Source organism: Ahaetulla prasina, chromosome 1, assembly GCF_028640845.1.
Source record: "Ahaetulla prasina isolate Xishuangbanna chromosome 1, ASM2864084v1, whole genome shotgun sequence".
Lineage (NCBI taxonomy): Eukaryota > Metazoa > Chordata > Lepidosauria > Squamata > Colubridae > Ahaetulla > Ahaetulla prasina.
The window spans coordinates 153,117,074-153,246,619 of record NC_080539.1 but is presented as its reverse complement, the minus strand read 5'-3'; the positions used below and the strand labels follow the sequence as shown (position 1 = coordinate 153,246,619).

Genomic DNA, 129,546 nt, shown 5'->3' with positions numbered 1-129,546 from the left:
CTCCTCCTGGCCTCGAGTTGAAAACAAAAAGTTACAGGCTGCTCTTTTCTTCAGGAAAATAGGAGGCGGCAGCATTTTATTTATAGATGGTTGCTCCCTAAGCAGCGAACGGCAACCCCCGCTTTGCAAGAAGTTGCTTTCCCGATTGCAAAAACGGAAATATTTACTTTCAGTGGGTTTCTTTATTTAAGGAGCTGGTGTTTTCCATTTTTAAAGGCGTTTGCTCAGAAGTTAAATTCTAGTAACCTTAATCAGATGGTTCCCAAAAGGGATTTTAGGAGAGTAGAAAGTCTAGGAGTAGGCACATTGAATTCTATGGGATTTATGTATAGTAAAAACACAACCTGAGCCAGGATTAAGTACCATAGGATGCATAGGAACTCCAGAGTTGATATGGACCGAGTTTTTAGTTTTAGAAGCCAAAGTACTCTTTGCTGCTACTAATCCTTGTTATTGGACAGGGAGGCACTGGCATTTCTGTTCCAATGAAATACTTTCTGATGCAAAATAATGGGAGAAAAGGGAAAGAGTTTCTTATTCACTACTTTTCCCTGGATTCCGATCTCAGTATAAAGCCCAGTATATTTTTCTAGGAGTTAAAACTAACTGCTTTGATTTAGGAGATTATTAAGGTTTATGAATTCATTGTAGTTGAAGGTCTGTGAAGCATTTTGAAGATTTCCTCACTTTAAAAAGTTCATTGTCAGGCACTTGAGAGACAACAAAACAGGGTCATTTAAAAAACCTTACTAATTTTTCTTGTTTTATTCTATTTTGCAATTATTTTGCTCTGAAATGTACACCACTTCTCAGTTCAAGTCTGCACTGTTTAAAAAACAATCCACCCACCTTCCATTTACATTAAATGGTTTTCCTATAGTAGCACATTTGCAAGAATTTAAGTTTTGAACATAAGCAATACAATAGGCAATTTAAGAAAATGGTGTTTAGGTTATGAACATTATTCTCTCTTACAAATATTTTTCTTGCTTTTGAAATAGATATTATTGCAGCAGATTGTTTAGATTGTTTAGCCACTGTATGAACATTCCTTTTAAAAACAATTCAAGGAACAAGTGTTGAATAGATTATTAATTGTAATATACCACTTTCCATTCTATAATTTTGAAGTTGATTGTTTTTATTTATTAAATTGATACCTTTTTGTACAAGAACTCAAAGTGGTATGCAAAGTATTCACTCCTGTTTTTCCCTACCACAATCCTGGGAGTTTCTGTAGCTTGAACAGGGACTTAAACCTCAAGAGTGGGCTTCAAAAATTTTACCAAAGGGTTCTCTGCCCAATTGCTGGGTGGGCGTGGCCATGGTGGGCGTGGCCTAGTCAGCCTCCTGCACTACGGCGGTGGGGGGGGGGTTTGCCTTCCCCAGGCTCCAGAGACCTCCAGGAGGGCGAAAACTGCCTCACCAGGCTCCGGAGGCCCTCTGGAGAGTGGAAACAGGCCCATTTCCCAAACTTCTGGTAGGCCCATTTTTTGCCCTCCCCATGCTTCCACACATGCCCTGCACTTACCTGCATCCAAAACAGGCTGCGTGGAGACTCCTGGAAGGGGTGGGGTGGGCTGGCCCAGCCAGGAGTGGGATTTGGGGGTTCTCCAAACAGCACAGTATCTTAGCTAGAGGTTCTCCCGAACCCCCAGCAGCCTACTCCTGTTAAACCTACATCTCCCCCAATCCTAATCCAACTATTTAACCAAGGCTGCACTGACTATCTTAATGTACAAACAAATCTTGGAAAAATTATAGACAAAACAGTGTTGCCAAGAAAATAAAGAAGACATAGTTTGGCTAATGATAAGCTGCAGTCCAGAACTTACTGCCATAATGGAGCCTGCCTATTACAAATGCAAGTTATTGCAGTTATTAAGCTTGTTGTGGAGTTTGCTTAACTGCCTTACTTAACCCCCATTCCTTCTCTCGCAGTCAATTGGCTCCATGAATCATTAAGCAGAGCACAGGATGCCTTGGATGGGGAAGGCCTTGGGCGGCCTCCTAATGCCTTCCCTTGCTCACGAGGGACCATGTGATCTGCTTCCTGTCCCTCAGGGAGTCCACAGGCCTTGCACTTGCTTTCCCACCCCAACTGATCCCACTCCCTCTTCATACCCCATCACTAATCACTCACTTTCCATAGAGCTCAGGAGCTTGGGTTGTGAAAGGAGAGGAGGCTGTTCCAGCCCTAGGTATCCCTTCAGGTGATGTGACGCTGTCCCAGACATGGGTGCCATTTTCAGATGGCCACAATTCTTTGGGAAACTCTGAAAATGCTGCTCACTTCTGGGACAGGATGCTGAGGAGCAGAGCATCTTGCTCTCCTTTCCCAACAAGAGCTCAAGTGCAAGTAGTTGGTGGGGAGGTGGAGAGGAGGGGTATAGGACCCAGGGGGCTGGGAAACAAGCCCAGGGCCTGCAAGGATCAGCAAGGCGGAATGGATGGGAGATGGGGTTGGGGTGTCGGGCTGTGTCACCCTGGGGTTGATCATAAGGCTGAGTCTGCTTGAATTTTGTTCACACAACCACGTCCTGTAGAGCAGCAATAATTTCAAAACTGGTTGTAAGTAGCTTTTCATGGGTCTGTCATAATGCTGCATGGTCATGAAGAGCCTAGTCATAAGTGGAGGACTATCTTTATAAGAAAATGAGACAAAAAACAAAATTGAGGCAATAAAGCTGAGGAGGTTAAAAAAAAGATCCAACTAATGGAAAGTATTACTTGACTTATTCCATATATTAGCAGATGTTTTTTATTTTGTTGTTTTTTATTAATAAATATTTAAAAAATATTTATTAGTTTATTAAACCATTTGGTTATTAAACAAATACGTATAAAAACATGATTTCTTGTTTCATCCAATTTACAAACACTAGGCCTGTAGTATTTTTCCAGGTATGCAATTAACTGTAACTTTCATGTCTTTATAAATGACTTGAGTAGTGATTTGCATCAATATACAATATACCAGCTTTCTCAGTCTGGCCTTCATATGAAGATAGATCTCTTATTGTCACAGCAGGCCATGGTTGGGGCAATTTGCAGAATGTGGAATTTATGCACATCCAAAGAGCGTCATGTTGAGATTGGTGGCATTAATTTGATCAGGAAGAAGAAGCAATTGTTGGTAGATTTAGCAGCAAGAAAATAGTTTAGTGACTATTCATATTTTGTATGAAGACAGAATTTGCTTTATCATGATATACACTAGTTTGTGCATAATTGGCTTGGTAATGTCTAAGTCCAGGTCCTTAAATATGCTTTCTAGTTAGAGAGGAATCTAGAATTAAAACCTCTGTTATGTATTTTGAGGTTTTGGAAAGAGAATAAGAAAAGGCCATGTTTGTTCCTTTGCTTCACTGCATATTGTGTGATTATTTTCATATTACTCTTGGCATCTGCAATTATGAAAAAGGTTCACAATTAACAATACTTTGAACACATGTAAAAAAAGCCTGACTGAAACTGCTTCTGGAAATGGGAGGGCAATTGTCAAGGCCTGGTAAGGAGATAGCCATAGTTGAGAGCCTATAAGAAGCAGAAGACTGACCTTTAGGGGTTTTTTCCCCTCCTGTCCTTTGATTTTGGACTTTTTCTAGGCTATTAAATTAAACTTTAAAACAGTATGCTAGGAATCACGATTCCAAAATGCGTGAGGTTAAGGGAAAAAATGAATTGAATGAAAATTAAACATCATGAATACACAATTTCCAGCTATATGTTTCTGTCATGTTATTACAATTTGATGTCAACATTTAGAGGCAAAACTCTTGACGTTTGGAGAGCATTCAGATTCCAACTAACCCTGTGGCCCCTGAGTTGTATGCTTTCCTCGGATCCAAATCTGACCCAAAGCTGTGGGTTTCATCTGTCTGAGTTACCCAGACAAGGGTCAGGGAGCAAACACACATGCCTACCAGAACTGACTCTTGGAAATGCCAGCAATGCCAGTTTGCAGTCAGAAATTAGGGGACAGGTCACAGCGAGAACAGCTCAGCTCATCTCCTCTCTGCAGCAATTTTGGAATAGAAAGAAACCTGAGAACAGCAATAGCTGCTTTTTACAAATAACAGGTATTTTTTAATAACTATGGGTTGACTTGCAGTGGAAGTGCATAAGAAATCCCACCCGACTTGGCATTTTGAGCAGGGAGTTATTTGAGCCATGTTCCATACCATACTATTCTGAAAAAGGGTCAAATCCATGTCAGGTTGCCTTGTACTGTATTTGAACACTGGTTTCAAATATAATATGAACAATTTCCCAGAGATGAGTGGGAGTTCTACTGATGAGCTATATATATATCTCAACATGTTGGTAGTGCAGCGATTTGTTAAGCTATCTTGGAGAGAAATACATTTTGTTTCAAAAGTAGCATGTAAGAGGCTAGTGATAACAATGCAAGTCCATTGTATGTCAGGTTACTAGAATGTGCCTACCCAATTGGGGGCTGCCAAAATCTGAAAGATATTTTTCTCTGTCTGTTCTCTGCCATCTAACAATTGCCCAGATTTTGGCAGCCGTGCTGTGTTGTGCTTTAACTTTTCAGGCTGGGTAAAGCAGAGGACCCATGATAACCCTGTATCAGTTGGGAAGCCGTACAAACAAACAAGCAAAAAACTCTTCCCTACAGTTGTGGCTTGACTGAGCAGTAGTATCCTAGAGCAGTGGTCACCAACTGATGGTCCGCGAGAAAATTTTGGTGGTCTGCAGAAAAATTATTTGCATTTTTTATATTGCCCTAAATCAGGGGTCCTCAAACTGCGCCCCCTGGGCCGTATACGTGCAATCAATGTTTGTGTTTCTACAGAGAGTCTCCCCCTTCAGAGTCTTTTTGTGTGGGTATGAGAGGGACAGAAATTCTGACTTGGGGTCTGCTTCAGCCTCCTGGTGCAGGGCTTTGGGCGAAGGCTGGAGGGAAATGCTGCTGGTGGCAAGGAGCCGGAGGGCCTTGTTCCAGTGGGACTGCATCATGGCCTGGAACTGGCTGACCATCTCAGCCCGCTGAGCCTCCAGGCACCGGTATCTGGCCTTGCACTCCCACAGGTCTTCCCTCTGCTTGGAAAGCCTACGCTCGTAGTCCTCAGGTTCTTCTACTGAGCCTCCTTGGTCAGTTCCAATTTGATCTGAACTGTTTGCCAACTCTTTTCTGTGGTGGCTGCTTAGCATCAAGTTGGCCATGCCCACCCAGTCACATGACCACCTAGTCACACCCACCCACCCAGCCAGTCATTAAGCAGATCATATTAGTGGTCCGTGGGATTTAAAATTATGAATTTAGTGGTCCCTGAGGTCTGAAAGGTTGTTGAACCCTGTCCTAGAGTGTGTTTGTGTTACTCTGCTTTGGGTAGAAAGTGACTTCTCATAAGAGAGTCTAGCGACTCATGTAGGTGGGTAATAAGCTTTTTTTATGGGCAGTAATAGTATGGTTTAATTATGGCTTTTGCAGGGCAATGAAAGATTAAAATGGGTAAACACAAGTTAACTGCTTGCAGACAAATTATGGATGAATTGTCAGCAGCAGCTTTTAGGAGGCCATTGAGCAAACATAAATAGGCTAGTCTCATCCCCCAAGACCAGTCTGTATCACTGGCTTATGGAAACGGGATAGTGAATGGAGAAGGCTGTGGATTTTCCATGATCTTTGATTCTCCCTCGCTTGGAGAGAGCGGACCCCAGAGAGAAAAGCCATGAAGGAATTAGCAGAGCCTTATCTCAGTGAACACATTTTCTAAGTGTAATGAGGATACTCTGGCTACCTTGGAGGGGAACTTGTTCATTCCTAAAACGGTTGTTATGAAACATGGGAAAGGTTTGTGGCTACATAAACACCCACACTTACAGGTTGGGGCCCACGATGAATTAGTTTTATTCTGTCTTGCCTAGGTTTAAGAGTCAGTGGACACAGCAGGATTACATATGTATAGGATGAAGTTTGTGTAATTTTAGGGCATGACTGTGGCTGTTATATTTTTGAAGATGTTTTCAAGGAAGTGCAAAGCTGTTTGTATCATATTACAAGCTAGAGAGTTTTCCAGGAATTTTATGTTGCAAAACTACAGCTGGAGCAAGTTTCTTGCAATCCAAGAAATGCATGTGTCTTGTTTGTCTTACTCTTCTTGGAATTTTCCAGGGTGGCAGCAGTATGAAACTTTCCATCACTTCTGGATAATTGATTTTCTTGGAAAAATAATTATAATAGCTTTATTGCCTTCAATAATCAATCATGTATGGAAAAAAAATAAGAAACATCAAATAATCTAAAAATTACATAATTTTAAAACCTTAAAGTTAAGACAGTACTTTCCTACCTAAAGCAGTGATGGCTCTAAGAAATTCTGCAGTTTATCTAGAGGTGTTTAGGTTCTGACCTGATAACATGAAGCAAATAAAACAGAGCAGGTGATACTTCTGTTAACAAGCAGCATAGTGAAGACAAATTATTAGAAGTACTGCTGTTGCATTCTTAGTTTATTATCATAAATATGAAAACTTTTTTACAAATTATATTTACAAAATAATGCTGTTCTGAAACTCTTGATAAAGTAGCTATGATTCATTTTGTTATGACACCTATTTGTATGTCAGCAGAAACTAATACTGGCATGAAATGTACTGCCCCAACTACTGCTCCCTATGCTGCCTCTTGATTTCATTTGCCAAAAAGTGTTCTTCTGATTATGCACAAGTAACAAGTATTAATTCTCTGGCCTTCTGTAGTTTTCTTTAGCAGGTCACCAATCAGCAGGAAGACTTCAGCAAGGCATTAGACAAAGTAGACGACAATCTCCTTCTTGGTAAGCTAGAAAAAAGTGGGATAGATAGCATCACCATCAGATGGATTTGTAACTGACTGACAAACCGTACTCAACGAGTAGTCCTTAATGGTAATATATCTACATGGAGGGAAGTAAGCAGGGGTACCACAAAGTTCTGTGTTAGGCCCAGTACTCTTCAATATCTTCATAAACGACTTAGATGAGGGAATAGAAGGGGAACTTACCAAATTTGCAGATGATACTAAGATGGGAGGAATAGTCAACACCCTAAATCAGGGGTGTCAAACTCAATTTCATTAAGAGCTGCATCAGGGTTGTGTTTGACCTGGGGGAGGGAGCTCAATGCCACTTGTGTCAGGGGCACCTGTGGTGGCCCAAGTGCTCTGCCAGTGAAAACCGGCTCCCAAACTCTGTTTTCGACTGCAACAGCTTCCTGCAACCCTCTGCCAGCAAAAATGGAGCTCGGGAGGGCTGCCCGCAGGCTGATCCTTTACTATTTCCAGGCCAGCCCCACAGGCCAAATCTAAGCACCCCATGGGCCGGATCCACCCCCAGGCCTTGAGTTTGACACCCTTGCCCTAGATGATAGTTTCAAGATCCAGATAGATCTTGACAGACTTGAACACTGGGCCCTATATAACAAAATGAAATTCAACATAGAGAAAAGTGAAGTCTTACACTTAGGCAAGAAAAAACAAAAGTACACATATAGACTGGGTGAAACCAGGCTTAACAGCAGTAACTGTGAGAGGGATCTTGGAGTCTTACTGGACAACCTATTAAATATGAGCCAACAGTGTGCAGCGGCAGCCAAAAAAGCCAATGCAATCCTAAATTGCATTAACAGGGATACAAGATCAAGCGAGGTACTAATACTACTCTATAAAGCCTTAGTAAGACCACACCTAGAATACTGCATGCAATTTTGGTCACCACACTATAAAAAAGATGTTGAGACTCTAGAAAGAGTGCAGAGAAGAGCAACCAAGATGATTAGGGGACTGGAGGTTAAAACATACGAAGAACAGTTGCAGGAACTGGGCATGGCTAATCTAATGAAGAGAAGAATGAGGGGAGACATGATAGCAGTGCTCCAATATTTGAGGGGCTGCCACAGAGAGGAGGGGGTCAAGCTATTTTCCAAAGCACCCAAAGGCCAGACAAGGAATAATGGATGAAAACTGATCAAGGAGAGATTCAGCCTGGCAATAAGGAGAAATTTTCTGACAGTGAGAGCAATCAACCAATGGAACAGCTTGCCTTCACTGGAAGCTTACAGGAAGAAGCTGGACTGCCATCTGTCAGAAATGGAGTAGGGCAAGGGTGTCAAACTCAAGCCCCGGGGGCCAGATCCAGCCCATGGGGTGCTTAGATCTGGCCATGGGTCTGCCCTAAAAACAGCAAAGGACCGGCCTATGGTGCCTTTGCCAGCGAAAACGGGGTCCAGAGCTCCGTTTTCGGCTGCAATGGCCTCCTGCCGCCCTCTGCCAGTGAAAATTGAGCTTGAGGGGGGCTGCAAAATGGAGCTGTGGAGCTCATTTTCACTGGCAGAACGCTTGAGCCACCACAGATGCCACCAACACAAGTGATGTTAAGCTGGCCACGCCCACCCTAGCCTATCCCAGCCCCCGAGGTCAAACACAACCCTGATGCGGCCCTCAATGAAATCGAGTTTGACACCCCTGGTGTACGGTCTCTTGCTTGGGTGTGGGGGTTGAACTAGATGACCAACAAAGTTCCTTCCAACTGTTAAATCTGTTAAAACCCACCAATTAGTGCACTGCAGCAGGAATAGGACAGGTTCAGTTGCAAGGTTGTGTGTGCTTCCCATGCTGATGCTCTGACATCTGATTTAGTTGTAACCTCAGTTGAATGAAGATTTTTTTAAAAAGTCTAGTAGAGAAAGTGCTGAGTCACAAACAGTTGTTTTATATAGGATTTTTCTTCATTTCTTTATCCAGCCACATATAATATGTATTCAATGTAAAGTGTTTTTCTCTACAGTTGAGATGGCTTAGAGAAATTATAATGTATACAGGTACTTTTCAACTTGCAACTGTTTAATGATGATCCAAAATTACAATGGCCTTGGAAAGTTGTACCAAAATGTTGGTCACATGATCAGGATGTGGGTGGTTGGCAACCTGTTCATATTAATGATTTGTTGCCAAGATCACTGCAATCATATGGTCACTATTTTCCATCTTCTCTCCTGACTTCTCCAGAAAATCACTGGGGAAGCTGGTAGGGAAGGTTGCAAGCTGTTGTTGCATCCCAGAGGATTTCAGCCTCACATGGAGCTGAATCTCTGGCAGGCAGCGCTTTTGCTCGGAAAGAGCTATCTTCACTAGGCAACTCCTTTGCTTCATCTGCTTAATTACTCAGGAGATCACTTAACGACCACAATTGGGAACGCTGTGATTCTGATCAGTCAGCAAAGCAGTCACATGCTGTCTCATTTAATGATTGCTTTGCTCAGCGACTAACATCCCAGTCTCAATTGTAGCCATAAGTCAAGAACTACCTATAAATACCTTAGGTTCAAAGAAGACACACTAGTGCAGTTCATCACAGCGAATCCCTGTGGCTGTTAAGGGAGTGGGGCTTCCCAATTGACTTTTCTTGTCAGAAGTTCCCAGAAGGGGATCACATGACCCCGGGACACTGCAACCATCATAAATATGAGTCAGTTACCAAGCTTCTGATTTTTTAAAAAAAGTTTTTTATTTATAATACAAAAAAAAAATGGACACACCATGACATCTCCAGTTTAAACATTTTCATCAACTTTTGTCATATAATTGATACAGTTCCTTATCTCTATGTATATTTACACTAATTATCACATTTCAAATACATATATTCTTTCATCCATATATCGATATCTAATTCAATCGTATCTATCATAACAAATTAGCATAAAAAAACCTTCCAAACAGGAGACTTCTGGTTGGCTCCGTTGGTGATGGAGACGGTCTTTTTAGGCCGCCAGCCCCGAGATCACGTTAGAGCCATCTAGACAGCGCAAATCGGCTGTCTGACGGCTCAGAAACCTTTCCCTCGGGAGAAGAGGGAAAGGTGAGCGTACGGGCGGAGGTAGAGCTCCCCGGAAAGCCCCAGGAGTGATTCTAGGGGCTTGAGGGTGAGAGCTCCCTGTTTAAGCCCGAGAGCTCCGGATCCGGGACGAGTCTGCTTTTTAGCAGACCAAATCACCGCAACCATCTCTGCAATCAATATGATAATTTAAATTGATAAATGGCAACGCAGACAGAGCAATGTCAGGAAGGTGGATAAATGCAAGTACCAGACCTTAACTCCGTTTTTAAATAGCACTTGAGAAGAGTACTTAAGAAGAATAAGAAAATGGTGTTTCTATCTAAAAGGGCATGAAAGCGAAAGTTAAGGAAGTTCTCATTAACAAGGCTAGTGCTCTTAGCTCTGTTTAAACTTGTTGGAATTTACACTTACATGAAGATTTTATAAGGAGAATAAGATATTTTCTCTCTTTTTTTAAAAAGATTACAGACTTACTGAAATTGTTGCAAAGTATAAAATTAAACTGAGAAATGGATTTTAAAGATACAAAGTTTAATGTTAAGGACGGTGGAGTCTCGTCATTTCAAATACATAAGCTACAGGAAGATATGAAAAAAATTTTAAAGGGACTTTTAAAGGAAGCTTTGGAGTTACAATTTTTGGTTATAGATCAAAAATTTAAACAGATTCAAGAGGAAATCCTGGAAATTAAAGATCAGAATGAGGATATAAGAAATGATGTGTTGGCAGCATTTAAACGACTGTGTGAATGTGTGATCCAGTTGGATGAAAGAGTAGAAGAAATTAATCAAGTTAATTTGAATTTGGAAAATAAAATAGAGGAGGTTCAGACAAAGGTGGAGAAGGTAGACGATGAATTGGTGGTGTTGCAATTTAAATCAATGGAGTTTGCTCTGAGAGTTAGAGGACTTAAAGAAAATAAGCAAGAGAATTTAAAAGAAATTTTTGCAGAGGTTTTTGCACAGGTGACTGGAGAGCAACCAGAAGATGTTGTAATTCAAATTGAAAAAATATATCGTGTTAATTCTAAGGCTGCCAGACAGAAACAGCTACCAAGAGATATTGTGATTTATTTTACAACCAGGAGAATGAGGAATGAAATTTTACAAGCATCTTATAAAAATAAAATCCAAATATTAGGTCAAGAGATATTAATTTTGAAAGAAATTCCTATTAAAATGTTAAAAAATAGAAAGGATTTTGCTTTTTTGGTGGATGAGCTTAGAAATCGTCAGATATGGTTTAGATGGGATGTTCCAGCTGGTTTAACAGTAAATCATATAGGAAGAAGATATTGTCTTAATACAGTACCTAAAGCAAGAGATTTTTATATTAATGTATTAAAGGCTGGAAGTCCACATCAAATAGTTGGGATTAAAACTGATGTAGAAGAAGCATTGGAAAAGGTAGGGGATGTAAAGGAGAAAAGATCGAGTCAAGTGGTTATTAAATGTAAAGAACAAGGAGTAAAGAAGCAACAATTTCAAGTGAACAGAGTTTCTCTTTATGAGAAAGGTTAAATTATAATTAACTTTTGTTAATTTATATATGTTTGTAAGAATAGTTATTTGGAGTTTGTAAAATTTATTTGTATCTGTATTTGAATTTATAATTTAAATGTTGGAGATGTGACTGTAATGATGTTATTTGTTTATATATGGTTGAATTGTCAACAACTGAATTATTTGATTTGGGGGTGTCTTGATAAAAACAGAACAAGAAATGGACTTAATTAAGGAATGCATGAAAATGGCTATAAATTATTTGGTAATTTATAGTGTTGGAAATATGAGGAAGAATTGGGATTAAATGTAAGTGGTATTGTTTGAATTTATATTCTAAATATTGGAGTGATTGTAGTAATGCTAGTTGATTATATGTGGATATGTTAAAATTTAAATTAATTTGGATAAAAAATAAGGTAATGATAACAATAGATTAAGAAATGGAGTATTAAGGATTGGATAAAAATGATATTTATTATTATGTATGATGGATCTATAAATCTGGAGGACTATACAAGATACTACTTCGAAGAATAATAGGGGGTAAATTGATTTTAATATCAGCAATTGGACTTTTGCTACAGAAATATTGGAAGATGGAATATCGTATACTGTTGAAGATTGGATACAAAAATTAATGAACTTAAAAGAGAAACCAGAAACTTTAGAGTACTTAAAAGACTGTCTACGAAAGAATATTGGAATGGAGAAGAAGGATTGAAAAGCTTAAGAATGGATAGAATGTAATTGTAATAGTTTGTTCTCTTTTCTTTCTTTCTTTTTTAATAGATAAGGGGAGTTAAGGTACTAGGGGAGGGATGGAAGTTTATGGATTGTTTGCTTATTCTAGTTTATGATTGTTAGGTGATATATCCTGTATTTTGCTCTGGGAAGTCCGGGGGTGGGGGGTGGGGATTGGGTGAAGGGGAGTGGAGGGAGGGGATAGGGTGAGGGTTGGAGGGAGGAGGGGGGAAGTATGGGTAAAAATGTTTGTAAAATCTTTTGAATAAAAAAAACAAACTTCCAAACATTTTACTTGTCAATAGTCTTATATCCCACATTTCTCCTCCTTTCCAGCCAATAATAAAATTTGTTCTAGATTTCATAATACTCTGATTCATTCTTATCTTTAAGTTCCAAGGTCAGTCTGCCCATTTCCGCGCAAATTAATATTTTAGCTAACACTTCTTCTTCTGTGGGGGTGCCAAGTTTTTGCATTTTGATCAGGTGACCAGGAGAATGTTGCAACGGTCATAAGTAAAAAACGGTCATAAGTCACTTTTTTTAGTGTCTTTGTAACTTTGGTCATTAAATGACCTATTGTAATTTGAGGACTATCTATACTAAAATAAAGTATTATAATCCTGCTAAAATCAAGATAAATTTAAAATCACTCTTAACAAAATCCAAATCAATTCAGCTAACAGTGCAAAGTTTGGCGTAAAGTTAAGTTTTCATCGTTTTCCTAACTTCTGGGAGTAAGGGACCCAGGGCACCTCCATAGAGAGTGCATTCCAGCCACAGAGGAAAAGGTTCTTTGCCACAGACTAGACAGCCAAGCCTCTGGCAGCTGACAACTCTTTGAAACAGCTTCTTTTTCTGATCCAAGTAACAAGTATATAGCAAAAATGCTGACTTCTCAGATAGTGAAATCCTAAGTTAGAGCTTTGAAGGTCATACAATAGGTAGTTGGCAACGTCTGAAGATCTTTCAGTGTAACCATCGTATGATGCATGGACTTGTACCAGTAAACAGCCTTGCTGCCACATTTTGTATCCATTGCAATTTCCATATGCAGATAAAGTGCATAGATACTTTAAGGCCAGCTTCACGTTAAGGCCCAGCCAATAGGCAAAGCATAATGTAAGTAAAGCATACAGTAATTAGTTGTCCCTAAGCCACAGCAGCTTAGAAAAAGCCAGAGTTCCAACTAATCTGATATTAAAAAATAGGACTTCTAGGTTGGGGCCCCCAACTTCACTGTCATTTTGATTTCCTAGTTAGTAAAAGGTAAAGGTAAAGGTTCCCCTCGCACATATGTGCTAGTCGTTCCTGACTCTAGGGGGCGGTGCTCATCTCCGTTTCAAAGCCAAAGAGCCAGCGCTGTCTGAAGATGTCTCTGTGGTTATGTGGCCGGCATGACTCAACGCCAAAGGCTTACGGAACGCTGTTACCTTCCTACCAAAGGTGGTCCCTATTTTTCTACTTGCATTTTTTACGTGCTTTCAAACTGCTAGGTTAGCAGAAGCTGGGACAAGTAGTGGGAGCTCACCCCATAACATGGCACTAGGGATTCGAACCGCTGAACTGCCGAACTTTCAATTGACAAGCTCTAGTTAGTCTGCAAGCTTGAATGAAGATACCAGTCATCAGCCTGACCATCTTTCTTTGCAGCTTCAACATTTGCTTCCAGGCCATGCTCCAGTCCTCACTCTCAGCCATCCCTCTGTGTACTGATCTGGAAGTCATTGGGGATTGATTGTTTCATTTATGCAAGTTACTCATTTACTGTCCACCCAAGCCCCAGCAAATAGTGTTCATTATATTTCAGGCACCATTGCATGAATGATGGCAGATGCAGCTAATCAGAGACCAGGAGGGAGGGGGAGACTTGTCTAGATCAGTTGAAAATGACCAATGGGAACCTCTCAAATCTCCCTTATTCCTAGTCACCTGACTTGCCTCCAACATGATTAATGGCAAATGATAATAGATTTTAAATATCTTAAGAGTTGTCTTTGATTCTTCTTAAGGGGAAAATACTAGTAAAACTCAGTTGACTGAAGTCTCTCTCTTTCATAGGCTGGGGATGAGAAGAAAACATCTTGTGGGGGATGGCAGAAAACCCTAATCTTTTTTGTTATCATTAAGTTTGCTAACATTGCTGCAAAAATGTGTAACATGGCTAGGAGGCAGCAAGAGATACAGATAGTTGCCACTGACCGATCATCCAAGTCAGTGATGGGTTCCAACCACCACACTTTGCGCGCGATCGGCACACAAGTGCTCGCTTTGCTCGCACGCACGCCAAACTTGCGCTTTGTGCAAGCGCATTGAATTCTGGAACAGCTGAGGCATGGCAATCCACCCTGCCACGTCTTTCAGTTGGGCTAAAACGGAAGGAATAAAGGTAGGTATAGCGCAGGGGAGGGCGGGAGGGCCCAGATGATGGTCAGAGCAAACCGGTTCGCTCTCACATCAACATCTCCACTAACGGCTCTCCCGAACTGGGGAGAACCGGTAGCAACCCAACCACTGATCCAAGCATTTTCTGCCCAGATCAGGTAATCCTAATATCCAGCATAATACTTGGATCAAGCTGTGGAGGCTTTGGCAGTTGCAGTTTGTGTAGCAGCATTTTTTTGTTGTTTTGTTTTGTTTTATTGACTTTGACTCCTATGACAGCCTGGATAAGTTTGTGCTGTTTTCTTGGTAATGTTTTCAGAAGTGGCTTGCCATGGCCTCCCTGAAAGAGGCTGAGAGAGAATGACTGGCCCAAGTGGAGACAGTTTACTCACAAGGAAGCAAGAACAAAGTTTCTCTCTTTTACAAATGCACAGAGTTCACAAGTGACTTATAAACATATTTTGGGCAGTCAGATATAACTGAGTCATAGCCACAAAAGGAGCAAGCCAACCAAAAACAAAAGCAATGGGTCATGAGTACATTTCTATAGTAGAAAATAGAAAAAGTCTGACAGGATTAAGATGTTTGCTTCTTCAGCAGCTACTAATAAGCACTCAAGGCATTGCAGTAGGAAAATGTCAAGCCATGTTTGGGCAAAAGGAAAACAAGGCTTTTTATGAAAAGAGGGGGAAAAGAGCATCCATTAAAAAAATTCGTACCCAGAGGCAAAAGTTGTCATGGGAACTAACTAAAAACCCAGAGGCTTACACAGCGTAAGTGCACCTGTAAATACAAACCCTAAAATTGAGTGTCTTTTCAAAAAGATGTGCTAGTTTTATGCTAGCATTTTCCCAAATCCCAAGATTTCTGTCACTGCTCCAAAACAGAATTTGTATTTGCAAATTCAACTGGAGTTTCTATATAATATTCCCAAAGGAATAAATAACATTCCTAAATAAATAATATTCCTAAGGGAACCCTAACTGTGACTATAAAGGAATAGTATATTCATTCAAAATCTTCACTGAAGTACTGTCTCCTAAACTCCAAGATTTTATGCCGGCAATGTTTGACTAAGCAACATATACACCCTAAAAGCAACATAGGCATAGATGTTAAAAGATAACAACAAAGAATTTGCTGTATTGTTCCACTAACAATACTCATAGCCATCCAGATAACTGTTCCTCTGGTTAGTACTTCCCAAATTCCAAGCCTAAGTTTGATACCTGATTTGATTTAGTTCCATTCCATTATTCTTAATGATATAAATAAAAAAATTCAAAAACGACTATAAAGATTAGTCCCTGCACTTTTCTTGGCAAAATTTTGGAAAGATTTTGCCATGGCCTTCTTAGGTTGAGAAACAATGAATAGAATGTATCATAGATGTATAGAAATCAAATGTCTGATATTTTATATTTCATGAATAATCAACAGGTTTTTTTTTAATAATTTGAAGAATATCTGGTAAAATATTTTGCCTGAGTAGCCATACTGGAGAACGTCAGGGAAGTGTATTTATTTTGAACCCAACTTGCTGAAGAATGCCATGCTAATTTGATATTAAACTGCTACAAGGTCAGAAAAATCAGATATTTGCTTATCTACCTTTACATTTAAAGGTACCTCTCATTAATATTACAAGAACACTGACCAAGTTCAGAGTCTCTGCCATTAGATGCTTTGCAAATGTGGAGTGCATTAACTCTAAACTGCCTGAGTAAATAAGAGCAATTACTTTGAAGAAATGATCCTATTATCTTCAGCATTGAGGAAATCAATGAATGGAGAGAATTTACACAGTTTCTCACCGATTTGTAAGGGTTGGAAATGTAACCTGTCACCTGTGCTGCAACCCCCCCCCCCCCCGCCCCATGCCCAGTTTTCCTTTTCATTCATTTGAACAGTAATTTATATAGGAAGATGCATAATAAAAATGAGTCTGTATTCTTTATTGGGTTATTTGAGGACTTAAATAAACATTCCTTTAAAAAATTAGAAGTAGACAAATCTAATCCATTAATTTGTTTGGAAGCATGTCCCTTTAGGGAAAAAATATAATCTGGGGTATAAAGAGCATCCCAAATAGTGAAAGGCAATAATTCTGTTTGTATTGTGATAAATAGGAGTTATGCTAGCCAAGACAGCCAATTTGCAAACTAACAAGTAATAGCAATAACTCTTAAACTTATATACCACTTCATAGTGCTTTACAGCCTTCTCTAAGTGGGTTTACAGAGTCAGCATATTGCCCCCAACAATCTGGTTCCTTATTTCATCATCCTTGGAAGGATGGAAGGCTGAGTCACCCTTGAGCCAGTGAGGATCAAACTCCTGGCTGTGGGCAGAATTAGCCAGCATTCTAACCATCACGCCACCACGGCTCTTAAGGCACCATGTTCTTGAAGTTTAAAAAGTGTCCAGAATTTCAATGGCATCCTATTATCTTATTATCCCATAACGTGATTCATTGATACGAAAGTAGGTGAAAATACGTGGTTCCCAAAACTGAGTGAGAAATATGTAGGAATTTCCCCACAAAAAGAGCATGTTGATGGAAAACAAAAGTTTTCAGCATTAAAACTGTCAGTCACACATAGCACCCCCGCAGTTATTATTTACGTATTATCTTTCTATTAAATTTGAGCACTCAAAGCTGCTAACACTCAGAACAATGTTAAATATGAAATATTAAAAATCAAGGGCATAAAACAAAAGAATGCTTCAATTGGCAAGTAGAAACCTGGGCAAAGAGATATGATTTGATTGCTCTTCTGAAGGTAGAGAACAAAGACAAGTATTGCTGGACTGCATTCTGCAGCCAGAAGGGAATGCAACAAAAAGTCGTCTCCATGTGCCAGGAGAGCAGAAGCTTCTTCAACAGGCCTTTCTTTCAGATTGTAATGCCCAAGCAAGTTCATAATTAGAGAGGTAATCCCTCACATGGTTGGATTCTGAGCCATTTGGAGCAGTGGTGAAATCCAATTTTTTTTTACTACCGGTTCTGTGGGTGTGGCTTGGTGGCCGTGGTGTTGCTTCGTGGGCCTGGTTTGGTGGGCGTGGCAGGGGAAGTATACAGCAAAATATAGTTTGGGAAGTATACCCAAAAAGATACCATAGTTGATGATAGCCAGCTTGGTTGAGAGCCATCAAGGAGTCTTAAAGAATTATCCAAGTTGCATCCTCAGAGCAGGATTGACTGGTGTGGCTTAACTATCATAATATGACTAAATTTTGGTTGAAATGGGTCTAGATTACCAGTAGCATCCATTTTCTACGCAGGTCAGGGAAAATCTGCCTTTTGAAAGAGAGCTTTGAAAGCTCTCATTCTCAAAAAAGTGTACATTTAGCATTTCTTTAAAACTCTAAACTTATGCAAGAGTTGCAGAAGTATGACACAACTTTTTCAAAACTAGGCTTCCAGGTGAGCCTGCTAAACAGTATTGTCTGGACTTGCAGAGTTGAGGTTTCAGGAACCATTTCAGACAATCTTGCTCTTGTGAAATCTGACGCCTCTCCATCCATTTCCATGTGAAGGGTGAAAAGTAAAAGAAAAAAAGTGGCAGTGAAAAGAATAGGCTCATATCTACACATAGCCAGGAGATACTGGGTTGATTTATCCACTCGAGGCTGCCAACAACATAGGCTCTTGAGTTGAATAGCATGTCACACCTTGAAATTCCACCTGGTTGCTGTAAACCTAAGGTGAAAATGCCATTTTAGCAATAGTTCAGCTAAAGATGACTGGAGATTGTCATGTACATGAGCTGACAGCATTGGGATTTTTGTCCCTTGGTTAGTAGCCTGAGAGGAAGAACCCTACAGCCAGTCATGTTTTCAAAAGCAGGTGATCAACATTATGACGATTTGCTCTACCATTGTTTAAGTTAGCCCAGAGAGAGCCAACATAGTACTGGTGGTGTGCTTGGCCAAGCCTCTTGCCTCATTTTATTTTGTTATACAGGTAGTTAAAAATAAAAGCAGAAGAGAAGGCTGTGGCATACTGCAGTGCAAAGGATCTGCTTTTAGTATCATTTAAGTATCAGAATACATTTTAACAGAATAACCATTGGAAGGGACCTTGGAGGTCTTCTAGTCCAACCCCTTGCTCAGGCAGGAAACTGTATACCATTACAGATATAATACTGAGGTTTGTTAGTAAATTACTAACAAATAATAATAATAATTATTATTATTATTATTATTATTATTATTATTATTATTATTATTATTATTATTATTATTATTATTATTATTATTATTATTATTTAATTTCTCTACCGCCCTTCTCCCGAAGGACTCAGGGCGGTTTACAGCCTTATTAAAAACACAAATAATACATAATATAAATAACAAATTTAAAACGAATTTAAAACAAATATTAAATAGGCCTAATTTAACTAGAACGGTCATAGACCGACGTAAAAACCCTTAAAATTTAAAATTATAATTAAAATGCACTCAGGCTAGTCCCGCACGATTAAATAGTAAGGGTCTTCAGTTCCCGCTTGAAGGTTCGGAGATCGGGGAGTTGGCGTAACCCCGGAGGTAACTCGTTCCAAAGGGCCGGTGCTGCCACAGAGAAGGCTCTCCCTCTGGGGGCCGCCAACCAACATTGTTTGGTCAACGGCACCCTGAGCAGGCCTACTCTGTGGGAGCGCACAGGTCGTTGGGAGGCCAGCGGTGGCAGAAGGCGGTCTCGTAAATAGCCCGGTCCTAAGCCATGGAGGGCTTTGAAGGTGGTCACTAACACCTTGAATTGCACCCAGAAGGCTACCGGCAGCCAGTGCAGGCCACGCAGGATAGGTGTTATATGGGAGCAACGTGGTGCTCCCTCTATTACCCATGCAGCCGCATTCTGGACTAGCTGGAGCCTCCTGGTGCTCTTCAAGGGGAGCCCCATGTAGAGAGCATTGCAATAGTCCAGGCGAGAAGTAACGAGGGCGTGAGTGACCGTAAAGGTAACTTTACTAGTAAAGGCAAGGCTGTAAATTAATTACTAGTAAAGGCAAGGCTGGCAGACCTGGTTTTTAAACATCTAATCTGCTAGACGGCCACAAAGAGATTTATTTATTTATTTTATATCCCACCTTCATTGTTTTTATAAACAAAGCAGCAAACATATCTAATACTCCTATTTTCCTCATAATAACCCTGTGAAGTGAGTTTAGCTGAGAGAGTGACTGGCCCAACTTTACCCAGCTACCTTTCATGCCTAAAACGGATTAAAACTCATTGTCTCCCAATTTCTAGCGTGGTGCCTTAATTACTAGACCGGACAGGCTCTTATACAGGTGGTCCACAACTTATGACCACATTCGAGTCTAAAATTTCTGTTGCTAAGCGAGGCAGTTAATTATTTGCCCCTCATTTTACAACCTTTTTAGGCATAGTTGTTAAGCAGATCACTGCAGTTAAGTGAACCATGTGGTCGTTAAGCAAATCTGGCTTCCCTCATTGACTTTGCTGGTCAGAAACCAGCTGGTAAGGTTACAAATGGTGGTCATATGACCCTGGAAACTTGCCGTAAATACATGCCAGTTGGCAAGTGTCCAAAGTTTGATCACATGACCACAGGGATGCTGCAATGGTTTTAAGTGTGAAAACAACTCATAAGTCATTTTTTTTCAATACTGTTGCATTTTCAAAGGTCACTAAATGAATGGTTGTAATTCAAGGATCATCTGTACAGAAAATGCTAACTAATTGGCGGTATTTAGTGACTATCTTGATTTTGTGCAACCAAATCTAGTAGCCCTAGTAAATTAGGTGTTTTGTGATAGGCCGTGCAGCCCAAGGCAGCCATTTTGTCACCAGAGAATTCTCATAGGAGCCATTTTGTGGGAGGATCCTCGCTATAGTCTGTTTACTGGCTCCATAATATGCTTATAATTCCTAACAATTTTGAAGATAGAGACTTCTTTCTTCAGAGGACTGGCCCCCATTTACAAAATAATTGAGAATTAAGCAACTACTATCATATTATGAATAAACTGATTGTAAATAATAGTCTTTATTATCATGATCCTGATTAAGGGGTTAAAATAAATTCATATTCTGTTTTCATAAATGTTCAGTTATGCAAAGATATATACTATTTTTTTTACAGATGACAATATTTTTTTTCCATTTGCAAGACTGACAGTGTGTGCTTTGACTTATGAGAAAGGATGTACGTGTTAGTTTCCAAAGTCTGTTAAAATATTAATTACAATTCACGTGTGCCTGCCAAAGGCAGCTGAACAAAGAGCTACAACTTGGTCCCATGACTTCTGGCCACTCAACCCGTGTTTAAGTACAAAGCTCAAACTGCTAGCTTGGAAACCAACGCAAGACGCTCAGCCAGATCATATGTCTCTTTCCAATAAACATCGAGTAGACATGATTAAGATAGCAGCCAGAAATAGATTAAGAGTCCTTTTAAACTGCATGTTATAAACTGCAGTAATCAAAAGCCTCAGTCCAGTTTCCTTCTTCCAGCGCTTTCCTAGAAACAGATAATTACAATCTGTTTACCTGCAGTCAAGCACACTCCTTAGCCTGTCTAGACATGGGGCTTCCCCCCCCCAAATTTGGCCACTTTAAAGTCTGTGGACTACAACTCCCAGAATTCCTCAGCCAGCATGTCTCCTCAGAAAGACCTTTGCTGTAGTGCTTCTACAAAGGTTTCTGTCCCAGGAATAATTGTCAGTGGTGTCAATCTCCGAAGGAGCATGCATAAATTATTATGAAGGGCGTGCATAAGTGCACCCGCGTGTCCTAATGTTACTTTTTTACTTATTCTTTTCCTGTATCCAAATTACGTTTATATTTTACCTGTTATCTTATATATGATTGACAAATAAATAAATAAATAGCTATAATTCTATGAGAATTTTTGGGAAGCAACCATGAAACTCGACAGTGCTTGCTTCTGACAATGTGTGTTTTATTTGGGAAAGACATTGAGCTTAAATTAAAAAAAAACAAATGGCCTGCTCAAATTTAACCATTAGCTTTTAAGTCACATCGTGACATGTTCTTGCAAGGAGGTGCTATGGTTTGTATTGTTAGCATGATGTCAAAGCTGAAGATTGATAAGACAAATTGCAGTAAAACTTGAATTCCTTAGTCAAAGCAAGGAAGGCCCATCTGGTATCCTGTGTAGCAGATGATGCCAAAGTCTCGGAGATATCACTTCTTTTCCTCAGTTCAGAAACAATTGCTATAATGGCATAGATAGACCAATATTTTTCAGTCTTGGCAACTTCAAGATTTGGGAATTCCAACTCCAACAATTCTCCACCAGATCTCAAAGGTGCTAAAGTTGAAAAACACTGGAGTGGGGAGATAGATTTGAAGAAGCAAGGCAAAAGCAGTAATTCTGCTGACCAATTGGCCCCCATCTGTGCTGACCAATTGGCCCCCATCTTCACCCATATTTTCAATAAATCACTAGAGATGTGCTATGTTCCTTCTTGCTTCAAACGCTCTACCATCATCCCAGTGCCGAAGAAGCCCACCATCAAGGAACTGAATGACTACAGACCAGTTGCTCTAACATCTGTAGTCATGAAAACCTTTGAAAGGCTAGTGCTTTCCTACCTGAAAACCATCACGAATCCGCTCTTAGACCCCTTGCAATTTGCATACCGAGCAAATAGATCAACAGATGATGCTGTTAATATGGCTCTGCACTACATCCTACAACATCTTGAGTCTCCAAAGACCTATGCAAGGGTCCTTTTGTAGACTTTAGTTCAGCATTCAATACCATCATTCCAGACATTCTTCTAACTAAGCTAAACCAGCTACAGGTACCGGAACAGACTTGTAAGTGGATCACAAGCTTCCTAACAAACAGGAAGCAGCAGGTGAAGCTAAGCAAGATCACATCAAATACCTGTACAATTAGCACAGGGCACCAAGGCTGTGTGCTCTCCCCACTTCTCTTCTCTCTGTATACCAATGACTGCATCTCCAATGATCCATTTGTTAAGCTACTGAAGTTCGCAGATGACACAACAGTGATTGGTCTCATTCGAGACAATGACGAATCCGCATATAGACGAGAGGTCGAACGACTAGCCTTGTGGTGCAACCAAAACAATCTGGAACTGAACACACTCAAAACCGTAGAAATGGTGGTAGACTTTAGGAAAAACCCTTCCATACTTCCACCTCTCACAATACTTGACAACACAGTATCAACAGTAGAAACCTTCAAATTTCTGGGTTCTATCATATCGCAAGATGTCAAAGCTGAAGATTGATAAGACAAATTGCAGTAAAACTTGAATTCCTTAGTCAAAGCAAGGAAGGCCCATCTGGTATCCTGTGTAGCAGATGATGCCAAAGTCTCGGAGATATCACTTCTTTTCCTCAGTTCAGAAACAATTGCTATAATGGCATAGATAGACCAATATTTTTCAGTCTTGGCAACTTCAAGATTTGGGAATTCCAACTCCAACAATTCTCCACCAGATCTCAAAGGTGCTAAGGTTGAAAAACACTGGAGTGGGGAGATAGATTTGAAGAAGCAAGGCAAAAGCAGTAATTCTGCTGACCAATTGGCCCCCATCTGTGCTGACCAATTGGCCCCCATCTTCACCCATATTTTCAATAAATCACTAGAGATGTGCTATGTTCCTTCTTGCTTCAAACGCTCTACCATCATCCCAGTGCCGAAGAAGCCCACCATCAAGGAACTGAATGACTACAGACCAGTTGCTCTAACATCTGTAGTCATGAAAACCTTTGAAAGGCTAGTGCTTTCCTACCTGAAAACCATCACGAATCCGCTCTTAGACCCCTTGCAATTTGCATACCGAGCAAATAGATCAACAGATGATGCTGTTAATATGGCTCTGCACTACATCCTACAACATCTTGAGTCTCCAAAGACCTATGCAAGGGTCCTTTTTGTAGACTTTAGTTCAGCATTCAATACCATCATTCCAGACATTCTTCTAACTAAGCTAAACCAGCTACAGGTACCGGAACAGACTTGTAAGTGGATCACAAGCTTCCTAACAAACAGGAAGCAGCAGGTGAAGCTAAGCAAGATCACATCAAATACCTGTACAATTAGCACAGGGGCCCCCCAAGGCTGTGTGCTCTCCCTACTTCTCTTCTCTCTGTATACCAATGACTGCATCTCCAATGATCCATTTGTTAAGCTACTGAAGTTCGCAGATGACACAACAGTGATTGGTCTCATTCGAGACAATGACGAATCCGCATATAGACGAGAGGTCGAGCGACTAGCCTTGTGGTGCAACCAAAACAATCTGGAACTGAACACACTCAAAACCGTAGAAATGGTGGTAGACTTTAGGAAAAACCCTTCCATACTTCCACCTCTCACAATACTTGACAACACAGTATCAACAGTAGAAACCTTCAAATTTCTGGGTTCTATCATATCGCAAGATCTCAAATGGACAGCTAACATCAAAAACATCATTAAAAAAGGACAACAAAGAATGTTCTTTCTGCGCCAACTCAGTAAGCTCAAACTGCCCAAGGAGCTGCTGATCCAATTCTACAGAGGAATTATTGAGTCTGTCATTTGCACCTCTATAACTGTCTGGTTCAGTTCTGCAACCCAACAAGAAAAACACAGACTTCAGAGGATAATTAGAACTGCAGAAAAAATAATTGCTACCAAGTTGCCTTCCATTGAGGACCTGTATACTGCACGAATCAAGAAGAGGGCCGTGAAAATATTTGCAGATCCCTCGCATCCTGGACATAAACTGTTTCAACTCCTACCCTCAAAACGACGCTATAGAGCACTGCACACCAGAACAACTAGACACAAGAACAGCTTTTTCCCGAAGGCCATCACTCTGCTAAACGAATAATTCCCTCAACACTGTCAGACTATTTACTGAATCTGCACTACTATTAATCGTTTCATAGTTCCCATCACCAATCTCTTTCCACTTATGACTGTATGACTATAACTTGTTGCTGGCAATCCTTATGATTTATATTGATATATTGATCATCAATTGTGTTGTAAATGTTGTACCTTGATGAACATATCTTTTCTTTTATGTACACTGAGAGCATATGCACCAAGACAAATTCCTTGTGTGTCCAATCACACTTGGCCAATAAAAATTCTATTCTATTCTAATGCACTAAGCGCAAGTTTAGCCCCGAAAAAAGAGAAGGTGAAAACAAAAAACAAAACTCTTGGGATTGCCATGCCTTGATTCTCTTGCCTATTGGCAGGGTGTGGAGGGCAAAGGTTTAGAGAGAGAGAAAATCTCTGTAAAACTTCAAGATTTGGGAATTCCAACTCCAACAATTCTCCACCAGATCTCAAAGGTGCTAAGGTTGAAAAACACTGGAGTGGGGAGATAGATTTGAAGAAGCAAGGCAAAAGCAGTAATGCACTAAGCGCAAGTTTAGCCCCGAAAAAAGAGAAGGTGAAAACAAAAAACAAAACTCTTGGGATTGCCATGCCTTGATTCTCTTGCCTATTGGCAGGGTGTGGAGGGCAAAGGTTTAGAGAGAGAGAAAATCTCTGTAAAACTTCCAAGATTCTGTTATACTATGCAACAATAAAGTGGAGTTTCGGTAGTCTTTGTCAAATGTTCCTGCCTGGCCTACCTCAAAATTCACTCATTAAAAAAAAAAAAAGCATTTACTATATTATGCCACATTTTCTGTATCCTCTCTTGTGCCTTTTTAGACATCGTTCGATGTAGTCCATTTATTATATATTTTTATTTTATGGGAAGCACAGTTTGAACGGCAAAAATAACCACTGTTTTTTACCCACCCTTAATTTAAAATTTTGTCTAGATTGTTCACTCACCCAATCGGTCATAAAGTAATCCATAATATTCTTTAATGCAGGTGGTTCTCATTATTTTGATCAAACCTTGGGGTCCAGGAGAAGAGTTTTTTTCTATTATGGCTCCTGTTCTCTGCAACCCCTTCCCTCCCCCCCCTCCCCCCCATGAGATCCCCTCCCCCCACCACCTTTTGGTCTTCTGAAAAGGGGAAGACCTGGCTCTGCCAATTGGCCTGGGCCCTTGAAAGGAGCATATCATCCTAGAGGTGGCTAATGGATTAGATAAGACTCACCTCCCATCAATCCCCAGTACGCATCTTTTCTCCCTTCCTCTCCATCCTGGTTAATTTAAATTTAATGTGTTCATTGTTTTAAAGTTTTATATTAGCATTTTTATTGATTAATTGTAAGCTGCATTAAAATGCAAGCTGTAGTGTTATGTTCTGGAAGTAACGAGGCTGGAGACCAGGGTAGTGACAACAGCTCTTTAATATATGGTGAACCCAGCAACAGGCTGGGGGAAAAACCTCTCCTTTTATACAGTTCTACTGGCGGCTTCGTCCAATCAGCAACGTGCTGATTTCCCGCCCAAATATTTAAAGGAACATACCAGAATACATAACACTCCTCCCCTCCCAGAAAACACTTTGCCTCTATTTGCATTTTATTTACATGTTATTTTTCGACGTAGTCACGCAAATAACCTGGGCGTCTCCTAGTTCTTTCAGACCTGCGCGGTTCAGTCCTGGGTGGTGTTTTGAGCTGTTCGGAGGGTCTGTTTTCTCCTCCCAGCTCTTTCTCTAGGCCATCGGGCCCTGGATTATTGGCAGATTCTTTTTCTTGGCCATCCGGCCCTGGATTACTTTTGCAATTTTCCCTGTCGTTTCCCTCGGGAACCTGATGGCGTCGCTGGACCTCCGGGACCTCAGCTAAGTCTTGCGCTTCCCCCGGGTCATGGTCAGCTGTGGGTTCAAATAAGGAGGGGTCATAAATTGTTTCCTGTGGCTTAGTTTGTTCAGTTATTCGTCTCCTTATCTGATCTATGTGGCGCCTCCATACTCGGTTGTCTTGTAATTCGACCAAGTATGACTTTGGGCCGGTTGTTTTTATTATTTGCCCTGCAAGCCAACTCGGGCCGTCCCCGTAGTTGCGGGCCCACACTCGGTCGCCTATGTCCAATTCCCTTGTTTTGTCTATTTCCCCCTTGTAACCCTCTGGTGTGTAATGGGGACTCAAGCGGTCAAGTGGGCACCGGAGTTTCCGTCCCATCAGTAATTCGGCTGGGCTTCTGCCTGTAGCAGTGCTTGGGGTTCTGTGCTGAACGGCCAGAAAGAAGTCTATCTTTGTTTGCCAGTCACCTGGCTTGAGCCTGGACAATGCCTCCTTAGCGCTCCGGACGGAACGCTCTGCAAGGCCATTCGACGCAGGGTGGAAAGGCGCAGAGAGGGCATGTCGGATGCCCTCCTCTGCCAAGTATTCTTCAAACTGGGCTGCCGTGGTGCGGCCCGTTGTCGGACACCAGAGTGTCAGGCAACCCGTGGGTTGCGAATAAGTGGCGCAGGGCTGCGATTACTGCCTCGGCCGTAGTGGATTTCATGAGTATGATCTCCAACCATTTAGAGAATGCGTCGACAACCACTAAGAAAGTTTGGCCATGGAAGGGGCCAGCAAAATCAATGTGGATTCTTGACCAGGGCCCTTGGGGTTTTCCCATTCCTGACTGGGGCTGTTGGGGTAGGGTCTGGACTCTTGGCAAGCCTGGCATTTCCCACCCTCTCAGCAATCTCTGAGTCCATGAGTGGCCACCACACATAGCTTCTCGCTAGCCCCTTCATCCTTACGATCCCTGGGTGGCCCTCGTGGAGGAGGTCCAGTACCTTTGCCCTTAGTTTATCGGGATTACCACACGATCACCCCATAACAGGCACCCCTTGAGCCGAGAGCTCATCCCGTTTTTAACAAATTCTTTGAACGTTCGCCCGGCGCAGCCACCCTCTTTGTACCCAACCGAGTACAGTCCTTAACATAATGTCGGTATGATGCCGAGCCACTTCCTTAGATGTGACTGGGCCAGAGTCAAGAGTCAATAAGCAGGATGGGCGTCCCGGGTGGGGTCTTGATGGCCCCTGGTAGTGGGCATCTGCTTAACGCGTCTGCATGCCCACTTCTTTTCCTGGTCGATGCTGCAGCTTGTACGAATAAGCGGCTAAGAAAATAGTCCATCGGGTCAAGCGTGGCGAAAGTGCCACAGGCGTTGGCGATCGCCAGCCAGTATCCTAGTAGCGGTCTGTGGTCAGTCACGATTTCAAATCCGCCCAAAACATACTCGTGGAATTTTTTCACCCCTGACACAATGGCTAGTGCTTCTTTATCTAATTGGCTGTAGTTCCTCTCTGGGGAGGACATCGTTCTAGAGTAAAAAGCTATAGGGGCTTCTGTGGCGTTTTGAAGTCTATGGCTGAGTACAGCCCCACCCCATAAGGAGGCATAAACCAGCACTAGGGGCAATGAGTTATGATATTGTATGAGCAGGCTGTCACTTGAGAGCAGGTTTTTTACTGCTTCGAAAGCCCTATTTTCCGACTTTCCCCAAGACCAAACAGTATTCTTTCCTAAGAGCCTATGCAGCGGTTCAGCAACGGTCGCTTTGTTTTTAAAAGACCGCGTAAAATTCACTAGCCCCAGGAATGCCTGTAGCTCTGCTTTGTTTTTGGGCGCTGGAGCCTTTCTAATTGCCTTGACCTTGCTCTCAGTGGGGTGAATTCCTTTCTTGTCTATCCGGTAGCCCAAGAATTGACGGATTCGACCCCTATCTGGCATTTGTTTACCTTGACTTTTAATCCGGCTGTCCGGAAAATGCCCAGAACCTTTCTCAACGCTCCCCAATTCCTCTACGTTTTCCCTGAAATCAGGACATCATCAGTAGGGAACTACCCTGGGAGCCCTTGCAGAAGTCGTTCCATTAGGTTTTGGAACAGCCCTGGTGCCACACTCACCCCAAATTGCAATCGGGTGCACTTGAAGGCCCCTGTGCGTTACAATCGTTTGGGCTTGGCTGTCGGGCGTCTACGGGCAGTTGTTGGTAGGCTTGGGCCAAGTCTAACTTTGCAAAGACTTGCCCTCGCCCCAAAGAGTGCAGCAAGTGTTGCACCACGGAACCGGGTAAGCGCTTTTCTGTAAGGCTTTGTTAAGCGTCGCCTTGTAGTCAGCGCAAATTCTAATTGACCCGTCTGGTTTTATTGGGGTGACGATTGGCGTCTCCCACTTGGCGTGATCGACTGGCACCAAAATCCCCTGATTTATGAGCTTATCTAGCTCCTTATCGATTTTTGGTTTTAGGGCAAAAGGGACTCTCCTCGCCTTAAGCCTAATGGGAGCTACCTGGGGGTCTAAGTTGAAGGAAATAGGGGTCCCCTTGTACTTGCCCAGGCAGTCCTTGAAGACATCTTCGAACTCGTTAAAGAGAATGTCTTTCAGGTTACAGTCACTTCTGTAGATGCCAGTCACTCCCATGCCCAGGGCACGAAACCAGTCTAGTCCCAACAGACTGGGCAGGGTCCCTTCGACGATCGTGATGGGCAGGGTCTTCTTGTGTGGTCCGTACTCGACTCGGACGGAGGTGGTCCCTCGAACAGGGATGCGATTCCCCTGGTAGTCGTGGACTCGTAGCCGTTGTGCTTGCAGGTGGCGCTTGACTGACGGCAGTGACTTCGCCAAAGTGTCCCAGGACATGATGGTGATCGCTGATCCCGTGTCTACTTGAGCCGGCACCGTACTCCCTCTATTTTGGTTTGGTGAAGATCTTCTTCTCCACTGGTCGAGGCGCCGCCTATGACCACAGTCGTTTGGTTTGAATCCGCGCCTTTTTGTTTGAGCCAATCGCGGTCGCCTTGCCGATTCCGCTCTGATTGGCCGATTTAAATTTTCGGCGGGAAGGTTGGGCCGCTCGACAAACTTGAGCTAGGTGCCCTTTCTTCCCACACCGCCGACATGTCGCGTCCTTAAACTTGCAGCGTTGGCGCTGGTGTTGACCCCCGCAGCTTCCGCATTCGTCTCGGTCCCCTTTGTCGCGTTTCTCGGTTCGGCAGACCCCTTCCTCATCTTCACCGTCGGATTCGGTCTGAACCTCCTCCTGGTGCACTGGGGTTGGCTTCGGCCGCCTTTGGTGGGACAGGCTTTTGCAGTGTCTCTGCCGCTTGGGTGGACATTTCATGTGCTCTGGCTTCGTCCAGAGCGTTGGCCAGCGTTAGGTTGCTCTTTGCTAGCAGCCGCCGCCGCAAACGGATGTCTCGGACCCCTCGGATGAGTTGCTCGAGGAGCACCTCGTCTAGGTCGCGGTATCCGCAGTCCTTGGACGCTTTCCTGAGGGCGGCCATGTAGTCACCGATGGATTCGCCCTCCATCTGCCTTCGCTCTCCAATTCAAACCGCCGCACGTATTTGGACGGCGCAGCGGTGGTTCTTTAGTAAAGTCTGTAGAGTTGGCCACGACACCGATTGTAACGGCGTTGGCTCTGCCAGGGCTTCCGCGATATCAATGACCTCCGGACCACAGTGGCTTAAGAAATAAGCCCTTTTGCGGTTATCTGGAACTCCTTGCAGTTCGTTGGCTTCTAGAAAGCTTTAAAGCGGGTCATATCGTTCCCCATTTCTCTTTAGCCGGGTCAAACGGTGCGGGCGGAGTGTAACTGGCCATCTCCGCTTTTCTGCCCTGTGTTTGCTGGGTTCGGGTCTATCGTGCTTCAGCTCGGTTCTGGTTCTCCTTAGCCTCGAGATCCCACCTTCGTCGCCAGTGTTATGTTCTGGAAGTAACGAGGCTGGAGACCAGGGTAGTGACAACAGCTCTTTAATATAGGGTGAACCCAGCAACAGGCTGGGGGAAAAACCTCTCCTTTTATACAGTTCTACTGGCGGCTTCGTCCAATCAGCAACGTGCTGATTTCCCGCCCAAATATTTAAAGGAACATACCAGAATACATAACATGTAGTGAGATAGGTGGCGTATAAGTTTAATAAATGAACAAACAACAGTAGATATCAAGACCGATTTAACCAAGGCATGAAAAAAGCATAGTTTTTGCAAAGTCAAAAAATCCTCTGCCATTTTGTGTCTATGCAAAACTCACACACAGACAAATCCAAAACCTTGGATAAACTTCACCTGGTTGGATACTGTGTATTTATGGACTATGAAATATTAGTATCATGGGTAAAAATAGCCACCTGTCAGGCTACCATTTGGTCCAAAAAAATTTGGATAACCACTAAAGCGCAGCATAAAATAGGCTTCCTATCTCTCTTTCCTGCCCTCTAGTTAGTCATCATACAGATTTTTGTGATCTGGATATGGTAGCTTAATTAAGAAAAAAGCATTTATTACTGATTTTCTCTCACCTTTTGTACTTTTTCAAAAGAGCTAAGGGACTTTGATATAAAAATGAAAAGAAGAAAAATGCAAAGAAAACCCTCAGTCATCTGCTGCAGTTAATAGGAAGTTAAGCAAATTGTGGAAGAGGAATTCTGTACTAGCCACAGCTAGTTGGAAACAAAATCAGAGGTACATCTACAAGCTGAAAATGTTAATATTTAAAAGGGGGTTAGTCAGTAAATATTTCAGAATATCCTTGCCTTGGGAAAGGACAGTATTAAAGAATATGCTATGCAGGTATTCCAATTTAAATTCTTTTCTTTTTAGAATTAAACCAGCACTGTACTGTTCACTTACTATCTTATTCTGTTGCAGTGTCTTGACTCAGTACACTCAACTGACAGGGCCATCTTCATATAAAGCATTCATTTATAGGAGGAAAGCAGTGAGCAGTTACATTATCAGTGTTTTTCTGTCCTCATTTAACTTGTCTGTAATTAGAGGGCAATGAATTGCTATAAGAAATAGAAACACATTTAGTACAATAGGAATATTAGATATTTTAGAAGCTCTGAGCATGGTCACTCACAAAAGACTCTGTAATGTATCTTTAAAAGTTTTGGAGGGAAACTTGGGCGGGAAATAGCACGTTGCTGATTAGTTGAAGCCTCCGCCTAAACTGTATATAAAGAGGGGTTTTTGCCGCATGTGTTTGCTGGGTTCACTATAAACTAAAGAGCTGTTGTCACTCATCTGGTCTCCTGCCTCATTATTGCCTGAATCTAACACTGGCGACGAAGGTGGGATCTCGGGGTCTAACACTGAATCTAACACCGAATCTAACACTGGCGACGAAGGTGGGATCTCGGGATCTTGGGGCAGCGAGATCACACGAAAGAGCTGAATTAACCAGGAATTCACGAACCCAGACAGTAAGAAAGCAGAAAGCAGCGATGTCCAGCTACACACCGCCAGCGCCATTTGACCCAGCCAAGGAGAAATGGGGGTCGTACATGGCTTGTTTCGAGTGCTTCCTCGAAGCGAACGAACTCCAAGGAGTCTCGGACAACCGGAAGCGAGCGTACTTCCTAAGCCACTGCGGTCCGGAGGTTTTCGACACCGCAGAATCGCTTTCAGAGCCAACGCCGGTACAGTCGGTACCGTGGCAAACTCTGCAAATGGCACTTCGAGCACACTACGCACCGACACCCTCCAAGTTCGTCCAATGGTTCGAGGAGGCAGCGGTACAGCGCGAGGGTGAATCGATTAGTGTGTACATGGCGGCGCTGAGAAAAGCCGCGAACCATTGTGAATACAGGGATTTGGACGACGCATTGCTCGACCAGCTCATTTGTGGGGTCAGGGACATCCGACTGCGCCGGCGGCTGCTGTCGAGAAGCAACCTGACGCTGGCGATAGCCCTGGACGAGGCCAGGGCTCACGAGATGTCCACCAAAGCGGCAGAGACCCTGCAGATGCCGAACGCGCCAGGGGTTGGAGCGAAAACAACCCCGGTGCACAATGAGGAAGTCCAGGCCGAATCGGAGGGTGAGGAAAAGGACGAGGTTTTCCACACTGGGAGGCCGGAGAAAGAGGACCGGAGCGAATGTGTGAGCTGCGGGGGCCAACACCAACGACAACACTGCAAGTTTAAGGACGCGGTTTGCCGACGGTGCGAAAAGAAAGGCCACATAGCGCAGGCCTGCCGAGCCCCCCAACCTTCACGCCAAAAATTCAAACCGACCAATCAGAGCGCGGGAGCAGCGAAGCGGCCCGGGATTGGTCCATTCAAAAAGGGCGCGAAACTAAACCAGACTGCCGTGAGAGTGGGTCGCGCATCAACGAAACTCAAGGAGAAGATTTTTACCAGGACATACATTGAAGGGGTGCCATGCCAAATGGAAGTGGACACCGGCTCATCAATCACGATTATGTCCTGGGACACCCTCGTGAGAGACTTGCCTGCCATCGCGAAGCGCAAGCTGCAAGCCCAGAAGCTGCGGGTGCAGGACTACCAGGGAAATCGGATCCCTGTTCGAGGGATGACGTTCGTCCAAGTCAAGTACGGACAGTTCAGGAAAACTCTGCCAATCACCATAGTTGACGGGACCTTACCAAGTTTGTTAGGACTGGACTGGTTCCGAGCTTTGGGCATGGGAGTGACCGGGGTCTTCAGGAATGAAGTCGACCTCAAACATGAACTTATGAAGGAGTTCGAGGACGTTTTCAAAGACTGCCTGGGCAAGTACGAGGGGACCCCTATTTCCTTTAATCTAGACCCACAAGTTGCCCCTATCCGGTTGAAAGCTAGGAGGGTTCCCTTTGCCCTAAAGCCTAAGATCGATCGGGAGTTGGACAAGCTAGTAAGCCAGGGGATACTAGTGCCCGTCGATCATGCAAAATGGGAGACACCCATAGTCACCCCAGTCAAACCGGACGGATCGGTCCGGATTTGCGCTGACTACAAGGCAACGCTAAACAAAGCGTTGCAGAAGAGTGCATACCCTGTCCCAGTAGTACAACACTTACTGCACTCGTTGGGACAAGGGCAAGTTTTCGCCAAGTTGGATTTGGCCCAAGCCTATCAGCAGTTACCCGTAGATAGCAGCACAGCTGAAGCGCAAACAATCGTCACGCACCGGGGTGCTTTTAAATGCACCCGGCTGCAGTTTGGGGTTAGCGTGGCTCCTGGGTTATTCCAGAACCTAATGGAGCGGCTATTGCAAGGACTACCCGGGGTGGTGCCCTACTTTGACGATGTCTTGGTTTCTGCTGAGAATTTAGAGGAATTGGGGGTAAGGCTTAGAAAGGTTTTGGGCATTTTCCGGTCTGCCGGGCTTAAGGTTAAACTGAACAAATGCCAGATCGGGGTAGGGTCCGTAGAATTCCTGGGCTACCAGATAGACAGGGAAGGGATCCACCCCACGGAGAGCAAGGTAAGGGCCATCAGGAAGGCCCCCACTCCCCAAAACAAAACGGAGTTGCAGGCATTCTTGGGCCTGGTAAACTTCTATGCGGTGTTCTTAAAGAACAAGGCGACTATCGCTGAACCACTACACAAATTACTAGCGAAGACAGCTGTATGGTCATGGGGGAAGGCGGAAGCTAAGGCATTCGAAGGAGTGAAGAACCTCCTATCCAGTGATAGCCTCCTTATTCAATACAACGGCACGTTGCCATTAGTGCTCGTTTGTGATGCATCTCCCTATGGGGTGGGGGCTGTGCTCAGCCACAGATTGCCAAATGGAACAGAAGCCCCTATAGCGTATTACTCCCGAACAATGTCTTCGGCTGAGAGAAACTATAATCAGCTGGATAGGGAAGCATTGGCTATAGTCTCCGGGGTGAAGAAATTTCACGAATATGTATTCGGTCGTGACTTCGAGATAGTTACGGACCATAGACCCCTACTAGGCCTATTGGCAGGCGACCGCCCAACGCCCGTGGCTCTCTCACCCAGGCTGACCCGATGGACTATCTTCCTAGCAGCCTACTCTTACAAATTGCTTCACCGGCTGGGGAAGGAGTTAGGGCATGCGGACGCCCTGAGCAGATGCCCGTTACCGGAGACCATCGAAGACCCTACCCCGGGGGCACCCATCCTGCTAATTGACTCTTTGGACTCGGGTCCGGTCACATCCAAGGAAGTGGCCAGGGCATCGTACAAGGACATTACAATACGGACTGTAATTGGTTGGGTACAAAGGGGATGGCCATGCGCCCGGGCTTAACGTTTCAAGGAATTTGTAAAGAAACGAGAGGAGCTATCGGCTCAAGGGGGGTGCCTGTTATGGGGGGATAGGGTGGTGATTCCGGAAAAATTACGGAAAAAGGTATTAGAACTTCTGCATGAAGGCCACCCGGGGATCGTGAGAATGAAGGGGTTAGCGAGGAGCTATGTGTGGTGGCCCTTGATGGACAAGGAAATTAGCGACAGGGTAGCGAAATGCCAAGCCTGCCAGGAGTCTAGGCCACTACCCCCTACAGCCCCAATCCGAGAGTGGGAGAAACCCCAGGGGCCATGGTCTAGGATTCACATCGATTTTGCTGGCCCGTTCCACGGGCAAACCTTTCTAGTGATAGTTGATGCCTACTCCAAATGGCTAGAAATCATTCTTATGAGATCCACGACGGCCGAGTCCGTGATCTCAGTCCTGAGACACCTGTTTGTCACCCATGGTTTACCCGACACCCTAGTTTCCGACAACGGCCCGCAATTCACGGCAACCCAGTTTGAGGGGTACTTGGCGGAGGAGGGCATCAGACATGTCCTCTCGGCGCCTTTCCACCCGGCGACGAACGGACTTGCAGAACGTTTCGTTCGGAGTGCGAAAGAAGCATTATCCAGAGTAAGGCCAGGCGATTGGCAAACCAAAATAGACACATTCCTAGCTGTCCAACACAGAACCCCCTGTGTGACAACTGGCCGCAGCCCGGCGGAGTTATTGATGGGCAGGAAACTCAGGTGCCCATTAGACCGCCTAAACCCAGCCTACACCCCAGATGGGTACAAGGGGGCTCCCGGTAAGACGAGAGAAATGACAGTAGGCGACTCAGTATGGGCACACAATTATAGTGAGGGCCCAACGTGGTTAAAAGGGACAATCCTTGAGATAACCGGGCCCAAATCATATCTGGTAGATATGGAGGATGGCCGGGTTTGGAGGCGCCACATAGACCAAATAAGGAAACGAAGTAAGCCAGAAACAGATCAGACAGGCCCTGACTACCACATGTTTGAATCCACAGCTGACTCAAACCGGGAAAAAACGCGGGACTTATCTGAATCCGACGGGGATATTAATTTACTGTGTTATAATAGAACATTGAAGATGGGCAAGAGGTGACAGTAAGCATGTATTTTTTTACTTATCTCAAATCGTAACTTCATAGTTAAACAGAATTTTGAGCTCAGCTTAATCAGCAAATCTGTTAACACTTCCGTTATGTCACATCTTCAACAGGGGAAAGGAGCTAGCTTTGAAGATTAGTTTGCCCCACTGTTCCTCCAGCCCCATGTGTGGTACATTACAGGCTTTCAAACTGCCCAAGCAGGCCACTTATAATGAGACAGAGCCCTCAGGTCAATTTTGTTGGCACAGCTCTTAGTTGTGAGCAAATGTGTACACACACTAAGATCAAGAGGTGAGGAAATTTTCCAGACATTTATGTTGGGGTGTGTTGTGAGAGAGGGAGGGAGGGAGGGAGGGACAGAGACTGAGACAGAAAGAGAATGACAGCAGACACTACTTAGTTTCCTGTAAAGGCAAATGTTTCCCCTGCCAGTTGTGTCTGACTCTAGGGGATGGCACTCATCTCCACAGCTGAAAAGCCAGCATTGTCCGAAGATGATTCCATGGCCATTTGGCTGGCATGACTATATGCCACATGTGCATGGAACACTGTTATCTTCCCGCTGAAGTGGTATCTATCTACTTGCATTTATATGCTTTCGAATGCCTAGGTTGGCAGGACCTGGAAGCTAATTCTGTCACCTGATACTTGATCTTGAACTCCCAACCTTCCGGTCATCAAGCCCAGTGTCTTAATAGCAGTAGCATTTAGACTTATTTATTTATTTATTTATTTATTATTTAAATTTGTATACCGCCCTTCTCCCGAAGGACTCAGGGCGGTTCACAGCCAAGTAAAAAATGAATACATTGTAGATACAATTAAAATACTAATAAAAAACTTATTTGAATTGGCCACAATTAAAATTTAAAGATAAAACCCATTAAAAACCCATAACTTAAGAAAACTAACCCAGTCCAGCGCAGATAAATAAGTAAGTTTTGAGCTCATAAAGGTTCGGAGGTCCAGAAGTTGACGAAGTCCTGGGGAGTTCGTTCCAGAGGCGGAGCCCCACAGAGAAGGCCCTTCCCTGGTGTCGCCAGACGACACTGTCGCTACCGACGGCACCCTGAGGAGTCCCTCTCTGTGAGAGCGCACGGGTCGGTGAGAGGTATTCGGTAGCAGCAGGCGGTCCCGTAGTAACCCGGCCCTATGCCATGGAGCGCTTTAAAGACGTTCACCAACACCTTGAAGCGCACCCGAAGGCCACAGGTAGCCAGTGCAGCCTGCGCAGGATAGGTGTCACTCGGGAGCCACGAGGGCTCCCTCTATCACCCGCAGCTGCATTCTGGACCAACTGCAGCCTCCGGATGCCCTTCAAGGGAGCCCCATGTAGAGAGCGTTGCAGTAATCCAGGCGAGACGTCACAAGGGCGTGAGTGACTGTGCACAAGGCATCCCGGTCTAGAAAGGGGCGCAACTGGCGCACCAGGCGAACCTGGTGGAAAGCTCTCCTGGGGACGGCCGTCAAATGATCTTCAAAAGACAGCCGCGCATCCAGGAGAACACCCAAATTGCGCACCCTCTCCATCGGGGCCAATGACTCGCTCCCGACAGTCAGCGGCTCAGCTGACTGTACCGGGATGCCGGCATCCACAGCCACTCCGTCTTGGAGGATTGAGCTTGAGCCTGTTTCTCCCCATCCAGACCCGTCGGCTTCCAAACACCGGGACAGCACTTGATAGCTTCATTGGGGTGGCCCGTGTGGAAAAGTACAGCTGGGTGTCATCAGCGTACAGCTGGTACCTCACACCGAAGCCACTGATGATCTCACCCAGCGGCTTCATATAGATGTTGAACAGAAGGCGAGAGAATCCTCGGCACCACAAGTGAGGCGCCGCGGGCGACCTCTGCCCGTCAACACCGTCTGCGACGGTCGGAGAGATAGGAGGAGAACCACCGATAAACGGTGCCTCCCACTCCCAATCCTCCAACCGGCGCAGCAGGATACCATGGTGGATGGAACCAAAAGCCGCTGAGAGGTCTAATAGGACCAGGGCAGAGGAATAACCCCTATCCCTGGCCCTCCAGAGATCATCCACCAACGCGACCAAAGCCGTCTCAGTGCTGTAACCGGTCGGAAGCCGGACTGGAGCAGGTCCAGATAGACAGTTTCCTCCAGGTGCAGGAAACTGATATGCCACCATACTCTCTACAACCTTCGCCAGGCGAAGGTTGAGACGATAATTACCTAAAACAGCCGGGTCCAGGAAGGCTTCTTGAGGAGGGCCTCACCACCGCCTCTTTCAAGGCGGCCGGAAAGACTCCTCCAACAAGGAAGCACTGTAATCCCTGAGCCAGCCTCGTGTCACCTCCTGAGTGGCCAGCACCAGCCAGGAGGGCACGGGTCCAGTAAACACGTGGTGGCATTCAGTCTACCCAGCAACCTGTCCATGTCCTCGGGAGTCACAGGGTCAAACTCATCCCAAACAACATCACCAAGACCGCCCTCAGATACCCCGTCTGGATCGCCACAATTTTGGTCCAGGCCGTCCCTAAGCTGAACGATTTTATCGTATAGATAAAATCCTCAGCACGTCCTCATATGGTCACCCCGCCCCCCCTGGTGAAGGAGGGAGCGGGTCACCCGGAACAGGGCAGCTGGGCGGTTATCTGCCGACGCAATGAGGGAGGAGGCGTAGGAACGCCTCGCTTCCCTCAGTGCCACTAGGTAGGTCCTAGTATAGGATCTAACTAGTGTCCGATCAGCCTCTGAACGGCTGGACCTCCAGGAACTCTCTAGGCGTCTTCTCCGGCGTTTCATCCCCCTCAGCTCCTCGGAGAACCAAGGAGCCGGTTGGGATCTGCGCCGGTCAGAGGCAAAGGCACGACACGGTCTAAAGCCCCAGCCGCAGCCCGTTCCCAGGCTGCAGCTAGTTCCTCTGCCGTGCCGTGAGCCAGACCCTCAGGTAGTGGCCCAAGCTCCGTCCGAAACCTCTCTGGGTCCATCAGGCGCCTGGGACGGTACCATCGTAATGGTTCCGTCTCCCTGCGGTGTTGGGTAGCGGTCAGAAAGTCCAGGCGAAGGAGAGAGTGATCTGACCATGACAAAGGTTCAATGACTATTTCCTTTAAGTCCAGATCTCTCAACCACTGACCAGAGACAAAAATCATTAAAAATTATATACCGCTTCCGGTTTGGCACCGTAGGTGATGGCGGTGATCTTTACGATCACCAACCTCTGGATTATGTGGAATCGCATGGACAGCTTAAATCTGCTGTCCAGCGGTTGAAAACCCCTCTTCGGGAGAAGGAGAAGGGGTGAGCTGAGGGCAGAGGTTGAATTTCCTAAAGCCCCTGAGAAAAAGGGGTTTGAAGGTTAAGTTCCTCCAGTAACCAAGTGCTCCAGATCCGAGGATTCTTCTGCTTTGGCGGAACCAATCACCACGACCAAACGCCGAGATTTATTTTGGACAATAAAGGATTATACCGGACAGAACGAAGTGGGAGAACTTTAAGCAAGTAGCCAAGCCGATTCCCGATACTTTGTAACAAGCTTGAAAACAGCAAGAAAATGGAGGCGAATTGTTAACAAGTTAACGAGTGGAAAGCGAAAGTGATACTTTCAGCGTGTGCCTCTGCAGTTGGTAATTTGCATGTTAGTTGCTGCTTTAACTCTTTGCTGCCTGTTGATAGAATCTAGGGAGATTTTTTAAATACTGCTTTAAAAGACTGTGTTTTTCAGAAGTTAAGAAGATTTAAAGTGAATATTAAGTTGGAAATAAATAAATAAATAATTTTATAGAAGATGGCAGCCAAACAATTAAAGTCTACTGTAACAAAGAGCTCTGGAACTTTATCAGCTGGTGCCTCTCCAGCTCATACAGCAGAGACTAGAACATTGAATTTAGAGGCGTTACAAGAGAACTTAAAAGGCTTTATAGAAGAAAAATTTAAAGTTATAACTGATGAGATGTCTGAAATGAAAGAGCAGATATCAGAAATTCAAGTGGGAAATAAAGAAGTTAAAGAAGGATTTGTAATGGCAGTACAAAGTTTGGCAACGAATGTGATTTTATTAGAAGAGGAGGTTGAAGTAATTAAGCAATGTAATTTAAAATTAGAAAATAAAATGGCTGAATTTCAAAGTAAAATGGAAAAGACAGAGGATGAAATAGTTTTGATACAATACAGAAATATGGAATTTGCTCTAAGAATTCGTGGTCTGAAAGAGAATAAAGAAGAGGATTTAAGGGAAATTTTTTCTGAAGTATTTGCTGAGATATTAGCAGCTCGTCCAGCAGATGTGGCTTATCAAATTGATAAAATATATCGTGAATTCTTGGATAGCAAGGCAAAAAAAGTTGCCAAGGGATGTTGTTATTTATTTTACAAATAGAACAGTGAGAAATCAGATTTTGCAAGCCTCATATAAGGGGGAGAAGATTCAGATTGCTGGTCAGGATATTTTAATATTAAAGGAAATTCCACCAAAAATGTTAAGGGCTAGAAAGGAATTTGCCTTCCTGGTGAATGAACTTAAAAAACGTCAGATTGAATATAGATGGGATATTCCAACTGGTATAATAGTATATTATGCAGGGAAAGTACATCGTCTCAATACAGTTGGAAAAGCGAGAGAATTTTATGTTGAGGCATTAAAAGTTGGAAGTCTTTCTCCACTGGATGCTAGAAGAAAGGAGACTGAAGTGAAGGAAAGAGAAGTGAAGCAGGTTCAAGAACAGATTGCGATGGAAGAAGATTTATTACAAGTGTTGGAAATACCTATGACGGGTCCAGATTCAAAAGAACAAAGGCTGACAAGAGCTGCTGCTAAACGCAAGGAACAAGAGATGAAGGCACAACAACAACTGGCAACTACTACAACGGAAACAGTGGGAGGAGCAAGGCCTAAAGCAAAATGTGATTTGCGGCTAGTGTTCCAAAAGTTTCCTTTGGCCGATAATGGCAATTAAACTATTATCTTGGAATGTTAATGGTTTGAATTCACCGCAGAAGAGAAGGAAAGTATTTCATTATTTGAAACAATTTAAAAATGACATTACTTGTTTACAAGAAACACATATTAGATCTTTAGACCAGAAATATTTGATAAATTCAAAACTGGGAGTACATTTTGTTGCCTCCTCTTTGGAGAAAAAAAATGGTTTAGTTATATATATAAAGAAGGATATATCAGCAAAATTAATTGAGGTGGATAAGCAAGGAAGATACATTGCTATTGAACTCTTGTTGGAGGGAAAGAAGACATTATTAATAGGAGTTTATGCTCCAAATCAACAACAAGAAAATTTTTCAAGTTTTACATAAAAGAATAGTATTTTGGGATTATAAATCATATATATTAATGGGTGATTGGAATGGTGTGTTGGATACTCAAAAGACAAAAAAGTTTAAGGAAGATATCAAGCGGGAAATTACCAAAGGCTTTTTGAAATGATGGAGGACTTGGAATTAAGAGATATTTGGAGAGAACATAATACAGAAGAGAGGATTTTACCTTCTTTTCTGATAGGCACCAATCATTTTCGAGGATTGATTTTATTTTGATTACTAATGATTTGTATTCTAGAGTGAAGAAGACTAAGATTTGTTCAAGAACTTTATCTGATCATAGTCCAGTTTGGATTGAATTTGATCGGGAAAAGGAGGCTAGGAGATCATGGAGGTTGAATGAGAATTTGTTTAAATATGAACAAAATGTAAATGAATGTAAAAACAAATGAAAGAATTTTTATTATGAATATGAAAAAGAGACATCTATAGAGATGATTTGGGACTCCAGTAAGGCTTATATGAGAGGAAATCTTATACAAATGAATATTAAATACAAAATAAATTGCAGAAAAGAAAAAGGAACTGGAAGAGGAAATTAAAAGAAAGAACAATTATTGATAAAATAGCCCAGGAAATAGTAAAATAAAAGAATCAATAAATATATTGAGAGGTCAGTTTAATATGTTGATGGCAGATCAAGTAGCAATTAATTTACAATATGTAAAACATAATACGTTTAATAATGCCAATAAGCCAGGAAGATGGCTTGCCTATTTAATAAGGAAAAAACAGAAATCACGAACGATTGATAAAATAGAATATAGGGGTAAGGAAGTTTATCAAAAGAACTTGATTAAAAAAGCATTTTTAGAGTATTATAGTAAGTTATATTCTAGGGATATGGTTGATGATACAGAGATAGAAAGATATTTACAACAACAAAATATTTGTGAGCTTACAGAAAATCAAAGAGAAGAATTGAATCAATTAATTACTTCAGAGGAAATTTTCTTAGCAATTAAACAACTTAAAATCGGTAAAGCACCAGGAACAGATGGTTTAACAGATGTTTATTATAAAAATTTACAAAATGAGATGGTTGAACCACTTAAAGAGTTATTTAATAAAATTCAAATGGGAGGAGATGTTCCCCCTTCATGGAGGACAGCCTTTATTTCGTTAATACCGAAGGAAGATCGAGATGGTATTAAAGCAGAGAATTATAGGCCTATATCACTTTTAAATACTGATTACAAGATATTTACCAAGATATTGGCTAATAGATTAATGCCAGTGATGAATCAAATAATTCATAATGATCAGTCAGGATTTATTAAGGGTAGGCAGATGAGATATAATGTGAGGCAAATCGTAAATTTACTTGAATATTTGGAACGAAACAACCAAGTATCAGCGGCATTCCTTTTTTTGGATGCTGAAAAAGCTTTTGATAGATTGGATTGGCAGTTTTTGTTTAAAGTAATAGAAAAAATGCAATTTGGGGATTTTTTTATTCGTGCAATTAAAGCAATATATCAGAAGCAAACAGCACAAATAATAGTAAATGGTGGGTTAACAGAAACTTTTAAAATTGAGAAAGGGACGAGATAGGGATGTCCCTTGTCCCCATTACTTTTTATTTTAACTTTAGAAATTCTTCTGAATAACATACGTGGTTCCGATCGAATAAAGGGAATTAGAGTTAAACATCAAGATTATAGATTAAGAGCTTTTGCAGATGACCTGGTTGTTACTGTATCTCAACCAATATACTCAGTAACTGGTTTAAAAGATATAATTGGTCAGTATGGTAAAGTATCTGGATTTAAGGTGAATCAGCAAAAGACAAAGATGATAACTAAAAATATGAATATACAACAAAAGAAGAGTTAGAAAGAACTTCAGGTTTTGAAATCGTTAAAAGGTTAAATATTTAGGAATATATATAACAGCTTCAAATGTTAAATTATACAAAAATAATTATGAGGTATTGTGGCAGAAGGTATGGAAAGAAATGGAGAGTTGGAAGAAGTTACAACTATCTTTGCTGGGAAGAATAGCGGCTATAAAATGAATGTTTTGCCCAGGTTTTTGTTTTGTTTCAAATGATACCGGTGTTTAAGAATGATATTAAATTACAGGAATGGCAAAAGGGATTAGTAAATTTGTATGGATGGGCAAAAACCAAGAATAAAATTAAAAGTAATGCAGGATATAAGGAAAGGGGGTCTTAAAATGCCTAATTTAAAATTGTATTATGAAGCAGTTGTTTTATCATTAATTACTGATTGGATTAATTTAACTGAGGAAAGAGTTCTGAATATAGAAGGTTATGGTTTGTTATATGGGTGGCATGCCTATTTATTATATGATAAGAAAGTTGATAAAATATTTAAAAATAATATAATTAGAAATGCATTATTGAGGGTTTGGAGGAAATATCAATACAAATTAGATGGAAAGATCCCAATATGGGCAAACCGGAGACACATGATAGAAAATATAAATATATATCAAAAGATGGAGGTAGTTACTTATAAAGAACTTCTTTGTATGGAAAAGGGGGAGTTACAATTAAAATCTAGAGAAAAGATGGGGGAAGAAGGGAAAAATTATACATGGTTCCAATATGGACAACTACAAGCTAGATGGAAATTAGATCAAAAAATAGGTGTTAAGCAAATTGAGGATAATTTGTTAAAACAAATGAGAGATCAAGGTCAACAGCATATTAAGAGGTTGTATAATGTATTAGTAGAAATAGATTCAGAGACTGATTTGGTTAAGGATTGTATGATTAAGTGGGCACAAAATTTTCAGCAACCAATAATGTTGGAAACTTGGGAAAGAATTTGGGTGAGGAATGTTAAATTTACACAAGCGCAAAATATGAGAGAAAATTTTTATAAGATGTTTTATAGATGGCATTTAGACCCCAAAAAATTGTCATGTATGTATCCTAATGTACAGGCTAAATGCTGGAGATGTGATTGTGAAGATGCTACTTATTATCATATATGGTGGACTTGCAAAAAGTTAAAGCATTTTGGATTAAAGTATGGTGGATCATGCAGAATATTTTTGAAAAGAAGATTAAGTTTACCCGCAGTTCTTTTACTAGGAATAATTATGGATTGTACAGCTATAGAGACTAAATTGATTCTGAACTTAATAACAGCCGCAAGACTTTTGATTGCTCAATATTGGAAGAAAGAAAAATTACCTACAATTGAAGAATGGACTCTTAAAGTATCAAATCTGGCAGAAATGGCAAAATTTCTGCTTACTTGAAAGACTATACACAAGAAAAATATATTTTAGAATGGAAAATGTGGATTGATTATATTCAAAATAAGTATCAGATAAAAAATATCAAATAGCATATGAGTAAATTTAGGAATAATTTGTATTAGATATATTTTTGAAGGAGAGGGAATTGAGAGTGTGAATAAGCGTGGAGAGACTAGAGATTATAATTTAGGAATTATTTTAGATTATGATTGTTAGTTTTGATACCCTGCATTTTGTTCTGGGAAGTCGGGGTGGGGGTGGGGGTAAGGGAAGGGAATTGGGGGTTGAGGTTAGTGATGGAGTGATGGTTAATGTACAGGGATTATTGAAGATGTATAAATATAATTAATGTAGGGTCGGGTCTGACCAGTTGCCATTTTAGAACGGTGGGGAGGGAAAAAGAGAGTAGGAGGTAGGAAAGAGGAGAAGAGGAAGGAAGAGGGTAGAAGAGGAGAAGAGTGTAGGGTGGAGGGAGGAGAGGAGGTAGATAAGAGAAGGAGAGGAAGGTTTGGAAAGTAAAAGAAGGTAGAAGAGGGAAGAAGGTTAAAAAGGGGGGTGGTGACTGGGCAGGCCCGACTAATTGTATATAACTGTACATTGGATGAATTATTTGATAAGATTGTAAAAATAAAACCTTTTTATAAAAAAAAAAAAAATTATATACCGCTTCATAGTACTGTGTTTCCCTGAAAATAAGACCCTGTCTTATATTTTTTTGAACCCTGAAATAAGCGCTTGGCCTTATTGCCATGCGCTCAAAAGCCCGATTGGGCTTATTATCAGGGGATATCTTATTTTGGGGGAAACAGGGTATTTTACAGCCCTCTTTTAAGCGGTCTACAGAATCAGTATATTGCCCCCAACAATCTGGGTCCTCATTTTACTGACCTCGAAAGGATGAAAGGAGAGAAGAGAAAAACAGAGTTAGAAGGGACTTGGAGGTTTTCTAGTCCAACCCCCTACTCAGGTAGGAAACCCTATACCATTTCAGACAAATGGTTGTCCAATCTCTTCTTAAAAACTTCCAGTGTTGGAGCATTCATGACTTCTGGAGGCCAGTTGTTCCACTGATTAATTGTTCTATCAGGAATTTTTTTCTTAATTCTAGGTTGCTTCTTCTCATATTGGAACATTGCTATGTTACCCCTAGTCCTTCTTTTCATTAAACTAGACATACCCAGTTCCAGCTACTGTTCTTTATATGTTTTAGCCTCCAGTCCTCTAATCATCTTTGTTGCTCTTCTCTGTACTCTTTCCAGAGTCCCAACATCTTTTTTACATCATGGTGATGTAAAACTGGATGCAGTATTCCAAATGTGGCCTTACCAAGACATTATAAAATGGTATTAACATTTCACGTGACCTTGATTCTATCCCTCTGTTAATGCAGCCTAGAACTACATTGGCTTTTTTGGCAGCTGCAACACACTACTGGCTCATATTTAAGTGATTGTCTACTAGGACTCAAAGATCCTTCTCACAGTTATACTATTGAGTGAGGTACCACCTATACTGTACCTGTGCATTTGTTTTTTCTTTCCTAAATGTAGAACCTTACTTTTTTCACCATTAAATTTCATTTTATTAAATAGTGCCTCAAGTCTGTCAAGATCGTTGTATGTAGTGTATTTTCATGTTATAGTTATATAACATTATAGTTATATTATTATGAAAAGTGAAGTTAAATGAAATAGCACTTAGACTTAAATACCACTTCATAGTGCTTTACATCCTCTTTAAGCAGTTTACAGAGCCAGCATATTGTCCTCAACAATTTGGGTCCTCATTTTATCTACCTCAGAAGAATGGAAAGCTGAGTCAACCTTGACCCTGGTGAGATTTGAACTGCCAAATTGCAGGCAGTCAGCAGAAGTAACCTGCAGTACTGCACTCTAACCAATGCGCCACTCCAGCTCAGTGTTAGGTTACTGAGTAGTGTATAGTAACAAAAGGAAATGTAATCTTACTATTAGCAAATGGTGGGAAATGTGATATAAATAGGAAAATGCAGATGAGGTTTAATTTACAAATATTATATGCTGTGTAGTGAGGACCAGTTCTGTTTTACAAAAAGAAAACATTCCAAAAGATTTTTTACTTGGACAGTATACCAAAATAAAGTTTTTCCTTCATTTGAAAATCACCCACCCATCTTATTCTAATCAAAAGAATAATAATTTGTCCTATATTGTTAAAGAGGGCTCTTTGTAAATGAAATAGAACAGAATTATACTAAACATATTTAATATCTGTCCCCATTTTGTCTTTTTTTAATAATTTTATCATTACCCAGAATAACTTTATTTTCAAAAAAGTTGTGAAGTAGAAGTGAAGGAAAACAAGACTTCAGTTTTAGATATTTGTGGGCATTGTGTTGCCTTTCCTTGCTTTGAGCAAACACCCACCTCCACTTATAACAAATACCAGTCAAAGTTAACTGAATGGTTAGAAATGGACATATAAAATTTAATTGCTCTTGCCTTACAGCAAATGTTCAATTACACAGACACATAAAAGCAAACATGGGCAAAATCACTTCCATTGAACTCTACAAATATGGCTATGGTTAAAAGCCCCATGTCCCACAAAATAAATCAACAGTTTAATTCATACATTACATATAAATATAACCACGAGTGCATTCATTCTTAATAGAGAAAAATCTTATATTTACTCAGTTTTATCTGTAGCAAAACCTCAATTTTCTACAAAAGACAGAAATTGTCACGCATGTTTACAGATACAAAATTTCTCTTGATATAATATCTTCCTTCCAACTCTGAATTATTAATGACAGCATTTTCAGAAACTCTTTCTAGTTTTCATCAACAAGATCTATTTAATCTTTAATCTGTAAATACATGACTATTTACAATTATTAGAGTTTATTAAAGTTATTAGATTTTTCTTTTAGGAAGGATTCTCTTTGGGTTTGCTTCAACATATACAATCTGTTCAACATTTCTCAGGATTCTATTGCTATGCAATATACATAATACTAATAATTATAATAATAATAGTGGTAATAAGAACCACACACAATAGATAAAGAAATCAAATAACAAAGAGCCTAAGTGTTCAAAATTACAGGCAAAACTTTGTGCTTGCCTATTGCAGAATTAACCTTCTCGGCTACATGCTGTCTAGAGGTATTGGATTGCAATTTAGATAATATGTCAGGACTCAGGAGGTTGGGAAGACTGCGACAGAAAAGTCATGAGCTAGCCAACAATGCAGGTTTATCATTTGAATGTCATTTCAAAAAAAATTTCCTTTGCTATTATTAATGTTTATATTGGCTGAAAATAGTTTTGGGCCCCATAAAAGACATTCAAAGTGATTAATAAAAACAATATACAAACCTAACCATATTAAATAAAGTAGAAGTCTGACCAAAAGGAATCTGGAGTAGGGTCATATGTATTATATAGTATGCAGGCAGGTTGTATGGAGAAAGCGTATTTCAAAATAAATATGTAGCCCAAATAAAATTTTGGCAAACCAAAGAAATAACAAGTAGTTTTATTGGCTAGTTGTAGTAGGTAATGTATGTCTCCTGACTGGCTACATCACTTTCTCCTCAAAACATATACTGAATTCACATCTGTACAACTAGGACTGGTATTACAGTGTGAGTGGACTCCATTAGGAATCCCATTATGCTGTCTGGCTCACATATTATTTTAAGTTAGATTTTTTTAATGACCTTTTGTTGACTAAATCACAATCTTCTTAAACTGCCATTTTGGGGGTTGCACAGCTTGGAAATCCCTGCACAAAACAAACTACATAATGACTTACGTAGCATGTTGAATGGAACCAGGATTATTGTTTGCTACCGTAGCAGTTTATAAGGAGCTTATTTTTGGAAGCATCTATTCTATGCCATAAACATTGCAAATGTACTCTGATTTATAATGGTGAGAAAACAATCTCTGTTTCATGTATTAAAATGATAGGCATCTACATTTTGGAACAAAGAAAATAAAAGTGTTTGACATTGCAGTGGGAATCATAGGGTACATGAGCAAGTCTCATCTCAGACTCTAATAATAAAAAGAAATTAAATAAAGTATGAAAAAATGTCCTTTTACCTATTTTCCCTTATAAGAGATTGAATATGCTCAACAAAAATTTAATTTAGCACCAAGATTGCTTTTCTTAGTGATATATTTATATACATATAGCCTTTTCAGGTTGACTTCGTCATATGCTTTATGTTATGCATGCACATAGATATAGAATCATACCACTGTATAACCTGAATATTATATATAATATAATCTATGTACACATTTACAACCCTTCAAAATACACCACACTTATATACAGATATAGTTCATCAGTTGGCTACACACAATTTAAGTTCTTCATAAAGCAAGAAACAAGAAATTGTAGCAGAAAATTATAGTCTTATGCCCTGGGCAGCTGTAAACATCACAACAATGCAGTCCTACACTTTTCTGAAACTCCTATAAGCACCAAAGGAGTTTAGAAGTTCTGAGCTGATAAAGAAACTTACACACATATTTAATGGATAAGGGAATGTGCTGATAATATAACAAGTTCATTTTAATTGTGCTTTGGTTATATATGCAAATTTCATTTTTTTAAAAAATAAAATCAACGTCTGTTCTTCTTTTTCAAGTGCAGTGTTGCAGCCAAAAGGCCTGATTTATCAATTGATAATTCTTATTTTTTTAACAACAAAACGATATTCCAAAGGTTCTTTGGAAGAATAAAATGACTTCTTCCTTAAAAACACATTTAGATCCTTAGGACAAAAACAAACGAGGTTTTGTATTTAGAGCCTTCACTGAAAGATGCCACAAGGAGCCCAACAAATTAGTTTCAGATTTCAGTAAGGGTGAGTTTGTAAGATCCAGCAGCTTCTTCTATCTGTAACTGGAAGGTGTCTTCATTGGAATAATGCTTCACAATATTATCATCCATATTCACTAAAATACTAAGAAAAAAAATGGGTATTAAGAACAGGACATATCGTAGCGGAACCAAAAACTGTCAGAACCAAAGTAATGAATAAGTTAGCATCTTTGGACCTAACAGAGCAAAATATTCTGGTTAGCCTAACAAAGTGACACACTCTTCTCAGTGAGGAAATTATATTAAGCAAAAAATCTGTACTTCACAGTAAGAAAAAAAAATGCCACTATGGACTAGTTTCTAAGCAAGCCATGGAGGAAGTTTAATCAGGCCACAGAAGTACAAGTCCATTAGCAAGAAACCTTGAAAACATTAAGGAAAATGTCATAACTTCTATAGGTATCAACCTTTTTTCTTACCTTGTGCAGCCTATCCTGTTTTAGTTCATGGTAAATAAACAAGTTAAATAAACAATAAACATGGTAAATAAACTATAAACAAGCTTAACTTCTGCTCAAAAATCTTTTAAAATGTAACTTTGAGAAAGGGGGTTACAGATGCCCAATAGAAAAGTTTAATAAATGTCCACGTGGCATCCATTTTCCATGACTAAGAGAAAGGGAAATGACCATTAAATAAATTATTTGCTATTAAATATTGAATCCACTCTTGAACTGGCATTATGCCAGTTTGTGTTTATTTTGTAGAATGCTTTGCATGTTGTTCATTCAGAATCATTATAAGAAAAAATCCCTGCTCATTTAGGTACAATTGCAGGCTAAAGCATCCTATTTCCATTGAATTTCAGGGCATTTTGCAAACATAATACAAATTTTGAAAATGAAAAGAGCGCCAGTAGCTCTGCAGTTGAGAAAAAAATATGGCATTGGCATCCAATGCAGAAGCCAAATATGCAAAGCTTTCTATGAAACCTCATGGCAATTTTTTAGAAAAAAAATATTAAAAGATTATTACAGGTAGTTCGCGACTTAACAAACATTCATTTGGTGACTGTTCAAATGTACAGCGGCACTGAAAAAAGTGACTATCATTTTTCACATGACTGGCGCAGCATCCCTATGGTCATGTGATCAATATTCAGATGCTTGGCAACTGGCTCATATTGTGACAGTTGCAGTGTCCTGGGGTCATGTGATTATCTTTTGCAACTTTCTGATAAGCAAAGTCAATTCACAGTATGTGCAATCTGCCTTAAATACAAAACTCCCAGTTTGCTGAGCGAATAATTCTGGATATTATGGCAGTAGATGTAAGCTGCCGCCACCCTTCTGGTTCAGGGGAAATGGAGAAGACACAGATTGAGTGAAGGGAGAAGTTGGCTGTATGCAAGATGAAAAAGATAAAAACTGCACACCAATTAAGAAGTGTCAATTTAGGTATACTCACCCTTTTTTACATTTCTTGAAGACTTTTCCTATTTTGTCCAAGGGGACATCATATTTGTCAGATACCTAAATATAAAAATCAAATAAAAAAAGGTTAAATATCACAGAACGGAAAATACTTTTATACAATACACAACATCAGAATTACTTGCTAATACCTATGACAAAATAGACATTAGAACTGAAATCATGATTTAAATTTCCATCACATATACCAAAAAAAGAGCATGATATAAATACGCTTATATGATTTCATTGACTGTTTTTATTTAATTCTATTTGTATTGTATCTCACCTTTATTATTTTTACAAATAATGCAAGGCAGCGAACATATCCAACACACCTCTTTCCTATTTTCCCCACAACAACCACCCTCTGAGATGGGTTGGGCTGAGAGAGAACATCACACAGCAGACTCTTCATGGGGATCAATTTGGCTTTGTGAGTTCATTCTTATTAGAACAGAAAACTCTGAAGGAATGGTGGTACCTATGCCTTATCTGGTCACACATCAAGCCAGCCCACATTTAACAATGTTTAGTTTATAAATCATAGTTCCAGACTCTGGTTTCCTCACTGATCACAAATCATGGCTTCCCAAGTCAGAGAACAGGTTGAATTAAGCAAATTTCTTTAGCTGCAATTTAGTGTGATATCTGAACCGAGTTAATCTCTGATATATACTGTTGAATTTCTCAGTAACTATGCACAACTCCCACAACTTGTGGGTTGGTTTCCAAACATTTTGTTACCAGGCTAGGTAACATATTCAGCAGAATTAAAAGAATGTCAGTGTTCCTCTGCTTATAAGGGTTGTGATCAGTAGGTCTTGTGATGGTGAAGACACATCAGGTGAGGGTTTTTGATGGGTCAGGTGTGGGTTGTGTCAAATGAGGGTCTCGTGATGGGGAGGTCAGGTCAGGTGAGGGTCATTGGGAGGTGACGTGCTAGTTGGGTTGGGGCTTGTGTGGCTTGGTTGAGGGCCAGCGCTGTCTCTGGTTGGCTGTGCAGTTGAATTGAATTCTGAGTGGTTCGTAGGCTAGTTGTAGGTTGATGGAACTGTGAAAGTAGCCCAATTAAAGCTTTTCTTATATATATCCTATGTTAACACCTTAGCCATTAATTTTGTTTCTTTAACTTTCAGTTTTTCATGATTCTTTTTTATAGTAGAATTTACATATACCTATGCAAAAAATGTCTTCATCCAGTTTAGCAGCATGGGATAGAGATAAAAGAGAGAGAGAGATACAATTTATACTTTAAAAATGTGTTATTATGAACAATTTACAATGCATTTTTTCCTTGATAATGAATGCTAAATTTGGTGTGGAGAGAGTTACATTTCTGAAATTTGCCACTGAAGAAGTTGCTTGCCAAACAGAATTCATTTTCTAAGGAAAGGGAAAATTCAGACAACTAAATTTTCTCCAAGCGAAAGTGACTTCTTGGATGATCAATATGAATAGAAATCTGTAGGTTTTCTGAAAATTAGACTAGTGCCCAGCCCTCCTCTCAGAGGAATGTGCAGGTTAAAAGTATTAACAGTTCTTTGCTTGTTCTTTCTAATCCCTGCAAATGCCTCCTCTTCGCAAACTATGTTACCACAGATAGTGTGATGGAAAGAAATTGGTTTAGCCTGCTTGGTTTATATATTAATTAGAAAAATATAAAATTATTCTGTAGTTTTTGTATTTATTCCAAAATGTGCATTTGGCTTAACAAGTGAATAAATAACCTTTACCTACCAATGAAAATAGATACCCAGCAAAATCAGAACTGAGTACTGCAAATATATACCCATCACTCTATTCCCTTTTGAGATAAGCAATTTTAGGCCACGTACAGAACAGAGAAAATGAAATAGAAAACCAATAAAATAAGGTGTGAGGTGAGAAAAAGAAAATGAAATATAGCAAAATATAGTTAATACCCTTTACTGTACTTGTCCACATCTTTCTATCCTTGCAAACGATCCTTGCTTCTACTACTGTATGTTCCATACAGTAGTATGCTGTATGTATGTTTTGAATTTTAAATTTCTTATTTCCCTCTTTTTCTCGTCATCCCCATTCAGTCATGACTTGTTTGGCTTTCTCATGTTTCTCAACCTTTCCATTCTTCCTTTATTTGATTTGCAAATTGAACCTCTCACACTCTCTCTAAATGTTCAAACATCAGTTATTTTTTATTTAATAATTCATAGGCCGCCCATCTTATATACATGACCCTGGGCAGCTAACAATGAAAAGAGAGTGAAAACAATAAAAACAACCAAAATTAAAGCAACAAATATAACATAAGAATAGCAGTTGAAAACCCTTATAAAGACAAATTAACCATGAAACAGGCATGGTTCTGAAACGTTTCTGTAGTGCTCACTCACTTTTTTGTTTTCAGTCTACATTCATTCAACACTCATTTATTATTGATATAATTCTTAAGTACCCCATCCCACTTGATTCAACTCTTAGGTTTCTGCTTGCATACCCGACCAATGTTATATTGTTATACTGTATAACATTACAATTGTTATATTTCCATGAAATAGTGTGAGCAGAAGCACAAATTCGTATTTTCTATAGGCCATGATTAGCACCAGGAAGTCCTACAGATATTGACTCCTATCTTCCATTATGGTTATGGTCAATAAAGTCTTTCACGTAATTCTTTTTAGGAAGATAAAGATGGTATAAACCAGTGGTGAAATCTGAACCAGTTTACTACCAGTTTGCTGGCTGCACATGCACTGCACGTGTGCAGTGCACCAAAAGGAGGCATGGGTTAAGTACAACAGCCTGTGCAGGGGTGGGGGTTGATCAGCTGTAGCATGTAATCTTTTTTTTATACTTTTAAAAGCATTTTTTAACATTTTTTACGGGCGATTGGGTGGGGCATGGGCGGGGGCCCCAGGGATTTTTGCTACCGGTTCTCCAAACCACCTGCCTCCATCGCTACCAGATCGGCCAATCCGGTCCGAACCAGGAGCATTTCACCCCTGGTGTAAACCACTGTACATTACCATTTGTAATCACATCCATGTCACATACAGCATTCCTGGCCATCCATAAAGATACTAGTGGTCAGGTTCCAGTTTATACCAAGCGTGCTATTATAGGTTTTTATGCAAGATAGGATGTCCCAGCTAGAAATAATACTGTTGCTTGAATTCCAACAACCAGAAGGTACATGCTCTATGCTAACACAGAACAAGAATGCAAGTTCACATTTTTTGTAATAATTCAAGCACTTGAAATTCTACATTTAGACAACGTACAGTAGCTATTTAGATTAAGTACAAAGAAGAAGATATGTAGGTTTCTCCATTTTTTTTCTTACAGTATGATAATAAAGATCCTTACAACTTACAGCTTCCATAAGACCTTTCAGAGATGGAACTTTAAGCATAAGTGCATCAAATACTTCTTCTGATTCTTTCCGGACATACAACAACACTACAAGAAAGGTGGTAAAAGAAAAAGAAAATTATAAACACTATTTTCTCTCCTTCCCAAAAGCAGGTGACAAAACGTGAAACAAGTAATTTAGCCTGGGATGACCTATAAATAGCACTTTTAATATTGCCCTGGCCTTATTTTGCTTTGATAAAGCAAGGCAGAATATACACACGCCCTTTCAGGACAGTATAGCATAGTCTGGCCTCTAGCCCTCTGTAAATTAACTCCACTGCTGCTGGTTTCAGGCAGAACGTTTTGAAAGCTACCCTGCCAGGTTTCCAAATTTGTTCTGAACAATGAGCCAATTAGCACCCTGGTACTTGATTTTCCCCCCCCCTTCCTTCAGTTTGTTCAATGGTTCCTCAAATATATTGGAGGGAATTGATTGGGTCAAAGGAGGATGGGATTTAGAAGTCAAGCCACTGCTATATTTAAGTTCATTAAAAAAACCAAACTAAAAATACATAGAGGATCATGAAGGAAAATTCAGTGATTCCAACGTATCCCCCCATTATTAATATATTACATGCCTTTTAAAATTTTCTAGACAATTAAGGACTTTTTGTTATCAAAGAATAAACTGTAGAGATTAAAATACATTACTGATCTTAAACTAATAATGCAGATATCATTTTTTTTAAGTTTGGGGAAAAACTTAACCTTCTACTTATTTTCAAAATAAAATATTTTTATTTTAGAAACAGTAATGCCTTATATAATAACCTAGGATGGAGTTGAACCTTCTGACAATCAGAAGTTTCACTAAATTAAGCCAGTTAGGCACAAGTTAGCATGTGTCTACATTTTTTTCCTTTCTGTCAGGTTAGACTTGCAATTTAGCAACAGAAGGGGAAGAATCTCTGCAGAATATTATCACGTTTTTGGGGTGAGAGGCAGGATCTGTATCTTGCTCTATTAGGACAAGAATCATGTGCTCGTAACTGCCTAAAGAGGTTTAATATAAAAGGGACTCTACAATTCTGCTCCTGTAATTCAGGTTATATTCTGAAGAAATACAACAGTTAATTAGCACATGTGACTAAGAGTACAGGAATCTGCTTTATGCTGAATTAAAACATTGGCCCATCTAGTCCAGTGTTTTTCAACCTTGGCAACTTCCAGATGTGTGGACTTCAACTCCCCAGAATTTCTCAGGTGGCATGCTAGCTGGGGAATTCTGGGAATTGAAGTCCATACATCTTAAAGTCAACAAGGTTGAAAAATACTGATAGCGCCCAATGTAATATTGTCTAATCTGACTGGCATTCTTTGCCAAGTTTAAAAAAAAAAAGCTTTCCTAGCCTTACCAGGAAATACTGAGGAGTTTTCTCCTTCTGTAAACACCAGTTCCTAGATACTCAATAAACTAGAATGTTATCAGAGTTTTGTTTCCTAACAATTTTTGTATCTTACTCTGAAAAAAACTGATGAGACTAAGCTCACTTAAAGCCAGACAGTTCAACATAATATATTGGTTGTCCTCAATTTACTTCTCCTGAACAACTGATTTCAAAGTCCTCTTAGATTATGTGCTACTGTTATATTAACAACATGTCAATCAACAAGGGTGAGTTCAAAACTCCAAAGTGAGTCAGAAAAAAATCCTTGACTCAGGGCAGCTTAAAAATGAACTCCAAGGAGAAACGAGGTCTAAAAGAATACAGCGATAAGATTCTTGAATTCTCAACAGAAACCAGTGACTCATTTTGTGACTTGCACCAAAATAGAAAAACAAGCCAACTTGACAGCATTTGCCCTGTTGAAAAGTCACATGGAGAAAATGTGACCTACTTCTTGACTTAGCTGCTTTTGGACTTTGGACTTGACTCCCAAGTACACACTATTTAGACAAGGTCTGATTTCTCACGAGTGCCTAGGTCTATGAGCTCTTCTGTAAAACATTACAGGAACTGCAGCTCCATTCTTTCTCATTTTCCTTCCTGGCTAGTTAATCAAATGATCACTTATTTATAAGAGTTTAATTTTAATTAAGGCCATTCCACCTGTATCTTGTACCCACATATTCATTCCTTATCAGGAAAGGAAAGGAGAAGAAAAAAATACCAGCCTTGGGATGTTTCTAGGCAATCTAAATATATTTATTTATTAGCTGTATCTTCCACAACTATTTGGGAATTCTAGGTTGAGTATATATTCTTCTCCTATTTTTTTCCTACATTAAACTCATGAGGTAGACTAGGACGGAATGAGATTCAGACAAAATAACCCAATGAGCTTCTGTAACTGAAGTGGATTTGACCTAGTTCTTTTGACTCTTAATTCAATGTATTAACTACTACAGCACACTAGCTGTATGCAGTGAAGAAGTTTTTCCCATGACATAAGGCAAAATACCTCTTGTAGCACCAATTTCTCAACAATACTGTGGTGTTTTTTTTTAAAAATACCATGAAATCCTTGTTTAAAACCTGCAGGCTGGAGGCCCTCTGAAGAAGAGGTGATTCATTGCACCACACTTAGCACATCACAGAGACGTCCCAGTGGCTAAAATTGGCTTGCCCCTTGCCTCTTGCAGAAGCTGCATAAGTCCAACTGGACCAACCAATGCAATGTCATGCATAAGCAAAGTTCTAACAAGAGAAAGGTTGGTGTAATTTTTTTAATTGATGATTTAGAAATCAACTGGTTTGATGTTGGGAGATGTGTCAAGAAGATGGGGGAAATGAGGAATGGAACGTGATTGGAAGGAAATATTTTTTATATCTAACCGGCAGGGGGCAAAATGGCGGGAAACTGCTACCTGGCCATTGCAAGGGAAAGAGGCCTTCCTTTCAGGTTGCAATCTAACCATGATAATCAAGAAAGCAATGAAAGTAGGTCTTCTGACGTATTTTTTTACTGGCAGAGGGGTTGCTAGTATAACATCTATTGCCTAGGATTCAATCTTGAATGAAAGCATGGATCTAGCAAGTGGTAGAGGTCTGGCTGACAGCTCTCCAAGCTATTACCTGAGTTAATTTATGATGCAGCAGGCTATGGGTGGCAAGCATAAGTCTACAGGACTGATCTCTTATTGATCCAAAGCTTTATCCAACACTCTTCCAATTCTGAGTGCTTGTTGCTCCGTTTGAATGGTTGAGACAGTTTTGAGACAATAACACTGAACAAAGTCTCTCCTTCTGAACAATTTGGGGTGATCTTTGGCTTAGCACTGGACAGCCCCAGACTTCTTTTTGTGGGGGATTTCCACTCCAGGCTGAGATTGCATGGACATTACACAGACATTACAAAAGGTTTGTACTGAATGATCCTCGCTGATATTGGCTTTTAATTGCCAAGGAGGCATTACATTTAAAATTTTGGTATTGTCTATTGTAATACAGTCCTGAATATCTTTGGGCCTGTCTGAGGGACCACTCATTCCACTAGGAACCGGCTTAATTATTTAGTAGATTTTGAAGATTTATTTATTAAACAAATTATATAGCTGCTCACACGTGGTTGACTCCATGTGGCTTACAGTATTAAAAGAAGACCACACTGCCAGAAGCTCAGCTATCTAATACATGAGAGGAGGACTCCTCTGATCCCCAGTTACGGGTAGGATATTCATTTAGCCCCCATTCTGCCAGTAATTATAAAAATGCCAAAAATACAATTCTTTTGACAAACTGAATGATTACACTGATTTTGTCTCAATTTTATGCTTCTGTTTTGTATTTGTTTTCCTATTGTAAGCTGACTTGAATCCTTAGTAAAGCAGAAAGATGAAATATAAATTAAATAGCAGCCAAAATTCCTTGAGGGATGGATTACCTCTTTTTGGTTCTTCTATTCGGGATATCTTAATTGGACTAGCAGCAAATTCATCTTCATTTATGTAAGCCCCTCTCTTCATGGTAGACCTAAAAGGAAAATCAGTTAATCAATTAATCAATCCAAACAACATTTTGGCTTTATTGCAATCACCAGGTAGAGAGAATTGTCCCTAAACATTTCAAGGCATTGAAGAGAAATGAACTGAGAATATACAATTACAAGATCTACTAGTTATACCGTTATAGTTAAGCACCTAGTTAAGATGTTAATAGCCAATATAATCAAGAGATAATACATTTAACACACTTCTGTAACCGTTACAAGGGCCTTCATTTTATTGTAAAGGTCCTGAATTACACTATCACATTATGTCAATATGCTTTCATAATTAACAACTAGAAAGTGGAGAACCAAGTTACAGTCCAGCATCAGCCGTGCAAACTCACTGGATGACTTTACGCCACTCACTATCTCTTAGCTTGGGGTTCAAAGAAAAGGCAGGATATAACGGCAGTAAATAAAAACAGCCACATAATGTTAGCACTGCAGAAAAGGAAAATATATCTTTTCATATGCCTACTTTCCTTATATGGATTTTAGGTTTGTGTTCAATTTATCCAATGAGAGAACATTGGACAGAACAGCCTGTTCCTCAACAACTATTAACTCGAAATCCATTAACTAGACATGTTGGCAAATTAACCTGAAGCTACCTCATGCAAAACAAGCACTCTTCCACTGAGCGACTGACTTTCTCCCCATGCTTTACCACAGATATCAGTCCAAGCATTAAATTGTTCACAAGGTTGCACTGAACAGAAAATTGGTATACACTCTTCTGCATGGCATAATTCCATGTCAATACAGACGTGAGGGCGTCATTGCTTATTGCTTTAGAATAAACTAACAAGTGCAAGGCGCACGTCAAGGTGATTCATCCATATTTGAAAACTGTCTTCTGACTGAATCCTTCTGCATTGCAGATGCACTGGTAATAAATTGGCTGAACTGAGAATGTTCAATCTAAGAATGGTATGATGGATGCATGAAGAATACAAATGGGGTTTTGTATTATTTTAACGATACTTTTAAATTTAGCCTAATTTAATAAGTTTTTTAAATGTTGTTTTAACTTGTATTTATTCTTATGTTTTTATTAGGCTGTAAACCGCCCTGAGTCCTTTGGGAGATAGGGCGGTATAAAAATTTGAATAATAAAATAAATAATAAATAAATAAGAATGATTACTTTTCCAAAACAGAAATATTTGTTGGCTTCTCTGATACCACACTATATAGTTAGAAAAAGATTTAAAAGCAGATACGGAGAATAGTTTTTTCTTCTTACTACTACAGGCAATCCTTGACCTTCTATACAATTAAGCTCAAAATTTCTGCTGCTAAGTGAAACGGTCGTTAAGTGAGTTTTTCCTCATTTTACAACCTTTCTTGCTACAGTTGTTAAGGGAATCACTGCAGTTATTAAGTTAGTAACACGGCTGTTAAGTGAATCTGGCTTTTCCATTGTCTTTGCTTGTCAGACATTCGCAAAAGGTGATCATGTCAGTTACCAAGTTTTTTTTAAATTTGGATCACGTGACCATGGGGATGCTCCAATGGTCATACTCAGTGGTGGGTTTCAAAATTTTTTACTACCGGCTTGGTGGGCGTGGCATGGCTTGGTGGGTGTGGCTTGGTGGGCATGGCAAGGGAAGGGTAATGTAAAATCTCCATTCCCACCCTACTCCAGGGGAAGGTTACTGCAAAATCCCCACTTCCTCCCGATCAGCTGGGACTTGGGAGGCCGAGAATAGATGGGGGCGGGGCCAGTCAGAATTTTTACTACCAGTTCTCTGAACTACTCAAAATTTCCACTACCGGTTCTCCAGAACTGATGAGAACCTGCTGAAACCCACCTCTGGTCATACTGTACGTGGGAAAAACAGTCATAAGTCACTTTTCAGTGTTGTTGTAACTTTGAAGGTCACTAAATGAACTATTGTAAGTTGGGGACTACCTGTATGATGTAAAATAATCTACTTGCCCAGTGAGTTCAGGTAGAATTACAATTCTCACGATCTCTGACCAGTATGGCCACAATGATCACAGAACTGATCTAACAAAAAAAGACCACAAGAACTATAGTTCAATGTTTCTAGATAGCACTGGATGCTATATCTATACTATATCATATTGCATATTCAAGCCCAGTTAGAAAGTCACTTAGCCAGAACAAAAATAGCTAGAGCTTTCTGTAAATATGATTGGAACTTGAATGAGAAAAATAGTTACAAAACTTACCCTTCTCCTTCCATTTCATCAGATGCAACAGGAAAACTCTACAACGGAAAGGAGAGAAACAAGCTATTTTAAACATTATAGCACCATGTTAACAAGTGATCAATAGTATAAGCATCATCATAAAGCATCCTTCAAATGTTTCATTCTCTGGACCTATTAAATGGTATCCCACTACATTTAAATAAATGCAATAGACCACTTTTTTTATTGCTCCTATCTCTCATATGGTACTCCTACTATTTTTCCACTTGGACCTCAGTTTTTATGTGATAGCAAGATTAATTCCCCCTACAGTACAACATATTCTTTCATTTCCAGCTAACTCATGACAAATAGAAACTATTTATTTTCAAAGAGTTTATTTTGTATCTTCTGGACAGCAACTTTGAGAGTTCTGTGAGGTTTTTTTTTTGTAACGTGGTTTATTGCTGTTTATAATTTTATTTGTTTTAGTGTCAAGTTTGCTCTAGTTTAATATCTGAGTTAAAATCTTGCTGAGATGCTCTGGTAGAAGAGAGTACATTATTTCTCTAGCTGCAGTAAATAAAATGATTTAACAAATTAGTGCATCTATACAATATTTGACACCACGATATAAATAAGGATAGTATAGACAGAATACTTTTAAAAAACAAGTTATATGAAGTTAGGACAGGGGTCTCCAACCTTGGCAACTTTAAGACTTGTGAACTTCAACTCCCAGAATTCCTCAGCCAGCTTTGCTGACTGAGGAATTCTGCGAGTTTAAGTCCACAAGTCTTAAAGTTGCCAAGGTTGGAGACCCCTGAGTTAGAATGCATCAAAATGGAATTAGCCTTATTAATGTTGCCTTCAGGATTTATCTTTGGTTTCCACAAAAGAAAAATACATATATATCTTAAATGAGTGGTTTGCAAGCCGCTTGCATGCCCAGCCTCTTTTCGTGGTTCCTGAAGCTTGCTAGATTATGTGGTCAGCACTATCTATTAAAATATGGCTTTTGCTTAATTCTCCTATGATCCTCTCCGCCAAGACAATGCTAAGCTGTCTGTCTCCAGGGATACCGTATCACCGTCCAATGTTTTAAAAGGCCAAGGAATTATTGCCTGTCCCTCAAATTGCCAAAAGGACAACCAATTAACTGTAGGCAATTAGATAACAAAGATCAGCTCTCTCACCCACCCACCGTTTTTTAATTGCTGTCCTCCTTTGACAAAATTAGCAAGGAAGAAAACTTACATGAGTTCCACGCTGAATATTTGAATAATGAACATCAGGTATGAAGAGAACTGGCTGAGTATCAAGATCCATAAAAGGCTTGAAGATGGTGATGTCTGTTCGCTTATGGGAGGGAAGCATGGGTACCTTGACATCAGAAACTGGTAGGGAGGAGAAGAAACAAGACTTAAAATTAAGTATGTCTCGGATGACTTCTTTTTTAAACACTGAATTGTGAAGGAAGCTCTGTTTTAAACTAATTACAAAGCTGTATTTAGCAATCTAGATTGCAGTTGGAGCTGTTCTGATGCAGAATGCTTTTCCAGATACCGCTTTTTGTGTTTCTCAATCCTTTGAAAGCTGTACTGCTATCATCTTTCTTTCTCTTCACCATAAACTCTGAAAGCAAAGAGGGAACACTCTGGGCCATTAAGTGTTCACCTCCATCTGACCAATAAGAAAGTGCTAAAGAAATATTATCCAATCAGTATCCAACCCCAAAGGTGCCCCAGATTAATGAGCATCAGAATTCCCTTCCCAACCAATCCAGGCAATGGGGAAATAAAAGAAATAATTATTGCCTCTCTTCAGTGGTGGGTTGCCCCGGTTCTGTCCTGTTTTTGCAAACCGGTAGTAAAATCGGGGGCAGGCTCCACCCATCCCACCCGGATGTCATCATAGACCACCTGTGCAGCAGCTTTTACATATGCACAGAAGCTTGGTGCGCACACGAGCGAAGTATTTGCGCACACATGTTCCTGTTGCGAACCGGTAGTAAAGATAAGTAGAACCCACCCCTGCCTCTCTTCCCACCCATATGTTTACTATATGTTGTGTGCATCTGTCAGTTTGCAAAAATAATTCTGAGTGATTGCTGCGAGAAGCAGCTTTCAGCGAAAATACAGTTTATGAGTTCAGTGACAGAAATTAATTTATTTTATCCCATGGAACCCTTATAGTTTGGCTCTGAATCCATTTCTTAACTATGCAAAAGTTTAATATTATGGCTATATAAAGCGAGGCTGATACTTATTTTTTGTTTATTTATATCCTGCCCTTATTATTTTTATAAATAATTTAATACGATCACACACTGTAACATGGCAAAATATGTTTCCTTCAATGGCCAAAAGCTTTACAAGATAAATCTTATAAAATGCCTGTTTTTTACAGTAAGGTGTTATATATTTTCAATTGAAATCTCATCTGATTTTGATATTTTTTCCCCTGAATTTTCATGCAAGAATATTGGAATCTTGCAAGATTTGGCAGTCTAATAAATTTTCAGCCAGATACAAATAAAGGTATAGTTATAAAGGTAACACTTTCCCTATCCAGTCATGTCTGACTCTAGAGCGCGGTGCTCATCTCCATTTCTTAGCCAAGGGAGCCAGCATTATCCAAAGACATTTTCCTTAGTCATGTGGCCAGCATGGCTATATGCCGAAGGTGCATGGAATGCTGATACCTTCATATCATATTCACCTACTTGATTTTGAACTGCTAGGTGGGCAGGATCTGGGGCAAATAATGGGAGCTCATCTCATTGTGCGGGCTCGGATCTTGAACCCGGGCAGTCACAAGCTTAGCATCTTTAACCACTGATCCATTGCGCCCCCTTGTTATAGACATAAATAGATACAGATATAGGTATGGGCCTGTATTATTACATGTATTATTACAGGTAGCACTGCCGGTCTTACTCCAACAATATTAAAACTGTTTACATTATTCCTTTTCACATGGAATATTTTCACCTCTTAACTCAAAGTTCAATGGAACCACTATCTTAATTATCCCTAGTCAACATAGGTAACTTCCTTTTTCTAAAAAAAAAATATTTTAAAAAAATGTTTGTTCATTTCTGGTTTACACAGTAAATAAGGTTTATTTGACTATTTCCACTCCATTAGAGGGCACTCTAAATTTTCTACTTACAGGCATTCAGCTGAGAACTGGGGTCACTGCATTTGCCTTTTCTTTTGCTCTGTTTCCGTTCTTCATCCCGGATCTTCCTTTCTGCTCCCTATAGGAAGGAAGGAAGGAAGGAAGGAAGGAAGGAAGGAAGGAAGGAAGGAAGGAAGGAAGGAAGGAAGGAAGGAAGGAAGGAAATGTCCAGTTCTTAAGTTGTTTTTTTTTTAAATCTACCTTTGGAGTTTATCTTCCTTAATCTGTCTGAAGTCAGGCACTACACAAGCTAGTCAAGCTGCAATAACTTAAAGGCAAACTTATGTAATCATGGGTGAAGCTTAACTACCACACATACCATTTGGGCATGAGGGCCAAGAAAATCAGGACCTACGAAATCAGGGCCTTCTCTGTAAGCCTATCAACAGAACACTAAGATATTTTATAAGGCCATGAATACATTGTCCTAACAAATATATTCTTCGAAGTAGTGGTAAACATCATCATTTACTTGTAAACGACATTTGAACCTGTTTTAAAAGATTGTATACAACTTCCAGGCAGTGTTAATTTGTGTGCCAATTTTACGACCAGCAAAATGTTTTTTTATCTCAGAGTGGAAGAGATGTTCCACACCAGGTTTAAGTGGCCAATAGGATCTGTACTGATCCTACCCCCTAAAAGGTCATTAACCATGCCACTAACAATAGGGCAATGAAGTGGGTCAGGTTGTATCCACAACAATAACAAGGGGAAAGAAGAACATCTGGAACATCTAAAGACAATTTAACTTATTTTAGCTGTGTGCTGGGTATGAGATGAAAGTGTGACATCATGGAGACTGGACAGAAAAACATAACTGGTAGTGAGATGGGATTATTTTGATTGCACCTCATAGATGCCAACCAAGGAAACAAGTAATTTTGTTTTCATATCAGAAACTGCTGGGACAAAATGCAGTCTTGAAAAACATGATTGTAACTTGTTTCTCTAGGGAACACAAGCAATTGATCTATAGCAATAGGCCAAATGATTGTTTTTTTTAAAAAAAAACCCAAATCTCTAAAAGGGCCTGGCTATTTTTAAGAAAATATATTTAAGAAAAATTTTAAGAAAATGTTGGATAGCCATTTGTTTGAAATGGTGTAGGGTTTCCTGCCTCGGCAGGGGGTTGGACTAGAAGACCTCCAAGGTCCCTTCCAACTCTGTTATTATGTTATGTTATTACCAATACTATTACTATTTATTTATTTACTATCCTTCCTTTTTTATTTTTTGAAATAACTCAAGGTGGTGAACATATCCAGCATGCTTTCCTCCTTCTATTTTCCCCACAACAACAACCCTGTGAGGTGTGTTTGGTTGAAAGAGAGTGACTTGCATAAGGTTACCCAGCTGGCTAAGGTGGGACTAGAATTTACAGTCTCCCACTTTCTGGGTGATGCCTTAATCACTAGGCCAAACTGGGTATAGAAACATTTCATGTTCAAATTTGTCTATAAACAAGTTTTCAGGGCTTAGACAGCTAAATTAAAAACATAAAGTATACAGTAATATTAAATGCTATAACAAAATATTACAACATTGAAAAAAAATAATTAGTTAAAGATTGAGATTTATTATTGACTACAGCATGGAAAAAATGCAGGCATATTGCTTGAAACCCCTGAGGAAATGGCAGGTTGTGTCACGCTAGCTGATCAAAAGAAGCTGAAATCTGAACTGAGCTTTACAAATTCCTTTTAGCTCGCTCTTGTCTCTTTCAAAGCAATCTTGATTAAAGCAGTCTTAAACAGAGATTAAACAGATAAGCTTTATTCCCCAATGTCTCACTTAAATTTGGCATTAGTTTTTTGTTGTTGATGGAGACAGAATTTATAGGACAGAGTGACCACTTGATAACAAATGCTGTGGAAATGCCAAAAGTCATTGGGAAAAAACCCAAGTAGGCCAAAGTTGGCAGACTAATGAAGTACAGTGTTATGTTCTTAAAAGCTGAAAATAACCAGGGTTTAGAATTTCCCTGGATCAAGAATTGTGTCATGTAATCAATTTATTTAATAAAGTTCAGCCAGACTAAAATTATCACACTTTTAAAGGCACATATCTTCTAGGCAAGATTTGTGAGGTGAATAAAAATATAATCCAAATGCTATCAATTATAAAATAAAAATTAACAGATGGAATCTAAGTAGCAAAATCCACGTTGGTTGTTACTCGAATTTATTAAATATCCTGTGTGTATAAAGAATGAAAGTCCAGCTCTGTTTATGTATTTTTCTACTGGAAACAGAATTCAAGGTCATAAAATAGTGTACAATGTTTTGAGTTTTTCAGGATTCTTCATTGTGAAAAATAATAAACAAAGCAAGAGAGAGAGAAAAAACGGCGGGGGGGGGGAGAACTGATGGAATCTGCCTTTGGCTACCAACTGTATGAAAGGTAGAATGAAGTTAATCATATCAGACAGTGTCAAATGCTGAAAAAAATTCTGATTGCATTTCAACTCACTCAAGGGCTGTACTATGGGACAAATACATACAATACATCATACCTACCTACATACTTACATAAATACATATGTACTTACAGGTAGTCCTCAACTTATGACCACAACGGAGTCCAAAATTGATGTTGCTAAGTGAGATATTTGTTAAGTGAATTTTGCCCCATTTTATGATCTTTCTTGCCCCAGTTGTTAAGTTAGTAACACAGTTGTTAAGTGAATCTGGCTTCACTTTGCTTGTCAGAAGCTGATCATATGATTCAGGGACACTGCAACTGTAATAAATATGACTCAGTTGCCAAGCATTGAGTTTTGATCACATAACCATGGGGACGCTACAGTGGTTGTAAGTGTGAAAAATGTCCATATATCACTTTTTTCAATGCCATAGTAACTTCGAATGGTCACTAAATGAACGGTTATAAGTTGAGGACCACCTGCACATACATAGTACACTGTTATTTTGATTCTTGGCAACTTTTCACTGGTCATCTCCCCACAACCAGAGAATAACCCTCTCTTTCACCAACCCCAATGAAACAAAGCAGGGGTCTCCAACCTTGGCAACTTTAAGACTTGTGGACTTCAGCTCCCAGAATTCCTCAGCCAGCTTTGCTAGCTGAGGAATTCTGGGAGTTGAAGTCCACAAGGTCTTAAAGTTGCCAAGGTTGGAGACCCCTGAACCAAAGGATAGCCAATCACCTTTGTATCCAAATTGCTGATTTTTTCTTTCCTTCAATCTCTTGGTACCCCTGAGTGGCTATATTAAATATTTGACTGAAACAAAAGATTCAAGAAGGACTTGGACAGCTTTACCTTGTCACAGAAGACTTTAATCTGGCAGTAAGCTCTGTGGATGGGTTTGTTGCTTCTGTTGTTGTAGCTGTAGGTGTCAATCTGAAGATTGAGAGGGAGGCCTTTGACTCCTTTCTGTGAGGAGAAATCTGTACTAAGGCAGTTCACAGCAATGAAGACCTGCAGGGCAAACCAAGCATAAATTAAATCTAAAGTTGCTTTGAAAAACAATTCAGTGTTTTCCATTGTGCTACATCGCTTCGTTCCAATATACTGGTATACTGTATGTAATCATATATCTATCAGGACAAAGAGACACATCTTCATCCATCACTAACCAGAATCCAAGATCATGGCCCATCTGTAACCACAGCATAGGAACAATCCTATTAGTGATATGTTCTTTCTTGACATTTCGGTTCAGTCCACTGCTCTACTGTCCAATACAGATTTTTTATTTGACAGTGATGTACTGTAGCAAAATAGCCAAGTATAGTTTATGATGTTGTAACTTGAGTTGCAGACTGGACCCAAGTTCACCCCCTGACAGGCTCCCTCAGTGGTGGGTTTCAACATTTTTTACTATAGGTTCTGTAGGCATGGCTCGGTGGGCTGGATTGGGGAGGGAATCTCCATTCCCTCCCCAATCCAGGGAAAGGATACTGCAAAATCCCCATTTCCTCCTCATCAACTGAGACTTGGGAGGCAGAGAATAGATGGGGGGGGGGGCAGTCAGAATTTTTACTACCGGTTCTCCAAACTACTCAAAATTTTTGCTACCGGTTCTCCAGAACTGGTCAGAACCTGCTGAAACCCACCTCTGGACTCCCTTCTGGGAAGATACCTAGAGAATTATTTTAGTCACCTTCAACATCCTAGACTTGCTAGCCCAATGCTGTCAGTCCATATCAAGAACTGCCTACATTATAGAGCAGTAGTAGTCAACCTGGTCCCTACTGCCCACTAGTGGGCATTCCAGCTTTCATGGTGGGCGGTAGGGGTTTTGTCCGATACTGAAGCACTTTCCTTTTTTTTTTATTTAATTGACTTTATAAAACAAATTCATAGCATTATTTAAAAACATTTTCATTAGGTTTTCATAAAATTCCCCGTGACAATTTAAATTTCTGAAAATATACTATTTGTATCGCCCGCGCATAAGTTTAGTTCACGTTACGTAAGTGAAACTAAATGGCGCTATAGTGCGACTGCAAACAAAAGAGCCTCGTCCCAGAATAGCTTGCACATCTCCCCCCCACACCACCCAGCTGTAACAGACAAGCAGAACTGGTAGCTGACGCCCCCCCCAACCCCAATCCACAATGTGTGAGAGGCATGCGCAGATGACAATACACAGCCCATTACTGTGGAACTGGTGGGCGGTTAGAAAATTTTACTACTAACAGAGATACAAAAGTGGGCAGTAGGTATAAAAAGGTTGACTACTCCTGTTATAGAGCAATGATGGTGAACCTTTTCAGCACCGAGTGCCCAAACCAGAACGTGCACATGTGTGCACGTTCATGACCAGCTGATCGGCGCGCACATGTGCACCAGCCAGCTGGTCTTTGGATTTCCTGCGCTCCAACGTGCGCAAAGTCCAGCTAGCCAATGCACATGTGCGCTCCGGAAACCAAAAGAGCAGATGGCAATGGCAATGGCACACGTGCCACCTTCAGCATGCGTGCCATAGGTTCACCATCACGGTTATAGAGCATTGCATGCCAAAACAACTAGACACCAAGATAGTTTTCCTCCATGCCATCACTCTGCTGAACACTTAATTCCACAGCACTGTCTCATTTCTCATCTTTTGTCATCTTCCCTACTATTGGTTTCTTATGATTTATCAATTGTTTGTAACTTATGATAAATGATTGTAACTATGATTGATGATCTATGATCTATTACTTGCTTTTTATATATACATTGTGAGCTTGTGCACCACAGAAAAATTTCTTGTGTGTTTAATCACCCTTGGCCAATTAAGAATGTTCTATTCTATTCTATTCTATTCTATTCTATTCTATTCTATTCTATTTTATTCTATTCTATTCTAGTCTAGTCTAGTCTAGTCTAGTCTATTCTACTCCTACTCCTACTCCTACTCGCTGAGCTCCACACAGAAAGCAGGTAGGGTTCTGTTCCTGAGAGAGGTTTTGAAAGGTGATTTGGGTCTCACAAACTTGCAGCAAAGGTTATTATTGATTACTGTTGCTCTATTTTCACTCCTAGGAAAAGGTTTTTGTGAAAAGTTGTACCTCAGAGGCCCAAATAACTCAGCCAGGCCTGAACACTATGCATTTCAACATCAGGAATTCCCCCTCCCAGTCTACAGCTCTGCTTCAAATAAATTGCCCAATTTGTTAAAAACAGCATTAAATAAATGTATTTCCCTCTAGTTATATGTACATTGCAGACCAAGGGTCTATTCATATGACTAAGGATTTTTAGGATTTTATCCCAAAGCAGCAGTGGACATTTTAACCTCACAGAAAGTGCACTTACAGATTTTACGAACATAGTTAATTCTCAGTTACTGAACAAATGTTCATCTGGCATTCAGAAAAATAACGGGTTAATGTCTTGATGAACCTAACAATATTTATTTATTTATTTATTTATTTATTTATTTATTTATTTATTTTTTATTTATTGTTTCAATTTCTATACCGCCCTTCTCCCAAAGGACTCAGGGCGGTTTACAGCCAAAGTAAAGACAGTTAGTACAATTTTTAGGACCATATATAATACATATAATAATAATATGTATTATTATATTTTTTTTGTTTTGCTTTCTATCTATATATTTATATATTAGACATTTTAGAAAAAATAGGTGTTGGAAGAAATATCCATCTGGGTTCAGTTCCAAGTGGGGACAAAGACACTGGAAACATGGAGGCTGCTTGGAAAGATGGTTTAATGGTGGTCAGGATCACATGGCTTGAGTTCCTGAACAGAAAAGGGCTGAGATCCTGTGTGCTCCCTAGCTGTATGCTTTTTCTGAGCTTTGAACTTTCTGGGGCACAAGAAGAGTACCCTGATTGGCTGTCAGACTCCCAGGGGGTGGGGGTCTTAGCTAGCCTTGCTGGCTGATGTAATCTTCCCAGGTGCCATGTGGTGAGTTTCTGTTCTATTGTGTTGCAAATGATGGTCCATTGACAAAGGTGGGGGGATTGAGTTTCTACCTCTGACCCATTGACAAAGGTGGGGGGAAATGAGTGAGCTTGGTTGAGGCTTTAATGGCCCATTGACAAAGGTGGTGGGGGGGAGTCAGGAAGCTGCTTTGTCTTTAAAACATGTTTCTCCATTTCTCATCCAGGAAAATATATTCTGCCTTTTAAATATTTTCTAAAATATTTCATTCTTCTAGGAGGGGGGCGGGTGCTAAATTCCTACATAGGAAAAGAAAAGGAAACAAATAAAAGGATGGGCTGCAAATAATTAAACTTAGCTTAGATTTCTGTTTATTACTCTGTAGGTGACTGTGGTTTATGCAAATAAGAAATAGTAAACTTTGCACAACTGTACATGTTCAATGGTTTTTCTCCTCACATTTATTTTTAGCAAAAGTGTGAAGTCTAGAAAAGCAGAGAACTGGCAGTGCTAGATACCTGTATCTCATGGACTCACCCACTGCTTTTAACTCTTCAAGGTACATTTTAAAAACGCATTCTTTGAAACAGTTTGTCTTAGCATATTTTCAGGGATTCAGGACAATAGTTTTTGTACACGCTATTTGAACACAATTGTCAATCAGGAAATATTAAGCAATATCATCCCAATAATAGTAGTGTAATTTACTTCACTGCTGCTTTGCTTCAAAAGAAAAACTAAATTTAGAACTGATATATGGGGAATGTGAGCCTCCTAGTGGTACAAATCAGGCATTGCAATACAACTAGATTTCCTAATTCATTTTTGTACATAGTATGTCACACTGTAAAAGCTTTTAACTGAACAAACAAAAGAGGAGGAAATGGAATTTATCCAAGTTTTTTAAAATAATCCCTGCTGTAAAAAAGTCTGCATTGCAAATGAAAAAAATTGTAAAAATATATATGGTATAGAAAGGTAAAAGTTTCGCCTGTCCAGTCGTGTCTGACTCTAGAGGGCAGTGTTCACCTTCATTTCTTAGCTAAGGGAGCCAGCATTGTCCAAAGATGCTTCTATGGTCATGTGGCCAGCATGACCATACGCTAAGGCGCATGGAACTTTGCTACCGTCCCATCAAAGTGGTACCTATTAATCTACTTGCATTTGCATGCTTTTGAACTGCTAGGTGGGCAGGAGCTGGGGCAAGAATAGGAGCTCACCTTGTTGCATAGCACTTGGATCTCAAACCCAGTCTGTCAGCTTTCCAGCTGACAAGCTCAGTGTCTTTAACTGCTGAGCCATCACGCCCCAATATGTGGTATAGTTTCATATTATTACCCCACTGATTAACTGATTATGAGCTATCAAGTCAGTATCAACTTTTAACTATACTACCCTGCTACACAATAATAATAATATAATAATAATATTTTAATTTATAGAATTTAATTTATATTTATATATCTAACAACTCTGCACATGTATTTTTCCTTAGAAGTCACATCCTCTTGAGAACTTATTTCCAATAGTCATTCACATACACATGAGTGAAAAAACAAAACAGACCTAATATCTGGGAGATTATCACATATTAAAACTGATATCAGGTTCTTTAAGCTTAAATAACTTGGGCTGGGAGACAAGGTTTTGAATCACTCAAGGCATTGTAAAGAAAATAAATTACTAGTGTGAATGCAATGATAACCATATGATCAATAGAATGCGCCATATTCTATAATCTGTTCCTCAAAGCAATCTTTCCTCCTTTCCTTCCTCTGAAAGGCCTTGTTGCAAACTTCGAAACAACCAAATATGTGTCAGTCTCCTTGCTTACGAAGGTGTTTCCCCAAAAATAAGACCCAACCGGAAAATAAGCCCTAGTATGATTTTTCAGGATTCTTATAATATAAGCCCTACCCTAAAAATAAGCCCCAGTTTAGATAATCAGCCAGATGCATTTAGTACCGTATTTCCCTGAAAATAAGATCTAACCAGAAAATAAGCCCTAATATGTCTTTTGGGGCAAAAATTAATATAAGACCCGGTCTTATTTTTGGGGAAACACGATAGGTCTGCAAGCAAACCCACCTGTCTTGTTAACATAAGAGTGACAAATCACTTCGAGGTCTCCCCCTTGTCTGCAAATAGAACCCAACTATAGATGCTACATTTTGTAGTGATTACTCAATAAGCTCTTTTCATTTTTGTGGTTTACAAAAAGCGAGAATAAGAGAGGTGTTTCAGCAACTTTTGAGATAGCTATCTAAAATACATTTCTACTTTTAAAATTGGATTAACAAAACATGCAACAATAGGAATATTCTGAGTCACGTGAATAGTCTCATAGCTTTTTTAAAAAAGTGAAATTAAGAAAATGGATGGGAGAGAATCTTATATCTGTGTTTTGAAGGAAAAAGCTAGGTGACTATGCTAGGTATTTCCCACCCAAAAGGTGCTGAAGAATCATGCAGCTGGTGAAGTTGTTGAACCTCTTCAGCCTGTACAGCAAGATTCCTCTTATGACAGTCTTTCTGGTTTTAGAGGACTATTCCGCATTCTTAGATATACGAAAATTGGCTTGTGGGTTTTGATAAACAGTTTCTGTCGTTTGGTCCTCAAATGCAGATTGTAAGAGAAAAGGGGAGACTATATACAAGTTACATGCTGATGCATTTTGAGGTCCTGCTTGTGAGGGCAAATCCAACGATTTTAGGGAAACCCAAATATCCACAGGGCATCTATTATTGGAAAATTGCTCAGTGCAGGCACACAGGAACTGCTACATGCAGGGATCATTATCCTTCACCGAATAAGAAAAGAGAAGGCACTCTCTATCAGACTGTGACCAGAGAGACTATATTTCAAAACCAAAATAAAAGAGCTCAAAATATCTCATAGTCAAGATGCCTACAAGTATTTTCTGGAGAGATGAGCAACAAATTTCTTGTCTCATTACACACTCACGAAAATAGAAGAATTCTTATTTTTCTCTTGGGACGTTGGGGGGAAGTCAAGCAGGATATTAGAAAAGAAGCAAAAAAAGATGGTAAAACTATCAGTATGTTGTTCTACTGTCATTTTGGCATTAAGAACAGCTAATAAGCACTGAACAAAGCTTGCTGCTCTGACTGTTCTTAGTAAATCCTCCCATAAAAAAACATTGAATAATTCCTATTCCTCTTCAAGAAGGGGGGAAAAACCAACACTGACCAAGTTAAGCTCCAGCATCACCCTCACTTCACTGCTCAAAAATGTGTGGAGAAGTTTGAGAAAAGAACACCTATGCACAATCTTGATGTAAACTTTAGAAATGCTTTCCCTAAACATGACCCCTTCTGCTGTACATTATTGAGATTTCAATTTGTGACTTGATTTATGACCATAATTTCAATTTACAGTCTATGACTGTAATTACACATTTGATTGATTGATCAATTTCTGGAGCTCCCTTCCCGGTCAATATACAGCAACCAAAAGTTGCTGTAGCAATTTTGAGGAAGTAGCTGAAGTAAAAAACAACAACAGATCTACAAAATTTCAAAGCATCTCTCACAGATACATAAAACAGGGACAGTGGTTTACCAGAACAAAAAAATAGTCATAGATACATAGCATTCTGTGAAAACCTAATGGAAGAACAGCACCTGTAACACCAAGAGAAAAATATCAAGAACATTATTCAGGAATTCACAGAGGTAAATTAATATGCCGTAAGTCTGCCTAGGTAAGTGGGTGTGTTCGCTTTGTAATATTTTTCCCACACTTAAGAATGCTGAGAATTATTCATTCAATGAGTTTTAATAAATGGGAATTATACTCCTGTACCTCAATTGCTTACAAATACCATGTCAGCAGATCTAACATGGATAATCCCATGGGAGATATTTGTACATTTAGCAGATCTAGGAGCAGTTGATACAATCTAGGTTACAAATTTTTTTTTAGCAGTAATCAAAGGGAAACTTGAAAGAATATATTTATTAACACTTTATTCCATAAGTAACCTTTTAGGGGAATTTTCAATGTAGATGGAAAACTAGAAATCTATTTTTGTTAGTCTGCATTAGACAGGTGGCAATATGGTTGCTTAATTAGGATTGTTAGGGAAAGAAGATCCAAGCTGGAATTTTAAAAACGGTTGATATATTGTAAAAGTCTATTTGGATTGGTCAGAAGGTAAAGTCACTGCTCTATCAGCAATTAGAAAGCTTGTGAGGAATATAATTAGTAGGATTTTTAAACTATGAAAAGATCTGTCAGACAAAAAGAATTTGACTTGGTTGTTCTTGAAGCACAGGAAACTTTGAGGGAAATTTGATGGGAAAAGTGAAGGCTGAAAACAAAAGAAGCTAATGAGAGATTTAACAGAAAAGTTGGCTTGAAACTCAAAATTAAGAAAACTAAAATCATGGCATCTGGCCCTCTCAATTCCTGGCAGATAGATGGTGAAGAAATGGAGGTAGTGACAGATTTTATTTTCTTGGGCTCCAAGATCACCATAGATGGGGACTGCAGCCAAGAAATTAAAAGACGCTTGCTCCTGGGGAGGAAAGCTATGGCAAATCTAGACAGTGTACTAAAAAGCAGAGACATTACCCTGCCAACAAAAGTGTGTATAGTCAAGGCTATGATTTTCCCAGTTGCAATGTATGGCTGTGAAGGTTGGACCATAAGAAAGGCTGAGCGCCAAAGAATTGAGGCCTTTGAACTCTGGTGCTGGAGAAGACTCCTGCGAGTCCCTTGGACTGCAAGGTGAACAAACAAGTCAGTTCTAGAGGAGATCAACCCTCACTGCTCTTTAGAAGGCCAGATCCTGAAGATGAAACTGAAATACTTTGGCCACCTAATGAGAAAGAAGGACTCACTGGAGAAGAGCCTAATGCTGGGAAAGATTGAGGGCAAAAGAAGAAGGGGACGACAGAGAACGAGGTGGCTGGATAGAGTCACTGAAGCAGTAGGCATGAGTTGGACTCCAGAGGATGGTAGAGGACAGGAAGGCCTGGAGGAACGTTGTCCATGGGGTCGTGATGGGTCGGACACAACTTCGCAACTAACAACAACAACAAAGTAATCTGAAGAAAAAGTCAATGAACTGGGGACACTTCTGTTAAGTTACAGGAAAAGTAATCAAGCTTATTCAGTCAAAGTTAGCTGCCTTAACTTTAAGGAAAATGCTTTATCCCCATTGCAAACAACATAGATAGCTGGACAGATGGATTGATGGATAGACAGATGATAGATGACAGATAGATAGATAAATAAATATATAGACAGACAATCAACCAACCAGAAAGATTCTCTTGCCAACATATCAGATCTGTGCAAGGGGTTCTCTTTTGTGGCAGCAGCTGAAAGAGTTATTAAAGTTTAGAAATAATGATTAAAAGAAAACTATCCAGCAAGTCCCACTGAACTAGGTCTCGAAGTTTGCTGTTCACAGTGAGGAAACCCATTTGGAGTCTTCCAGATACAGGCAAGCAATTTCCCAGTAAGAAGACTAGACAACATATGAAAAAACGGAGCTTGCGAGATATTTGACAATCCAATGCCATGACCTGTTGACATAAACTTTAATTATGAAGATTCTTTTCATATAATCCACTCTCTTAAGAGTAATGTTGTCATCTATGAAAAGAGAATGAGTGAATGAACACTCTGGGTGAAGCTTGGTCCCTCCCTTGTCTTCCTTACAATCTGGGCCAAGCCGGAGGGGCGGGGAGGGACAGCCCAGCTATAGACACCTGTCTTTTATCCCTGGAGGAAGATGCAGACAGCTGATCTTGCACTCTGTCTAGCAGGGACTTTAGCAGTAGAAGCCAACTGCTTTGGACCTGGCCTTTAAAGGTGCTCCTCCCTGCAGGGCAAGGAAGAACTACAAGGCCTGTTTCAAGGAAAGATGAAAATTGCTTCAAAGCCCTGATGCTTCATTCCTGAGAGGCAGGGCTTGGCTCCTGCCCCAATTTAAATAAGGTTCAGCCCATGAGAGAGTCTGGGCCAGAATCCACCCCTTGGGCCTGGCTGTTTCTCATTCTTGGTTGAGGTAAAGGTTGCAAGCTTTATTCAGTAAATCAGTTAAGATTGCATATATACACAGATAATCCTATGCACACATCCTACACTGTAGGTCATGCCGAACTCCCCAAGATTGATTTCTGAGTAAACACTTTTGATGTGTTATGATTAAATCGGTACCATATATTTTCCAGAGATTAAACCTCGTTGAATTCAAACAAGCTTTCTCTCTGGTGTAAACCTGAACAGAATTGGGTTGCCTGGCTTTGGTGGCGGGACTTGTAAATCTCGTTCATTTTTGAGCTTATATTGGCTGGAGAATGTTGCAATTAGAGCAGAATTAAAGCATGTACAGGTGCCTTATAAGGGAAAAAAAGACTACTAGCTACTTAAACTGCAGCTTCTAATACATGCCTCCCACCGACCGGTACGCTCTCATAGAGCGGGCCTCCTCAGGGTGCTGTCAGCCAGACAGTGCAGGCTGGCGACCCCCAGGGGGGGAGAGCCTTCTCTGTGGGGCACCTACCCTCTGGAATGAGCTTCCCCCAGGATTTCGACAACTTCCAGACCTCCGGACCTTTCGCCGCGAGCTTAAAACATATCTATTCTTTCGAGCAGGACTGGCTTAATAGGGTTTTAAATATGGATTTTATTGGGGTTTATTTTATATTTCGTATTGTATTTTAAATTTAGGCTATTGGAATAAGTTTTTTAAATATTGTTTTTATTGAAATGTATTGTTTTTATTTTATCTGCCTGTTCACCGCCCTGAGTCCTCCGGGAGAAGGGCGGTATACAAATTAAATTATTATTATTATTATTATTATTATTATTATTATTATTATTATTATTATTATTATTATTATTATTATTATTATCTTCATTATCTTAGAACGGCAAAGTTATGAAAGCTAAATGTTAACTAGCTTTAGCTAATTAAACACATTGTGGTTAACTATCAGTTTCCTACTGGTTGTCATCCCAAATAATTAGAACGGCATCCTTACAAGGCACTTTTCTTTTTTATTAAGGCATGATAGAGATTCAGAGCAGCAGAAAAGTAGCACAGAGAGATCAATGATAAGCAAGGATTTTTAGTGGTTCAGTTTGAAGAGCGGCAGCCATTTCATAAGACTGTAGTACTTCAGAGAGGAAACTGGGAAGGTAGCAGGTTATTTTTCTCTTCCCTCATCATCCCATTTTTCTTTTGTGTTAGGTCTTCTACCTGTAAACCTAGGCAAGTAAGAAGAGCTTGCTTTGCATGTGGAAATATTTTTACTTGTTCTTTAGCTAGAAAATGCCATAACAGATTACCCATAAAACATATTAAGATACTGCAATCTAATAAAACCTGTGCCTAACACCTAGCAGTTCGCAAGCAGGCAAATGTGAATAGATTAATAGGTACCACTTTGGTGAGAAGGTATCAGTGTTCAGTGCGCCTCTGGCATATAGCCATGTTGGTCACATAACCACGGAAATGTCCTCAGACAACACTAGTTGCCTTGGCCAAGGAATAGAGATGAGCACCATGCAGTGGTGGGTTGCTACCAGTTCGCCCCAGTTCAGGCGAACTGGTAGCAGCGGCGGGAGCCTCCGCCCACCCGCCCGGATGTCATCAAATACGATCTGCGCATGCACAGAAGCTTCTGCGCATGCAGAGAAGTGGCACGCGCGAGAGCAAAGCGAGCGACCAAGAGCAAACCAGTAGCAAAGGTAAGTGAAACCCACCACTGGCACCATGCCCTAGAGTCAGACACGACTGGCCAGGGAAACCTTTACCTTCTTTTTTAAAAACTACATAACCAAACGGAAGTGGGAAAGGAGAGAACAATACACAAAGATCACCTACTGAAAGCAATGATCAGAAGGCTGTGAACTGCAAATACAAGGAAGAAGGAACAAGACGTTGCAATCCTCCGCACAGTTACTCTCAGCACATTCCACTGAACAGATTAGAATTTATTTTCAAGGAAACGTGCAGAAGACTGCTAACGCCTGTGCTACAGTCTGAATGATCACAAAAGCCAAGTGTGACTGACTCATCCATATGTCTCTCATTTAATTTCATCCTAACCAAACTGGTTATACAGACAAAAGAAGCAACACCTTATTTCGAAGATCCAGGTGACTGAGTGTGTCACGAGGAGAGGAAAAAAAACATCCTTACAGCTGTAAGTGACCTCATAATCTAAAGGAGTGCACTAATATAACCAATATATTAATTGTAATAATTGAGCTGCTTTCCTCCATTTTTACTTTTAAGAGAATCCTACGTGATTCTAAATGTTTCTGTAACACAGAGGGGAAGCCTAAAACTGTTCCCAGCATCCTATCTGTTTCTCTGGAGACCGCACTGCTGAAATCTATCCTCAAAATGGCCGTATTTTGACAGCACTTTTTTTTTTCTCTTTGGTGCCAAGGTCAGGACTGGAATGAAAAAACCTCTGAGAAGTTACATTGCTTCAAGCCCACCATTTAATAAAAACTCCCAAATTGTGCCGTGTTGATCAGCAATGTAGCTAAATTTTATCGGTACAATTGTTGAGTTAAAGTCGAATACAAATGAAAATTGGAGCAGAAGTCCTCTGAGTGATGAATTGGTCTAATTCCGACCTTTCAGTAGGCACAATGATAAAAAGAAAATGTTAGGCCCACTTTATTTGGTGACGTCACCACATCACTGGAGATCTCATCCAGCCTGCCAACTAGTCAGAACTTGCAGCTTTTGACACAGAGGGAGTTACCCATCCTGTGCCACAGGCTGGTTGGAGCTTTCCCATGACTGCATCCACATGTACAGGTAGTTCTCAACTTACAACAGTTTGTTTAATGACTGTTCGAAATTACAGTGGCACTGAGAAAATGACTTATGACTGTTTTTCACACACATGACCATTGCAGCATCCCCATGGTCACATGATCAAATTTGGCAATTAATTCTTGTTAATGATGGTTGAAGTGTTTTGGGGTCCTGTGATCACCTCTACAACCTTCTGATAAGCAAAGCTGCGGGGGGGGGGGAGCCAGATTCACTTAACAACTGTGTTACTAACTTAACAACTGCAGTGATTAATAACCGTGGCAAGAAAGGTCGTAAAATGAGGAAACACTCACTTAACAAATTTCTCACTTAGCAACATACATTTTGGGCTCAATTGTGGTCATAAGTCGAGGACTTACCTATATAATAGGTGGCTATGGACGACCATTGTGCCACAGGATAGCAATAGCAATTAGACTTATATACTGCTTTACAGTGCTTTATAGCCCCCTCTAAGCGGTTTACAGATCAACATATTGCCTCCAACAATTTGGGTCCTCGTTTTACCCACCTCAGAAGGATGGAAGGCTTAGTCAACCTTCAGCCTGGTGAAATTTGAACTGCCAAATTGCAGATAGCCAGCAGTCAGCAGAAGTAGCCTGCAGTACTGCACTCTAACCACTGCGCCACCATGGATGGTACATGAACTCTTCTAATCAGGACTTCGGAGCCCTGGACAGTTGCCAAAATCTTATATTCAACAGCCCAACAAAGATGTCATCTGGCCAATCCACTGGGCCATGACACATCCTTTGGATCCTCTGAATGGACCTCTAGGGACTCAACATTGCATTGATAAGAAAAATTGTAGGAAGTTATAAAACTGTTATCATGTTACCAGATGTAACAGATAAACTTAAGGTTGGGACAACAAGCAAAGTAAGATCTGTGGTTGCAACCATTTTTAGGTGACTCCTCAATCAGCTTTATAGAGAATGCAAATAATCCATTAAAGCCATTTGTCTGGACAATTCCCAAAGACAGCAAATCATCTGTATAAAATCAGGGAGAGTAGTCATGAAAATATGGACTTCTGAGCTACTTCTAGCATCTTAGCAGCTCACATATGCTTTCTGGATTTCCGTGTGATTCCGAAAGCCTTTGTGCACAGGCATGATTGTGCCTGCAAGGGCACTTCAGCCCCATTGGTAATTGGTAATACAAGGCAGATCCATTTTATTTCATTTTTAAGCTTACAGTGATAGATCAACTACTGGGAAGGAGGGATGAAAAATAAGAGGTTTTTCCATATCGGGCTACAATGCCTCTTAAAGAGGAGTTCCTTCCCTTTCTTCCTGCTCTCTCCCACACAGTCAGAGTGTTGAGTCTCTGTGCCAACCCAAGATAAGTTTCTTCTGGGCTGCGAGGAATAAAAAAATTGTGTTGCACTGACTCAGAATCCTTGGTCTCCTCTTTCCCTATGTCTGGGTTTTCCTAACCTTGGCAACTTTAAGCACGTGGACTTCAACTCCCAGAATTCACCAGCCAGCCAATCTATTGCCTGACTTTGTCCAATCTGCCATACTTTGTCCATTCTGAAGTAACTGGTTTAAGAATATTACGATAATCAAGAGAGAAACACTAACAGTGGGGATACGGTTTGTGGATGACGATGCCTAATTCTATCAATTGCCAGGACTAGTAAATCCCTCTACCACATGCTAAGCAAAGGAGTTTTTGGAAGAAGTGATAGTGGGCCCAATGCAGGGGAAAGGAAAGTCTCGGTCCTGCCCCACTCCATATCTGCTTTTTGTATAACAATATCACATTTTGGGAAATGAATAGGTCCACGTGTTAAAAAATGTGAAATACATTCCCCATGATTTAAAAATTAAATTTAAAATATTATTTTAAAATGATTAAAAAGGACTGGTCGGTAACGGTCTTAGATTGTCGATGTAAGAAATCTGAACATTCTTTTAACTCACATGATTTGGTCCTGTTCTGTTACAGCTTTGTTTTGGTTTCAAATTAATACATATATTAGTATAACTTTGGAAAGAAATATTGTACTTAAGGATTTCAATTTTGATACTGAACTACATTCATAAATCGTGCATTTTGTCATCTCATGCAGACTTCAACTCTTTTAAGTCTGGGGTACAACAAAGAGGATAATTCTGTATAGCTAGAAAAGAAACTCACCTTCCTTACTTTAAGAAATGGGTCCAAGATATTATCTATTTTTGAAAAGGATTTAGATTCTAAAAATAAGATGATATGGTATCCTGTTATAGGATAAATTTAATGATGTATAGGTGTATGAATTCCATATAGGTATTTAAACTTACCATAGTGATCATTCTTTCTATTAACTAGGGATTGGGTTTTGTTATGTATAGTTTAGTTTAATTACTATTCAGAGTTCTTTTTCCTTTCTTCTTTCTTTTTTTCTTTCTTCTTCTCTTTCTTTCCTTCCTTCCTCCTTCCTTCTTCCTCTTCTTCTTCCTTTTTTCCTTTCCTTTCTTCATTTTTCCCTTTCTTTCTTTCTTTTCTATTTTCTTCTCCTTTGCACAGGGGATTGCCTTTGAGTCAGTGTTGACTCTGGCAACTGCCTACACTAGTCCCTGCAGTTCTCTTGGCAAGATTTTCACAAGTGATTTGCCATGACCTTATTCTGCCTAGGATTGAGGGAGAATATCCGACCCAAGTTCACCCAGCTGGATTTGTGACTAAGGCAGGAGTAGAACTCCAAATCTCTAGCCTAATGCATTTACCACTACTCTAGATTGGCCCTCTTCATGATGTATTCACTATTTAACATGGTGTGTATGTGGGGGAGGGGGTTTCCCCTTACAAGCTTTGCTCTAAGGAATGGCATTTGGCTTATATAAATAGTTTTTTTTTAATTTCATTTTGTCACAACAGTATACACAAACATCGACATAAAAAACAACAACACATTATAAAAGAAAAAATATATATATAAGTAAAAGTATGCAACAGCTATGTTAATTTAATGAAGGGAACAATAGGACAAGAACGGTAGGCAGTTCTCAGCTTGCAGCCGTGCAAAGTTATAATGGACTCTGAAAAAGCTACTTATAACCCAAATTCAAATTCATGTCTCAATCACCCCCACCCCCAATCATGTGACTGCATTTTAGGCACTCTGCAACTGGCCTGCATTTATAGCCGTTTGCAGCACCCCACGATATAGAATTTCCCAGTCTGTGTTTTCAGCAGGTATGATGGTCTTTTCCAGGAAGGGTCTTCTGTTGTGCACACACCCTCTGCTGGGCAAAAGAATTCACAACACCACCTACAATAGATGGCGATAAACTGATGATGATAATCATCTGGAGTAGCAGCTTCATTTCTCTTATGAGATAGATATAAACAGATGTGATGACATATATTCCAACACTTTTCTCTCTCTAACGCTAACCCTAACTCGTAACTTTGCAAAGAAGCTAACAAAGCTAAGGAGCCCACCATTCAAGAATTCACGATTGCAAGGAGAAAGACAACCTAGCTTTTGCTCAATACATTTTTAGAGGCTTATTGCCACAAGATACCCCTAAGGCTAATTATTTGGAAACCTGCAACTATGTCTAGAAAAGTGATTGTACAGTACTGCGTGATTGTTTTCAAACCCATTGCAAAATGATGAAGCAATAATCTGCTCTTAGATGCCAAATGGCCATGAAATACAAACCTTGTAATGAGAAAAGTGGGAACAGTTGAGGAGGAAAAGGAGAGTGAAAACAATCAATACTGTATGCTACTTCAAGAACCAGGCTATAAATATGTTTGTATTTATTTTGACACAATTGCTTTTCCTAACCTGGCTATCTCACGGAAGGATACCGTCTTGAAGTAAGCTACTCTATGGACCGTAATGTATCTTTCCTGATATTTTTTTTTATTCTCAGTAAGTCCTTCAACCTTCCTTTCTAACTAATTCATATTATATCTGTTTCCCTTCTGTTCTCCATTTTTTAGCACATTACCTAGTTGACTGACTAATCTTGAAAAGGCAAAGTGGGGTATAACTTACTTAGTAGTTGGGTGGGAGATCATTAGGGTTAAGCTGAGAAGTCTGAAATAAACACCTCAGAAAGAGGCAACGAGAAACCATTTCCAGATGGTTGTGAAGAGTCTATATGGAGATCAACCTCATCTCAAAGGACTGCTTAGCCGGTTCTTCCACTCATCTCCAAAACACCATTGAATTCATGCCTGCCACACATTTGCGCCAATCCAAATTAACTGTGTTAAATGAAGTTTCTCTGAATTAAATGATGATTCTGCAGCCAGTTTGTAATATCCTTTAATGCAAAATTTGTTATCATGATTTACCACACAAGAAATGTAGTAAGGACCTCACTTAAGCTCAGGTTTTGTCTCTACTTTCTCTGCGCACAACACCACATAAAAGTCTTTGTCTGGTAATTAAAAATAAATAAATGGAGCAGTCAAATGAACCATGTAATGAAAATAGTGGAAATTGGCTAGATCTCTTCCTGATAAGATCAGAGTGCTAAGAAAGAATTGCTGCTCTGTCTGGCAGTAATCTGATCAAGAATCACTGTCAAATCTGTTCTCTCTGAAGGAGGAGGAAAAGATTAAATAAGAAACACAGCAATCCAAAATAGTTATGGGAAATCTGTTTTTGCTTCCTGCTATTTGATAATGTTATAAGATCAAACTCAATAGAATCCTTAAAAAAAAAAACTGGGCCTGTTGACGTGGAAAAGGGGAATATTCATTATTGTTCTAACACTTTGACCCCAATACTTTTCAACCTCAATTCTTAAAATTCCCGGACAGAAAATACAGCCAAAAATGATTGATACTGGGAACAGAAAGTGGGAAAAGATATTTAATAACATCATACTTTTCTGAAGTAAAGGCCATACTTCTCTAAAAAGGGAGCAATTGACTGTTCCTATGAGTCTTCAAAATTAGGCCAACCTATGTATATAAAAAACCAATATACACATTTCTCTATAACAAACAGATATTTTAATTCCTTCAACTAAGGACATTAGGATGGTATAATGATGTCCCTCAACTTTATCACTATATCTACAGAATGTTTGAGGAGAGAGGATTGCTACCAATATGTTCATTGGTAGGAAAGGCAAAGCCTGAGGACAGACTCAAGAGAGGAATCAGCCTGGAATCCAGTGGTAGTATTCAGTCGGTTCTATCCAGTTCGGGCGAACCAGTGGTAGCATGCTCTGCCCACCCGCCCGGACAACATCATGTCCCGTTTTTGACTCTCTGCACATGCACGGAAGGTCCTGCATATGTGCGGAGGTGCCGCATGCGCGCTCACATTTGCGAACCCGTAGTGAAGGTAAGTGAATACCATCCCTGCTGGAATTATTATGAGAACACGTATTCTAAGTCCAACTCCTCTTGAATTCCATTAATTCTTACTAGTGCCAATTTAATGCTGAATGTTAGTTGACTAGATTCTTGTGTACATGCATGAGCAATAAATCAGCTTAACTAGAATTTAATGTATAGTCCTGACTCCTCACACCTGACAGATAGTAAGCAACTGACAGATTGATCCTGGGACACCGTGAGGGGCAACCTTAATAACATGGAGCTCAAACCCCTTCATTTCTTCCAAAGGCTCTGGATCAACATCTCACCCTTATCCACCAACTTGCTAGCTCTCACTCTAGCTGACATGAAACAAAAGAACGCAGGAATGAGGTTGGCCATGTTACAGATCGTTCTCTTTCATATGCACACAGAGTTTAGGATTAGACTGTCCACCTGCAAATCTGTACCACCACCAGCCCAATTTGGTAATAAGCCCCATATAATATGTACAATGATGTTTAACTGAATAGGTAGAATAGAATAGAATAGAATAGAATAGAATAGAATAGAATAGAATAGAATAGAATAGAATAGAATAGAATTTTTATTGGCCAAGTGTGGTTGGACACACAAGGAATTTGTCTTGGTGCATATGCTCTCAGTGTACATACACAGTATACATACAGTGTATGTATAGAATTGCAGTACAACATGTATATTTCTGGTCATCGATGCCCATGCTCCCTCCACTATCAATTTACAGTGTAGCACTCACATATTCTGCCAGCGTTTAGAAGTTTTCAAACATCCTGCAGCTACCTATCAAGATGAATTATTTGTTTGCTAGCCTTTGGCTCATTCTGCCCATTCTCAAGGATTATTTAAGAGACACACTAGGTGAATTTGCATAATGCAGAAATGAACAAATAGATGGTTCTTTCAACTTGAGCTCCAATGACTTCCAGATTTCAATTAACCCTAAAAAAGTAGTTCAGTTTAAAAAATAGTGCAATCCAGATTAATACCATGTTTTAGAGATTGCCATGCAGGGAACCTTGGCGTTTGAGATCTGCTTCATAGTTATGCCATTTTAAGCATCAGCATATGCTGACCTACTGGAAGGATAAACACATCAGGCTTTGCCTGATGAGGAGGGAATATTTATTTAGCAATAAAGATTTGGAACTGCTTCATGCCCATCCCCTAATCAGCTCCTCCTCTGCCCACAAATCCTTCCTTAAAGAGTCCCCTGCCAAATTCAACTGTGAAAGCCTTCCATTTCCTCTCTTCTGAACATTTGCCCAGATCATCTGTCAGGTGCAGCTAAGAAAAGGGCAACAATCTTGTGATTCTCATGTTTTTTGAAGCATTCAAAGTGGGAGTGGGGATGGGGGGGGCAGGAAATATACTCAACAGACGCTTTCCTTATGTCCTTGCATGACTGTTTAAGGAATATATTGCTCAGTCTTCTGCCTCACCCAACTTTTTTACCTGTAAGTGATTTTAATTCATTTTTTAAATTTATTTGTAACTTGCCTTTATTATTTTTTACAAACAACACAAGGTGGCAAACATATCCAGCACACCTTCCTCCTCCAATTTTCCTCACAACAACCCTGTGAGGTGGGTTGGGCTGAGAGAGGGAGATTGGCCCAAAGTCACCCAACTGGCTTTCATGGCTAAGGCAGGACTGGAACTCATGGTCTCTCATTTTCTAGCCTGGTACTTTGGACATTATGTTTATTTATATAAAGGCCTAGGAAACCCCTAGATTTTGCAAAATAAATATAGTGTGTGGCAACAGCCTACTGGTTTGTTTGGAAGTATACCCATCTATTATGACAAAAGGCAAGTGGTACGTGCAGAGATGAAGCAAACAGGTTGAGAGAAAGTGGTTCAACACACCAAGAAAGTGAATTATTCAAAGCTAAACAGAGATTTTAATCCAGGTTTCAGATTATGGTTAACATATTATGATAACGCTCTAGAACAGGGGTGTCAAACTCAAGGCCCACGGGCCAGATCCAGGCCTGCAGGGTGCTTAGATATGGCCTGCGAGGCCAGCCTGGAAATAGCAAAGGACCAGCCCATGGTGTTTCTGCCCCCTCCCCCCCGCATCCCGTTTTCGGCCTAGACAGACTCCTGCAGCACTCTGCCACCCAAAACGGGTCATGTGGGCCTCTGGTGGCTCAGACTGGTAAGACAGTCTGTTATTAACAGCAGCTGCTTGCAATTACTGCAGGTTCAAGTCCCACCAGGCCCAAGGTTGACTCAGCCTTCCATCCTTTATAAAGTAGGTAAAATGAGGACCCAGTTTGTTGGGGGCAATAAAAGTTGACTTTGTATATAATATACAAATGGATGAAGACTATTGCTTGACATAGTGTAAGCCGCCCTGAGTCTTCGGAGAAGGGCGGGATATAAATGCAAATAATAATAATAATAATAATAATGATGATGATGATGATGATGATGATGATGATGATGATGATGATGATGATGATGTAGCGGAGGACCACTACAATACTGATCTGGCTCTCGAAGAAATCTAGTTTGACACCCCTGCTCTAGAAAGACTGACATTGCAGTCCTAAGAACTGTTAGTTGAGAATAGATCCTACTGAAAACAGGATTTCCTTCTGACTTAACTACGAAAAATATTATCCTCTGAGCTATATCTACACAATACTGCCATCAATGCTAAGGTTTGTGTACGTGGAATTCCAGTGATGTTCAATTCTTCAACAAATAAGCCTTGATCGGAATGCAGTTTAAAACTGCTTCTCTTGTTTTGTTTGACAGAAAATGACGAATGGCATTTGAAACAGCAGCAGTCTTACCCCATCCCACCCCCAAACACACCTATGCAGACAGAAATGCATCCTGAAATGTAGCAGTCCTTTTTGTACACCTGTTGCAGATAACTGCAGCTGAGGGAACAGGAAATGCAAAGTATTCTGGAACTCTATTTATACTCTAGGACAGTGTAGTCAACCTGGTCCCTACCGCCCACTAGTGGGTGTTCCAGCTTTCATGGTGGGCAGTAGGGGTTTTGTCTGATACTGAAGCATTTTCCTTTTTTTTTATTTAATTGACTTTTAAAAAAAATTTTCATAGCATTATTTAAAAAAATTTTCATTAGGTTTTCATAAAATTCCCCGTGATAATTTAAATTTCTGAAAATATACTATTTGTATCGCCCGCGCATAAGTTTAGTTCACGTTATGTAAGTGAAACTAAATGGCGCTATAGTGCGACCGCAAACAAAAGAGCCTCGTCCCAAAATAGCTCACGCATCTCCCCCCACACCACCCAGCTGTAACAGACAAGCAGAGCTGGTAGTTGCCCCCCCCCCAAAAAACCCAATCCATGATGCGTGAGAGGCATCTGCAGACGACGATGCACTTTATAAATCACCATTACTGTGGAACCGGTGGGCAGTTAGAAAATTTTACTACTAACAGAGATACAAAAGTGGACGGTAGGTATAAAAAGGTGGACTACCCCTGCTCTAGGATATAATGGCAAGAGAATCTTAAAAATCTGTCAGAGTTTCTCTCTGATACTAAACAGTATCAAGTCAGGATTATCATGCATTTGTTTATTACACCAGGGCTAAACTGATGTTTACTTAGCACTTCCTTCCTCAAGGCTGTCTCCATATTCCCAATATGTACACATAGATATATACACACAAGAAGGCTAGAATGACTAGCCCGAAAGTCTTGGCATACTGATCATATTCAGGATGCTATTTTTTGTAGTTAAATAGAGGTATACCTTGAACCATGCAAGACAGGTTCTTCTTTTTGATCTCTAGCAAGTGGTAGACCTTGAAAATAATCCAGCCCTAAATTCTTCAGGAAGGACAGTGCTCTTGAAATCCAGTGACAAACCCAGAGGTTTATTAATGTAAAAGGTAAAGGTTCACCTCGCACATATGTGCTAATTGTACCCAACTCTAGGGGGCGGTGCTCATCTCTGTTTCAAAGTCGAAGAGCCAGCGCTGTCTGAAGACACCTCCATGGTCATGTGGCCAGCATGACTAAACGCCAAAGGTGCACGGAATGCTATTACCTTCACACCAAAGTTGTCCCTATTTTTCTACTTGCATTTTTTACATGCTTTCGAACTGCTAGGTTGGTAGAAGCTGGGACAAGTAACGGGAGCTCACCCTGTTACGCAGCACTAGGGATTCGAACTGATGAACTGCTGACCTTTTGATCAACAAGCTCAGCATCTTAGCCACTGAGCCACCGCATCCCTACATTAATGTAAAGAGTATTTTTAAAAAAACCTAAATAGATCAAACAATGACACACATTTAGTTCTCCATTGCAATTAAGTCCTCTATCAAATCAGGATTCTACTAGCTCCAAGAGGATTCCTGGTGAAAAGATCCTTTCCATTGCTGCCATTTCCATGATCTATACTTGCTCTTTATATGACTCATAGCAGATTACCCATTGGACCAGCCTTTTCTACCCAAATTCATTCCACATACATTGGTCTTCAACTCATCTATTCAGCCAAAATGAACAAAGTTCTTTGACTATATTGGCTAACGTTTATGGGAATTTGAGACTAATGCACCTGGACAGGTACCAGTTAAGAACATTGCTAGAAGAGACCTGAGTCACTGCTGCATCTAAGACTTGGTAGAATTCTCCCAAGACGTTGGTAAATTTAGAACCAGTAAGCCCATCATAAGCATCGATGGGCTTCCAATTTGAAAGGCACCACCAAATCCCAAGAAATTATTTCAGAATCATTTGAGAATTCTTTTTATATCTCAGATAATTCTGAATATCTTTTTTTTTTTTTGCCAAAGTTGACAATATTTTGAACCAACCAAATGAGATCAAACCGATGGCTTGGAAAACCCTTCAATAACACAATTTTGGTTATTGTTCATTGATCAATTTTGCTTCCCTTTTGAACATCTAATCAATATGAGAATTATTTATTTATGTATTTATTTATATTTATTAAATTTATATGCCGTCTGTTCAAGAAGGCTCTGAGTGGCAAATAAGGTTGCCCATCATTCTCTGAAAGCTCCATACAGAAATACAAGGAAAGTTCCATAGGTGACATCACCATAAGTCTATCTAGTGATATCCACAGAGCAAATGAAAAATGAGAGGTGACTCCATTCGATTGACATGCAAGGACACTTGGTGGAGGAGATGGACTGTTTGCAGAGGACTACAAGTTCCAGCCTGCAAACACACCTCTGTTTAAAATGAGATGACTGAAAGCTATGTGTTTGAATAGGAGCAGTAGTCTCAGATGCTGAACCAACTGCCTTGTCTTCTGCTGGAAGAATACTGAAAAGGCCTAGTACATTTTCTGACTCCTGTTCAGTCACGCTTTTTTGATCAGACTAAATCCAAAGGCAAGGGGGGAAAAATAGTCAGAAAAGGGTCACCTTTTGCGGCTTCATGCCATTTTATAATCTAAGCTGTGACGCTTTCATCAGCTTCAAACTTTATTTTCCCAGAAAGCTTCTGGCAATCTTTCAGTGGCTATTTCATCATAGTTTGTTTTTAAGAGAGCTACGAGCTTAATTTTTGTTTTCTTCCTAGTGTTTTCCCACAAGAGAGCTTCTAACCTATATCCGTGCTGTATTTTTGGACCAACCAACTATTGATTCATTGGTTGTGACAGGAATTGGCCAGCCAGCCTGTAACCCAAGCCTGATAAATAAAATTTAAATAAATAAATAAATATCATAGACTAAGAGAGAGAAAGAGACTGGCCCCAAATCACCATCTGGCTTTCATGCCTAAGGTGATACTAGAACTCACAGCCTCCTTATTTCTAGCCTAGTGCCATACCTACTAGATATAACCGGCTCTCAAGCTTTCCCTTTCTTTTATTAATACTCAGAAGAGTCATGAAGGAAGAGCCCTGGCACTTACCTTTGCTTCATCATTAATGTCCCAAGTGAAGGAGATGGCATTATACGCTATCTCTTCAATATTATTTATGGTGTTGAAGCTCTCCTTATAATCAGCTGTTGACAACATAAAGGAGGGAAAATATATTAAAATAGCTCAGTTGACTGACAAACGCAGACCCAAGTTAGGCAAACAGTCATTTTTCTTCTGAACTGTCTTAGAAAAACGAAATCTACATGTTTCTCTGGGCAGGGCACCCCTTTAAGTTTTTATTGAAGTACAATGCAGGAAATGACATTAAGAAATAGCAAAGGAGACAGGCAATACCTGCTGCCTTTGTCATGCCTTCAATTCTCCTTTAAAAAATGTTAGACAGCACCACCAGGATATGTTGCTCTTCATAAAAAACTCATAATAAAGGAAGATTTGCATGTGCGTCTCCCTTTAAGTGCTAAGCATTAATCCCCACTTTTATTTACAAGAGGAAAAAAAAAGATTGACTGCAACCCAGCCTTCAAACCAAAGGAGCTGGAAATGGGCCAATCACAGCTTGGCTGTAGGCAAATGGGTATCTGTAATGTCATCTTTCATCTCCTTGCCCAAACTGTACCTAAGGCTTGACTTCTGCCAGCGACTCAATCTTGGAACCTGTTCTGCAACCTCCAAGCGTCCTTTCAGATCTCTGACTAAGAAGCAATAGCAGCTTTGCTCATGTGAAGAGTGCCTTTCTCCTCTGCACTGAGTCGCCACTTCTGATCCATACATTTACAGAGCCAAGTGGCTCCAGGATTGATGGCATGAACTGCAGGCAACATTGAGGCCAGAGAGGTTTGGGGATTAAGAATGAAAAAAAAAATGCTATTTTGGGGAAGAGGGATAGAAGAAAAAGAGGATTCTAAGCGGCAATGACTGAAAAGTTAATGAAGTTCAGAGAATAGGATTATTCAAATTTCTGAAATATTCAGATACGATAAACTTGATGTAGGCAGATACTGCGGCACAAAACTATAACAGACACAGCCAGTTCTGTTTGAGCAACCTTGCAACCAGAAGCTTGAAACACAGTCCACCCAACGAACCATTCTCTAGCTTTCAATGTTAGAGATTCGTTTTAACATCCATTGCAGGTTCAAACTTTTGTTATTCAACTGTGGACCCATTTGATCGACTGGTCGGTTGGTCAACTGACCAAGCGCCGGAGATTGGTATATTTCAGGGGTGTCCAAAATTGGCAACTTTAAGACTTGTGGACTTCAACTCCCAGAATTGCTGGCTGACGAATTCTGGGAGTTGAAGTCCATAAGTCTTAAAGTTGCCAAGTTTGGACACCCCTGGTATATTTATTTAAATCTCTAATTCTCTCCCAACCAAAATATTCTGATGGGCAGTTGGATTGCCATCTAACCCTAAAAGAGGGACAGGCAAGATTGGGAATCATTGACTGGAGATGGTCCTGAGTTCACAAGCCAACACAAGACCTGAAACCTGCTCAGTTGTGTTTTGGCACCTGCTGCTTGAGAGCTTCTTACCTATGTCAATGCACCTTTGTTTAGCTGTGTGTTGCCTGGAGTGCCAGTACTTCCAGTGCCTGAGCTGATCCTCCCGGCTTTTGTCCTCAGCAAATACAACCATGATGACACTCTGCAAAGAGGAGGAAAGAGAAAGGCAGGGGGGATAAGCAGAAAAGCTTCATTAACAGAAAAGTCATATGGTGCGGGTGGCAGAGGGGTCTGTGCGCGTTCCTTGCTGAAGGATGGACAGCTACTACTTAGAACTAGCAACGCTGGAAATTTATCTCTGCCCTCCGTATCTGTGGGCTCTCAGGGGCAAGTGAAGTGAACTTTCCAAGTTTAGAAGAACAAGCTTCTCAGATTTGAGAAGGACAATGGCAGCCATAAGGAATTAACCATGAAGGGTGCCAGAAAACCAGAGAAAAGCATTAAGCACTTCCTCCATCTATAATCCAAAACAGCAACACCTTTCTTTCAAAAATATCACAGGCTGCAAAATAAGGTTCTGTAGGCCTACAATGGCAGCAAAAAATGTAAAAATCCTCACAGATACAATAACATAGTAACATTTCAAGAAATCGTAACTTGGAATAGTTTAGGAAGCAGCATAATAATAAAATTAAGTAAATTAAATAGGCTAATAACGTTCTGCCTTTCAATGGTAGAACAGAACAGAACAGAACAGAACAGAACTCTTTATTGGCCAAGTGTGATTAACACACAAGGAATTTGTCTTGGTGAATACGCTCTCAGTTTACATAAAAGAAAAGATACATTCGTCAAGAATCATAAGGTACAACACTTAATGATAGTCATAGGGAACAAATAAGCAATCAAATTACTTGAAGATGTTCCCTAGGTTTTTCCAAAAGAAAGGAAGAACCTCTATTTATTTGGGAAAGTTAGAAATAAAACCTGTTCTTTGCAATGAGGATTACTAAGTATCACTAAGGAAGTCTGGTTCATTATAAGATCATAATAATCGGTTACTTGTTTTTGCAAAAATCAAACCAGCTCAGCCACAAATTGTTGTCATTGTTCATGATTTCATACTTTTTCACAGATAGGTGTTTTGATGTATGTGAATATTATTAATGAAGAAGGTAGTAATTATTTGTCAGTCTGCTCTACCTAACAACCACTGTTAAGAGCATAAAGAAAGAATTGTACACACCTGGTCCAAAACCTACTGGACTAATTTAGATTAACACTACAGTATAGCTTCCCAGACTGCAAGCAAAAAAGATGGCTTTATATTCTAAGGAAAAACTTGCTAAAAAGAGGGGAAACAAGTTGATGGATCAGATCAAAGTCAATTGAGAACAGTTATGGACTATTAAAACCCTACAAATTATGGGTAGCCCATAAGAAGTTTGGGTCATCCACAAACAAATTATTTCCCCTCTTGCACACCAGAAATGCTATTACTGTTATACTATTTGCCATTAGCTTCTCTCCTATACACTTTCTTTAATTGTAACTTACTCTAACTTTACTGATGGGTTGATGGATTCCTTCACCACCACTAATTTCCTTCAGTGTAATGGGATAGAACTGGCCCTTGTTTAGATAAGTCATTGTATTATCTCCTGGCTTCTGCCGAAGTGATTTTGAAGCTTCCAACGTATATTCAAAGTTGTTCCTGGAAAAATTCAAAACAGGAAGTTTTATAAACAACTTATTGCATGAAATCATCCAAACATAACAATCTCAATGTGCTAAATATCAGAGCTGAAGACTCAATAGTGGGACTGACCATAAATGGCAGATAAGTGAGAAATACAGGATTTAAAAATGCCACCAGAAGTATCTAGAATTTGGTACTCTGATTTAAAAATCTGACATATATCGATTGTTCAACTGCTGTGAAGATGTTACACTTGCTAATCTGCACTTGTGTTACTGTTTTTTATATTTGTGTAGAATGAGAAAAAATGCTGCACAGAAAGTGATGAGTAAAATAAGAACATTTATATAATGCTTTCGAAGCACCTCATTTTCGTCGTCTGATTAAATGAAACGTTCAACTCTCCTCCAACTTAGAGATACTGTGACTAAAGTAACGAAAAGAGCACCTGAGACCCAATCATGTGTTTGTGGTAGAAGCATTTTCTGATTCACTGCTCACTTTCTGTGGTATACCAAAAGAGCAATGAAATACACTTCCACAGACTCAGTATTAATCCACCTGCTTTCCTTTGCGAGGCCACACTGCTTTACGATCCGCAATACTAAACTTTTAAGTTTCAAGCCAGGGGCGGAAAAGTTCCAATACCTCATTTTACCTAGGCACATTCTTGTGTACGTGTTCTGATTCACGTGATATTTCCAAAGGGATTAGGGGCGGAATGGCCAAATCTCACCACTCGGGGATTTGGTCTTTCATTTCACAAAGCAGAGCATGAGCAAGAGGACGAAGCAAATGTGAGGTGTGCCAAGACAGGCTTGCAAGAGCATCAGAATCCAGTTGTTGTGCAAGAGCTAAATTTGCAGAGAAATACACTTACCCAGTAATGCTTTCAAACACATAGTCTTCAGAGTTCACATTGGCCATCCGAAGATTCAGTTCAGAAGGGAAAAAAACCTGTAGGTGTTCATAAAGATTTCAGACAAACAGCCATTTTTAAATAGTACTACATTTATCATCAATAGACTATTTGCTGACACCCATAATTCAGATACAAAACAAGCTTAGTCTAGAACCAGAGTAACCCATGTATCACACAAACATAATTTGCTCACATTCAAGGTGAGTGAGCCACGTCCTGTAAGGTGAGCCAGGTTCTCTTGCTAGCAATTTCATACTGTACAGAAGTTGCTTTTGTTTTAAATATACCCATATCCAACCTGGAAAAAAATCTTCTATTTCTAATCCACTGGACTGAAATTTCAGGTTTACATAAGAATTAAATAGGAACTTGATATCCATGTGCAGATTAGTGAGTACACTCAAAATCAGAGGGGAAAGGAGAAGGAATGTCATTGTTATTTATTTTGAGAGTTGGGTTAGTCTCCGCTTTTAAAATAGTCAACATTCAAGTAGTCAAAATTCTAAGATCTGCATTTTTAATCTTTTTCCAACATAATCTCATTATGTTTACTCAGAATCTATAGTGATTACCGTACATGAATGTCTATAGCAGAGTCTGGACAATGAGCAGGATTGACATCTGTTACATCAAAGTTCTTATAATTAATCCCATCTATTATTTTGTTCACAAAAATACTGTTACTTTTACTGTTTTTATTATATCTATAGTCATAATTTGCAACTTTAAGAACTCATTTTCATAACTCTCTGGAAGGCCAATTGTCACATTCCAACGTTACGTTGTACGGCTTTTCTTCGTCACTACAGAAGGCCCAGTTCTAGGCTAAGAACCCCATAAGCAAAAGATGCAGGTTAATTCTGTACCTCTTGCACACCTTCTTTAAAAGACTCTGAGAAAGTGGAATCAGGAGTACGTCGCTGGGAATTTTGAGGCTGGCTGTTGGTGCTAAACTGGTCAGTGTTGAGGCTCCGATCTAAAGCCACCACCCTCTCCGGTGCTTCTGGGTGATAGACATTTGGAGGGATGCCCACAGTGAAACTGTGCGACTGAGTTTCTGTCTTGATTGAATGAGTGGGCATAGATGCAATGGAGACAGTGACTGTAGTATCTGGGGTTGTCAGGTGGCCCCTCTTGTCAATGCCCATTTGGGAACTGTGTGGAAGGACAATATTCAAAGGCATGTTTTTCAAGACTTGCACTCTGTTCTCCCCAGCAGAAATAAGTGACTGTTCCATCAGGTTTGGCATACTGTTCCTAAACAAACAAGAGAACTGATTGAGTGGTAGATTAAGTGTATGGCAGAAAGAATCAATCTCAAGAGGAGAGACGCTAATGCCGAAGCCTGTTTGATGTTACCTTTCCTCCGTGAATTATTCTCCTATTGCTACCAGTGAGCAAAAAACTAATCCAGATAACACATTGTTGGAAGAAAAGACAATAGAAATACTAAGCACTGAGGGAAGATTTCTGACCCATTCACTTTTGTTCCCCTTTTTTTTATTTTCTTCAGACTAGAGATAAAGGGGGCAAAACAGATGCATATAAACTTTCTTTCAAACTTAGCATTTTTGAATATTGGGATAAGTCCTTTGCCCTCTTTAATCGGTGACTATCTTTCAGTTCCTGGAATCTCTCAGAAATTCTTTAGCACCATCCTACAGTTGGTATGTCTAGCTTGAGGCTTTACACTAACAGTTGCATTCACAAAATATACATTTGCATCAGAGACCAAGTATCTCAAGTAAAGACAGTGCAACTATAAATTAAAAGCCAAACAGGTAAATCTTCGAATGCTCATATAGTCAAAGGTAGCAAGATCACATTGCATAATTAGTTATAAAAGCACCATCAGAAACTCCTAACAATTGAAAGATTCAGGTTATAATTGAAACAGATATCTAGCTATGAGAAATGGGAAACTTTTGTTCTATATTTGAGTCCCCTCAAATCTGAAGCTGAGAGAGAAGCTAGTGGCAGACTCTTCATTTCAACTACTTTTGATGAAATGACACAGTTCTGAGTTGTAAACGAGAAACAATAATCATATCCCTGCCATTTTTCAAAATTAAGCTGCAGCATTTTATATAGATCTGTACTGATAATCTGGACAAAAATGTGGATGACTTTTGGGACACGCCTAGTGTTTGAATTTTCCAAGAATTTATTCTTTTTGACATACCCAAGTTTAGTCATATAAGCCAGACACTTCTTTATTTATGTTAATCTACCTACAGTAAGCTGAGAACAAGAGTGGAGTTACATTTGTATTATATCCAGTGGTGGATTCAAATAATTTAACAACCGGTTCTCTGCTCTAATGACCAGTTGGGTAGGCATGGCTTAGTAGTCATGTGACTGTGTGGTAGGCATGACTTGGTAGTCATGTGACTGTGTCCAACTCAACATCACTCACATCAATGGGCACTTCGCCTTAGCGGTTACAATGTAATAAGGGCTAACCAGAGAGGCAGTTTCTGTAAACAGGGCAATAAAGATTATGCTAGAAACAACACCAGAATGTTTCCTTCCTGCCTTCTTTACAGGATTAGTCCTGTAAAGTGGAAAAGAACAAAATAAGATTTCTTCCAACAACCGGTTTCCAAACTGCTTAGAAAGTTAACAACCGGTTCTGCCAAATTGGTGCGAACTGGCTGATTATATCTGGATAAACTCAAGCTTTAAACAATTTGAAAAAGTCTTTCACTGGGTTCCTATCATGCCCTAATTAAACCATAACTTGGTTGATTGGTTTTGCCATACAGTAGTCTGATTTGCTAACACAAATATTGCAGCTAACCAATTTGTATAAGCTAAGATACTTTGATTTAACCAACAGCTGAAGGTAAACAAAATCTTGGTGTCAACTCACTATAAAAAAAAACACAAATCTCAATGTAGTTAAAAATTATTCCTTTCTTTAAAAAGGATCCTATCTTAAAACAGGTATCTATACCCATTTCAAAACTGAATACTGAACCTTTTCCCATGATCTTGATCAGACTGGTCTACATCTGGTTTCACTGTAGAAGCTTTCCTTTCCCGGGGAACCTTGGAATATAAAATGTATCAATTACTTTATTAAAAGGACAATAACTAAGCATAGTTGTTTTAGGATATTAACAATTACCAGAATACACTGTATCACAAATACATTTTAAAAGCATAAGTATTTGGCTTGGCAATATCCGCTAAAAACAATCAGTCTTGTTTCAAAGCTAACAACTTCAGAATTGTTTTATCAATCAAATAGGAGATTATGGCCAAGACATTCTATTTGTTATATCTCCTATTTCAGTTTAACATTTGCTTTTAAGACATGATGCAAATATTGTAGTAATTCTACAGTCTGAAAAAAATAAAAATGAATGATGATCACAGCTTTAGTAAACATGAAGTAGATTATCTGTACTTTAATAACATTTTTTTACAAAGCAATTTGCTTGTTAGCTCAGTATCCTCCAGCATGGAAATCTGCTGTATCAGCAGCACCTTTGCATCCAAACAATTTTGTCCGCTAAACACAAACCATATAAATGACAGTGGGAACACCCTCTTTAAGCAGCTGACTATTTGTCAAAAAGGCAAGAATGTTGTACAAAATGGCTTTAAGCACAACTTAGCAAATCAGAGGGGTGTGTATGTGTGCAGTCGTACGTGAGACAAGAAGCACTGGAAAAATACAGACTCAACTGTAGGCAGTGCTTTGTTTGCTTGTAAGTCAACCATAAGCCACCTTGGAAAGTTCTCATAATCAGAACATAGAATTTTCAGGGTTGGTCTATATATTTCAGGAATTCTGTGTTGAAACTCCAGGTCCAATAGACTATTAAAAGATGATGATGGCGAGATGATGGTGATGATGGTGATGATGATATGATGATGACAATGATGGCTACATCACTGAATCCCTAAGGATTCTTGGCAGTTTACAGAGAAGACACATCAGAAACAATATGCATAATAATCATATATCTACATACGTAATAACCATGCATATACACTGCTTTGATTTAATATACAAATACTGTAAAATAAAATTAACCAAACCCAAATGAAATAAACCACAGAGGCCTTTACAACAGCTCTCTTCAGTCTGACAGTTAGTTCTGAAGGGAAATCAGTTCTCATACTTGTGTTGGGCTTATAACCCTAGGACAGGGGTCAGCAATCTGCAGCTCTGGAGCCACATATGGCTCTTTCACCCCTCTGCTGCGGCTCCCTGTCTCTCAAAATATGCGTCACAACCACCATTGTGCAACACCCGCTGGCATGCAAATTATTAAGCTTTTCAATCTCCCCGGTAGGCCAACCATGGATAAATCCAAGAAAAGAAAAGTTTCAGAAGAAAACAGAACGTTTAATTCAACTACATATGCTAGTTTTGTGGCCGCTCAAGAAATAGTCACGCACGGGAAGGGTTTTGTGGCTCCCGGTGTTTTCTTTTCTGTGGGAAATGAGTCCAAATGGCTCTTTGAGTGTTTAAGGTTGCAGACCCCTGATCTAGGGAGGAGAGAAAAGTAGATAACAGTAAAGATTTCCCTGTCCAGTCATGTCTGACTCTAGAATGCGGTGTTCAGCTATTTAGGTCTTAATAGTAACGTGAGGCTGACAGAAACCCATACAGTTTACTGTTGCTAACCCCAGCGTGAAGAATGCAAATTAAATTCCAGCAGTCCTAAGCTCCCATGAGCTACCTTATAGTAGTCGTACAAGAGGCCCAAAGCAGCTGCACTGTCCTCATCCCCGTTGATGCTCATCATGGCTTTGGTAGCTGCTGTAAGGGGGTTTTCAAGGAAGGACTTCCAGGCTTCATCCTCACTAGTGTATGGTCGCCTTTGGGAATAGAGGGTTTCATTCTGAAGAACCAGGACAGGCCTTTTGCTTGAGAGAGAAAGGGAAAGAGAGAGAAAGATTGAACAAAGTGCAATTACAAAGAAGCTGAACACAAACTTTGATTGGCCTCCAGAAGGTAAAGTACTTTCACAACCCATTAAAGTTGTGTATGTGTCAGACTACAGTGCCCTTGGTGCCATTGACCACATTTAACATGAATCTAGGAGTTGTAGGTTGTCTTACATACTAAGCAGAGGTGGGTTTTAGCAGGTTTAACTGGTAGTAAAAATTCTGACTGGCCCCACCCCCTTCTATTCTCTGCCTCCCAAGTCCCAGCTAATTGGGAGGAAATGGGGATTTTGCAGTAACCTTCCCCTGGATTGGGGGGGGAATGGAGATTTTGCAGTATCCTTCCCCTGCCATGCCCACCAAACCATGCCATGCCCACCAAGCTACACCCACAGAACTGGTTGTAAAAGAATTTGAAACCCACCACTGATACTAAGCCATAATGATCAGATTCAAACTTACTCAAAACAAACCACATTACGACTTACGGTGAAAATGTTGGATCACAATCTGAAGGGTACCCATTATCTGACCCACCATGGTTAACTGGCATAGTCTGACTCGATTCACAACTCAAAGCGCACAAATAAACACAACATTTTGTAAGATGTGCATATTAAATTAATAGCTTACACCTTGGCCAGGCTCAATTCATTCTGCAGCAAAGGGCCACAGCTCACAGACTGTTTCCCAGCTATGAAATTTGATGTTCAACTTTATTATTATACAATGTACATACAGTATTATACTAGCCCAATTCTATTTTTCAGGAATCCAAGGAGGCAAAATATTTTCATTTTCATTAACTATTGATGATCAATCTTTGGAAATTATAAACAGTAACAGTAATGTTGAACCCATTCATTTTCCAATTTTCTTCTGGGGTCGTGAAACTAACTTCGACATGCACTGGAATTTCAGTATTCCCCATCAGCCTGGCAAGCCAAAATTTGGAGAAAGTTTAGAATATTGGAGGGATTTATAACATGTTGTAAGCTCAAAAATTGATTTGGTCTTGGAACGAACCACCAATGAATATCAGATTGGGCCATGACAGAAAGATAAATTTAATGTCCTTATTTAGGTGTGATGCAGTTAGCATGATTATCACCATAATAGTTCATCATTTTCCACTTTGGCCTATTAAAATTTCAAATTTGGTGACATTTTCTGGAGGAGTTCTGCTTACAGTACCCAAATGAGAAGGACAGACAGCCCTAGGACCAGTGGTGGGATTCCAATAATTTAACAACCGGTTCTCTGCCCTAATGATTTCTTCCAACAACCAGTTCACCAAACTGCTCAGAAAGTTAACAACCGGTTCTCCCGAAGTGGTGCAAACTGGTTGAATCCCATCACTGCCTAGGACCCTGTTTGCACACCTCTAACTTAGAAATTTCTTATGTGCTTTAAGGATGTAAGGACCTGCTGGTATCTGCCTGACATCAAATCAGATAATTAGTCAAGAGGCCTCCCAGTCATGCTTGAAGATTTGAGCTACAGGTAGATAACAGGTATAAAACCTAGCTGGAATTTAATATGTAAGAGACATTTGTTTTTACAATAAATTATTATCTCCCATTAAGTTTAAAACTTAAAGTCAACATCTTTATAGAAAAAGCTTCAGAGAAGTTAATTTTTATAGAACGAGTAATGCAAACTTGAAAAGCAAAAGGCAAACACACAAACCTCTATTTTAAAAATATCAATTTGATTTCTGTGTTTTGGATAGAGTCTCAAAGCTTTCTCTCATCTAGTGAGCTAGAACAGAGGCCCCCCCAGCCTTTGGGGCACTAGGAACCGACTCCATGGAGAAAGATTTTTCTGCCAACTGGAGGGGGCGTAGTTTTGCATGGTGCCTACATCCCACAGATGGGACTTTGCTTGTTTCCATGGTCCAGTGCCATTCCACAGACTGAGGGTTGGGGACCCCTGAGCTAGAACACAGCAATTCAGAGCTACCTGTAGCCTCCCCTGTGCTGGATACATTCAAAATCTTCTCTAGCCAACAATCTTACCCCTATCAATTCAACCGGTATAGAAACCAGTGTAAAAGGCAACACCAATATGACCATTTTTGCCCTCGAAATCCACATTTCGGGTCCAATTCAAGTGAGACTTTCCATTTCTGGTGACTCGGATCACCAGAAATGGAAAGAAATTAAACTCAGTGGGTCTGTCTATTTCTTATTTCAGCATGCATACTTATTTATCTATTTATTTGATTTCTGTAGCTATCCAGAATCAAGTTGGTTAAGTCGGGTGGCTATAGAAATCGAATGAATGAATGAATGAACAAACAAACAAACAAACATGCGTAGAAGGAAACTTGCACAGAGTAATGCCCACTATCTAAAAGGCTTTCTTTGGCCTAATAAATGTGTTAAAAATATTCAACACATTTTTAAGGTACTTTCTAAAAAGCTGTTTATCCAATATCTGCTTTGTCCCTACAGATGAGATAATGCGGCTTGAGCTGGCTTTAAACCGGTTAAAACACAGTTTGTCCTTGAGTATGCACAAGATTTAGTTAACACTTAAGACAGAATCAAGAGTTTTGCTTCATACTGTATATTTCTGGAAGGGCTGGAACTACATGTAAACATAAGATACTATCAGTCCTTGAAGCAAAAGTAGCAGAAACCTACAAAGGACGCTCTTTTTTGTCAAGCACTAATATTGGGGCCTATTAGGACATAAGAGGCATGCATAGGAGCACAAACGTTCCTACCGTTCTGTCCTATTGTTTTTTTTCTTTTTTCTTCTTCTTATATATATATATATGCTTATACCTCCTAATATTCCCTCATATATATGTTTATATACTATATAATCTTTTTGTATGATGCTTATATATATTGTTGTGACAAAATAAATAAAATAAAATAAATAAAAAATAATTTCCACAATACCAAACCAATAATTCCCAAATATCTAAGTGCCACTTGGCTGGAGAAAATGGATATCACTCTTCCTCACACGTCCCTTTTTTTTAGAAAGGATAAAATGGGGCCCAGATGATACAACTGTTGGTTTCATTATTTATTTATTTATTTATTTATTTATTTATTTATTTATTTATTTATTTATTTATTTATTTATTTATTTTGTCACAACAATATATGTAGGTATCATACAAAAAGATTATATAGTATATAAACACTTATATGAGTAAATATAAGGAGGTATAAGCATATATATATATATATATATATAGGAAGAAGAAAAGAAAAACAATAGGACAGGAACGGTAGGCACGTTTGTGCGCTTATGCACGCCCCTTATGGTCCTCTTAGGAATGGGGTGAGGTCAATAGTAGAAAGTTTTTGGTTAAAGTTTTTGGGATTATGGGAAGAGACAACAGATTCAGGTAAAGTATTGGAAAGACTGATGATCATGATACAGAAGTGATAATTTCTGCAATCTTGATTAAAGCGGTTGACATTAAGTTTTAATCTATTGATTGCTCTAGTATTATTGCAATTAAAGCTGAAGTAGTCTTTGACAGGAAGGACATTACAATAGATGATTCTGTGAGTTAGACTTAGGTCTTGTCAAAGGCGACGGGGTTCAAGTTTTCTAAGCCTAGGATTTCGAGTCTGGTGGGATAAGGTATTTTATTGTTTTCAGAGGAATGGAGAACTCTTCTTGTAAAATATTTCTGGACACGTTCAATTGTATTGATGTCAGAGATGTGGTGAGGGTTCCAAACAGGCGAGCTGTATTCTAGAATTGGTCTAGCAAATGTTTTATATGCTCTGGTTAGTAGTGTGGTGTTTTGGAAAAGAAGCTACAAGATTAGGTTTACAACTCTTAGAGCTTTTTGCTATGTAGTTGCAGTGGGCTTTGGCACTTAGATCATTTGACATAAAAACTCCAAGTTCTTTAACGGGAGGGGGTCGGTCTGTAAGGTAATGTCCATCTAGTATGTACTTAGTGTTTGGGTTCTTTTTTCCTATATGTAAGACTGAGCATTTGCTGGTTGAAATTTGGAGCTGCCAATTTTTAGACCAAGCGGTTAGATGGTCAAGGTCGTTTTGAATGATAGAAGTATTGTCTGTGGTGTTAAATAGTTTGACATCGTCAGCAAAGAGAACACAATTACTTGAGATATGGTCACAAAGATCATTAATGTATAGTATAAAGAGTGTTGGTCCAAGGACGCTGCCTTGAGGAACACCACTCTTGACAGGAACAGGATTTGATAAAGCATTGCCAATTTTGACCACTTGTTGTCTGTTAGACAGAAAAGCAGATATCCATTTGTGAAGGGGTCCTGAGATGCCATAGGATATTAGTTTTAGGAGAAGTTTATCGTGTACTACTGAGTCAAAAGCTTTGCAGAAGTCTATGTAGATTGCATCTATTGATTTGCCTTGATCCAGATTTGTAGTCCATATGTTTTTACAGTGGAGAAGTTGTAAGTTACATGATAATTTTTTCCTGAAACCAAATTGTTTATTGGAGAGTAGGTTGTTAGTTTCTAAGTGTGAGGTAATGGATTGGTTGATGATTGATTCCATGACTTTGCAGGTGATGCAGCAAAGAGAGATCGGTCTGTAATTTTCGACTAAGCTGGGGTCTCCTTATTCACTGAATAACCATTTCCACAAAGTACTCATACTGGATTCTACATCAACTTGCAGAGTAATAATATCAAGAGGAATACCACAAGTCTCCAGCTGTCCAAACTTTATATTAACGACCTGTACCCAGACGATTAGCTAATTTTCAGATGGCCCATCCTAGAAGGGGTTAACAATTTAGAAGAGGAAGAGAAAAGACCTAGTCAGATTTGAACAATGGGCCAAAACAAACAAGACAAATTTAATTGGGAGATTTGCAAAATCCTAAAGCTAGGGAGTGAAACAAAAGAGTATAAGTATAGGATGGGGAGCACCTGGCTTGGTAGTAGTATGTTTGAAAAATATCTAGGTGTTCTGTAGAAGATCATAAGTTGAACATGAGCCAATAGTTGTAATGAGGTTGTGAAGAGAACAAATGCTATTTTGGACTATATTAACACAGAGTCCAGAAACATAGAGCACAGGAAGAAATTGTCCCAATCTGCTCTGCTTTGCTTAGATAACATTGGAATAGCATGTTGTTCTTGGCACTGCGGTCTAAAAAGGACATCAATAAATGAGGGAATTCAGAACAGGGCAACCAAAATGGTGAGAGGACGGGAAATCAAGTTCTGCAAGGAACTACATATGTTTGCCTGCAGAAGAGAAGACTGAGGGGACGTATGACTTTAGACTTCAGGTTGTCATACTGAGGAAGAAGTAGAATTGTCACGACTGACTTGGCAGTAATGATCTGAACCAATGACTTGAACCACACAGATTCAGGCTATATTCTGTATTAGGAGAAGTTTCCGTTCAGTAAAAGTGGTCAGCCAGCAGTACAGCCCATTTCGACCCGTATATTCTCCTTTACAAAAGCAGTTGAGCAACCCTTAATGCAAAGTGCTTCAGTAGTGAGGCAGAATAAAATAAGCTCTGAAGTCCTTTCCAATTCTATCGTTCAAACTTTCAGATTATAGAACAGAAATTGCTTCATTTACTCTGGGCTATAATTTGTGTTAGAGAAAGCCAGAAAATCGCCTAGATTTCTCTGAAGTTTTCAATCTGGATAGAATTTATCATCTGGGGTGGAATCCAGTAGTAGTCTCCACTGCTCCATAGGGCACATTGTGTGGGATTTCACACAGGATATACCGTACTTTTCTCCCACGTTATTTACATAGTATTTTCATGAAAATTCTCAGCAGAGATATCTAAAAACCTGAGGCATGGTATAATATTTACTATTCTATTTCAGCAAATCCCAAATGAAACAATGGATTAAATAGTATTTTAAATCACTGGCCAGCTGGATTAAGCCGAATTAGATATAACCTCGTGAAAGGTATACAGCCTAAGGGGCACTTTGGTATTTATCACCATTCCTGAAAGTCCAAATAATGCCTGTCAAGCAATATATTTTTCCCACCTTAACCTGATTTACCATCTGTACCAGCGGTGGGTTGCCCCCAGTTCGGACCGGTTCTGTAGAACCGGAAGTAAAACTGGCGTGAGGCTCCGCCCACTGACCTGGATGTTGTCATAGGTGATCTGCGCATGTGCAGCTCAGCGCATGTGCAGCTCAGCACATGTGCAATCCCGTTGCGAACCGGTAGTAAAGGTAAGTAGAACCCACCCCTGATCTGTACACTCTTCTGAAAAAGGATTTGTCCTATTAAAAATCCACAGGTAACGTTTAGAACAGGCCTAATGCTCTAGAAAGAGCTGAGATGTTTTATTCAGTCCATTTAGCTGTGAACAGTTACTGTCTTCAAAATCCATGTTTTACAAGTCCTACAGTAGCTAAAAATTTAATTCCATGATGAAAATCTAAGTTCTAGTGGTTACTTTTAAAATTCTAGTCGGGCTATGCAGAGATCTGGCTTTGAAGGCTGACTTGGAATGCGTGTGGGTGTGCACGTTAAGCCAATCAGCATTTCCTTAAATCAAAAGCATATTTTCCTGGGACTGTATATCTGCCACTGTGTGTGCCCATGGAAAGAGACAGTTTCTTTAAGTAGCTTCTGACAGGTGCAATGTGAATTCCAAAGCACCTTTTCTCCTTTAAATTAGCACAGCTCTAAATCCTTTATTATGTGGGACCATGACATTATCCATTCTCCTTTCTACTACATCATCCTGTCTGGACATCTACAGTAGTTGTTTTATGAGTCACATCAAATATATTGAAATGGTGTCTTTGTTGGCTGAAATTGGACTGGCATTCCCAAGAACAGATTTTCTCTAATGGCAGAAAGGGTAATCTAGAAATGGAGTGTATTTTAAGCAGACTCACTGACCAGTTGTTAGCAACCGAAAACATCAGACAAGATCTTGATTCCGCAGGGTAATTGCAGTTGTTGCTTTCCATCCTCTTTCTCTACCTTTGCCTGCCTAATATCCTCCTTAATCTATTATACAGCCAAACTAAAATTCTACTTGCTTCAGAAGTCAAGGCAGGTCCATCATTTACAGGTTGTTTTGCTATATTTAATGGAACAATTAAGATTGCTTTTTGATGTCCTTCATCTGGAAGCTCTGCCCATACAGTCACCAAGCATTCCCAAAATGTGTGAGAAGTTCTGTGCAACACTTTCTACTTATTTCCCTCCCTTATCCTCTAACAAAGAGCCATGAATAATATGCATGATTTCTCTAGCAGATTAAAGCTACCCTCATCTACATAACAACCACCCAGTGATTAGTAGATGTTGCATCAAGATTATGTTCCTGCCCGAAGTCTCCTGTCTTCCTATGCAAGCTGTTGCAGTTTAATAATAAAATTTAGGATTAATTCAGTCCAAACAGTACAGTTTTAATAGTACAGTTTTATTATTCCTACTGCTTCAACAAGAAAATCATCCATCTCCAAAAGACACCTGCATTATGAAATATTTTGATATTTCTGCCAAATAGTTATAGTCAAAAATGTATTTTAAGTACAAAGTCTTTTATTTAAGAATTGTCCAACACCATCTGTAAAGTTACTATTGGCTGAGAGTACAGATATTCACTTACCGGTATATGATTTAATACTTTAAATTAAACAAAACATGTTTGAAAGGTGCCTTTTCAAGAGGCAGCAAAGTCTAGCTGACTTTTGAAAATGCACTTTTGGGACAACCATGGCCTGAATGACTGAGAATCTCCATAGACACTTAAACAAAACATGGTTTATTTAATGAACCACAGCTGAAAGTGTGGGAGAATATACTAAGCAACTCCTATTGTGGTTTAGTGAAATAAGTGAAGCACAATCTGTGTAGCATATGGAAGAGCACATCAAGGCATTTAATAAACCAATGAAGTGTTTTCCTGCTGTTGGAAGACTAGGAAGAGCTATAAAAGGTTCTATTAGGGGAGATTCTACCAAAAGCCACCTCAGTTTTCATGAAGTGTTTGAGTTTTGAGGTCCTTCACCTCTTTTTCAACTACTTCTGCTTAAGGTAGAACAAATTTCATCCAACACCTCAGTTGGAATTAGGATTTGGATGTGAATTCAGCTAAGTGGTTTCCTACAGTAGCAATTTAAAAGTTTGCAAACTTTTGCAAGTTCACTATTTCTGCATAATATGATATAAAGCAGTGGTTCTCAACCTTTTCTTTAACATGGACCCTCTTTAAATATCTTTTGTGGCCATGGGCCATGGCCACAGACCAGAGGTGGGTTTCAGCAGGTTCTGACCAGTTCTGGAGAACCGATAGTGAAAATTTTGAGTAATTCAGAGAACCGATAGTAAAAATTCTGACTGGCCCTGCCCCCATCTATTCTCTGCCTCCCAAGTCCCAGCTGATCGGGAGGAATGGGGATTTTGCAGTAACCTTCCCCTGGATTGGGGTGGGAATGGAGATTTTACAGTATTCTTCCCCTGCCATGCCCACCAAGCCACGCCCACAGAACCGGTAGTAAAAAAATTTGAAACCCACCACTGCCACAGACCCCCAAGATTTAAATCATAACATTTCTTCAAGCCTTCACGGCCCCCTGTGATGACATTGCGCCCCCCACAGGGGTCCATGGATTGAGAGCTGCTGACCTAAAGGATAATCTGTTTTCCACACAATTCCCAAAACTAGATAAAGACAACCCAATTAAATAAATGAGTCAAAAGATTTGTACTTATTCATTTCTGGGTAAATTATTATGGTATCTGACATCCATAAGATGATCTAGTAGCAGGGGAAATTATGAGATGGTATTTTTTCTGAAAAATAATGGCCCTGTCATTTGGTCTCAACTGGCAGACCCCCAAATTATACCATTGCTAATATATAAAAAAGGCAAACTCGTTCTCATTGCATCATCCCCAAATAAAATCCTCAAATGCCTTAAAGCTAAGCTAGCTCTGTTAAAAAGGAGTGTAGAAAGAATTATCTCTAGAGCTATCAACAAAGCCCAGGGTTTGGCAGTAACTCAATCTCTGAATAAAACGGCAGGTTCTTTTAGGAAAATGAGACCATGTTTTCTAAAAAAAAAAAAAAAAGCCCTCAAAATGTGTATATTTTTGACAGCTGTTCTGTGTCAAGTTTTAAGTTCTGATGAGTCGACTGGCAGAGAGAACTAGCCATACAATACTAAAAAAGCATTTGGCAAGATCTGCAAATAAGTCTTCTATTGTGCTTGTAATTACTTCATAAGTACCAGTTTGTTTTCTGCTTCAATAATTTGCAAAAAAGAAAAAAAAAGATAGCAAAACATTACAGCAGTAATGTGTTACAGGGATAAAGTAGTTATAATACAGCGGTTCTTCAGACGATAAAATGTTAGGACTTTTTTTGGAGTCATGCTTACAGAACACAGAATACGGAACTACCGTATGTCTTTCCCAGTACCTAGTGAAATACAGGTCACTATGTTCTGGGAAAAACATAAGTGAACCCAGGACAGTTCTAGTAAAAGCAGAGCCAGTGGAACGTGGAATAGAGTGGCTTTTCGTAATTCCTCCCTAAACAAGAGAAGGACTTGAGATTGCCCACAAATGCTCCATTCAATTCCTCCTCAGGAGGAGATTGAAAGACAGGGGTCTCTGGTGGATTTAGAGCTCTGGGAAAGGAGGGAATAGCCATCTTGCTCATACTACGGTTGGTATCTTTGAAAGGACACTAAATTCACATATTTCCTTTTCTAATCATTTTTGGAAATTGTTAAATGCGTTGCAGCTGTTAGGAACCTTTGGTTCAACAAGTTTTACAAATGAGTTTCCTTCAAATCTCAGTGGAAGTAGTTTTAAATACAAGACTTAAAGACTTATAGGGATGTTTAGGGAACAATTTTAAAAGAATCAATTTGTCACACCTCCTTGATCAGAGCTCTGTAAAGCTAGAACAGCCAAAGAAGAAACATATTTAAGGGGTGTTTTTTTTCTTTTAAAACTTAATGCAATTAAAAGCTCAGAACATTCTTGTTCCTTCTTTTGCCTACCAAAAAGTTTTAGCCCACCAGAGTTTCATGCATCAATCTATTATGTCCATTTCACTTTGGCTGTCTAGTGTTTTTTCCTCCCACCTAATGAGTATGGATTAGGATGATTGATTGATGATTGACAGTTCCTCTGTGAATTTATGTACCCACATAATCACAACATGGATACCTCACCTATCGATTATCTCTGTGGTGGGCAAATACATTTTAGACATATTTTAACACTAGTGATGCCCGGGGGGGGGGGAGGAACAAGTGCCACTCGGAATATAAATAATGGCAGATAGCCATTTGGAACTTCAATCTCCCCCAACAAACACTGGGAATAAAAAACTTTAAAAAGTTGAGAGAACAAAGAGCCAAATACAGAGGAGTTTGCCAAACAAAAGACTGTTTAATTTGATGGTTTGATAAAGCAATCTCTGAGAGTTTTAGAGAGAATGAATTAAACAGAATATTACCGTATGTCACATTTGCAAAACCCTGAAAAAGCAAATAGCTTTGATTGTCTGGTTTACTGAAAAATAATCATGCAACCACAGGACCAGTTTCCAAATTTTGCTGTGGAAAAGGACTACATAGAGAAGTGGTATTTCAGTAATAATAAATTTAAATATATTGGCTTCACACGTGTATATGAGAAGAGGCATTTACAAATTGTGCACACTTATTAAATCTTGACAAAGAGCACAGTTGGATTTGATCTTTAAAAACAACTTGGCAATATACATGAATTCTGTCAAGTCTCTCCTCTGCAATGCCTTTTAGTAAAGAAAACAAACAGAGCACCCTTAAAGGCAACAATTAAAAAGTATGATTAATAGAAGATATTCTCCTTCTCTTATTCTGGAATATCATTGTAATGTCTTACAATTTTAGAGCACAGCAGTTTTCCTAGTGATTTAATTACTATCACTAGAAAATGTAGTCATTACAAAACGAATTCCAGGATTCAGCATAACTGCTCTAGTTTTAGACAAAAATCATTGGAGGTGACCTCAGCAATATCTACAAATTACAGAGTACACCATATATCCCCTGAACTTGGTTGTTTTCTTGTGTAATAAAACTAGCACGTTTCATTACACAAACTAGTACTGATGATATTACCTAGTTTGGGTAATGAAATATCTGCCAAAAAAACCCAAAAACTCCAAGCTCAGAGAATACCAAAGAGCCCTAATTTCAACCCCAAATTACACATTTTCTCCTTTATTGGTAAATCATATACAGTCACAATGGGAGCCCCTTTAGGTATGGATGAGTAAAGCTACTGTATAGCACCAAAGGGAAACAGGTACCTTGTCTTAGCTAAATCTGCAGGAAAATCTCCTCCAATTCTAGAAGTCAAATTTGCTGTTACCATAAGAAGTATTATCCATACTACCAGGCAACATTGCACTAGAACAAGAAACCTTTACAGTGACTGTCCTCCAATTCTCAACAATCCTGCATGATAACATGTAGACAAGTAGTGGAATGCAACTAAAGGTCCTCTTAAAAAGAGACACTTGCATATACGTTGCATCGACAGCTCGATAAAGTCCATGTTGCAAAGTAGGAAGATGAAAGGATGCCAGAATCCATACAGATTCAATTTTGGAGCAGCAATACACTCTCAAAATTTTTGCATGGCCAGATGGCTATTGAAGCACCAAATTAGATTTAGAACTTGGGAGCCCAAAGAATGACAGCATTCTATCAGCAGCAGTGTTCTGTCCCCAGAGCCAGGACAAGCAGTGATGCATTCTCAAAAAGTGTCTCTATAAATATTCCTAGCCAAAGTTCTAAGATCTAAGCTTCTCTATGAACCTGCCATTAATAAAGTTCCCTTCCATCTTTATCGTGGAACACCTAATTAAAAGAAATGTTTAAAAAGTTATCTCACCATATACTAGCTAGAAATGAAGCAAAAATATTATTAAACGGGCTCTTAAGTCTATTTTGCATGCAATCAGTCCAAAAAGCTAATCCCCAAATTTACATAGCCATTCTTTTACAAGTAATAAAGGCACAAACACTTGAAAAGAGACACATCAGAGTCACCATACACAAACTAAAGTCCAGGCTAGATGAGATTACTTATCATTTTATGTTTTACCCACTCACATATAAGGTCATTTAAAAAAATGTCTACAAAAAGAGAAAATTACCTGGACAAATCCACCTTCCCTAAAGAGTGACTTTCATAAAAATCCATTAGTGTTGGTTTTTTTTGCTTCTTCAACAAGGCATTAAGAGGTGGCTCTTTGATATCCACGGAATAAGCCTGCACATCAGGACCTACTGGAACCTCAGTCTCAAAGCTCAGCAAAATCTTAAATCAACAGCATTCAAAGCAATTAACACCAAAGTAATGATGCCCCAGTTAAGGCAGCTCTCTCATTGCCCAGCCCTTGTCCTCATCTTCAAAGAAGGAGAAAAAAATATATATGTACAGCCCTTCATTAAGTTTCTGCACTAGATAAATCAGTCAAAGGGACAGCCCTGGGCAAGGCGAAGGGTTGCACTGGAGCCACCTCCATGGACATTACTTTCCCCCCCCCTCCTTAAGGTGGGGACCTTAAGCTCCTCCTGAGATACAAGTGATTATTCATCACACTCAACATTTAAAGAGGCAGTGGTGGAGAAGATGTAAGGGGGGGGGGGGAGATGACAAACCACTCAACATGGGTGTCAAGTTTCAAAGGCAAGCTCTTCACAATTATGACTTCAAGTGGAAAGAGCCACGCAAAATCCAAAAAAGCAACTAGACTGCTTTGACCAAGTCAATCCAGAACATCAGAAGGCAGAGAATCAAAAGAATGCCACTTAATTCCAAGCCTCCCTCCCTGCTGTCTCTTCTGCTTTGGGGACACTGTCCCAGGCAGTGGCTTTCAAACGCACAGCGGAATTCGTTCGCAAATTCAATCCGGATCTAGGCAAAGTTGAACACCTGTTTCCCCCATCTGAGTCCACTAAAGCCCACTGCCCTTAACGCTCTCTCTTCCTTGTTGAATCTCAAGGCGGGCTGGAGTGTTTTATCCTTAGCTGGATTATTTCTTTAACAGTGATCAGGTGGGCGAACATCAACAAAAGACACACACACACACACCCCACTTGTTCAGCCGACAATCTCTTACACGCGCGGCCCTGCCGGGCAAGACTTGCTCCCCGAGCGAACTGGCGCTGACTCTCGACTTCAACTTTCGATCGCTCGGTCGCCAACGTTCGAACTCCTCCGACAGGCGCCTTCCAGTAGGATCTCAATTCTGCTAGTTACCCAGTGGCTCTGTATTATGGGACTTGTTGTACAACCGACGCTGAGGGAAGAAGACCCTAGTTAAGGGACGCCCATTCCAGAAAGCAACACGCAATCCGATTTCTGGGAAACGAGCCACTAAGACTCGGTGCACCACCACCCGCCACTGGAAATATTTTTGGGAGAGGCAACGTGCTGGGATGTAGGTTGTGTAAAACTGTAGCTGGGACACGAACTAATACGGGCGCAGGTGTCGCAAGCGAACGGAAACCTCGGCAGTTCTTGACTTCACCTCCACACAGGCGGCTAGTTTATGGTCGCGTTGGGATCATTTCGGGAATCAAATCTGTTCGCCTGTTAAATTGCACGCAGTTAATCCGGGTCGGAGGCCTTCTTTACCGTATTCAGATAGCTTGCCTAGGTTCAATCTTAACCAGAGAAGCTAAGATCCGCTGCGAAGGCTTAAGACGGGGCGAGGAGGAAACCGGCACGGCTGCTTGCCCCCCCCCTCCTCCTCTTCCTCCCCCCCCCCCTTCAAAAGCCTCCGATCGCTTGGCCCCTTCCACCATTAGTAGCCGCAAGAACAGCCTGAAAAAAGTGACCAAAATCCCACGGGAGGAGGGGGCGGAGTGTGGGTTAGGGGGTAGGCACACCGGTCGAACCTGCCCAGACTCACCCCCTTTTTCCTCTCCTTCCAGTCTACCCAGCTCGATCACTTACTTGTCGTATTCTTGTGTCATGTCTGGCAGTCAGTGGGTGGCAGAACTGGCCTGGCTGGTTGGGACGGGAACTTTGCCGCGGCCCAGGCGAGTTAGGGAGGGGATGAGGAAGAGCGAAGAAGAGCAGCGAAAGAAAGATCGTACGCAGATCGCCGCACAAACGGGTTTTGTCGGCTTTTCTCGCTCGCTCAGGTGGCTCCCGGGAGTCGCAGGTGGATTCGCAACTGCGCCTCGCTTCCCATTGGCTGGGGCCGAGAGGCTGGTGCCGGGTGGGATGGAACGACAGCGGAGCAACGCCCCGGCGGCCCGCCCGATTGGAGGAGCAGAGCGGAGAGGGCGGGGCCGAGCGGTGTTGCCGCGTTCTAAATGGAACTTTGGGGTTTGACATGTATTCCCCCGTTGCGCTGCGCTGGCAGAGGATCGCATCGGATCCCACGGGAGGTTCTGTCAACGTAGCGTTGTTGTGACGCATCTTCTCCGGCATGGTTCAAGCTCCCCTCGAATCTCCTCGGTGCCGTCAAGAAGAAGAAAGGGCCAAATTATGTAAACGCTCCCCCTCCCCTCCCCGCGGAGTTAAGCGAGAGATGCCGTGGTTATTGAAATCCTGGCTGTGGTTGAGAGACGCAAGATCGGAATGAGGATTTAAAGCGTATCTTAAGTGTGTCACCGACGGTGATTCCGACGGGCGGGGCTGGGGATTTCTGCGTCCGTGTGTTTGTTTCACTTGCCGGAACTAAATCCAAACCTGCTCCCCGATTTCACTTTTATGGAGAATGCGGACGCATTCTATTTATATTTAAATTTCCACTTGTACCCTTTCTGGTCGAGGTATCTTTGAAACGCGGCTCAAATATCTCGAAGAAGGGTGTCTAAAAATCTGTATTCTGGGTAATTATTATTTTTTCACTCCGGGGGGAAAAAAAGTCAATAATGCAACGCAAAATAAACCTCAACCTGAAAGATGCATATCCAGCAATGGAGCTTTATGTAAATAGTTGACTAATTTAAAAAAAATACACCAGACGGTAGATGCGGGTCTACCAAAGTGTTCCAAAACCGAGATGCTGCTATACCCTTTTGATTTGACTTCCAATTTTCTGAGGACTGAGATTAGGCCTTATGTGATGATCTCTGAAGGCAGGTTCCTGTGGACACTCTGTAAACAAAATGCTTCGTCATACCAATTTCTCTCCTAACCTCCCAGTAAAATGGATTGGATAAAGTGACTTGCCCAAGGCAAATATCTTGATGAAGGGTGGTTTTTGAATTTAGATATTTGTTTTATCTCTACATTTCCTAGTAATGTAGTATGACATTGAAATATGGGTAAGATCAGTCATTAATAAAGAATGAAAATTATCAACAAAACATAAAAAGCCACCACCCTTTGAAAAGATAATTAGACATTTTCTTTCCGTTTTGTTGCTTGTATATTGACATACTAGAGTCTTGTTTATCAACTCCATTTCCCCATAATTTAGAGTTACATTATCAAGCTTCCATAATTACATATTTAACATTTGTAACATTTACATTGACAGAGGAAACATTTAAAATTCAAATCACATATAAAACACAGTTCAAATATTTAATAATAAAATCAGCAAACGTTACACTCCAATAGTAGAACTGGTAATAATGGAGGAATCAAATAGGAGTTTGTGGGGTAATTGTGCAACATTGCAAAATGGCATGGGGGAATACAAGGCAAGATATAAAAAAGTGAATTGGTCATTTGGAGATCCCAGTACAAAAGAATGTCTTTAGTAACCAATTTTGAGAAAAACATATAATTGTTTTGATTATATGATTTAAACATAAGTCCATCAATGTATAAACATGGCAAAGTAATGACTAGAATTCTAAGAACATGATTTATTCATTTTTCACAATGAAAGATTGAATTAGTGAAGGGTACAATGATGTAGAGAGACTCTAAATGTGGTGAAGATAATTTCTTGCTAATGTCAAGAGTGGATTTCAAGAAACAAAAATGTACATGGAAGAAAAATGAAAGAAATTAACATAAAAACAGAGTTGAGGGAAGAGAAAATTTGAATCCTGTATGAAAAAAATATTACAAGACAGGTGACGCTCACCACAGAATGAATGGAAGGGGATACAAGGAAAGAGAATTTGGAGGTATTTGAGTCAGAATGAAAAGTACCGTACATCACAGACTGCATAGAAGTGTGAAGAGTTGCAGGTAAGTTCTCAATTTATGACACAGGACCAGAATTTCTGTTACAAATCAGTGTTTGTTTGTTTGTTTGTTTGTTTGTTTACATTTATACCCCGCCCTTCTCCGAAGACTCAGGGCGGCTTACAGTGTATAAGGCAATAGTCTCATTCTATTTGTATATTTTTACAAAGTCAACTTATTGCCCCCCCAACAATCTGGGTCCTCATTTTACCTACCTTATAAAGGATGGAAGGCTGAGTCAACCTTGGGCCGGGCTTGAACCTGCAGTAATTGCAGGCTTTGTGTTCTTAATAACAGGCTTTACCAGCCTGAGCTAAACCGGCCCCGGTGCAGTTTTAAGGAGAATCATCATGTGACCAGACCTGGTTTTACATCCAGTTTTACTCCAGTTCTTAAGCAAATCTAATTAACTTGCTTGTCAGAAGCCAGCTGAGAATGTCACAAATCACAGTCAAGTGACCCTGGGATGCCGCAAACCATCATAAATATGAGCTGATTGCCAAGTCTCCAAATTGTGAACATATGACTGCAGGAGAGGTGCAACTTCAAGGATAGTGCATAAGTCACTTTTTCCAAGGCTGTCATAACTTCAAGCTGCCATTAAACGAATGGTCGTAAGTCCAGGACTACCTGCACATTAATAGGAAGTATGGGGAAATAATTGCTTAAAGGAACGATGACGTGAAAGTAGCTGTAGAGGAGAAAACATGCACAGAAATGAGGCCAAAATAAAGATGCTGTCTGATGAAGAGAAAAAGATGGTTGCAAAGAATGTAATAAAACAAGGAACTCTGGGAGTCCAGAAAAGCAAAACAAAAATGGAGAATGATTTTGACTGCCTATCTTAAAAAAAGGTTTATTAAATACATGAATGTTAAAACAACCAAATGCTAGTCAAAAGATAATGCACAGCAACTAAAATGGCTGTGCAGAGAAATCTGTGTCTATCCACTGTATTGTATAGAAGTGAGGATTGGGTGTGTCAAGAAAAGCATAAAAACAAGTGGAATGAAGTGGGATTGTTAAGTAGTGGGTGTGGTGAAATGAGGAGAGACCAGGAAAAATGAGGGAGATGAATTAATGTAGATTGAATTAACAACGGCCAAGTCGGAGTGGCGAAACCACTGGCGTGATTTGGTTAGATTGAGAAAAGTAGCATCGGATTTCCAATCTTTCAAATGAAAGAAAAATTAATGGGAGAGGTGGAAGGAACGAAAATCAGGCTTGATGGAGTTTGTGAGTTGGTTGAAAGGTCAGAAGTCTAAAGAACAAAACTCATTGTATGAAGAACTGTACGAATGATGTCTGGAAAAAGGGAGAGAGAGGTGAAGAGATACAGTGACCCCAACCTAGTTGAAAATTACAGACCAATCTCATTATGTTGCATCACCTGCAAAGTCATGGAATCCATCATAAATCAATCCATTACCCTCCACTTATAGACAAACAACCTACTATCCAACAAGCAATTTGGTTTTTTAAAAAAATGTCCTGCAATCTGCAACTCTTACACTGCAAAAACATATGGACTACACAATTCAACCAGGGTAAAGCAATAGACACAATTTACATAGACTTCTGTAAAGCCTTTGATTCAGTGGTACATGACGAACTATTTCTAAAACTCAAATCTTATGGCATTTCTGGATCCCTGCATAAGTGGATAGCTGTGTTCCTGTCAAACAGGCAACTGGTAGTCAAAATAGGGAGTGCCCTACCAAACCTTGCACCTGTTAACAGCGGTGTCCCCCAAAGGCAGTGTTCTAGGACCCACACTCTTTATACTTTACATAAATGACCTTTGCGATTATATTATAAGCAACTGCATTCTCTTTCCTGATGATGTAAAACTATTCACCACCACCCCACAATGCTGCTATCCTACAAAGAGACCTTAACTATGTCTTACATACTGGCAAAAAAAATCAGAACATCAAATACAAGCTGGGCGGAAATAACCTTGTAGATGACACTCATTCTGTCAAGGACCTTGGAATACTCCTATCAAATGATCTAAATGCCAAAGCTCAGTGTAACAATGCCAATAAGAGTTGTAAACCTAATCTTGCGAAGCTTCTTCTCCGGTAATATTGTACTGCAAACTAGGGCAAACAAAACCTTTGCTAGACCAATTCTCGAATATAGCTCATCTGCCTGGTACCCGCACTGTATATCGGACATTAATACAATTGAGCAAGTCCAGAGATATTCACGAGAAGAGTACTCCACTCCTCCATTCACAACAGAATATCTTATGCCACCAGGCTTGAAATTTTGGGATTAGATAATAATAATATTTAATAATAATATTTTAATTTATAGACTGCCCTTCTCCAGAAGGACTCAGGGCGGTGAACAGCCAGTTAAAATACAGGAAAACAGACAATATTAAAAACAACCCTTAAAAAACTCATTCAATTGGCCAAAACTAAAACACAGTTACACCCTATAAATTACTAAAAATTTAAAACCCCAATTAATCAAATTAAAATTTTAAAAAATCAAGCCATAACTTAGAATGATGACACCTTCGGTCTGACCTAATCATAGTACACAAATTATCTGCTACAATGTCCTACCTGTCAATGACTACTTCAGCTTTAACCACAACAATAAACGAGCACACAATAGATACAAACTTAAGGTAAACCGCTTCAAACTCGATTACAGAAAATACGACTTCAGCAACAGAGTGGTCAATGCCTGGAATGCACTACCTGACTCTGTTGTTTCATCCCCAAACCCCCAAAACTTTAACCTTAGACTATCTACTGTTGACCTCACCCCATTTCTAAGAGGTCTGTAAGGGGGCATGCATAAGCACACCAACGTGCCTACCGTCCCTGTCTTACTGTCCCCATTTATACATATCCTTAGCCTGTATTCATAATATCTGTTATCTTACGTGTTTGACAAATAAATAGAATAGAATAGAATAGAATTTTATTGGCCAAGTGTGATTGGACACACAAGGAATTTGTCTTTTTTTTTTTTTTGTTTACATTTATACCCCGCCCTTCTCCGAAGACTCAGGGCGGCTTACAGTGTATAAGGCAATAGTCTCATTCTATTTGTATATTTTTACAAAGTCAACTATTGCCCCCCCAACAATCTGGGTCCTCATTTTACCTACCTTATAAAGGATGGAAGGCTGAGTCAACCTTGGGCCGGGCTTGAACCTGCAGTAATTGCAGGCTTTGTGTTCTTAATAACAGGCCTTACCAGCCTGAGCTATCCGGTCTTGGTGCATATTGTCTCAGTGTACATAAAAGAAAAGATACGTTCATCAAGGTACAACATTTACAACACAATTGATGGTCAATATATCAATATAAATCATAAGGATTGCCAGCAACAAGTTATAGTCATACAGTCATAAGTGGAAAGAGATTGGTGATGGGAACTATGAAACGATTAAAAGTAGTGCAGATTCAGTAAATAGTCTGACAGTGTTGAGGGAATTATTTGTTTAGCAGAGTGATGGCCTTCGGGAAAAAACTGTTCTTGTGTCTAGTTGTTCTGGTGTGCAGTGCTCTATAGCGTCGTTTTGAGGGTAGGAGTTGAAACAGTTTATGTCCAGGATGCGAGGGATCTGCAAATATTTTCACGGCCCTCTTCTTGATTCGTGCAGTATACAGGTCCTCAATGGAAGGCAGGTTGGTAGCAATTATTTTTTCTGCAGTTCTAATTATCCTCTGAAGTCTGTGTTTTTCTTGTTGGGTTGCAGAACCGAACCAGACAGTTATAGAGGTGCAAATGACAGACTCAATAATTCCTCTGTAGATAAATAAATAAAATAAATAAAAAATAAACAGAGTATGGTGTTGGGTTGATGAACTACTAGTAATATACTAATTGTATTTCCTTTTCTTGTTCTTATCTTGGGCCTTTAATTGGGGAGCAGGATTTGCATTTCTTGCTTCTCTCTGCACTCTCCATACTGTTGCTTGGCCCAAACAAATTGCAAGATGGGTAAGTATTGAGGGTATTGATGGTGTGGAGAAGAATTGAAAAGTCCACAAGGCAGTCGTGGCTGTTTAATCGAAGCCTTAGCCTTTGATCGCAGGCATCATCCTGACCGTTTTTGACCCGTCCTGTGAAGACATTGAGAGAAAGAGGGGGGGGGGGAGAAAGAGAGAGAGAGAGAGATGCTTAAATCAACATTTTGGTTCATTTGGTTCACACATGTATGTATGCATTGTATATATGTATGTCAATTCTGAGTTTTGGACAAACTTCTTGCAATCAAATTTAACTCTCAATTTTTTCCCCACAGAATTTTCATAAAATCATCATTTTATTGGATAAATAAAGTGCTTTGTCCTGAAAGAACTCAGAGTGATCCATTATTTTATCCTCCCAACAACTATGGGAAGTAGGATGGGTTGCAAGAGAGTAGTTCTTCCAAATCATCCAGTGAGACTCGTGATGATGGGAGGACTGGAACCTGATTCCCCCAATCCAACACTTTAACCGCCCCATTAGCTCTTTGTGGCCTTTATCGGTGATGAGTTTCTAATTCATAAAGGAAAAAAGAATGCTGTCTCATAATAGTAGGTGGCCCCCAAATTAAAAGTTGAAATAGCACCCTAGAAAAATCCAATGGCAAACCACTCCCATATTATTATCCAACAAAATGATTCTTAAATGCTACATTAACTTTAGACTTCTCATACCCATAACAGAGCCACCCAAATATCAATTCATGACCTTCTAATTCCAATTGCCTTTTATTTTTTTAAAGTTACCCACTTTTTCATCAAGGAACTATGGACAAAGTCACCCCAGCTTCAGAGAGGAGGAGGAGGAGAAAAATACTATAAAGAAGAGGGAAGAGCGACAAACTGGGTTAAAACAACCTCTGGTGAAGAAGTGCAAATCTGGGAAAGTACTTAAGTGGTTGTTTTTACACTTCCTTTTCATATCTCCCTCTACTCCCAAAATGCCAAACGCGTGCCTCTAAATTTGTTTGAATTAAACAGCTGCAGCTCCCATGTCAACCAGGCTGATTCATCGGTGACTCCATTCACAGAGCTTTCAGTGAAGTAACACCCTTTTGTTGCACAGACTGGGTGGCTGCAACACATTTGACTAATGGGCCAGGCAGAAGTAAAGGGCTTGTAACATTGCTGTAATTACACTGGAGTTGAGAAAAGCTGTTTACAGCTCTTTTTTCTAGACTTTCAATCCCTGCTGGTCTCTTTCTGTGAAAGCCAGCGGGGTCCCACAGTGAGGGAATCAAAAAACCACCCCACTCCCCCCACCCAGGACATTTGTATGGTATTTGTATGGTATATAAGGTTGTAGAGAGTATGGTGGCATATCAGTTCCCCCTTCACCTGGAGGAAACTGTCTATCTGGACCCGTTCCAGTCCGGCTTCCGGCCCGGTTACAGCACTGAGACGGCTTTGGTCGCGTTGGTGGATGATCTCTGGAGGGCCAGGGATAGGGGTTATTCCTCTGCCCTGGTCCTATTAGACCTCTCAGCGGCTTTTGATACCATCGACCATGGTATCCTGCTGCGCCGGTTGGGGGGATTGGGAGTGGGAGGCACCGTTTATCGGTGGTTCTCCTCCTATCTCTCCGACCGGTCGCAGACGGTGTTGACGGGGGGGCAGAGGTCGACCCCGCGGCGCCTCACTTGTGGGGTGCCGCAGGGGTCGATTCTCTCGCCCCTTCTGTTCAACATCTATATGAAGCCGCTGGGTGAGATCATCAGTGGCTTCGGTGTGAGGTACCAGCTGTACGCTGATGACACCCAGCTGTACTTTTCCACACCGGGCCACCCCAATGAAGCCGTCGAAGTGCTGTCCCGGTGTCTGGAGGCCGTACGGGTCTGGATGGGGAGGAACAGGCTCAAGCTCAATCCCTCCAAGACGGAGTGGCTGTGGATGCCGGCATCCCGGTACAGCCAGCTGAGTCCGCGGCTGACTGTCGGGAGCGAGTCATTGGCCCCGATGGAGAGGGTGCGCAATTTGGGCGTTCTCCTGGATGAACGGCTGTCTTTTGAAGACCACTTGACGGCCGTCTCCAGGAGAGCTTTCCACCAGGTTCGCCTGGTGCGCCAATTGCGCCCCTTTCTAGACCGGGATGCCTTGTGCACAGTCACTCACGCCCTTGTGACGTCGCGTCTGGACTACTGCAATGCTCTCTACATGGGGCTCCCCTTGAGGGGCATCCGGAGGCTACAGTTAGTCCAGAATGCAGCGGCGCGGGTGATTGAGGGAGCCCCTCGTGGCTCCCGAGTGACACCTATCCTGCGCCGGCTGCACTGGCTACCTGTGGCCTTCCGGGTGCGCTTCAAGGTGTTGGTGAATGTCTTTAAAGCGCTCCATGGCATAGGGCCGGGATACTTACGGGACCGCCTGCTGCTACCGAATACCTCTCACCGACCCGTGCGCTCTCACAGAGAGGGGCTCCTCAGGGTGCCATCGGCGCGACAGTGTCGTCTGGCGACACCCAGGGGAAGGGCCTTCTCTGTGGGGGCTCCCGCCCTCTGGAACGAACTCCCCCCAGGACTTCGTCAACTTCCGGACCTCCGAACCTTTCGCCGCGAGCTTAAAACCTATTTATTCATCTGCGCTGGACTGGGGTAGTGTTTTAAGGTGTTTTAATGGGTTTTAATGGGTTTTTAGTTCCAAATTTTAATTCTGGCCAATTTTAATAAGTTTTTTAATTGTATTTTTAATCTGTATTTATAGTATTGTATTTTTATTCGGCTGTGAACCGCCCTGAGTCCTTCGGGAGAAGGGCGGTATACAAATGTAAATAATAAATAAATAAATAAATAAATATACTGGTACTATAATTGTTTGTGGGTTAAAAGATTTCATTGAATTCCACATGGCTTTTTTAACAGATTAACAGAGTTGGAAGGGACCTTGCAGGTCATCTAATCCAACTCCCCCGCCCAAGCAGGAGAGCTTCTGCCATTTCTGACAGATGGCAGTCCAGTCTCTTCTTGAAAGCTTCCAGGGATGGAGCTCCCACAATTCCTGAAGGGAAGCTGTTCCATTGACTGACTGATCTGTCAGAAAATTTCTCCTTGTTTTCAGGTTGCATCTCTCCTTGTTCAGTTTCCATCTTGTGTCCCACATAGATTACTTTTGAGACGCACCGATAAAAAACATGTTACCAATTGAGAACCATTGTTCCATGGCACGAGGCCGCCCTAAAGACATGATTGCAATTGTATGTAGAAACCTCCAGCATTCACAGATTATGCTGGTCCTTTCTAACTCATCAACAGAGGAAGAACATTCCCAAGGAAAGTGAAACAGTCATGATAGCAGCCAACTTTTATTTTATTATTGTAATAGATTGGGCAATGAGCCATCACATGTCTTTATATCAGTAAATCAAATAGTCTAACCATTTCAAAACATTGGAACATCCTTTTTTTGAAGCACTTTTTTCTTTGTGCCCTTTGAGCTTGGTTGTTTTCTCTCATACGTTTCATTATCCAACTAGGTAACATCATCAGAGCACTGATGTTAGCTAGTTGGGGGAAATATCTGCAAGAAGACAAGCAAGGTCAGAGACCACCAAGAACTCCATAAAAGCTTCCATGAAGCTTCATGAAGATATTGTGGTCCCACAGCAGCCTGCAGAGCTGGCAGCAGAGTCGGACAGTGAGGAGGCTGGGGAGGAACATGGGTCAGTCCTGGAGTCTGCATCGGAGGCAGAGATAGGGCCAGGGCCATCTGGGAGTGATGCGTGGACTCTGGAGCCCCCAGAGTTGGAAAAGCAGAGAGGTAGAGGAACAGGAGGAGCCTGTTCCTAGTACACATATGCACCAAGCTCCCAGAAGGCAAGAGCAGCTAAAGCAAAAGGGACGACTTGGGAGTAAGGCCAGGAGATGATTGTCTCCTCCCATAAGGTTTAAAAGAGACACAAAGGCACTTGGGGCCTTTTGCAGGAAAACAACATTGCTAACTCTGTTTCCAGTCGGCCTCTCTTGTTTGTTTCTGAACTTCATGGGGCTTTGTCAAGTTAGGCCTTTGGCAGGGTGTCAAAGAAGATAAAGGTTGGTAATTATCCCAAAGGACTTCTTCCAAAGGATTTGTTTTGTAACTAATTGGGACTCAGCTGGGAATGAACATAATTCTCAACTGTTACAATAAAATAGGTTTATTTGGGACTAATTGTGTCTTGTAATGACTCAGTAAGCCTAAGTCACAATAGAAGAAGCTTCTTGGATGAGAAGCGAAACGTCTTCAAAGAAAAACCAGAAAGTCCAGTTGCTTCTTGAAAAACCATCTTTGGGGACAACCATGACCTGGATGACTGAGAATCTCCATAGATAGGACTCCATAGTTCATTCCTGAGCTGCAAATATTCTCTTCTATAGATATTCTTTTCTCTTACTACTTCTTCTTCCAGTCTCTACTGACTCTTCTCAACCCTGCCTTGTTTGCAAAGGGGGGAAACAAGCTGTCATGGAACAGCGTCCACAATATAATTTCTGGTAAATCAATGTTTTGTGGCTGCTTAAACTTATGTAATAATTATTTAAATGCACCCATGATATGCCCTGAGAATTTCCAATATGCTCAAAGATCATCTCCTTTTTTAAAGAACACATTCAGCCTGTAGTGTACAGAAAACCTTTTTCATTCTGATGTGCTGTAGAAACACAGGAGAGACCCTGTATTGGCATAGTTGCTGCAATATTTAATCTTTTTCTTAACAGCCAGCATAGCTACCATTAGTGTGTGCCCTCTATTATTTTTGTTAATGATTTAAGCCAGTCAGTTTGATGACTCAAACCAGACATGTGCTGCAGGGGTGAAATCTACTTACCTTCCTTACCAGTCCAAAAGTCTGTGCACGTCACATGCGCGCGCAGACCTTCTGCAGATGTGCAAAACCTTCGGCGCATGCACAGAAGGTAAAAAATACCTTACTTCCTGGTTCAAACCAGGAAGTAATGATACCTGGATGGGTGGGCAGAGCTTTGCTCCGCCATCGCTACCAGATCACTGAATTACTGGTCACGATCACTACTGGATCATGCGATCCCCGTCCGACCCAGGAGCATTTCACCCCTGATGTGCTGGCTCATATTGCTATTGGAATATCTTCAATTAATCACTCATCATTTGATGCTCAAAGCAATCACGTTACTATTGGAAGTGGAATCCCCAAGGAGTTAGTTTTTGAAAAACATATTACTATTGGATAACTTTAATCGGTGACCTTAATAATCTTCCTCTCTCCCTTTTAATGTGTATTTTTTGTCATCAGAAATGGCAATCTAGTTTTCTGCTTATGGTAGAGGGTATTCTGCTAACTCTATTTAGAGGAATTTGGAACTTTTGCTCTATAGTCCTGCCTTGATGGCATCCCCAGCAAAGATGCTCAACATTTGCTGACTCTTCGGAGGAATCCGTGTGACTGTAGCGGCACTGTTTCAAGTCATAATCATGCCATTTTTAGTTCTGCGTAATCAGTTCCCAGATGGAGCTAACCCAACAGATTCTCTACTTGATTACAGCTTGGTTTCAAGCCAAACAACATCCAGGTTCGTTCCTGCATAATTTATGTAGGACTCGCTGTGAAGTTCTCAGAGAAACTGCAATCCAGAATGTGCTTTTCAAATATAGCATTTTCCACCTGCTACACACTGCTACTATATGGTATTTTCTGCTGCACATTATTCTCACAATTTATCCTGCGTAAAAGGAAAAATGTGGATTTAAAACTAAAATTGCTAATTTGCAGCTGTTGTTATGGGGTCTTCCACCAGGTAAATTATATAGTGCATCTTATTGATCTTTAGGTCCTTTGTGCGACTCACAAAATATAGACAGCCAGGTAATGGGGGCAAGTTTTGGAAGAAGATCTCACACAGGCACTTTTTTTTTCAGGTTCCTGCACCTAGATTGGTTTAATCAAAGGTAGACAACTACTGGGCTTGTGCCTGGTCCAAAATAATGATTCCATATAATTTTCAAAGTGTGTGCAGTCCTAATATTTAACACATTACTCAAAGCTGCCTCATCTGTTACAGAGGAAATCAACTTTAATGTTTTTATTGAAAAATCTATAATGTCTGAAGGGTTTTCCTTCCTAGAGGCAGGGGCACTGCATACTGTCCAAAGTCAAATATCGTAAGAAAAACATACATCAACCTACAGAGAAATAGATATTTATTCTTTGTTTTAAAGTGTGAGGTTAGCAGTGTTAAAGTGTTAAAGTTAGCAATAGAATTTACCAGTGTAGAATGTTTGTTGGTAACCTGTTCAATCATTCTTGAAACTTTATCAGAGCCCCTAAGATGGATGGATGACGGACGGATATATGTATTCTTCTATTTTTACTTAGAGAAATTAAATCATTGATTTATTTTTTTCATTATAAATGCAGACACACAACAAGATCAAACCACTAATATCTCTTTAATACATTTACAAGGTGTAACTGCAATTTTATGAAAACCTAAGCCAAAAGTAAATTTACCTAAATTCACTAAGACTTTATTTATCCTTATTTCATAAATTCATCTGTCAGAACACACAGAAGAATTTCAGCCAATTTTAACATTGAATTATTTATTCAACATTCAATTTATTCAATGTTCACGGTCGCAGTCTGTGTTGACAGGGGGGCAGAGGTCGGCTCCGAGGCACCTCACTTGTGGGGTGCCGCAGGGGTCGATCCTCTCACCCCTTCTGTTTAACATCTATATGAAGCCGCTGGGTGAGATCATCAGTGGTTTCGGTGTGAAGTACCAGCTGTATGCGGATGACACCCAGCTGTACTTTTCTACACCGGACCACCCCAACGAAGCTATCGAAGTGCTGTCCCGGTGTCTGGAGGCCGTACGGGTCTGGATGGGGAGAAACAGGCTCAAGCTCAATCCCGCCAAGACAGAGTGGCTGTGGATGCCGGCATCCCGGTACAGTCAGCTTAATCCACGGCTGACCATCGGTGGCGAGTCATTGGCCCCGATGGAGAGGGTCTGCAACTTAGGCGTCCTCCTGGACGAACGGCTGTCTCTAGAAGACCATTTGACGGCCGTCTCCAGGAGAGCGTTCTACCAGGTTCGCCTGGTACGCCAGTTGCGCCCCTTTCTGGACCGGGATGCCCTATGCACGGTCACTCACGCACTCGTGACGTCTCGCCTGGATTACTGCAATGCTCTCTACATGGGGCTCCCCTTGAAGGGCATCCGGAGGCTGCAGTTAGTCCAGAATGCGGCTGCGCGGGTGATAGATGGAGTCCCTTGTGGCTCCCATATAACACCCATCCTGCGCAGACTGCACTGGCTACCTGTGGCCTTCCGGGTGCGCTTCAAGGTCTTGGTGACCACCTTTAAAGCGCTCCATGGCATTGGGCCGGGTTATTTACGGGACCGCCTACTGCTACCGAATACCTCTCACCGACCCGTGCGCTCTCACAGAGAGGGTCTCCTCAGGGTGCCGTCAGCGAGGCAATGTCGTCTGGCGGCGCCCAGGAAGGGCCTTCTGTGGGGCTCCCACCCTTTGGAACGAACTACCCCCCGGACTCCGTCAGCTTCCGGACCTTCGGACCTTCCGCCGCGGGCTTAAAACATACTTATTTAATTGTGCAGGACTGAGCTAGATTTTAAATTTATGGGTTTTAATTGGGTTTTATTTGTATATTTTAATTAACGGGCTTTAAAATAAGTTTTTTAATTGTTTTTATTCTGTATTTATGTGTTTTTAAGCGCCTGTGAACCGCCCTGAGTCCTTCGGGAGATAGGGCGGTATATAAATATGATTAAATAAATAAATAAATAAAATAAATAAATAATTTATATAAAATTTGTGAAATGGTACCATTTAAGTTAGAACCTGGCAAACACGTCACAAAGAAAAAGGAATATCCAAGCTCCACTTCGTTATGGGCTGCACTCTTGGATTTCCCCCCTTCTTCCCCCACCTCCCTTTCCCCCTCTTATGACAAATACATCTTGAAAGCTTTTCTACTAGTTTATATTCCCTTGCTAGCACAAAGAGAGACTATTACCCTACTGGTTTGGGAGATAACATCTGCTTTGAAAAATGTCCTAACGCTTTGTTGCCCTCCCACTTCACTCTATTTTAAGAATCTGAAGATGGATCTTGTTCATTGCACCCCCATACTGTACCGCTCAGTGGTGAAATCTGGACCGGTTTACTACTACCGGTTTGCTGGCTGCGCATGCGTGCTGCACCACACACCAAATGCAAGGTGCGTGCATGCATGCAGTGCACGCCAAAAGGAGGCATGGGGTAATTAGAACAGCATGCGCGGGGCGTGATCAGCTGTGGTGCGCAATCTTTTTTTTTTAACTTTTAAAAGCATTTTTTTTACAACCTATGCGGCCAAATAGGTTGTAAAAAATGTTTTTAAAAATAAAAAAAAAGCTCTGACGATCAGGCAGCTTAGCTGTGATCGTCAGAGCCTTTTTTTACCTTTTAAAAGCATTTTTTAAAAGCAGCGGCAAGCGGGCAAGCAGGCGATCGAGTGGGCATGGGCAGGGGGCCAGGGATTTTTGCTGCCGGTTCTCCGAACCACCCGCCACCATCGCTACCAGATTGGCTGATCCAGTCCAAATCAGGAGCATTTCACCCCTGGTACCACTTTGCATGTGTTATGAAAGAGCTACTTAAATCCACAGGGTGAGATTTTTCTGAACCTCATTTTATTTCTGAATGCTTGGATATCATCTCCTGGTATTAGGAACTATTGTCAATCTTAAGCTAGGAGAGCAGACAGATGATGGTAATAATGTAAACCTTATAATACAATCCTATGTATATCCAATCAGAAGTAAGTCCTCTTTTGTTACCTGGCTTATTTCCAAATAGATATTGTTGGACTGTTGCAACACCCTCTTCATAGGACTGCAATTCAGAGATTTCAGCTGTAGAAATTGTAGCCAGCAAAAATATGGCAGCAAAAATCAGAACTGTAAATCTATGTCTGTAATATTTATTACAATGAATTTCTCCCAATGTACTTTAGCTATAAGTGCAATTCATAGTAATTATTACTGGAGTTAGTACAGATATAGGAAACCTAATGAGTTATCTCAGCCATGGTGGTACAGTGATTCGAAGGCAGTATTGCAGGCTAAATCACTGCTCATTGCCAGGAGTTCGACCCTGACCAGCTCAAGGTTGACTTAGCCTTCCATCCTTCTGAGGTTTATAAAATAAGGACCCAGATTATTGAGGGCAATATGCTGATTGTTCAAACTGCTTTGAGTGCGTTGTAAACACCGTGAAGCGGTGTCTAAGTGCTATTGCTTCTGGGCCCTATTATTCCTTTAAATCTATGTGTTTCGAGGTCGGCAACTTGAAGATGTGTGGCTGGGGAATTCTGGGAGTTGAAGTCGGCACATTTTCAAGTTGCTAACTTTGAAAAGTATTACTTTCAATTAAGTATGGGAAATTATTTTATACATTCGGCTGATAATCACAACTGTTTGTTGCCCAAATCTGGATGAACTCTTCTCTTTAGCTGCACCTGATTACAGAATGGAATTTGCTTTCCCCTGCTCCTGTTCAAGATGCTATTGTTCTAGCAGGCATTTTCCTTGATGAGCTGAATAGTTTCAATATGCAAATGTCATTTCTTAAACTCAAGTTTCCTTTTCCAGGATGATACATAGTATTGTCTGTTGTGGTATTTTATTAATTTGGCATTCGTGCATGTTTTTAAACTATTGAAAGTCACCTGGGCTGTTTTGATAAGGAGATTGCATTTTTACACAATAAAAAGTATATTTGAGCCTAATTAGCAAAGAATGCTAAAGTACTGGTTATGGTATTAGTGTTCTGTCTCTGAAGCAAAGAGGACTGCTATTAAATCAAAAGTAGAACTGGAGACACACTGTTTAAAAAAATTACCATCAATCATTATTAATTATTTAAAAATTAATTACTATGATCCTGCACTCATAGACTCTGGGTGACTTACAAAGACAAGACAATAAAAACAGTTAAAATCATACAATCCTACAGGCAGCACAGACTAAAACAATCAAATGATAACAAATCAAACTAAATTAGAGATCCCACAAACTCATGAAGTCCAGACCTGGAACCAAAGCCAGATTTAAAGAGCTTTCCAGAATTCTAGGAGAGAGGAGGTGTCTGAATCTTGGCGGGGGGGGTGCGATGTGTGCAAAGACTGTGACAGACAAGGCACACTTCCTTGGTACCACAAAATAACTGCATTTAATAGGAAGGGCCTGTGCATACTCCCTTTGCCAGAACATACTGGGCAGGCAGAAACAATTGGAGATCAGTGGTCCCTCAGGTATCCAGGGTTCAGAATGCAGTACAGGTAGTCCTCGACATACAACAGTTCGCTTAGAGACCATTCAAAGTTATAATGGCACTGAAAAAAGTGACATATGACCATTTTCACACTTAAGACCATTGCAGCATCCCCGTGGTCACGTGGTTTATATTTGGATGCCTGAGAACTGATTATATTTATGATGGTTGCGGTGTCCCAAGGCCACGTGATCGCCTTTGGCAATCTTCTGACAAGCAAAGTCAATGGGGAATCCAGATTCACTTAATAACCGTGTTACTAATTTAACAACTGCAGTGATTCATTTAACAAATGTGGCAAGAAAAGTCAAAAAACGGGGCAAAGCTCACTTAACAACAGAAGTGTTGGGCTCAGTTGTGGGCGTGTGGATTACCTGTATAACAGAGTTGGAAAGGGACCCTTGGAAGTCTTCTGGTCCAATCCTCTGCCCAAATAGGAGACCCTATACCATTCCAGACAAATGGTTGTCCTGTCATCCTTCCCCCCCCCAACCCCACTTCTAACCCAATGTAAATGGACAAGATCTGTCATACTCAGTTTCCTTATCAGCCTCACTACTCAGTGTTTTCCAGAGAGGTTGAGGTGGAAGCAGAGCACAGGGTGACAAAGAGGGAAACAAAAATACAAGAAGTTGTGAAACAGAAATGAACTGCCGATTCCAATAGAAGAGTATATCGGCAGGTCAGGGTTGAATTGTCCTTGGTGCTTTCTGAGTTTGGTTGTTCACTGGCAGACATTTCATTACTCGAGTAGGTGACTGTGAGT

General features: G+C 40.4%; 1 protein-coding gene across 5 annotated transcripts; it reads right to left on the bottom strand.

The window, feature by feature from the left end:
* Nucleotides 1-46,437: 46,437 nt before the first annotated feature.
* Nucleotides 46,438-112,494, bottom strand: GRHL1 (grainyhead like transcription factor 1). 5 transcript variants are annotated; one of them, XM_058178328.1, is made up of 17 exons: nucleotides 112,285-112,494; nucleotides 111,418-111,625; nucleotides 98,129-98,315; nucleotides 96,412-96,482; nucleotides 94,298-94,688; nucleotides 93,390-93,466; nucleotides 92,368-92,524; nucleotides 90,901-91,012; nucleotides 89,393-89,487; nucleotides 66,272-66,430; nucleotides 62,980-63,067; nucleotides 61,063-61,202; nucleotides 59,845-59,882; nucleotides 57,542-57,630; nucleotides 53,676-53,761; nucleotides 50,310-50,374; nucleotides 46,438-48,984 (listed from the first exon to the last, which is right to left on the bottom strand). In XM_058178328.1, the coding sequence occupies exons 3-17, from the start codon at nucleotides 98,192-98,194 to the stop codon at nucleotides 48,870-48,872; spliced, it is 1,749 nt and encodes a 582-aa protein (XP_058034311.1). In that variant the 5' UTR covers nucleotides 98,195-98,315; nucleotides 111,418-111,625; nucleotides 112,285-112,494; the 3' UTR covers nucleotides 46,438-48,869. The 5 variants fall into 5 exon arrangements, with proteins under 5 accessions (XP_058034311.1, XP_058034302.1, XP_058034293.1 ...); XM_058178319.1 differs by having other exon boundaries at nucleotides 111,446-111,625; XM_058178310.1 differs by lacking the exon at nucleotides 111,418-111,625 and having other exon boundaries at nucleotides 112,285-112,492.
* Nucleotides 112,495-129,546: the final 17,052 nt, after the last annotated feature.

What these genes read in the sequence shown, in the direction of transcription:
- GRHL1 (XM_058178304.1), bottom strand. Translation starts at nt 110,523, where the DNA reads ATGGATTTTTATGAAAGTCACTCTTTAGGGAAGGTGGATTTGTCCAG. An exon ending in AACCCATCAGTAAAGTTAGA is followed by an intron (nt 91,013 to 92,367) that starts GTAAGTTACAAT and finishes TCCTCTTTGCAG; the next exon opens with AGTGTCATCATGGTTGTATT. An exon ending in AATAGAAGAACCAAAAAGAG is followed by an intron (nt 53,762 to 57,541) that starts GTAATCCATCCC and finishes CCTTTCTTGTAG; the next exon opens with TGTTGTTGTATGTCCGGAAA.